Genomic DNA, 144,179 nt, shown 5'->3' on the forward strand with positions numbered 1-144,179 from the left:
CGTCGAAGCTATCCTCGCATGGTGGATGTTGGTTTTGGTCGAGTTTTCTCCCATTGATAATGAAAAGCCTCAGTGCTATTGTTTAAAATTGAATCCATCAACCTTTTTGAAATCTTTTAGCCGAACTACGGCGTTTTGATCCTTACCTTTGATGGAAGGTACGTAGGCAGCGGGTTCATCCGTTCAAACCCAATAATAAAATTGTATATTCTTTTCTCACCATCCCAATCATGTTTGCACAATGCTTATGTCATAACAAATAACAATTTAGTACAACAAGTGTGAAAAGGGCTCCCTAGGAGTACCTAGGACGTAGTGGGTGCCTAACACCTTCCCATTGCGTAATTTACCCCTTACCCAGACTCTCTGATCTTTTTATTAGTTTTCTACGTGTAAAACTTCTTAGGCTTTTGTTCGCTTTTTAGCCAGTCCTTTGGATAAATAAAAGTGCGGTGGCGACTCGAAAATCATTGTATGCTTTGCTTATGGTTTAATCGATAAATCATATAGCGACGAATACACCGCTACAGAAAAGTGGCGACTCTGCTAGGGATACTGCTCACCAGAATCCTTGGTGGTATTGCCTACTTTTCACCCTTGTTGTGCTATATTATTATCTGTTATTTGACATATTTTTGTACAATTTGGGATAACTGTATTGATTGTAATGTTTGAATTGCTTGATATACAATTGCTGTTTGCTTTGGTGATCTGTGAGATGAGTTCTATACCCGAACTCGAGTGCACTCTAGGATAGGAGAATGGCATAGTCTTGTTGACTGGTGTGGAGTATTCCTTAGCCAGTTGACTTGCGAGTCCATTCACTTGGTGGAGGTCATGTTGGATTAATAATGTCACACAAGTTATTTGTGGTTAGGCATTATTCTTTCAATCATGTGCCGCAGAAGCCAAGGACCTTAGTTTACCAAACCCATCTTGGCCCATTTTTAGGACCGTAGTGCGGAGATCGTTCAGATGTCAGTTCTGATACGATTGTTACGCGATACTACACTCATAAGAGTTTCTCTTGAGAATATTCTTGGAATACGAGTATTCGTTCCTCCGATAATATTCGAAAGATGGAACGATGATTATGGGAGCCTCTGATAGAACATGTCTGGCAGGTTTAAACCCTAGTACACTCCCTTTGGGTGGTTCTTAACCGAGACTCCATGCTCGTGACTCTCAGTAAACCCATGATTCGTGGTTGAGTCGTTCAAACATTGTTAATATCAATGGATCCCGGATCAGGTGTAAAACCTAAAATCCACCAAAGCGGCTGGTTGATATTAAGAATGTCTGAACCGGTTCATGTACCGTTAATATCAATGGAACTTGGGTGTCGATAAGGTGAAAACCTAAATCCACCAAAATGGATGATTGAAATTAGGGATACATAGAGCTTTCCCACGACCTTTGCTTGGTGTGCTTTGCTTGATCCTTGAGTGTGTTTGTTGCATTCATGCATTCACGCATTCATCCGCATTCATGTCATCACAAAAAGAAGATTTTCAAGGAACTTAAAAAAGGGTTTATTTGCAAAATTTTCAGACATGGAAAGACCAAAGAGGCATACAAAGAAGTACAGCTTTAGACAGCCCGATGTAAAAGAGTTAAGGAATCTGACATCGTATGTACTAGATCCCTTGGGTTTCAAAGCTCGCTATGGGAAGCTTCTACCACTGCTCACCACTCAGGTTGACGAAGGGTTGATGAGTACTCTGGCTCAGTTCTACGATCCGTTGCATCACTGCTTCTTATTTCCGGACTTCCAGCTATTGCCAACCTTGGAGGAGTATTCTCGTCTCATTGGGATTCCAATTCTGGATCAAGTGCCGTTCAGTGGCTTAGAGGATATTCCATCTGCTCGAGAGATTGCTAGCTTGTTGCATATAGATGAAGATCTGATTAGAGCTAACCTGACTACCAAAGGCGGAATTCAGGGTTTTCCTTCCGAGTTCCTCATTGCCCAAGCTACCTTTTATGGGAAGGCCATGAGTGAGGATGCCTTTGAGGCTCTATTCGCGTTACTCATCTATGGATTGGTGCTATTTCCCAATTTCGACAAGTTCGTGGACATGAACGCCATTAGGATCTTCTCGGTTCTTAATCCAGTTCCGACTTTGTTGGGTGATACATATGTCTCCTTGCACCTGAGGAATATGAAGAATGGGGGAGTCATTGTCTGCTGTTTACCCCTGCTGTACAAGTGGTTTATTTCGCACTTGCCGCAGACAGTTGCTTTCAAGGAGAACAAGGGATGTCTACGGTGGTCTCAGAGACTCATGTCTCTCACCAATGATGATATCACTTGGTATGATCGCGTGTACGATACCGTCCAGATCATCGACTATTGTGGTGAATTCCCTAATGTGCCCCTTCTTGGTACATGTGGTGGGATCAGCTACAATCCTATACTTGCACGTCGCCAGCTTGGGTTCCCCCTAAAGGATAAACCTAATAGCATTCTGTTAGAAGGAGTGTTCTTTCAGGAGGGTAAAGATCCCCAAGGCCTGAAAGCCAGATTTGTCCGTGCATGGCGCAGTGTTCACAAGAAGAGTAGGAATGAGTTGGGCCCAAAGAACTGCATTGCTTTGGAGCCATACACCTCTTGGGTCAGACACAGGGCTGCTACCTACTTGATGCCGTATGATTATCCAAGACCTACACCGTTGGATGTGGCTGGGCCTTCAACCCTCCCTACCCAACGTGTAGAGGAGTTGAGAGAAGAAGACCTTTCGCGTGCTTGGATCCGTGAGAGGGAGGAATTGCTGCAGCAGCTCAAGGAGAAGGACGCTATGATTGAATTCCTCGAGCACCGAGTGATCGATGATCCGAACGACGCTTGGACTTCTCTGCTTCCTCAGTCTTCCAAATTCTGGAAGAGGAGGTATGATCGACTTGCAAAGGAGAAAGCTGACATGGAAGCGGCCTATGAGAGAGAGATCAAGAAGTTGTGCACTTCTCGTCTTCCAGCATCCCGAGCTTTTAGGGATCCATAGGATGTCATTTACCTTTTCTCTTTGTAATTTAAAATGCTGTACTTTTTGTCTTGATGTATTGAATGAAATATTTTCCATGAGGAATCAAAAATGCTTAAATTAATCAAAATATTGCAAATAATACCCTAAGGGTTCCTTGAAAACAAAGCATTTGCACAAGCATTTCATGCATCATTCTTGCATAAACAGGTACCCTTTGTTTCTGGTCTTCTTGTCCTAACCTCTGTTCTTCATTTATTTTGAAGACAAGCTGATTCACCGGTATTATACACGAGTCAACTCTGCAAGAATCATGGAGCAGTTGGAACAAGAGAACAGAGAATTGAAGGAAGAGGTCGCCAGACTTGGCGCTTTGATGGAGCAACTCCTTGCCGCTCAGAATCAACCTGCTCCGACGCCTGCAACTCCTGCTCAGAGGACAGTCATTTCAGAGGTAGCTACTTCTACAGTGCCAGTCAGCACCCACGCGCCCAATGCCATGCCGCCCGGGTTTCCTTGGGGCATGCCCCCAGGTTTTATGCCAGATATTCCTGCGCCAACCTTCGCTCAAATGCCGGCGTCTAGCTCGGTCCCTATCGCCGCTCCTCCTGTCGTGCATACCATGCCAAGGGTAGACGACATCATCTATCACTCCGAGCCATCTGAGGGCGCAGACGTTCATGAAAAGATGGATGCCATGAACGATCAATTCCTTGAGCTGAGAAAGGAATTGAGGACTCTTCGAGGCAAAGACCTATTCGGCAAGTCTGCAGCCGAACTCTGCCTAGTTCCCGGTGTCAAGATACCGATCAAATTCAAGGTCCCGGACTTTGAAAAATACAAAGGGAACACCTGTCCGCTTGCTCACCTGGTCATGTACGCCAGGAAGATGTCAACACAGACTGATAATGATCAACTCCTGATTCATTATTTCCAAGACAGTCTATCTGGTGCCGCGCTCAGATGGTACATGAGCTTGGACAGCGCCAACATCAGATCTTTCAATGACCTTGGCGAAGCTTTCGTCAAGCAATATAAGTACAACGTCGATATGGCGCCTGACCGAGATCAACTCAGGTCCATGTCCCAGAAGGACAAGGAATCGTTCAAGGAGTACGCCCAGAGATGGCGAGAGCTGGCAGCTCAAATCACTCCACCGCTGGAAGAGAAGGAAATGACCAAGATCTTTCTGAAGACTCTTGGCTCATTTTATTATGAGCGGATGGTAGCAAGCGCTCCCTCTGATTTCACCGAGATGGTGAACATGGGGATGCGTCTCGAAGAAGGTGTCCGTGAAGGACGGTTGGCTAAGGATGATAGCTCTTCCTCTAAACGATATGGGGCATTTAAGAGGAAAGAAGGTGAAGCACATGCCGTTCAATCTCAGCCCAAACACAGAAGACCCTCTGCTCAGAGGAATCCTGCACGACATGTCAGTCATCAGCACCAGGTGGCTCACGTAGCACCTGTTTTCAAGGACAATACTCCTCAACATCAGCAATATCAACATCAACAGTATCAGCATCAGCAACAATACCAACAACCGCAGTACCAACAACAACAATCTCGTCCACAGCAACAGGCTTATCAGCCTCGTGGGAGTACGAGTAATCAGGCAAACATGGGTTACGAAAGGAAGAAGATCAGTTTTGATCCGATTCCTATGTCGTATGCGGAGTTATATCCCTCTCTAATAGAGCGGAAGTTGGTTTCTCCGAGAGATCCTCCGGCTATACCGGTCAACCCTCAGTGGTGGTATAAGCCTGACCTACACTGTGTCTATCATTCTGGTGCTCCGGGCCATGATATTGAGAATTGCTTCCAGCTGAAGACTAAGGTGCAAGACCTTATGAGAAGTGGAATCCTGAGTTTTGAGGACTCAAGCCCGAACGTCACCAAGAACCCATTGCCTGCGCATGGGAAATCTGTCAACATGATTCAAGAATGCCTTGGGAGGTACAAGGTCAAGTATGTCAGCCACATCAGGCAGTCGTTGGTTGATTTACATAAGATGCTGTGTCAGTACAGTTATTTGGAGCATAACCACGACAAGTGCCGCGTTTGTTCGGTTAATCGTCTGGGTTGCGACCAGGTCCGCGAAGAACTTCAGAAGTTGTTGAATGAAGGTACCATTGAGATTCTCCAGAATCGCAATGTTGATGAAGTTGAGCCTGAAGTGAATGTCATATCACCAGTGTTCAAGCTGCCCGAGCCAGTTGTTATCCGCTATAATAGCAACAAGCCGAAGGCTTCCCCTTCCTTGGTCATTAAACCAGCTGGCCCTGTGCCCTATTCATCTGACAAAGCTGTACCCTTCAGATACAATCCTGTTGCTGTCCAGGATGGGGTCGAAATGCCTTTACCTTCCACTTCCGTCACCAACATTGCTGACGTCAGTAGGTTGACCCGAAGTGGTCGTGTATTTTCTGCGCCTCCAAAGGCTACTGCTTCCGATACTGTTGAGCGTCCGGTTGGGACCGCTGTGAGCATTCAGAATCCGGCACCTGATGTTGCCAAACCCTCCTCATCCGTACGAAAGACTCCTGTTTCTTCAGTTGGCCCAAGTGGCATTGTTGATGAAGAATCTGATGAGATGCTGAGGCTCATCAGAAAAAGCGAGTACAACATTGTAGACCAGCTTCTACACACGCCCTCCAAGATTTCTATTCTTTCTCTACTGCTGAATTCAGAACCCCATAGGGAATCTCTGCAGAAGGTCTTGGACCTGGCATATGTTGATCACGACGTCACCCTGGAACAATTTGATAGCATTGTTGCAAACATTACCGCTTGCAACACTTTGAGCTTTTGTGACGCTGATCTCCCCGAGGAGGGAAGAGACCACAACATGGCTTTACACATATCCATGAATTGCAAATCTGATGCAATGTCCAATGTGTTGGTGGACACTGGATCTTCTCTTAATGTATTGCCAAAATCCACACTCTCTCGACTATCATATCAAGGTCCTCCTATGAGGCAGAGTGGGATTGTTGTGAAGGCGTTTGATGGGTCGCGCAAGACCGTGATTGGGGAAGTTGATCTCCCTATCAAGATAGGACCAAGTGATTTCCAAGTCACTTTCCAAGTAATGGATATCCACCCATCTTACAGCTGTCTCTTAGGCAGACCATGGATTCACGAGGCTGGCGCCGTGACATCCACCCTACACCAGAAGCTGAAATTTGTGAAGAACAAGAAATTGGTTGTAGTAGGGGGAGAAAAGGCTCTCCTGGTTAGCCATCTGTCTTCTTTCTCGTACATTGACGCAGAGGATGAAGTTGGAACTCAGTTCCAAGCTTTATCTATTGATGAACCAATCGAGAAGAAGTCTCCTTCATTCACTTCCTACCGTGATGCTAAGCTGGCCATTGAATGTGGTGCAGTTGCTGGTTTGGGGAAGGTGATTGAACTTGAAGACAACAAATCCCGGGCTGGCATTGGCTATGGTTCTGGGGCATGCAATGAGCAAGGTCTGTTCAAGAGTGGAGGGTTCATTCACGCCAATCAACATGAAGAAGAGGAAGCTGCTGCCATCATTGAAGAGGAAGCAGAGGACATGAACAATTTTGTTATTCCTGGTGGTGTCTGCCACAATTGGGTCGCTGTAGATGTTCCTACAGTCATCCATAGATCAGAGTAAATTGTTCATTTTGTTTAAAACCTTCTCCCATGCCAAAAGGAGAAGTGATGACATTGTTGGCGGCATTTAATACAATGATGTTTTCATTCAATTAATGCATTGTTTAACATTTGTTTTTCCTTTGTTTTTACTTTTTGCTTTTCTGCATGAAATCAGTGATCACAAAAAACCCTGAAAAACAAAAACAACATTTTTCATCTGCATAATGGTTTGCTTGTTTAAATGCTGAAGTTTTTTTCCTTAACCAAATCATTATGCAGGTTGATCCTAAAACCCATTGAACATAATGATCCAACGCCATCTCCCAATTTTGAATTCCCTGTATTTGAGGCAGAAGAAGATGACGTTGAGGGGGTTCCTGATGAGATTACCCGTCTCCTTGAGCACGAAGAGAAGATCATTCAGCCGCATCTCGAAGACTTGGAAACAGTCAACTTGGGGTCTGAGGATTGTGTTCGTCTGGTGAAGATCGGGGCACTTCTTGAAGAGTCTGTCAAGGAAGATTTGATCAGTTTGCTACGAGAATATTCAGATATCTTTGCTTGGTCCTATGAAGACATGCCGGGTTTAGATACAGATATTGTGCAACATTTCCTGCCTTTGAAGCCTGAGTGCGTGCCTGTGAAGCAGAAGCTCAGAAGAACTCATCCAGATATGGCAGTGAAGATCAAAGAGGAAGTTCAGAAGCAAATTGATGCGGGGTTTCTGGTGACTTCGACATATCCTCAATGGGTGGCCAATATTGTGCCTGTTCCTAAGAAGGATGGAAAAGTCCGTATGTGCGTTGATTACAGAGATTTGAATAAAGCTAGCCCAAAGGATGATTTTCCTCTACCACACATCGACATGTTGGTAGACAACACAGCCAAATTCAAAGTCTTTTCCTTTATGGACGGATTTTCCGGTTATAATCAAATTAAGATGGCACCAGAGGATATGGAGAAGACAACATTCATCACACCTTGGGGAACATTCTGTTATCGAGTGATGCCCTTCGGTTTGAAGAACGCCGGAGCCACGTATCAACGAGCTATGACTACCTTGTTTCATGACATGATGCACAAGGAGATCGAAGTCTATGTTGATGATATGATCGCTAAGTCCCGAACGGAAGTTGAGCATGTTGAGCATTTGTTGAAGCTTTTTCAGCGTTTGAGAAAGTTCAAACTTCGCCTGAATCCGAACAAATGTACATTTGGAGTCCGTTCCGGCAAATTGTTGGGTTTTATGGTAAGCGAAAGAGGTATTGAGGTTGATCCTGCAAAGGTCAAAGCAATACAAGAGATGCCTGCACCCAAAACTGAGAAGCAAGTCCGAGGTTTTCTTGGCCGCTTGAACTACATTTCCAGATTTATATCCCACATGACTGCCACATGTGCGCCGATATTCAAGCTCCTCCGGAAAGATCAGTCTCATGATTGGACCGAGGATTGCCAGAAAGCTTTCGACAGTATCAAAGATTATCTGTCCGAACCTCCGATTTTGTCTCCGCCTGTGGAAGGAAGACCTCTGATCATGTACTTAACAGTTCTTGAAGACTCGATGGGTTGTGTACTCGGTCAACAAGACGAATCAGGGAAGAAGGAGTTTGCTATATACTACCTCAGTAAGAAGTTTACTGATTGTGAGTCTCGATACTCTACACTTGAGAAGACGTGCTGTGCTTTAGCTTGGGCTGCTAAGCGTTTGCGCCAGTACATGATAAATCATACAACTTGGTTGATATCCAGAATGGATCCAATTAAGTATATCTTCGAGAAGCCTGCTTTAACTGGGAGGATTGCCCGTTGGCAGATGTTGTTGTCTGAGTATGATATTGAGTATCGAGCTCAGAAAGCTATCAAAGGTAGTATCTTGGCTGACCATCTAGCGCACCAGCCGATTGAAGATCATCAGTCTGTTCAGTATGACTTCCCTGACGAGGAAATTCTGTATTTGAAGATGAAAGATTGCGATGAGCCTACACTTGATGAAGGTCCAGAACCTGGTTCCAGATGGACGATGGTGTTTGATGGCGCTGTTAATCAATATGGAAATGGAATTGGGGCAGTGATTATCACTCCTCAAGGTTCACACATTCCGTTTACAGCAAGGCTAACTTTCAAATGCACGAACAACATGGCGGAGTATGAAGCCTGTATAATGGGACTTGAAGAATGCATTGATTTGAGAATCAAGTATCTTGATGTCTATGGTGATTCGGCCCTAGTTATCAATCAGATCAAGGGTGAATGGGAGACGAACCAGCCAAGTCTCATTCCGTACAGAGATTACGCAAGGAGAATTTCAACATTCTTTACAGAAGTTGAATTTTATCACATTCCTCGAGAGGATAATCGGATGGCGGATGCTCTTGCAACGCTTGCTTCCATGATAGTGGTCAGACGGTGGAATGATGTCCCCAATATTACTGTGATGCGCTTGGACAGACCAGCTCACATATTTGCAATCGAAGAAGTGAAAGATGACAAGCCTTGGTATTTTGATATCAAAAATTTCCTCCAGAACCAGGTCTACCCGCCTGGGGCATCTGTGAAAGATAGGAAAACTTTGAGAAGGTTGTCAGGCAGTTTCTACCTCAGTGGTGAAGTGCTGTATAAGAGGAATTTCGATATGGTTTTGCTCAGATGCGTGGATAGACACGAAGCAAACCTATTGATGACTGAGGTCCATGAGGGTTCATTTGGTACTCATTCCAATGGACATGCCATGGCTAAGAAAATGTTGAGAGCGGGCTATTATTGGCTGACAATGGAGTCTGACTGTTGCAAGTATGTGAAGAAATGTCACAAGTGTCAAATTTATGCGGATAAGATTCATATTCCTCCGACACTCCTGAATGTGATTTCATCACCATGGCCTTTCTCTATGTGGGGAATCGACATGATCGGCATGATTGAGCCGAAAGCATCCAACGGGCATCGGTTTATTCTCGTAGCGATTGATTACTTCACCAAATGGGTTGAAGCCGCTTCATACGCGAATGTAACCAGACAGGTGGTTGTGAAGTTTATCAAGAACCAGCTGATTTGCCGTTATGGTGTGCCAGAGAGGATCATTACTGATAATGGATCCAATCTGAACAATAAGATGATGGATGAGTTGTGCGCTGAATTCAAGATTGCACACCATAACTCCTCTCCTTACAGACCTAAGATGAATGGGGCTGTTGAAGCTGCTAACAAGAATATCAAGAGGATCATCCAGAAGATGACTGTCACGTACAAAGATTGGCATGAGATGCTGCCATTTGCTTTGCATGGATACCGTACGTCTGTACGCACTTCAACAGGGGCAACCCCTTTTTCTCTTGTTTATGGCATGGAAGCCGTTCTCCCAGTAGAGGTGGAGATCCCATCAATGCGAGTCTTGATGGAAGCCAAGTTGACTGATGCTGAATGGATTCAGAGTCGTTATGACCAGTTGAATTTGATCGAAGAGAAGCGATTAACTGCCATGTGTCATGGTCAGTTATATCAGCAGAGAATGAAGAAAGCATTCGATAAGAAGGTCAAGCCTCGTGTGTTCCGAGAAGGTGACCTCGTGCTCAAGAAAGTTTTGTCTTTCGCGCCCGATTCCAGGGGCAAGTGGACTCCAAACTACGAGGGTCCATATGTTGTTAAGAGAGCCTTTTCAGGCGGTGCTTTAATGCTTACAACAATGGATGGGGAGGATTTCACTCGTCCTGTGAATTCAGATGCAGTCAAGAGATACTTTGCCTAAAAAAAAAAAAGTATATGCAAATGAAAAAAAAACAGAATAGCTCGCTAAGTTGAAAACCCGAAAGGGCGGCTTAGGCAAAAATGAGCGTCTCGGTGGAGAACCCGCAAGGGTAATCCAGGCAAAAATTAGAGACTTGAAAAAAGAGAATATTTGCATCCCGCTAGATTGAGTACCTCACCCTGGGGCAATCTAGGCAAAAATTAGGGATTTGGCAAATAACTGCATCCTGACAAGACTTTCTGGTTTATCGGTCGTCATTTCGTCAGAAGATTCTCGATTCGTCGTCAACCGAAGCTTCGGATACATCGAGATTCAAATTGGTAGAGAAAGGATCATTATGTTCAATGTAGCCCTCTTCCAATATATATCACTGATTTCAAATTTGTACAGATCTATGGAGTCTTGCCATTTGCAGGCTACCATTCCATCAAATCAATTTGAGCTTTTATCCAATTATTTGCACTCTTATTTGTTTCAATTCAACAAATGTTTTGCATGTTTTAAATTGATAAAATATCATTGTTTTAAACAAATCAAAATTTTTCAAAAAAAATTGTTTTAAACAAAGTGAACATTCACAAGATTGAAAGGATACTCAAGAATATCTCAGTGCTCTCCCGAGGGTGGCATGATTTCCAACAGGTAGGACATTGGTTCATATTCCTGGTTTGGTGGTATCTTCTTTCTTCAGATCTTTGTTGGGGTTGTTCCTCAAACAGAGTTGTTGTTGGGGTTGTTCCCCCAGTATAGTCGCAAGCAGAGTGTTGTTGAAGACTTCGTTTTCTCCAGCAGCAGTTTTCCCAGCATGGGTGTTTCCTTGTGAGTTTCGGCGGTTGATGGTTTGTCATCTTGGTGCCCCGTCACTTTCACCAGTGGGTCGTATGCCCCAGACTTTATTTGTCTCCTCGGCAGTCATGAGTAGAGCTGTTATTGATATCCCCATCGGATTCGCGAGCAGAGTTGTTATCACTCTTCCCAGTGCAGTTGCCAGCGGAGTTGTCTGTTTCCTCAGCACGATCGTTTTCTTTTGAAGACTCGGTAAGTCAGCGGTTTGATACCCGGTACTTTACCTTTTCCCCGGCGAAGTCGTCTGCGGAATTGTTGCTATCTCTCCATCAGAGTTTGTTCTCTTCAGCAGAGCAGGATTTATTTTCCTATTCAGCGGTTGATTGGGTCGACATCCCAGTGTTTTCAACCATCTTTTTTCTCAGCATAGTCTGCAGAGTATTTGTTATGGCAATTTCGCCTGTTGAGTACTCCTTCAATCCCCGGTATGGTCGGATGATGGCCCTACCATCCAGAGAACGGATTGATTTCCTGACTGTTTGTGATCCCCAGTAGAGTGGCTTATATTGCAGAATCTACTTGTTGTGATCAGTTTGCTATGCATATTCTTTCCCAAGTAGAGTGGTTCGTTGCAGAATCTACTTGTTTGATCTGTCCTCCCTCAGTGGGTTGTTCCCCAAGAGAGTAGCCGACAGTTTTCCCCAGTAGAGTTGCTTATGCAGTTAGATTCTATTTGGATGATATCACTCTCCCTCAGTGGGTTGTTCCCCAGCGGAGTTATGTGGAGTTGCTTCTACAACAGTTCGTGCTTGTGCAATGCATCCTTTTGTTTCTCAGTTGACACTGAGATCCCCTGCAGATACTTTGGGACTTCTCTTGTTCCCCTACAGATTCGTCTTGGTGACAGCTTTGCCCATTGTGACTTTCTGTACCCTGATTGGGTTGTTTCCTGATATCTCTGATCCTCTGCTTCTTCAGCAGTACCCGCAGATCTTTGCTTTACAGCATGAAGATCTCCGCAGATTGGCTCTCCAGCTGGTTGTTCCCCTGGAAGTATAATACCGGACGTTTTGATTCCTGAACCTGTTTGTGTTGGAATTGTCTGTTTTGTCAGCATTCATCAAACATAAATCACGCATATTCATGCATATTCATAAACATTCAGATATTCATGTTGCATTTCTTGCCATGTATCTTTTGCTTGTCGTGTTCTCCTGCACGGGTGATATAGATCTCTTTATAGATCTCCCCAAGCAGATGTCGGGTGTTTAAAATCTCTCCATATAGAGTCAGCCCCATAAGCAGAAAATGTTGCCTTTCCTTCTGCAGTTCCCCACTGAGATATATCCTCGTGGATGACGGTTTCTTCTGTTTCCTCCCAACACATATATTGGGATGGATGTTCCTATTTGAGTTACATCCTCATTAGGACGTGTCTTGATTCAGTCTGTCTTTTCGGATTATTCCCGAATTGGCTATTTGTCAAATGTCTTGTGCTTCCCAGTGGGTTGTTCCCCAGCGGAGTAATTTTGGGCCGCTACCCTCATACCTGTGGTTATAAGTCCTACTTTTCCTGGCTTTCTTGACAGAATTTGTGGTTATACACCTTTTATTCTCCAGCCAGAGTTTTGGTTTTCTACCTAACAGTCGGTAGTTGTAAATCCTATTTTCCTGCTCTCCAGCAGTTTGTGGTTTGTTATAAACCCTATTTTGGTTTCCCGTGCGGATTTGTGATTCGTTCTATCCCCACGTGGAGTTGTTGGTCTTCTATCCCGTATTCGGTAGATGTAAACCCTAATTTTGTGGTCATCTCCACCCTTTTTGGCCCTCTGCCTACGAACCAGCAGTCGTAAGTCCTATCTTTGCGGTTTTTCTACTTACAAACCGGTAGTCATAAACCCTGTTTTCTCCACTTGCAGAGTTAACTTTGTTGTTCATCTCAACCGATGACAATTTCCCTTGTGGTTATCTTCATCTAGTTCTTGATGTTGATTTTCCTTTGCTTGGATAAGTCGCTCAGATCAGTACTTATATCCCTCGCAAGTCTTTTGTGGACAATTGCCGTATGCTAGCAATTTTATCCCCAGTGGGTCCTTTCACCTTGTGTCAGTGATTGTGTTCCCTGGATCATTGGTTTTCACCAGTGAATCCTCAGCAGATCGCCTTTCATTTACCCTTTTGTCGGTAATGTCTGTTGCTCCTTTTGATTGGTCATCATTATATACCTATTCTGGTATCCTGATGCCTTTCTTTTCGGATTTTTATCCTATAAACAACCTACAACCCGGTTAAGGATAATCTTCCATGCGAGGTTATTATTCACGTTTTGACGGCTATGAATAATATGTCTCATGCGCTCTTTGGTCGGAATCCTTTGTTGATCTTCCCCAGTCGAGTAAGATTCGTTTTCCCGTTGTGGATTCGAATGTCCATCCTATAAACAAGTCTGCTGTTCTAGCTTTCTTCAGGGTGATGAGTGTTTTGGAACACAAACCAATTCACGTCTTCGGATTTTATCCTACAAACAACCTACAACCCGGTTCAGGATAATCTTCCTTTGTGAGTATATTATCCACGTTCTGACGGTAATGGATATTATATCTCGTTCACTCTCGAGTCAATCCTTTGATTGTTTTCTCCACAGAGTCAGATTCGTATTCCTTGTGGAATCGAATGTCCATCCTATAAACAAGTCTGCTGTTCTAGCTTTCTTCAGGGTGATGAGTGTCTTGGAACACAAACCAATTCACGTCTTCGGATTTTATCCTACAAACAACCTACAACCCGGTTCAGGATAATCTTCCTTTAGTCAGATTCGTATTCCTTGTGGAATCGAATGTCCATCCTATAAACAAGTCTGCTGTTCTAGCTCTCTTCAGGATGATGAGTGTTTTGGAACACACACCAATTCACGTCTTTGGTCGGTCACCTGTTACATACCTACAACCCGGTATCCTTGGTGTTCCTTCCTGATTTTTGTTACCCTCATACCGGTAACACCTCATTGTTCTTGTGCTTCCCTAGTGGAACTTCTTTTTGATTCTCCCCAAGAGTCAGCTTGTGTCTCTCCAATGGATTTATTTTCCTTTGGAATTCTTTTCCCAGTGTGAGTCCTTCACTCCCCAGTGAGGCCTCCAGTCCGTTTTCTGTTATCCTCTAATCAGAGTTATGTCTTGTACACGCTGTGTCAGTTTTGTTTATCCCCAACCAGAGTCTTGTTAGAGTCTCTGTTCCTGGTGAGTATATTACTCCGATGGATCGTCTTTTCCTCTGTGTGAATCATATTCCCCACAGAATTTGTGTCTTCTGCATGCATACATTTGCATCATGAGGTCTTTTAGGGACCAAAATTTGTCTCATTACTGTTATTTAAGCCCATTCTACCGCGTCGAGATGAAGATTTCTAAACTTCACTTCTCCGGCTAGCATGACCTTAAATAGGGGCATCTGTAAGACCCCATATTTGGCCCTAAGATCCCTCATGGCCCATATCATCTCATATCATAGCCTCAAGGATCATTGCATGCCTTTGCTTCCCTCCTAGTGGGTAGGTTGCCTTGTGTGTGTGGTTCTTGATCACCAAGCATGTTTTGCATTTGTATATTATTGCTTTTCATATGTTTATCATCCAAAAAGTACAAAAATATTGTCAGTCTAACCTTGTTGCTTGCAGTTGAAGCAATTATCAGCAATTAGGTCAAAGACAGTCAACAGTCAGTCAAAGCAATGGATGATGGCCATTCTTGCAGAATTTGGGCACCATGACCAATAATCAAGAGTTCACACAACTTGGGACATCATTGGAAATCAAGGTCTCAAGGAATTAAGGTTTGGAATTCATCAGAAGTGGTTCAATCATGCAAAACCCTAGAAAAGTCAACAGAAAGTCAAACTTGGTCAACTGGCCATTTAATCAGTGATTTGATGGATGGAATTGATTTGAAGGAGTTCATTCATGTCTATACAAGCCTCATATGTCATGTCCAACCTCATCATGGAAGAATTTGAAGTCAAACAGAAAATTTCCAGAAATGGAAACTGGACCTGTAACTGAAACTTACCAAAAATGGAAAGTCTTGATCCTCAAACTTACATCATGATACAAGCTTCAAATGAATTTTTGCCCAACATGAAAGTTGAAGATCTTGTTCTCCCATTTCCAAAAAGTCCTAGAACTCTCAATTCCCATGTGTGGTTGGCAAGTTATGATCGAATCGATTTCAGAAAATCTTGAACTTCAAAGGGCCATATCTCCCAAACCGTTTGGCCAATTTTGGTGGGGTTTTTTCCTACAAGTCACATTTGATCCCCTCTTTCCAAAAATATAAATTTCATGAGCCAAAACTTCACCAATCAAAATGGCATTTTTTGACCTATTTCATTTAAATGCAAGTTTGACCAAGAGTTGACTTTTTGATATAGACATTTTTTCAACATTTGGCCAATTGGAACAGCTCAGAAATGTCATTTAGAATGTGTTTGCAAAGTCAAAATATGCAGTACATGAGGCCATTGCTTGGTTGCTTGAATTGTAAGAAAAGTACAATCTCACCATACTTGTCCATACCATCCCACAACCATGCCTTGTACCTCAAAAGAGCAGCAGCATTATGCAGCATTTTTTCTGTCATTGTGCACACATTTTGCAGCCAAATAACCAACAGTACATATGGCCATACTAGCTTACTTGAACATTGGCAAAAGGACATTATTTCAACAACCAAATCCATGAACCATACTTGTACCATATGACATAGCAGATTTCATGGAAAATTTTCTGTCATTTTGAGGATTTGGCTGCATAACACAAGAGAAAACTTCATTCTGTGGAGCATGATCCTTGGCCATTTTGAAAAGAGCTGTCAAAAACACCCAACAGCATAAGCCTTGCCCTGCTTGGTACTGCTCATAGCAGACCCAAGCCATAATTGTCTGTCACATTGCAAACACCAATTGCAGCCACAATAAAAGATTGCAACACAAGAAAACAACAAGGCCTTGTACTGTCACATGAAACTAGCAGCAGCCACAATCCAACACATGGCAGAAAAAGGGATCACTCATCAAAAAAACCTGCATTGACCTTACTTGCATTTTTACAAGAGCTATCCAAACACTCAATGAACTAGCTAGCTTGACCATACCCTCCATCATTTTTTTTCTGTCATGAAACCAACTGCATACACTCTCTAAAACTGGACCTGGCCATTTTGCCTGGCCTTATCAAAAAAAATCCTGTCACAACATTGCAACACAGAGAGAAAATCAGGAACTTCACTCATCAAAAATTCATTCACCTTGCTCTTGCATTTACAAAGTCTGTCCTTGCCTTGCTTGGTAACAGGACTGCTTCACTATTTTCTGTCAAGAAGAGCTTCTAACCACATTCCACAACCACATAACAGAACTCATTGAGAGGGACTGATTTTGGCATGTTGCAATTTCTGTCAAAAAAAGAATACCAAATAACCTAACCTGCTTTGCCTTGCACATGGTTCCTCACTATTTTTCTGCTATGAAAAACAGCTAGCCACCAACACACAACAGAAAAACCTTTTGGCTCTTGGATGCTAAAAAGGATCACATCTTGCATTTATCAAAATCATTCCAAAACTCACAAAATGAACTAAACCTAGCAGCAGGCAAAAGACCTCATTTTCCTGTCATCAAAACCAATAGAACAAGCATCCATCCTGCCTGGCCAACCATATCAGTTTTGTTCATTTCAATTTCTCACCATGGCAACATAACCAACTGCAGATAGACTTCACTCATGCACCTTGCTGTTGCCTTCTAGAGCCATCCAAAAACACAATGGCATCAAACAACACATGACAAACCTCATTCAACCAAAATCCCTATCACTTGCACTTTGTTCAAAACAGGTCCAAAACACACAAGAAACAACCAACTTCATTCATCTCCATTCTCAATCTTGGCATTTTGCAAATTCTGTCAAAAGAACACACAAGACCAAACTTTGACCTGCAGCAACAACTTCTAACAGCAGAGGTTCATCATGACCAAACCCTCATAGCAAACCATTCATCACTCATCCTAACTCCAACTCACCTTGCCTTGCATTTACTAAACCTGTCAACAAACTCCCATTGAACAAAACCAAGCCTTGCATTTGGACCATCTATTCATCATCACAAACCCTGCCATGCCAAGAGAAATATCCAACAGCAAACCAAACTTCAATCTTTGTCACTAACCAGCTCTGCAGCCAACCTAACCAGCCAACTTCTCATTTTCTCTAAAACTCCATCTTGCATTTTTCAACTTCATGTCCAAAAAACATCAAAGAAGTTGAACATTGAATTCCATTCCAAGCCTCCACAAGTCAAAGGATTTTTCACCATTCATCATCAGGAGGGCTCTAGGGCAACTGTTCCACTTCCAAACAAGCCAAATACCAACTGAATCACCACTGTTCCTCCAAATTGGTAAGTTTTCGAGCTCCATGATTTCTCAAATTGATACATGTTTTCAAAAGATCTTTCAATGCTGAGTTTAGTGATGCTTTCACTTTTTGGAATGGCTGCTTATTCATGAAGATATGATGAGATAAAGTTTGATGCTTGAAAATGTTTCCATTGATTTCTTGTTGTGTAGCTTGAATTAATGAAAATCAATTTTAGGATGTTGTTGTGTGATGTTTGATGAATACAATGGTATGGCCAATTTTAATTTCTGGAGAAAAATTGTGAAACTCAAATTTGGGGATGGTGATGAACATAAACCCTAATCCCAATTTGCCCAGATTTTCCCCATTTTCGTGTGCATGGCCTTTTCACTCACCAACCAATGAAATTATTTCATTTTTAAGGCCAAAACGACCGTGTTTAGTTAAGTGGAGTCAAATATTACAATTATGCCATTTTTGTTTTATCATTTCATTTTATTTTCTTCAATTATTTCATCCATCTTCCAAAAATCATAATTTGCTCATTTTTGGTCCAATTTGAATGGGATTTTTTGTGTTATGTTCATCATGATCTCTACTTTTTTATCATTATTTTTCCAGAATTTTTGGATGAGTGGTTTTTAAATGGCCTTAGGGTTTGTGACATGTGACCAAATTTTGTGCACCTTGCCAAATCAATTGTGAAATGATGAGAATGTATCCAATGGCCCCCAAATTTTTTGTGCTTAAACTAGACACATTCATGGTGATTTTGGTGTAGAGTTTGTGAATTTATCATTTGTGGTTTGTGAGTTATGATTTTTTGAATTAGGGTGTGACAATTTGTGTCACACCATTGATGTCCAACTTCATGATTTTCATTACCATGCTTCCTTACATCCAAATGACCCCAAATTTAGCATGAGCCTACTCTTGTATGTCTAGTTGACTTGTGAATTTTCTTGGATTTAATTGAACTATTTTCCATTTGTTTGAGATTTTTCTTCCCTGCCTAGTCAAATGTTGACCTTGTGTGGCACTTGTTCCCATTTCATTTATGAAATTCTCACATCATATTGTATGACCATGAAATTTCATATGTGATAACTAGACATCTCAAGCTTTGCATTGGTGTTAATCTCATTCATTTCTCTTCTGTTTTCAATTTGATATGATTTTTGAAGTTGACCCATGCTTGTTGACTTTCATTATGCTTATTTGAATTTGGTTTGACTTCATGATTTTAATTGACTGCCTTCCTCTCATCCAAATGCAATGAAATTTGACATGCTTGCCATGCTAGGTGTTAGGATTGAACGTGATTTATTTGATAATTTTTGAGATTGTTTGGGTTGACTTTTGATGCAAGTCATTCTGTTGACTTTTGTGTGCTTCTCTTGCCATGCTTTGCATTCTTTTGTGTATGAAATGACAATGATGCATGATTTGATTATGAATCCAATTGAGATTGCTTCTTAAATGTTTGAACACGAATTGGGTTGACTTTTCTTTGCTGTTTGACTTTTTTCTTTCATCTTTGACCCTAGGCTAGCCCTAGTGGTCTTTTGAGCTTACATTTGAGCTGTTGTTTCAGGTTAAACACCAATGCCTCAAAGACCATTCATATTTGATTGAGTTGGATCATATATCACGTGCTAACCCTTGTTTTGTAGGTTGACTCATGTAACTTGAGTCTTTGTGCCTTGCACAATTGGTCCCTCTGTGGTTGACTGTTGTTTCATTTTCCTTTGATTTGAACTGTTAACTTGTCTACTAATAAGTTTGACTTTTTCAGGTACTTTAGTTGCTTAAGTTCCTTGAACTTGCTTTGCTTTGCTATTTAGCAATTGCTTTTGGGGTATAAACCTTTCTTCTTCATGTAGTCTGGAGACCCGGTCTGTTATTTGACCGGGCAAACTGTCTGAAGTCCTCCTTAAGAGGCAATGCCTGTGTGTGTTTAAAATTGTCCCAAGCAGGAAAAGTCCTCATTTGAGGCAATTGGTGGAAGGTAGGGATAAGCAATCTATCCCCCACTATTCAGTGTGTCCTCTCTTTGCTCCCATTATATGGTTGAAGCATTGAGATAAAAACCCAAGATCTAATCGAGTCAATAAAGGGGAAAGAGTTCCATCTTTCTGAACTCCCCCACTTTCTATTATTTGATGCTCTCTCTGATCTGAGATAGAAGCAATGAGGCACACCCCTCATCTCCTATTCATCTGCTTCACCTTAGCCTCTCAATGGCAAGGTTAAGAGCGACCTTCACCTATTACAGTGGACTTTCAAAGTCAAACCCTCTTGTGTGAGCCCCCCATTGTTTGGCTATAGAGTGTGCTGTTTGCTATTCATCGATTGATTGATTGCTTCATATGCACTTGTTTGCCTGTATGCTATGCATTTATCATCATCAATTGCCATTAATGCATGATCATCTCATTTGCTTTTGTGATGCTATCATTGTTGTTTGCCCATTGAGGACAATTGTAAGTCCATCTCTTTTGGCCATTTGCTCCTATGATATGGAAGGATAGAGTGTAAGACCTCATTGGTCACTCATAGCTTTTGTTTTGTTTGTTTGATTGTGAGGAAGCAATTGTAAGTCCCTGCAAGTTGGCATTTGCTCTCCTGTGATCATGTTGCATTGTTTGATTGTATGTGAGGATACAACTGTAAGTCCCTGCAAGTTGGCATTTGTTTCCTAGGATCATACTGTGTATGTGAGAGTAAGCCCAGACAGATTGGCATCTAACATCCATGTTTTGCTTTCGTTTGTTTATGTGAGGATGCAATTGTAAGTCCCTGCAAGTTGGCATTTGCTTTCCTATGATCATATGTTGGATATTGGTATAAGTCCAGACAGATTGGCATCCGGTATCCAAGTTTCATTTTGTTTTAGGAGATTAGTATAAGTCCATTGAGTGGCCTCTGATATCCAGTTTTGTTTTAGGAGATTGGTGTAAATCCATCTAGTGGTATCCGGTGTCCGCTTTTTGCTTTTTGTTTGTGAGATTGGAGTAAGACCATTGAGTGGCATCCGGTATCACCTGTTTGTTTACATTATTATTACCTATTGCTTATTCCAAAGGACACACTTGAATCATCTCCCATATGATTTCAAGAAGTGAACCTTCTAAGAAGTTTTACAATCCATATCCATCCATTCATCCTCATTATGTCCTAAACCTTTTCACACTTCAATTTTCAAACTTGACATAGATATTGTGCAAACTTCTTCATGTTTTCCAAACTAAAAACCTGGACCCAAGTCCTTGACTTTTTCAAACTCCATTTTCATAATACTTCTTTCAAATCAATCTTAATCATACTTTGACTTCACTTTCATAATCACAATCAATTAACTTCACTCATTCACTTGTTTTGGCTTTGTCCATTGTTAATCTTTTCATGCATTAGCCATAGGTTTCAATTATCATTGCGGTTGATGTAAATCTTGCCTATCCTTAGTGAGTCGACAGTAAGACTTCCGTACTAAAAACAGGGTTAACCCCTCCAGTACGTCGAAGCTATCCTCGCATGGTGGATGTTGGTTTTGGTCGAGTTTTCTCCCATTGATAATGAAAAGCCTCAGTGCTATTGTTTAAAATTGAATCCATCAACCTTTTTGAAATCTTTTAGCCGAACTACGGCGTTTTGATCCTTACCTTTGATGGAAGGTACGTAGGCAGCGGGTTCATCCGTTCAAACCCAATAATAAAATTGTATATTCTTTTCTCACCATCCCAATCATGTTTGCACAATGCTTATGTCATAACAAATAACAATTTAGTACAACAAGTGTGAAAAGGGCTCCCTAGGAGTACCTAGGACGTAGTGGGTGCCTAACACCTTCCCATTGCGTAATTTACCCCTTACCCAGACTCTCTGATCTTTTTATTAGTTTTCTACGTGTAAAACTTCTTAGGCTTTTGTTCGCTTTTTAGCCAGTCCTTTGGATAAATAAAAGTGCGGTGGCGACTCGAAAATCATTGTATGCTTTGCTTATGGTTTAATCGATAAATCATATAGCGACGAATACACCGCTACACCCGCCAGAGTTGGTTTTCTCAACAGATTTGTGGCAGTTTCTGCCTGTTGAAATCTTTGTTTCCCCAGTGGGATCGGTTGGTGATCTATCATCCTCGGATGTGGTTGATTTCCTGATGCTTTTGATCCCTAGTAGAGTGGCTTGTTGCAGAAACTACTTGTGTGATCTTTTTTTTTTCCTCAGTGGGTGTATCCCCGATGGAATGGCTGACATTGTTCCCAGTAGAGTTGTTCTTGCAGTTAGATTCTACATGGATGATCTGTTCTCCCTTTGTGGGTTGTTCCCCAGCGGAGTTATTTGGAGTTGCTTTCATGGTAGTTTTTACCTGAGCAGTGAATTTCTGTTTCCCAGTTAATACTGAGGATCCCCCTGCAGATATCTTGGGATTCCTCCCTTTCCCCAACAGATTTGTCTTTGTGGCTGTTTATGCCTATTGTGACTTTCTGTACCCCAGTTGGGTTGATTGTTGATCCATCACTCAGAGATTTTGTGATTTCTTTGATATCTCTGATCTTTTGCCTACCCGCAGATCTTTGCTTTTCAGCATGTGAATCTTCAGCAGATTGGCTTTCCAGTTGGTTTTTCCTCTGGAAGTGTAGTACCGGGCGTTTGATTCCTGGGCCTGTTTGTGTTAGATATGTCTGTTTTGTCAGCATTCATCAAACATAAATCACGCATATTCATGCATACTCATCAACATTCAGATATTCATGTTGCATTTTTTGCCATATACCTCTTGTTTGTTGTCTCCTGCTATGGGGGATATAGATCTCTTCAATAGATCTTCCCAAGCAGATGTCAGGTGTTTAAATCTCTCCATATAGAGTCAGCCCCATAAGCAGAAAGTGTCTGTCTTTCCTTCTGCAGTTCCCCACTGAGATATATCCTCGTGGATGACGGTTTCTTCCGTTTCCTCCCAACACATATATTGGGATGGAGCTTCCTATTGAGTTATATCCTCATTAGGACGAGTCTTGATTCAGTCTGTCTTTTCAGATCAATCCCGAATTGGCTATTTATCAACTGTTTCTCGTGCTTCCCTGTGGAATAAATGAATGAATTGCCCGATAGCCGGCAATAATTCTTTTTATCCCCAGCGGAGTTTGGGCCTCTACCCTCATACCGGTAGTTGTAAGTCCTATGTTCCCTCTTCTTGGCGGAATTTGTGGTTATATACCTTTTATTCCTAAGCAAGAGTCGATGGTTTTCTACCCAGTATTCGGTAGTCGTAAATCCTAGTTGTTCTGCTCCTCAGCAGTTTGTGGTTTGTTATAAACCCTATTTTTTGATGCCCGTGCGGAATTGTGATTCTTTCATTCCCACGCGGACGTTTTGGTTTTCTACCCCGTATTCGGTAGATGTAAACCCTATCTTTTATCCTCATCAGAGTTGTTGGCTACTACCCAGTATTCGGTAGTTGTAAGTCCCATCTCTTTTCCCCTAGCAGAGGTAACCTTTGTGGTTCGTTCTGGTTGATGGTGGATTTTGTGGTCTTCTACCCAGTATTCGGTAGTTGTAAATCCTATGTTGTTGCGGTTTTATTCCCAACGAAGTCTGTGCTTTTTTGTGGATAGTTGCCGGTTGCTAGCAATTTTATCCCCAGCCAGAGTTTTGGTATTCTACCCCGTATTCGGTAGATGTAAACCCTAATTTCTCCCCTTTGCAGAGTTAACCTTGTTGTTCATCCTAACCGATAATTGTTACTCCTTGTGGTTATCTTCATTCAATATTCGATGTTGATACTCCCTCCTTGCTTCTGGGTAATTACCGTTTGCTAGCAGTTGTATCCCCAGCAAGTCCTTGTGGATAATTGCTGTTTATGCAATTCATCCCCAGCGGGTCGTCTTTCATTTACCCTTTTGCTTGGTAATGATTGTTGCTCCCTTTGATTGGTCATCTTTATATACCTGGTTTGGTATCCCGATGCCTTTCTTTTCGGTTGATTTATCCTTTATTAACCCGGTAACCGGTTGTGGATAATCTTCCATGCGAGTATGTTATCCACGTTCTGACGGTAATGGATAATATATCTCATGCACTCTTCAGTCGAAGCCTGTTGTGTTTCCCCGGTCGAGTAAGATTCGTTATTCCTTTGTGGAATCGAATATTCTTTGTTTCTTGGATAATTGCCGGATGCTTGCAATTTATCCCCTGTGAGTTATCTTTCGTTTACCCTGTTGTTGTTGGTAACGATTGTCTCTCTTTTTGGTTGGCCACCTATTATATACCCAGTAACCGGTATCTCTGGTGTCTCTTCCTTTTCGAGTATATTATTCACGTTCTGACGGTAATGAATGATATATCTCTTTCGCTCTTTGGTTGAAATCCTTTGTTGATCTTCCCCAGCGGAGTAAGATTCGTATTCTTTGTAGAATCGAATATCCATCCTTTAACAAGTTTGTGTTTTGGATGATGAGTGTCTCGGCATATATACCAATTCACGTTTTTGGTAGGTCACCTATTATATACCCAGTAACCGGTATCCCTGGTGTTTCCTTCCATGCGAGTATATTGTCTACGTTCTGACGGTAATAGATAATATATCTCATGCGAGTATACTATCCACGTTCTGACGGTAATGGATATTATATCTCATGCGCTCTTTGGGTTTGTTTTCCCAGCTGAGTAAGATTCGTTTTCCTGTTGTGGATTCGAATGTCCATCCTGTAAGTCGATTTGATTTTTCAAGCCCTCCTTTCGGATGATGAGTGTTTTGGCATATATACCAATTCACGCCTTGGTCGGTCACCTATTATATACCCAGTAACCGGTATCCCTGGTGTTCCTTCCTTTCTGCTCCCTATTATGACCTTGGTCCCCTGTGGAGTCAGATTTTCCTGAGTTGATGTACCTTTTTTTCAGGTCCTTCTCAGATGTTTGGTTGATTGATATCTCTCACCCTTATACCGGTCTTAGATATTCATTCTTCCTGAGTTTGTTACCCTTATACCAGTAACACCTCATTCTTTGCTTCTCCAGGAGAGTCTTTTTGTTAGACCTTCTCCAGTGGAGTTTCCTGTGGTGATCTTTACCCTGGTGCTGTATTGGCGTTTTCCCCAATATATGCAATTTTCCCCGGCAGGGAGGTTCTTTGTGAATCTTTCCCCAGTCTGAGTCCGGATTTTCATCCGAAGTATCCTTCGTGGATAATTTGAGTCAGCTTGAGTCTTTCCAATGGATGTGTCTTCCTTTGGAATTCTTCTTTTCCCTGTTTGAGTCCTTCACTCCCCAGTGAGGTCTCTAATCCAGAGTCGTGTCTTGTTCACGCAGTGTCTAGTTGTTGTTTTCCCTAATTCAGAGTCGTGTCCTGCTCACGCATTCTTCGTCCTTTTATTCTTATCCCCATGAGAGTCTTGTTAGAGTCTCTGTTCCTGGTGAGTGTATTACTCTGATGGATCGTCTTTTCTTTGTGGATCATTATTCCCCACAGAGTTTTGTTTTGTTTCTTTTACATGCATACATCTGCATCATGAGGTCTCTTAGGGACCAAAATTTGTCTCATTACTGTTATTTAAGCCCATTCTACCGCGTCGAGATGAAGATTTCTAAACTTCACTTCTCCGGATAGAATGACCTTAAATAGGGGCATCTGTAAGACCCCAATTTTGTCCCTAAGATCCCTCATGGCATCATATCACATCATTCATTGCCTCAAGGATCATTGTGCACCTTGCCTCCTTCCTTGTGGGTTGGTTATCCTTTTGAGAGTGGTTCTTGATCACCAAGCATGTTTTGCATTGGTATATCATTGCTTTTCTTGTTACTACTAACCAAAAGTACAAAAATATGTCATCTAACCTTTGTCTTGCAGATGAAGCAATCAACAGTCAAAGCAGTCAAAAGGCATTCATTGAGCCATAAATGGTGGCCATTCCTGAGAATTTTGACACCACAAGCATTATCAAGAGTTCATATGAGATATGACATCATTTTGAATCAAAATCTCAAGTGATAGAGGCTTGAATTCCATCAGAACATTTTCAGGTCAACTGGAAGCCTAGAAAGTCAACTGTTCAGTCAACTGTTGGATTTGGAGGTGGGAAGTGATTAGAAATACTTCATTCATGTTCAAACAAGTCTTATTTGACATTTCAAACATCAACATTGGAGAAAATAAAGTCAGGTCAAACCTTTCCAAAAACAGAAAGTGACCTATAATTCAAATTTGCCAAAAATGGAAAGGTTTTAACCTAACTTCAACTTCAAATTACATCACCAAAAAAGCTTCAAATAAAATTTTGTTGAACATGAAAGTTGTAGATCTCTCTCTCCCATTTCGAAAAAGTCCAAGATCATCAATTTCTCATGTGTGGTTAAGGAGATATGATCAAAACATGGCAAAGTGTACATTGAACTTCAAATGTGCATAACTTCTCAACCATAGCTCCAATTCAAATGGTTCTTTTTGCTAATTTCTCATTTTGACCTCTAGTTTCCAAAACATACATTGCATTGCATAATTGGTCATCACATAATCATTTGCCTTTCACTTGATTTTTGGAGGGAAAAATTGAAATTTAAAATTGGTGAATTATTTGAACATTTGGCAATTACCATTGATTTTAAAATGTGGTTTTAAGTGAAATTCAATCCAATTCGTGTACTGTTCACATGCAATTTCCATGCATAAGGGTGAAAGATCAATTTTGCCAAAACACCTTGAAACTTCACTAATCCATTTGTATTTTGATTAAGGCCTAATTAAACATGATTAGGAGGGGGTATATAACCTAAACCCTAACTGTTTTCAGCGAAGAACAATTCATTTTCAGATCTAGATCCAAATTCTTGAAAATTTTCTCTCACTTTTTTCTTGCAAATTCTTCAAACACAAGCCACTTTTCTTGATCCATTCATCATCTGGTAGCATTTGTGAGCGAGTTTGAAGGAAGATCCAAAGGAAATCGTGCAACATTGAAGCACATGAAGCTTGAACTCAATAATGGCAAATCCAAATTCTGTCGGAATCAAGCACAATTAAGCTTCAATCCTCTTCCCAAACACTTGTACAAGCATCATAGAAGGACTGTTTGAGCATTGCAAGGCCTGAATTCGTCCAATTCCAATTCTGCACTTCAAGAGGTCACAAAATTGATTCTCTCTTTTCTCAAATTTCTTATGCTAATGTTGTAGATCTCGTTGTTGTGGTTGTTCTGAGCTTTGAATCATTAAAATCCATGCATTATTGGCTGAGATATGATTGTTTGAAGTTGCATGAATGAAACTTGATTTGCTCGATCCACTTGATGTATGATGTTATATGCTTAGCCAATGCTTGATTCGTGATCTAGGATGCTTAGGCTACATGTTGATATGATTGATTTTAAAAACTGGAGAAAATGTTATTGATGTTCATGTTGATTCCACTGTTCATGCGCGTTTTGAAGAAGATGAAGTTCAGAAGCTTTGGCCACGCTTTGATCCATTTCCTGCCATGATAATCCGTTCTCTATTGTTCATGTTAGGGTTAGCGCGCTATTGGCTGCATGAGGCGCTCATGCGCGTTTCTGATTGGCCAGCGCTGGTGTTTAATGAAACGCCGCGTTTTGGTCCTGGCGCCAATCACAATTCAAATTCGTTCCGCCTTCGATTCCCAGCGGAGACATATCCAAATGCCATGCTGATTTTCTCCTTTCCTTCCATGTGTTCATGTATATGCTTCACATATCATTTTTTATTTTTTTTCTTCACCTTCCAAAATTCATATCAAATTAAAAAATGCTCCAAAAAATATGAGGATTTTTGCATTGCATTCCTTATCTTGTCTATTATTTTTTGATGATTAATTTCAAAATTGTGCATGGCTGGAATTGTTTTTGTGCTAGGGAAGGTGAACATGTATGCATTTTGTACCTTGCCTTGCCATATCATTTGTGAAATGCTGAGCTTTTATCCAATGAATCTGAAAATTTACATGTTGAAACTAGACACTTTGCTTGAAGTTATGGTGTTGATTTGGTATTTTTATCATGTGTCATTGCTGTTTTATGATCATGTGAATGTAGGTGTGACAATTTGTGTCACACCTTTGCTTGTTCATCTTATGTGATGTGTTTACCATGTCAAATGAATTCCAATTGCTCTGATTTTTTGCATGATACTTGATATGAATGTTGTGAATGAGCATGAGTTTTCTTGGAATTATTTAATTGATTTCTGATTTGATTGAGATTTTTCATTCTGGTTGGTCACATTTGAGCTTTAAAATAGTCTTGAACTTCAATTGATCATGAAATGGATTTGATAATTGATATTGATGTGAGACTTTTTGGATTGTTTCAAGATGTGCTTGAAGTTGATTCATGTTAATTTTCAGCTTCTGTTTTGAATTTTTTCTCCATCTTTGACCCTAGGCTTTGACCTAGTGGTTTGCCTCTCATGTTTAAGCTTTGATTTCAGGTTGAACATCCAAGTTATATGGTTCATGATGCTCCATCATTTGAGCATTTGATGTTTGCCTTTGACTACTAACATTGTGTGTGTTGTAGGGTTGTTAATTCATTTGAGCTTGACTTGTGGCTTATGCCCTATGCTTATTGGGTTTGACTGTTGATATTAACTGTTGGTTGTTTGTCTGTATAGTTGTACTGATTTGTTTGATGTTTCTACAGGTACATTACTTGCTTAAGTTCATTTTGAACTTGTTTTTGCTTGGTTGCTTAACCACTTAGGTATAACCTCTCTTCTTCATGTAGTCTGGAAGACCTGTCCTGTTATGGGGGCAGGCACATGTCTGAAGTCCTCCTTAAGAGGCAATGCTTGTGATTATTTACTCTTTGTGCCAAGCAGGAAAAGTCCTCTTATGAGGAAATTGGTAGATAAAAGAGATGTGTAGTCCATCTCCTACTATTCAGTGTGTCATCCTTTTGCTCACATAACATGTTGATGCATTGTGGATATTAACCCAAGATAATATAAAGTCATTCATTTGTGGAGAAGAGTTCCAACTTTCTGAACTCCCACACATTCCATTATTCAAAGCTCTCCCAGGCCAGGGATAAGAGCTATGAGGCACACCCCTCATCTCCATTTCATCTGCTTCACCCTAACTCTCAATGTTAGGGTTAAGAGCACAACATACCCCATTCCAGTTGACTTTAAAGTCTAACCTTGCTTGAGCCTAATTGATTGTATATAGTGTGTGCTAATTGACTTGTTTGTCTGCTTACTTGATTCATCTGTGCATATATGCTTGAGTGTGCCTTAGTGCATTTATCATCATCATTTGTATATCATTTCATAAACTTTGCTTTATAGCATTTTTGCTTTGTCCATGGAGGAGACAAGCATAAGTCCATTACTTGGCAGTTGTTCCTATGATGTGGTGGGAGACTAGTATAAGTCCATTGATTGGCATCTGGTATCCTTGTTATTTTGTTGTGTGAGACTAGTGTAAGTCCATTGATTGGCATATGGTATCATTGTTTGTTTGTTTTAGGAGATTGGTGTAAATCCATTGATTGGTATCCGGTATCCATCTTTGTTTGTGAGATTGGTATAAGTCCATTGATTGGCAACCGGTATCCATTTTTCATTTACTTATTTGCTCATTGCCTATTCCAAAGGAATCACTTGAATCATCTACATATGATTTCAAGAGGTGAACATCTAAGAAGTTTTACTTCCTTCACCCACCCACCTTTTGTTTCTTTAAACCTCCATGTGCATGTTAATCTCAACCTGAAAAATATTGTGCAAACATTTTCATTTCTTTTCAAATTAGAAACCTAGGCTTTAGGCCTTTGATTTTTCAAACTCCATTTCATAATACTTCTTTGAATTGAATTCTAATCATACTTTGACTGTCTTTTGTGAATAAATCCTAATTGGTTAATCCAACTCATTCAATTGTTTTGTGGCTTTGTCCATTCTTGATAAGTTTTCATACATTAGCCATAGGTTTGATTTATCCTAGTTGGTTGATGTTAATCTCACCTTTTGTCCTTAGTGATTGAATTGTAAGACTTCCTTGCTTATTATAGGGTTAACCCCTCACTAGCAAGTTGAAGCTTTTCTCACATGGTGGACTTGTTGTTTGTATAAGGTTGAGTTTTCTCCCGTGGATAACGAAAGACCTTAGGGCTTTTGTTTTAAAATGAACCCACTCATATTTTGGAAATCTTTTAGCCGAACTACGGTGTTTTGATCCTTACCTTCCATGGAAAGGTACGTAGGCAACAGGTTCATCCCTTCAAACACAAAAATAATAAATTGTATATTCTTTTCTCATCTCTTCTATCCATGTTTGCACAATAAATATTTCATGAACAAATAACATTTCGTACAACAAGTGTGAAAAGGGCTCCCTAGGAGTACCTAGGACGTTTTGGGTGCCTAACACCTTCCCATTGTGTAATTTACCCCTTACCCCGATCTCTGATCTTTTCATTAGTTTTCTATGTGTAAAACTTCTTAGGCTTTTGTTCGCTTTTTAGCCATTCCTTTGGATAAATAAAAGTGCGGTGGCGACTCGATTCTTTGTATGCTTTGCTTTTGATTTAGTCAATAAATCATAAAGTGATGAATACACCGCTACAGATCTAAGTAATTGCTTTGATTTGTTTTTAAAAATCCTTCTCCTATGCCTAAGGGAGAAATGAACATTGTTTTGGCATTTTCAATATTTGATCATCAATAAGATACAATTATATTCATCCACATCTATGATGTTTTATTTTTGCTTTTTTGCTTTATTTTGAAAATGGTAATCACAAAAAAACATAAATAAATAAATAATAATTTGCCCATCTGCATAATATTTGGTCACAAATCACTTCTCTAAAATCAAAATATCAAATCATTATGCAGGTTGGTTTCAAAACCCATTGAATACAATCATCCTTCTCCTTCTCCGAATTTTGAATTCCCTGAGTTTGAGGCCGAGGAGGAAAGTGATGAAGAAGTATCTGATGAATTATCTCGTCTACTTGAGCATGAAGGAAAAGCCATTCAGCCATTTAAAGAGCAGATTGAGCTAGTCAACTTGGGTTCCGAGGATGATGTGAAGGAAGTCAAGGTTGGGTCTCGACTGTGTCCAGAAGTGAAGAAGTGGTTGATTGATCTTCTCCAAGAGTATTCAGATATGTTTGCTTGGTCCTACCAAGACATGCCTGGGTTGGATTATGAGATTGTGGAACATAGATTACCGTTGAAGCCAGAATGCCCGCCAGTCAAGCAGAAGTTGAGGAGGACTCATCCTGATATGGCAGTGAAGATCAAAGAAGAAGTGCAAAAGCAGATTGATGTTGGTTTCCTTGTTACTGCTGAGTATCCGCAGTGGGTGGCCAATATTGTGCCTGTTTTGAAGAAGGACGGGAAAGTCCGTATGTGCGTTGATTATAGAGATTTGAATAAAGCCAGTCCGAAAGATGATTTCCCTCTGCCACACATTGATATGTTGGTAGACAATACAGCTAAATTCAAAGTCTTTTCATTTATGGACGTATTTTCCGGATATAATTAGATCAAGATGGCACCCGAGGATATGGAGAAGACCATATTCATTACACCCTTGGGAACATTCTGTTATAGAGTGATGCCTTTCGGTCTAAAGATCGCTGGTGCAACTTACCAGAGAGAAATGACTACTCTTTTTCATGATATGATGCATAAAGAGATTGAAGTCTATGTTGATGATATGATTTCCAAATCCATTGATGAAGAGGAACATGTGGAACATTTGTTGAAGCTTTTCCAGCGTTTGAGGAAGTATAAACTCCGCTTGAATCCCAATAAGTGTACATTTGGTATCCGTTCTGGTAAGTTGTTGGGCTTTATTGTCAGTGAGAAGGGTATCGAAGTTGATCCCACCAAGGTCAAAACAATACAAGAAATGCCTGCGCCCAAAATTGAGAAGCAAGTCAGAGGTTTTCTCGCCCGCTTGAATTATATCTCAAGATTCATTTCACACATGACTGCCACATGTGCGCCTATATTCAAGCTTCTTAGGAAAGATCAGTCTTGTGATTGGACCGAAGACTTCCAGAAAGCTTTTGACAGTATCAAAGAATATCTGCTTGAGCCTCTAATTCTGTCTCCGCCTATTGAACGAAGACCGTTGATTATGTATTTGGCTGTGCTTGAGGAGAGTATGGGTTGTGTTCTAGGTCAGCAAGATGAGACTGGAAAGAAAGAGTATGTTATTTACTACCTCAGTAAGAAATTCACCGATTGTGAGACTCGGTATTCTATGTTGGAAAAGACTTGTTGCGCATTGGCTTGGGCTGCTAAGCGCCTGTGCCAGTATATGTTGAATCATACCACTTGATTGATATCCAAAATGGATCCAATCAAATATATTTTTGAGAAGCCTGCTTTAACTGGGAGTATTTCTCATTGGCAGATGTTGTTATCAGAGTATGATATTGAATACCAATCTCAAAAAGAGATCAAAGGTAGTGTCTTGGCTGACCATTTGGCTCACCAACCCATTGAAGATTATCAGTCAGTGCAATATGATTTTCCTGATGAAGAGATCTTGTACTTGAAAATGAAAGATTGTGATGAACCATTGCTTGAAGAAGGGCCAGAACCTGGTTCCTGTTGGGGCATGGTATTTGATGGAGTTGTTAATCAATATGGTAATGGCATTGGGGTAGTGATTATTACTCTTCAAGGCACGCATTTTCCGTTTACAGCTAGATTGACTTTCAAATGTACAAATAATATGGTTGAGTATGAAGCTTGCATTATGGTGCTTGAAGAGGCCATTGATCTCAGAATCAAGTACTTAAACGTCTATGGAGATTCAGCTTTGGTTATGAATCAGATCAAAGGTGAATGGGAGACGAATCAACCCGGTTTGATACCATATAGAGGTTATGCGAGGAGGATTTCAACTTTCTTTACAAAGGTTGAGTTTCATCATATCCCTCGAGATGAAAACCGGATGGCTGATGCTCTTGCAACGTTGGCTTCAATGATCATAGTGAAATATTGGAATGAGGTTCCCAATTTGACTGTGATGCGCCTTGATAGGCTAGCTCATGTGTTTGTTGTTGAAGAGATTAAAGACGAAAGGCCTTGGTATTACGATATCAAGTGTTTCCTCCAAAGTCATATTTACCCGTCTGGGGAATCTTTGAAAGATAAGAAGACTTTAAGAAGATTAGCCGGCAACTTATACCTGAATGGTGATGTGTTGTACAAGAGAAACTTCGATATGGTTTTGCTCAGAAGCGTGGATAGACACGAAGCGGACCTATTGATGACTGAAGTCCATGAAGGTTCCTTTGGTACTCATTCCAATGGACATGCAATGGCAAAGAAGATGTTGTGAGCAGGTTGTCGCAACCTGAAAAATACAGTGCGCAAAAAAACAACCGGCGAAAGAAAAAGACAGAAGAGTCGCCACCGTGCGTTATTCATCCCAAAGGAGGGAAAGGAAACGCTCGAAGTAAACCTGAAAAAGGAAAGGACAAGACGGGGTCTCGCAACCAAATCTTGGGTTCGGGAGTCGGTTATGCGAAGGGAAGGTATTAGCACCCCTACGCATCCGTAGTACTCTACGGGATCCACTTTTGTAGTTTTTGTCTAAAGGGTGTGAGTTTATCTTGTGCTGTTTACCAAAAAAAAATGGTTAAATAAAAATGACTCGCGCGGATGTCGCATCCACTGCATACGTATCTCATCTGAATATGAGAATCAGAGTCTTCGTAGCTCGGCTGACCTATGGGTTGGGGGGATGTGTGCTCGCTAAGACATCGCGTCTTATGCCTACGTATCTCATCTGGAATGAGAATCAGAGCAAGCCGTAGTTCGGCTAACTACGGGGTTATGGATTGGGTTTTGGACGAACGACGTCACTATGCAATCTACCGGATGCTCGACCTTTGGAGACTTACTCGCCTGTAGTAGAAGGAGTAAACGTGTTGCTTTGGGTTTTAGGGTTTGAGGGTTACTCATGCAAAAGGGGCAAAAAGGCAGTCCTCGACGAAGGAACCGCGCTACCTGCAGGGATACGAACACATACAAAACAAACATGTATAAAGTAAATGTGCCAACAAGGGGCTCATAAGTAAATAAACAAAAGAAAACAAATGCCTCCTATCGAGGTCTTCCAGCTAGGAAAGCAGTAAAATGCGGGAAAAATGTAAAAGTACCACGCGGATAAAGATCCGAAGTAACAGCAATTAGAGGAATGGGAAACCCTGAGATCCTTCCAAGCTAACATCATCAAAGAAAGTGGGTCAGTATAGGTAATCGTAATGAACCTCCAGGGGTTATCCCACAAATAAAGTGGGAAACCACGCAAGTTATCCCTGCAAAAGTAAGGTGAGCCCTCACAAAAACTCAACAAAAGGGTTAGTGAAACACCATAAGCATTTTTTTCATGGATAATAGTATGGTTTCAAAAACCTCAAACCCTGTGGCATACATTCAGAAATCATGTGATTAAACATTCAAGGCATAGGTTTCACCCATTCATAATACATCACACATTTAGAACATTCAAATTGAAGGCGTAAAATAATGGGAATATGGCAAACCTGATTAGAGAGCTTGATTGAAATTGAGTTGCACCCGTGAGGCCCTTCAGGGTTTGGAGGCTGCTCTGAGTTCTCTGTCAGGTTTCTCTTCAGGTTTTGTCCAGGGTTTTGTTCCAAGGAAACCTCAAAGTATTTTGCTTCTCTTCCTTTTTCTCAAGTGAAGCCTTGGTATTTATAGACTGAATTTCATGGTTTTGTGGGCTCAAATGAGAGAGACCCAAGTCCAAAATTTTTTAATATATTTTATTTATTTTTTATTATTATTTTTATTTATTTATTTATTTTTGTAAAAAATTATTATTATTATTATTTTTTCGTTTTTTTTTTCGGATCTAATTCTGATTGACATGATGAAATGCAATATGAAATGAATGCATGAATGAGGAGGACAAATTTTGGGGTGTTACAGCTGCCCCTATTCAATCATCAGCTAAACCGAGTAGGATGAAAGCGAACAGCTTATCAGACAAACGGGGTGAGCTGTGATTGAATACCAAAGGCAGACCGAAAATTTACGCTCCGAGAACACCACAAAAACACGGAAATACACCGTGCTGTTTATTTTTCTTCCGATCCTCTGGCTTAATTTGGAGTTTCGATCCTCTGGCTGAACCTATACTCAATTTAGTCCTCTGGTTGGATATTAATTTTGATCCTCGGGCTGGATACGATTTTGATCTTCTGGCTAGATCTTCTTCGATCTTCTGGCTAGATCTCCTCCGTTTCGATTCTCTGGCTGAATCTATTTCCTTTGATTCTCTGGCTGAATCTACTTCGATCTTCTGGCTAGATCTGAATTGTTGCGATTTTCGATCTTCTGGCTAGATCTTCTTTGTTTCGATTCTCTGGCTGAATCTACTTCGATCTTCTGGCTAGATCTGGATTGTTTTGATGATAAATTCCCGTCATTAGGATCCCGCATCTGAGGCATGCGCTGGTTGACCCTCTTTTGAAATCTACACCCAACCTTCATATTAGATATGCAGCTTCGAGAATATTCCACTTTTGGGCTTCGTACATATTCTTCGGGCTAGAACATGTTGTAACGACTCCTCAATTAGAGTTGGGCTTGCTGGGGAAATAAAGCTTGTAGGCGACTTCATTGGGGAATCTTCAAATTGAGCCTTAGGCTGGCTTACTGGAACACGATTCTCAGGCTGAATCTTCGAAATGACCCTCAGGCTGGATCACTGGAACACGATTCTCAGGCTGAATCTTTGAAATGACCCTCAGGCTGGATCACTGGAATACGATTCTCAGGCTGAATCTTTGAAATGACCCTCAGGCTGGATCACTGGAACACGATTCTCAGGCTGAATCTTCGAAATGGACCCTCAGGCTGGATCACTGGAACACGATTCTCAGGCTGAATCTTCAAAATGACCCTCAGGCTGGATCACTGGAACACGATTCTCAGGCTGAATCTTCAAAATGACCCTCAGGCTGGATCACTGGAAAACGATTCTCAGGTTGAATCTTCGAAATGGACCCTCAGGCTGGATCACTGGAACACGATTCTCAGGCTGAATCTTCAAAATGACCCTCAGGCTGGATCACTGGAAAACGATTCTCAGGCTGAATCTTCAAAATGACCCTCAGGCTGGATCACTCACGCTTGATCCTCTGGCTGGATCTCATGACCTTGGTTGTGAAGTAATTCTTCAGTCTGCTTGGAAGAACCTGTTTATCAGCTTATGTGTATGCTTGATATGATATGCATGCAAATGCAAATGTTATGCATGGTGTAAAAAGAAATATGCTTGGGGAAGCAAACTCCGGTAGGGAACAAATCGCTGTATCAATCCTTGAATGCTCTGTGGGGAATGATCCGTCTGCCGGGACCAATGAGCCACCAAAAATAAATTGGCTGCTTGAAAAGTTGACCTTGCGGGGGGAGTATCAACTATGGAAACTTTGTTCGGCGAGGCTCTGTGAGGAGAGTCTGTGGGGAAAACACTTCTTGGGGAAATGTCGTAGGAAACGGCCTTTGCTGGGGATATGAACTTGCTAATCGCCCTCAAGCTGGGGATTAACAAATCTGTTAAAAATAATCTGCTGGGGAATGAGATGAACACTGGGAACGCCACCCTCTCATCTGTTGGTTATGCAACCACTCCGCTGTTGCTAGGAAGGTACAGTCTGACACTGTCAACTTCAATGGGGATATATAGTCTGGATACTGTCAACTCTACTGGGGCTAGACAGTCTGGATACTGTCAACTCTGTTGGGGAACATGCTCTGCTGAGGAGAGACTTTGTCAACCGCTTGGGGATGAGGATTCATGACTTGGCATCCGGTTCCTGTGACCTGCAACCAAAAATACACGTATGCCTCGGGGGAATTACTCGGTTTGAATTCACCGTTTGGGATTAAGCACATTCAAAGCAATTTTAAATGTTTTCCTGTGCAAATCATCTGCAAAAGCCACCATTACATTCATATGCAATATGTTTTATCAAAAATTCGGACATTTTTGCAAACAAACTGATAAATGAAAAATAAAGAGGCTCTTTAACTGAATTATTCGACTCTTAATGGGGAGAAAATTTGTGCCAGGAATAGGCGAGGGTATCAGGAAGCTGATCCCTGAAAAGAGGCGATCGCTATAAAAAGAGAACTATCCTAATGGCAATGGGGATACGGGGTCCCACCGAGTTTCGACTCTGCTATGACTCGTATGTCCTCAAGACGCTCTGCTCATCTTGCTTTCTGATGTGGATGATTAGTCGATCTTTAACCTTCGAAGATTGCCGGATTGAATGAAACGGTGATATAACACTGATGAACTCAGATCACAGTCATTCGCTTATTCCCTAACTTTTGCCTGGATCGCCCTCTTTTTGGGTTTTCAATCCACCGGGATACCCATTTTTGCCTGAGCCGCCCTTTTGGGTTTTCGACTCACCGGGTGTACTCTTTTTTTATATCCCTAATTTTTGCCCGAACCTCTTTATTATTTATTTTTTGGTTCGTCGGGATGCCCTTTTTTTTGCCTGGACTATTCTTTTTATCGTCCAGCGGGTCTATTTTATGCGAAGTATTTTTTTTAACCGCGTCTGAGTTAATAGGGGACGGGAATCCTTCGCCATCCATGGTTGTTAGCATCAAAACTCCGCCTTAGAAAATCCTTTTAACCACGTACGAACCCTCATAGTTCGGTGTCCATTTGCCTCTGTGATCTGTGTTGGGAGGAAGAAATCTTTTGAGTACCAATTCACCGACTTGATACCCCCGAGGGCGCACTTTCTGACCAAATGCTTTCTTCATTCGTCTCTGACTGAGATACGTCAATTCTGGGTACGTAGTTCCAGCATAGCACCATTTCCCGTTGGTTTGATTGATGACCAAAGCTGAATCCCCGTATACATCCAGGGTTTTAATCTGTATATTGACGGCTTCCTCAAGTCTTAGGATACAAGCTTCGTATTCGGCTTCATTGTTGGTGCAGGGAAAAGTTATTCTGGCACCAAATGGCATATGAACCCCCTTCCGGTGTGATCAACTCTATACCAACTCCGCGACCATTGACGTGGACCGCCCCATCAAACATCATAACCCATTTGGATTCAGGGTCAGGCCCCTCCTCCGGGAGTGGTTCCTCTCAATCTTTCGATTTGAGAAACATGATGTCCTCATCAGGAAAGTCAAACCTCATAGGTTGGTAATCATCAATCGGTTGCTCTGCAAGATAGTCTGACAAGACACTTCCCTTGATGGCTTTTTGTGAAGTGTATTGGATGTCATACTCTGTCAGTATCATTTGTCACCTAGTAACCTTTCCGGTAAGTGATGGCTTTTCAAAAATATACTTGACTGGATCCATTTTTGATATCAATAGAGTCGTGTGAGTCAACATATACTGTCTTAGTCGGCGAGCAGCCCATGCCAAAGCGCGGCAAGTTTTCTCGAGCAATGAGTATCTTTGTTCACAGTCGGTAAACTTTTGCTAAGGTAGTATATTACATGCTCTTTTAGACATGACTCGTCATGCTGACCGAGCACACAACCCATTGACCTTTCTAACACAGTCAAGTACATGATCAACGGTCTTTCCTCTCGGCCTGTAGACTGGCCCCGATCTTGATCTCTTTCTTGTCGTCTTCGGTACCAATGTTGATGGTCTCAACCACCTCCTGATAAGGTGTAATAGCTCGGTCCTCCTGTTTCAACAATCTGGCTAACCCTTCAGGCAATTCACAATCTTCCTCAGCCCCTTCTTCGGCTTGATAGATAGGATTGTCGAAGTCATACTTGGCCATAGCAGTGTCGTTAGCAGTGAGATCCGAGTGGTCGGCTCTGCATGATGGAGGATCATGCTTTACCTTAGAATGAGAGATTTTTTTTTGAAAGAAAGGAAAAACGAAAAAAGAAACATTGCCATTTTTTTTGTAAAAAGTAAAAAAACTGAAAGAAAGAGAACACAAAATTGTTTGCAAAAGCTGTCCTTTATTGATGATAAAAATAATTGCGAAATGTAACTAAATGGATGGCCCTACAAATGAGCCGTTACACCTTAGGCAAAGTGTAAGACTTTATTATGCATGTAATAAAGGAAAACAATAAAAATCACTCTTTCAGCAGAGTAACCCGGACGGTTTTTTCAGACGACCAATTGTCGAGCTTTTCTCCCGGGACACACGGGAGAATCCAGCTATCTAAGTCACAGTCGCTGTCAGCCTTGTCTTCATCTGCAGAATTGACGATGTGGGGGGAAACCAAACCCCCGCTGGAGACAGTACCGGTTTCATTCTTCTGAGATCCCGGAGCATACCCCAATCCAAACTTGTCTTCTTTGATGACTGGCTCCACAAATTTGCCCCAGCCTTGGGCATTACCAACTTTAACCACTTCGACAGCTTGCTTGTATGAAGAGATAGAAGTCCCGACCTTCTCAAACTCAGGTGAAAAGACAGCTTCGGGCGCGACCTGATTGATGTTTGTAGTTTCGAAGCCCTGACACAGCATTTCATGCATCTCGCCATCCATCTCTACATACTTAAATGTAGACAGGTGGCTAACAAAAATATCCTCTTCACCACAGACAGTGACGACCTGACCTTCTAGTTCATATTTGAGCTTCTGGTGGAGGGTAGAAGTAACAACACCGGCAGCATGAATCCAAGGCCGACCTAGCACACAGCTGTAGGCAGGCTGGATATCCATCACATAAAAGGTGCTCTTGAACACCTGCGGTCCAATCTTAACTGGCAACTCAACTTCGCCAAAGACAGCTCTCTTAGAGCCATCAAAAGCCCTCACAACTAAGTTACTTGGCCTCAGGATGGTGTCATCACAATCCAACTTCATTAAGGCTTTCTTTGGAAGAACATTCAGAGAAGAGCCTGTATCAACCAAAACATGGGAAAGCATCACCCCTTTGCACTCCATTCTGATATGCAAGGCTTTGTTGTGATTCCTGCCCTCAAATGTCAGGTCATTATCGGTGAAACCTAGCCCCCGACTAGCGTTTACATTGGAAACTACCGACTCCAGCTGGTTAACAGTTATCTCCGGTGGAACATAGGCCATATTCAGTACTTTTAACAAGGCTGCTATGTGCGCCTCAGAGCACAGCAATAGTGAGAAAATGGAGATCTTTGAGGGTGTCTGATTTAGCTGGTCGACTACCTTGTAGTCACTTTTCTTGATAATCCTCATAAACTCATCCACTTCCTTCTTGAATGCGGTCTTAGGAGGATCTTCCTCAGTAGTAACCTCTTCAGTGGATACCTGTTTCCCTTTAGCCTTGGCAGCTGCCTCGGCTTCAGTATTCGCGCGTAATGTTGATGGTGCAAATAGGCGTCCACTGCGAGTGAAGCCACCAACCCCTCCAACATTGTCTACAGCGGAGCTACCAATGTCAATGTCTTCTTCGTTAACTTTCTGCCCCTGGCAGTAGATATCAGCCCCATAGTGCCACGGGATAGCACTGTCTTTCTCATACGGAACGGGTCCTGGTATTATGATGGTGATCGGACCAACCAAAGTCGGTTGAGGGCTGTCAGAGTAAATTGCAACTGGTGCTGAACTTTCGATGTTCACCGCTGCTGGTTCTGTACTTTCTGGGAAGTATATTATTATCGGAGCGAGTCTCTCGGGAACATATATTTCTTCAGGAGTGAAATAAAACGTCATCGTCGATACATCATTCTTCACTGGACGGGCCTGATCGAACTGAAGACAACCTTCATCTATCAATTGCTGAATACCCCTTCTCAAACTGTCACATCCGTTTTCGGCAGCTTGACAATTTCTGCATTCTTCCCCACAGCTCGGGAAAATCCGTCCTTTCAGAAGTCGGTCTTTAACCACTGATAGCGAAGTCTTCACCTTAGTCACATCAGAAACCAAATTCAAAGTTTCCCCACTATCAACAGCATTAATCCTCTGCCCGCCGTGAGCCGGCATCGGGTTCTGGATAACATTAGGCACCAGAGCAAAATTGATAGCCTGGGCATCTCTCAAATCTTGTACCTTTAACTGGAGAGCCTTGCAATTATCTGTAGTATGGCCAGGTGCGTTGGAGTGAAAAGCACATTTGGCGTTGACATCATAACCTCTAGGCAAATTATTTGGATCGATTGGTGGGGCCAGAGTTCTCAACGTAACTAGATTCATGTCAATCAGCTTGGGAAGTAATACTGAATAAGGCATTGGGATTGGCTCGATGACCCGGTCCGTCTGTCTTGGACGTTGTTGATAGTGTTTCTGCTGACCTGGATTACCTCCTTGTTGTTGATTGTTGTACCTGGGTTGTTGTTGCGAATGATATTGCGGTTGAGGAACAGGTGTTGGAATAGTTACTGCGGCCACTTGATCTTGATAATAATTAGGGCGTCCTCTACCCCTGCTTCTGCCGACATACACAACGCTTGCCTCACCTTCTTTTCTTCGCTGACCGTTACCAGCAAACGGTCTCTTGGGACCTGATGAGTTGGAAGCACTATTGTCTTGAATTCGGCCCATCTTCAACAGACTCTCGATTCTTTCTCCAGCAATTACCATCTCTGCAAAGCTGATTGACGGACAAGCAGCCAATCTCTCAATATAATTGCCTTGAAGAGTGTTCATGAACATGTCCGCCATCTCCCTTTCAGACATAGGGGGTTGGACGGACGCAGCAATCTGTCTCTAACGCTGAGCATATTCTCTAAAGGTCTCCTTGGCAGTCTGGGACATACCTTGCAACAAGGTCCGATTTGGAGCCATGTCCAAGTTGTATTGATATTGCTTGATAAAAGCCTCTACCAAGTCTTTCCAGCTCTTGATGGTAGTACGAGACAAATGAGAATACCATTCACGAGAAGCTCCAGTTAGACTGTCTTCAAAATAGTACATCCACAGCTTTTCATCTTCCGTGTGAGCTCCCAACCTTCCCAAATAAGATTGGAGATGAGTGCGTGGGCAAGAAGCCCCGTTTTATTTCTCAAAAGTAGGGGGTTTGAACTTGTGAGGAATCCTTACTCCCTGAACCAGACCAAGATTTGTGAGATCAAAGCCTAAGGAATTTTGAGACTCCAAAGATTTGAGCTTCTCAGCAAGCTCATCCATACGGCGAGTGGTCTCGAGGGCCTCGTCGTGCAAAGAAAATTGATCACACTGATAATCTTCAGTAACGGGGCGCCCGTTAATCCGAATTCCTTGATTCACATCGTACCTTCCGCCAATACCATTCCCAACATTCCCTGTGTTGCCAACATTACCCGGGTTTCCATCAGCATTTGCGTTACCCGCGTTACCAGTGTTCACAGGGTTATCAGCGTTCCCAGGGTTACCAGGGTTTCCCTCAGCATTTGGTATCTCCACCTCCGGATCGGGTCTCGGTTGCTCAACCAATTCCCTCAGCTTCGCTTGGCCTTCTGCCATACCAGTCATCAATGTCATGAACTGATCCATCCTTTCACGCATATCAGCCAGCTCTTTCTGTACTTGGTCCATCGCTAGTCGTGGACGGTTTTCCTTTGTCGGGTATCTATGAACTCGCTTGGGACCAATAACTGCCTGATACAGGGAACAAACATTAGACACTGCGGTGACACCTGCAAAACAGACAAGGGTTAATATGCATGGTATGCGATGCACTGCTTGTTCAGTTTTAAGGCACCACCGTTTTGAAAGGGAATACCCTGGAAATGAATAAGCATGAGATGTTGGATGCAAATATGCAGATGATGTTATGCAATGCAAAGGCATGTCAATCAGAATTGATGGATCCGCTTGAACATCTGTCAGGTTGCACTTCCTGGAGAGAAATTCACTGAGGAATATAATACAAGACCAAAACTCTGCTCCAGAAAACCGGGTTGGTTGGAGGTTAAGGTTTCCTGAATTTAGCCCGCCCCTCACTGGTAGGTTCTAAGAACAGAAGTTCGTCAGCTTCAGCCCTTCAGTCGCGAATAATACGTTTACCACTGAAGGTTTGGCATTATTACGGGATAAAAGACCTCCACTGACTCCCCTCAACAGGACATCCTAAAGCAAGTTCCCAGTCTCGGGGTCCTCGGATTGATCAGCGAGAATGCGCCCACCAGAGCTAACATAATCACGTCTCGGAGGAGAGGCCTCGACTGAGTTCTCGGGAAATGGTCACCAGAGTCGACGATTTCTAAAGGAACACCATGTCGTTACGGAACATCCGTAGGACATAATATATCCAAAAGAGACCTCGTCTAGGTGTGGTTCTTCACGAACGACTTAACGTAGCAACATGCCACGCAAGCCTCATGATCATCCACTCTAAAACCTGTGTGTACACTCAAGCCTAGGTAATGGGCTTATCTCTCATAGAACATCCCATCCCAACAAACAAACAAACAAACAGATCCAATAGATACAACAGATGCATGCAAGCAGGTAAGAAAATAAATGTACAAAAGCATGAACACCCAATAAACAAGAAATCACACAAGCTAGGAGGGACTCGCTTAGGGAAGATGGACCAGCAAGAGGTCAACTTCTTAGTCCCCAGCAGAGTCGCCAGCTGTCGCAACCTGAAAAATACAGTGCGCAAAAAAACAACCGGCGAAAGAAAAAGACAGAAGAGTCGCCACCGTGCGTTATTCATCCCAAAGGAGGGAAAGGAAACGCTCGAAGTAAACCTGAAAAAGGAAAGGACAAGACGGGGTCTCGCAACCAAATCTTGGGTTCGGGAGTCGGTTATGCGAAGGGAAGGTATTAGCACCCCTACGCATCCGTAGTACTCTACGGGATCCACTTTTGTAGTTTTCGTCTAAAGGGTGTGAGTTTATCTTGTGCTGTTTACCAAAAAAAAAGGGTTAAATGAAAATGACTCGCGCGGATGTCGCATCCACTGCATACGTATCTCATCTGAATATGAGAATCAGAGTCTTCGTAGCTCGGCTGACCTATGGGTTGGGGGGATGTGTGCTCGCTAAGACATCGCATCTTATGCCTACGTATCTCATCTGGAATGAGAATCAGAGCAAGCCTTAGTTCGGCTAACTACGGGGTTGTGGATTGGGTTTTGGACGAACGACGTCACTACGCAATCTACCAGATGCTCGACCTTTGGAGACTTACTCGCATGTAGTAGAAGAAGTGAACGTGTTGCTTTGGGTTTTAGGGTTTGAGGGTTACTCATGCAAAAGGGGCAAAAAGGCAGTCCTCGACGAAGGAACCGCGCTACCTGCAGGGATACGAACACATACAAAACAAACATGTATAAAGTAAATGTGCCAACAAGGGGCTCAGAAGTAAATAAACAAAAGAAAACAAATGCCTCCTATCGAGGTCTTCCAGCTAGGAAAGCAGTAAAATGCGGGAAAAATGTAAAAGTACCACGCGGATAAAGATCCGAAGTAACAGCAATTAGAGGAATGGGAAACCCTGAGATCCTTCCAAGCTAACATCATCAAAGAAAGTGGGTCAGTATAGGTAATCGTAATGAACCTCCAGGGGTTATCCTACAAATAAAGTGGGAAACCACGCAAGTTATCCCTGCAAAAGTCAGGTGAGCCCTCACAAAAACTCAAAAAAGGGTTAGTGAAACACCATAAGCATTTTTTTCATGGATAACAGTATGGTTTCAGAAACCTCAAACCCTGTGGCATACATTCAGAAATCATGTGATTAAACATTCAAGGCATAGGTTTCACCCATTCATAATACATCACACATTTAGAACATTCAAATTGAAGGCGTAAAATAATGGGAATAGGGCAAACCTGATTGGAGAGCTTGATTGAAATTGAGTTGCACCCGTGAGGCCCTTTAGGGTTTGGAGGCTGCTCTGAGTTCTCTGTCAGGTTTCTCTTCAGGTTTTGTCCAGGGTTTTGTTCCAAGGAAACCTCAGAGTATTTTGCTTCTCTTCCTTTTTCTCAAGTGAAGCCTTGGTATTTATAGACTGAATTTCATGGTTTTGTGGGCTCAAATGAGAGAGACCCAAGTCCAAAATTTTTTATTATATTTTATTTATTTTTTATTATTATTTTTATTTATTTATCTTTTTTGTAATTTTTTTTTTTCGTTTTTTTTTCTTCGTTTTTTTCTTTTTCGGATCTAGTTCTGATTGACATGATGAAATGCAATATGAAATGAATGCATGAATGAGGAGGGCAAATTTTGGGGTGTTACACAGGTTACTATTGGCTGACAATGGAATCTGACTATTGCAAGTTTGTGAAGAAATGCCACAAGTGTCAAATTTATGCAGATAAGATTCATGTTCCTCCGACACTGTTGAACGTATTTTCCTCCCCATGGACCTTCTCCATGTGGGGAATTAACATGATTGGCATGATTGAGCCCAATGCTTCGAACGAACATCGTTTCATTCTAGTGGCTATCGACTACTTCACAAAGTGGGTTGAAGCGGCATCGTACGCAAATGTAACCAAACAAGTTATTGTTAGGTTTATCAAGAATCGGATCATATGCCGTTATGGTGTGCCAAGTAAGATCATTACTAATAATGGTTCAAACTTGAATAATAATATGGTGGAAGCTCTTTGCAAAGACTTCAAGATTGCACATCATAGTTCTTCTCCCTAAAGACCTAAGATGAATGGGTCTGTTAAAGCTGCAAATAAGAACATTAAGAAGATCATCCAGAAGATGGTTGTGACGTACAAGGATTGACATGAGATGCTCCCATTTGCTTTGCACGGGTACCGTACATCCATCCGCACTTCAACAGGGGCAACCCCTTTCTCACTTGTTTATGGCATGGAAGTTGTGCTCCCTGTAGAGGTTGAGATCCCATCATTGCGTGTTTTGATGAAAGCCAAGTAGATTGAGGCTGAATGGTGTCAGATCAGGTATGATCAGCTAAATTTGATTGAAGATAAGAGGTTAACGGCCATGTGTCATGGTCAATTATATCAGCAAAGGATGAAGAAAGATTTTGATAAGAAGGTCATACCTCGTGTGTTAAGAGAAGGTGACCTTGTACTCAAGAAGATTCTATCTTTCAAACCGGATTCTAGGGGCAAATGGACTCCTAATTATGAAGGCACATATGTTGTTAAGAGAGCCTTTTCAGGCGGCGCTTTGATTCTTACAACTATGGATGGTGAAGAGTTCAATCGTCCCATTAATGTCGATGCAGTCAAGAAATACTTTGCCTAAAAAGAAACAGCTCGCTAAGTTGAAAACCCGAAAGGGAGGATTAGGCAAAAATGAGCGTCTCGGTGGATTGAAAATCCGAAAGAGCGATCCAGGCAAAAGTTAGAGACATAAATCAGAAAGAATTATCCCGATAAATTGAGTACCCCACCTTGGGGCAATTTATGCAAAAATTAGGGATTATGGCAAGTAACTGCAGCCTGATGATCTTCAGTCTTGAAGGCTTTCTTAAGCACATTGTCGGATTCTGACCCCCAGTAGCGGCCAAGAGCACAATGGATATCAAGAGTTGGTAGAAGGATTAGTGATCATTGTATTCAATGTAGCCCTTTTCCATGTAAATTACCATTTTCAACCTTTTGTAAAGATCTATGGAGTCTTGTCATTTACAGACTACCATTCTATTAAATAAAGTTGGGCTTTTATCCAATTGTTTCTACTCTTGTTTAATTCACCCAAATAGATTTAAATTTTATTATGATCATTTTTTGAAATTAATTTTTTTAATCAAAATTGTATTTTTCTTAAACATATAAAAACATTAATTTTAAGCAATCGATTTCATTTAAAAGGAATATCAACAGTGGTTTGAAAGTGGTAAACCCTAAATGTGGAACACTATTGGTTGTCCCCAAGCAGTTGATGTAACTCCTGTCTTTCATCCCCGACAGTGTTAACACCCGATGTTTGTTGATTTCCCCAACCGAGTTGTTCATTTTCTCCAGCTGAGTTTGTGATTGTCCTTCCTCGGGTTATAGGCATTTCATTACAATAGTTTGTTTGGTTTCGACAGAGCTTGGTTTCCCCACAAGTCGCCGTCAGATTTGTCCCCAGTCGGAATTTCTCCCTGGTTCTGAGCAGCTATTTGTGTTTATCCCCTACAGGGTTGTCTCCCCATTTAATATGGTGTTGACCTAAAATTCCCCGCGGAGTTGATAACGACTTCCTCTGCAGATCTTATCATTTCTTCCCCAGCTAGGGTTGAGCCTTCGAGATGTTTGATCCATTCTCCAGTAGTTGATGCCTCCATCCTTTTGTGGGTTGGCCGAGAATTGTATCGATGATTCAAATTAGCGACAATTGTATCCTTTGTGATTGTTTTGTCAGCATAATCATCATATATACATATACATATACATATACATGTACATATACATTCAAGAACTTCATAGTTGCATCATTATGCCTCATGATTCATTGATGTTTTGACTCTCTGCTATGGTGGTACTTTATCCCCATGCAGATGTGGTGTGTTTGTCCTCCTTCAATTGTAGAATGTCAACCTGTAACACCTCAAAATTTGCCCTCCTCTTCTTGGGACTAGTTTAGCATATTGCATTTCATATTTTAGGGCATTAGGCATGGCATAGTGCATATCATGTGAAAATAAGGAAGTCATCCTCCAAAGTCTTTTCAGAAGATTGGAAGTTACATGATTCAAGCCTGAGGGTTTCTTTAAATTGATCATCAACCATCTGAGGGTTTGTGTCTCAATTAAGGTTTTCTTGGTTCTTCAAGGAGGTTGAGTATTATCTTGTTTGCAAGGGTATATCACCATCATCATGGTTATGTCATCACCAGGGGTTTCATGATTCATCCTCTAGTTCCTTGGGATTAGGGTTTTGACCTCTGGTCAACCCTAATCAATGCTTTCTTTCAACCAAGGTTTATCCAGGAGATGAGGCATTCTATTGAGATGAAGATCACATGAGTATGATATTGAGCTTACATGGCCTAGGGTTTCATTTCTGAGCCATTTCCTCAAGTGGTAGAGGCTCAAGCTGATCAGGGCATGTCAAGGTCATCTGAAGACCAAGAAAGTCAACTGTGCAGTCAACTGAGGGCTATGAGGTGGAGAAATGAGTTTCAACATCTCCTTCATGTTTAAAAGAGGTTCATTTGTCATTTCAAACATCTACCTTGAAGATTTTGAAGTCAGGGCAAAAGTTTCCCAAAATGGAAAGTGACCTGTAATTTCAAGTTTCCAAAAATGGCAAGTTTTTGGTTCACATTCAACTTAACTTTCCAACATCAAAGAGGCTTCAAATGAATTTTTGGTCAACATGAAAGTTGAAGATCTTTCTCTCCCATTTCCAAAAAGTCAAAGATCATGATCATCTGATGAATGGTTGAGAAATTATGGTCAAATGATTGCCAAGTGTACATGGAAGTTCAACATGCCATAACTTTTGATCCAAAACTCCAAATTGAACCACTCTTTTTGCAAAATGATTCTTGTGACCAAGAGATTCCAAAGCCATCATTGCATTGCATGAAAATAGTTCACATGACCACTTGCTCATTCAAGTACATTTTGGAGGGAAAATGCATAATTCAAATTTGGTTGATCACATGAGCCAAATACCAATCCAATCATGTTCGTGAGCTGATTTTAAGTGAAAATGGACCTTGCATGGCACTGTTCACGTGCACTTTTGCCATGCATAGGTGTATTTACCAATTTTGTCATGCACCTCATTTCTCATTAATCTTAATTAACCAGGCTTAAGTGGGATTAGCAAAGTGATTAGTACATGATATAAAAGCTAAATCCTAGCAGAATTTGCTCATAATCACAATTCTAGATCTAGAAATTTTCTTTCCCTCCATTTTTTCTCTCACTTGGATTTCAAAATTCTTCACATAACACATCAATTTTCTTGCATAATCGTGTTCATTGAGCATCATTGAGTACAAATCAAGGCTTGGTTTGAAGAAATTGGTGCAAAAACGTGCATACACAAAGCTTGAAGATGAAGATGGTGTTCTGAAATTTAGCAAGATCCAACCATTTCAGCTGATATTTCGTGCATAAAGCTTCACCACGAGGTTGATAGAGGAGATCTGGAGCATTTGAGGCCTTGAACACACTGTTTCATCACACTGCATAACAGGTTGGTGAAAATTTGAATCTCATTATTTGCCAATTCATTGCCATGATCTTGTAGTGCATGCTCCACTGATGATTCTGATATAAATATTGTTGAATTTGGATGAGAATTGAATGAGTTATGTCAATTTAAAGTTTGGATGTGAGAAATGTTTTCAATCGATCCGCTTGATTTATGGACTTTTAGGCTTAGTAATTATGATATTCATGATCCTCGTGACGAGAGCTTTCCAACGATATAAAATTTGATGGATTCTGGAAAATTTGCTGGTGGCTCCGCCGTGTACACGGCCGGAGAAGACGGTGGAAACCACCGTCCGCCACCGTCTGGTGTTGAAGCTAGGGCTTGGCTTAAACACGGAGTTTTGGCAAGTATTTGGACCCATCCAGACGCGAGTTCGATACTGCGCGCATGTTATTTTCCTGAATTTCCATTGAGCGCATTTTTGACCATAGGCGTTTGGGTTCGAATCTTGCCTAGCGCATGTTTAGTTGGTTTATTATTTTTTTGAGCTCTTTTGTGACCTAGCGCACCTGAGCTCGATTCCTGGCAATGTGATTTTTGTGAATTTCATTTTTGAGCGATTTTGTCTACCTGCATGGCATGGATTCAAGTCCTGGTGATTGCATTTTGCTGATTTTAATTCAAACTTTCATTTCTACATGATTCACATTATTTCCATTTATTTTCATCAAATTCTAAAAATCATAAAAAATAGCATACTAATCCAAATTAATTCAAACTTTTTTTCACTTTCTTGTTTAAATGTCTATTATTATGTGATGTTAATTTCTTGATTTTTTCCTTGCTGGAATTTTAAATGTGCTCAATTGTTTGAACATGATGCCATAATGATATGTTGCATTCATTTGATTGTAAAATGTTCATGGTTTATCCAATTGCCTTGAAATTTGACATGCCTGATCATAACATATGACATGATTTGTTGGCTTTTGTTTGGCATTTTTACCATTTAATACCACTGTTTTGGACACATGGACATATGTTGTGACATTTGGTGTAACATTTTGTGCATTGTACTTGTGCATTTTCATTCATATACCTTTTGTTTGCTTCTGGACCTAATTTTTGGTATGATGCTTGTCCATAGCATGTTGTATTCACATAAAAATTTTCATGATCATTAGATGTGTTTCTGTTTTAATGTGGATTTTATATTCTTGATGTCCAATTTTGATCACATTGCTGCCTTTGCCTTATCTTGTTCATGTGATGGCTTTGCCTTATGATTTGGCTTTGGTCCTTTTGAGGCCTTCTTCTTGTTTGATTAAATTTGCTTCATGTGGAATATTGACTTCTGTTTTGGTCTTTTGATTTGCCTTTGACCCTAGTCTTTGTACTAGTGGTTTGTACTCACCGATTGTGTTTTATATTTCAGGTATTGAGCACTTAACACTAATGGTTGATGTGATCTCATTACATGAGATGCCATTTGATTTGATCACTAACTCTTTTTGTGTTGTAGGTCAATGGATGTGATGAACTCACTTGAGTGCTTGCATTTGTAACTTGAATTGTGAACTGTTGCATTGGTTCCACTGTGTGTTGTCTGTTGGTTTTTTCTGTCAGGGATATTGACTGTTTGGCTTTTGTACAGGTACATTAGCCGCTTGCTAGCTAGCTTTTGCTTTGCTTTGGAGTGTGGTTGGTACACCACTGAGGTAGTTTAGCCTTCTAACTCCATGTAGTCTAGAAGCCCTGTCGCTTTTTTGGCAGGCGTTTGGCTGAAGTCCTCCTTAAGAGGCAATGTCTGTGTTTGTTTACATTTGTGATGTTACTTGTTAAGTCCTCCTAAGTGAAGAGGCAATTGATAGATAGAAGGGACTAGTAGCCAGTCCCCTGTTAGTCGTTGAGTCGTTCATTATGCTCGCACTACGTGCTGATGCTCTTGAACCTAACCCAAGATCTTGTATATAGTTAGTCAAGTGGAATAGGGTCCCTCTTTCTGGACCCCCACGTCTTCTTTCATTTGAGCTCACCCAAGCCAGGGTTAAGAGCTTGAGGTCTAATCCTCATTAACTTTCATCAGCTTCACCCTAACTCTCAATGTTAGTGGTTAAGAGCTTCGGCACACCCCTACAGTTTTGGCTTGTTTGTCGAGGTTGATATGACCCCTTGACTAAAGCCCAACCATTTTGTCTGAGCCTCTTGTTTGTATATAGAGTGTGATGATTGCTTTTGATGTTTATCTGCTTTCCACTTCTCATCTCCTTTTCTGTAGGAGTCGTACGTTTAACTTTCGAGGAAGTCGAACGTATGTAGAGTTAGGACTTGAGTTGACTCGCTTCCTGTGTGAGTCAAACTCTTGATTAGATACCTCAACCTAGGGTTATAATTTTCATGACGACTATTAGGATCGAGTCAGTCTCCCTTTTAGTTCGTTATTCCCTTGGTCTCTGGTTAGGAGAGTTTCTCCCCTGTTAAGGGGAACTACGTCGCCCTGATCGTCATACCAGATGAGGTACGTAGGCAGGAGATCGTGCGAGATCTCTCCGGGCAACCTTTTTCTTTTTTTGGTGTGTGTTTGCTTGACAACTATTAGGCTCGAGTTCCAGACTCCCTATTAGCTTGTTGATCTGATAACCTTTTGCTTTGGCGTTCGCTGGTTAGTGTGTGCTTATTTGGAGTCGGATGTAAGGCCATGTTTGGCATTCTATTTCCTTGTTTGTGTTGTGTGTTTGGAGTTAGATGTAAGTCCAGGTTTGGCATTCTATTTCCTTGTTTTTGTTGTTTGGCGTCGGATGTAAGTCCATCTATTGGCATTCCGTTTCCTTGTGGGTGTTTCTTTTTTGACGTCTCAGCGTCTCTGTTTTGTGTTTTGTTTCGGCGTGCGTTAGCCAAACTACGAGTGTTCTGATTCTTCTCTGGATAGAGAAGATACGTAGGCATAGGATGCGATATCCTAGCGAGCATGCCTCCCATTTCCCCGAACTACGTTGACTCTGATGTTTGTTTCTGACAAACTACGTAGGCCCAGGATGCGACATCCTGCCGAGTCCCCTTCCTCCGTCTTCCTTCACCTATTTTTATTCCAGTGTGTGTATTCTTTTCGAGCAGTTTATTAGCAACCTTATTCTATTCTTTTGAGCGTGGATCCCGTCGAGTACGGCGGACGTGAGGGGTGCTAATACCTTCCCCTTGTGTAACCGACTCCCGTGCCTTGCAGTCTCTGGTCGTAAGACCATTCCTTTCCCTTTTTCAGGTTTACTTCGAGCGTTTCCTTTCCCTCCTTTGGGATAAATAACGCACGGTGGCGGCTCTGTGTTTTTTTTTCCGCCCGTTGTTTTTTGCGTTGCGACAGCTGGCGACTCTGCTGGAGATATGAAGTTGACCTCTTGCTGGTCCATCTTCCCTAAGCGAGTCAATCCTAGCGCTTTTTAGGGTAGTTTTGGTTGCTTGTATTGCTTTATTTATTGCATTTGTGATTATTATACTGTGTATATATTTGCGTATATGTTTGCATGCATCATATTATTACTGTGCTGGATTCTGGACAGGTGTGGTTCCTTTGATTTGGGGTGGGTGTTATGAGTGGGGCTAAAACCCAGGCCCGAGTATACACCTAGGATTAGCGTGGTCTCACGTATCCTCACATGTTGGATCAGCATGTTGTTGCGACGTGACATACCACAGCCGGACGAGGTTCATCTAAGAGAGCTCTTCCGGGTGGAGTAGTCCACTTTGGTTGGGTTACCTCTTTTGAGCTGTTGACTTCGGTGACCATTCTTTCCCGGATCTTTGGTTTAGATGATCTTATGAGAGCTACAACGGTACACCCGAAAGGGCAAACCCGTTGAGTATCTTGCCCGATTGTCGAGACCATTATCCGCCTTAGGATGACCTTGGTTAGAGTTCACCTGTGAGGGGAGGGTTGATTCCTACAGATGCATGTTCTGATGGTGACTTTCGGATGGTGACTTTGGTCCAGTCGGATTTATGGATATTTATTTCTGATACGCCAGAGTTCTGTCCATGGTATTTATCAGCGGGTTCCGTTTATTTCAGGATCCTCGGGTTGAATTTATGGGTACTTGTTCAGAGGATTTTATGGTTATCTGTTCAGAGGATTTTCTGTGATGATGGTGATGTATCCTCGGTTCCGTTTATTTCGGAACCCCGAGTTGGATTTATGGTTACCTAGTCCCTCAAATGGTTGTGATCCGTTCAGAGACCGAGGCTTCAATACAGTTGGTGTTCAGATGACTTGGAGGATGGCACAGTGACTTGCATTCATGCATCTGCATCATTCCCATTTTGCATTCATCTGCATCTAACTCATGTCTATCCATACTCAGGGTACATTCTCGATTGAGATTCTGGTTGAGAGACATCCTGATGTCAGAATGTTATTGTCAAATTATTATCCGTTTCGATGAAGCCAGAATCGAAGGACAGCATGTTCCTCATATGGATAGACATTGCATTCATGCGTGAGTCATAATAACCTGTCTTCTGTTTTGCAGGTGTCAGTATCTAACGTGTTTGGTTTACTCAGGAATCATTGCTCGCGCACGTAGAATCATCGCTTTGCACGTAGCTCGTCCGCACAGATACCCTACCAGACGCAACAAATCCAAACTGATGGATCTACCCAACGCAGATATTCTCGAGCTGAAAGAGAAAATGGGAGAGCTGAGCAACGTCATGCAAGGGTTCGCCTTGGGGCAGAAGGCACTTGTTGAGAAGGTGGAAAAGCTTGAGCGGGATTCGGCTGCCAATAATGGCAATAATCTAGAGGGTGTTTCCAACAACGGTCTTGGTGGCTCTAGGGATGGTGGTGATCCCAGAAGGAAGGAAACTACTGCTGGTGTAGTGATCAATAACGGTGGAGGTTTTGGTTTTGCTACAGGCGGTGGGCCAGGTCCTGTGAAGGATAATCAGCTTCCTCCTTTCTTTGGGGCTTTGGAGGATAAGGAAGAAGATCAGTTCTCTGTGCTAAATGAGCAATTTGGTCAGTACGGTGTTCCGCCGCCAAACAAGGAAATTCAGGTACTAGCAGAGAAGATCAGGGCTCTGGAAAGCCATGCTACTCCTGGGGCTATCAACATGACAAACATGGGGCTAGTTGAGGGGATTGTGATCCCGCAAAAGTTTAAAGTGCCCACGTTTGATAAGTATAATGAGAGTTCTTGCCCGGAAACTCATCTCCAGGCCTTTGTCCGGAAAATTTCTGCCTATAATATGGATCAGAAGCTCTGGATGTACTTCTTCCAGGACAGCCTGTCTAGTGGGTCGCTGGAGTGGTATACCAAGTTGAGATCATCGGATATCAAGAGCTGGCAGGATTTGGGGGATGCTTTCTTTAAACAGTATCAGTTCAATGCTGACATGGCACCTAGCCGTACCCAGTTGCAGGGTATGTCTCAGAAGCCGAATGAAGGGTTTAAAGAATATGCACAAAGGTGGAGGGAGTTGGCTGCCAGAGTTCAACCACCGTTAGTGGATCGGGAGATGTCTGATCTGTTCATGGGTACCCTGCAGGGTATTTTTGCTGAAAGGATGGTGGGTTGTCCCGTCACTGGCTTTGCAGACATAGTAGTGGCTGGTTAGAGAATTGAAAGCTGGCTGAGAATGGGGAAAATACAGGGAAATGCTCTGTTATCTGGAGTAAAGAAGCTATTTGGGAATTGTCAGCGCAAGAATGAGGGTGAATCGAGTGTTGTGTATGCCCAAAGAGGACATGGTAGGAATCATTACTACCAGCATACTGCTACAGTAACGATTCCTGCTGGTATACATTACGCTCAGGAATACATTACGCTCAAGAATGAGGGTGAATCGAGTGCTCTGTTTCTCTAGTGAGGTTTTTCCTTATGGAATACATTATGCTCCTGAGGAATTTCGGTCTCTCCGGATTCTTTTCCTTTGTGGCAACATTTCCCCACAGAGGATTATTTTTAACATTCATATCATATGCATCATGAGGTCTCTTAGGGACCAAAATTTGTTTCTATATTTTTATTTAAGCCCATTCTACTGAGTCGATATGAAGATTTTAACCTTTATCTCCTCAGTTAGAACGTCTTTAAATAGGGGCAACTGTAAGACCCCAATTTTGACCCTAAGATCCCTCATTCTATCTCATCATATGCATTAGCATTGGGATCACACATTGGCATCCTCCTCCCCCTCATTCATTGGATTTGATGGGGAGAGATCACCAAGCACCATTTGATTGTATCATACTTTGTATTTTATCATCTTTACTAACCAAAATACCAAAAATATGTCTTTGCATTTGTCTAACTCTTTTGTAGGTAGGGCGCATGATTACCTGTGATCTATCAAGTTCATATATAGGGTTTAAGACCCTATTGCTAAGAGCTCAATCAATAAATGATCCACAATTGCTATAGGCATCATGTATGGATCCCCATGAGCATCACATGTTATTTTGGTCAAGAATTCATCAAACGTTTGGAATTGGTTTGCCTTGGAAACCCTAGTTCATCTGGGTATCTTGTGTAAATTCTTCATCAAGATTCTTCAAAAATTGATCAAATATTTCAAGGGATACTTCAAATTTCATCATCTTATGCATATATGATCTTCCATGAGTCCCAAAAGTCAATAGATTTGCAAGCTAGCAAGTTGGTTGATGTGGTTGACCAGAGGAATTCATCTGATCAATACTGGGGTCCCCTAGACCCTATCTCCTACCGATTTTGTTATATGAAAATTATTCCAAGATAAACATTACTCTAAATGACATTCCAAACAACGTTCATGTTGAGGTCTAGAGCTAGTTTTGCTTGGAAATTCATTTTTTATGGTGAAAGATTATAGGTCATTTTGTCTGAACCCTAATTTGGAGGTTAACTTCCTAAGACCATAACTTTCTCAATTGTTATGAGATGAAATATTTCCAAGTTGCACAATCCATTTAACAATGTCTACTTCAACTTTTATGTTTTGAGGAAGAGGTAATTCAACTTTTATGAGCATGTGATATGAGGATACATTATAGGTCATTTTGGACCAATACCATCGAACAAGTGATTTTCGTCAACTTCAAAAATGCATAACTCCTTCATATAAAATCTAAATGAGGTCATATTTATGACTATTGTGAAGTACTTTGAAATATCTACAACTTTGATGAAGGAACGTTTCTCATTTGAGGCTTACATAAAAAGTTAGGCAGGGTGGAATAAGTGAACATATGGCTTGACACTTAAATTTTTTTTTGATATGTTAAAATTTTCAAACTTCCACCTCGAAATTCACCATGATACAAGCTTCAAATGAAAATGTTTTCAACATGAAAGTTGTTCCTCTTGATCTAACCTTTCCAAAAGGTCTAATTTCATCCATTTTGGACAAGATTTGAATGGTCTGCGCATGGCTTGAACATTGTATCATCATTTAGCAAAAATCAAACTTCAAGCTTCCATGTACAATTGCCTAGCACTCCAATTTGATTTCAGACTTGTTCACACTCAATTATGGATCAAATGGAATGATCTCATGGGCCTGTACACACCCATGCACACATGCATCACTCATTGCCAATTTTGGAATCTCAGTTGTAAGGTGCAAATAACACTTGATTAAGCTATAAATAGAGACCCCTATGCTTAGAATTAAAGACTCCTTTGCATCAGCTTTGGTCCCAAACACCAAACCCTTCCATTTGAGAGGATAATCCTGAGAATTTCCTTTCGAAATTGAGTTTGAATCTCACTGTTTTGAGATTCAAAACTCCAGGGATCCAAGACCTTTTTTGCATTCTAATCTACTTCTGCAAGCATCTTGAGCTAGATCAAACACGAGCGAAAGCAAGAACACTTGAATCTAGACCTGCATTAAAGGTATTTTCCAGAAAATTTCATCTCTTCGATTCTCACTTAATTCTCCATAATTCTCTTGGATCCTTAGTTGTCTGAAGTCCTACCAATGTAGGCAACAAGATTGAGTTGCTTTGAGGTCAAATCGAAGCAACTCAGATCATGCAACTCAAATTTCAACTCCTTGTATCTCTCAATATACTTGGAGTTAGGATGAATTGAGGCCATATTCGTGCTCGGTGCCATTTTTACTTTAAAATCACGTCCTTCTTTTTAATTTTAGTGATGCTTATGATTGGACCAGTCCGACGAGGCTCGCCTGAGACGGAGACCGGAGATTTGCTCCAGTGGTGAGTTGGCAAGGTCTAGAGCCACATGGTCTGTTTGAATTAATCTAATCACGAGTGTTGGTTTGTTTGACCTTGTTTGTGGCGCGTTGACTAGAGTCCATCATGGATTGCACGTTTTTGGCCACTTGATCTGCCACCTTATTAATGAGGGAGATCAAGTGGTCCACGTTTTTCTGATTATTTGATTTTTATTTTATTTGTGTTATTTTCATTAATTCATATTAATTTTAATATTGATCCAAAAAATATGAGAGTTTCACCAAAAAAATTTAAATAAATTCCTCTTTCATTTTCTGAATTAAAATTATTTTTTGGATCATTATTAATATATTTCATGATTTAATTGATTTTGTGATTATTTTTAATTGTTAACAAATAGTTTTAAGTTTCCAAAAATGATGAAATTTTTTCTCCAAGGTCCTTTGACCTTGTTTGACCTATGATAAATCTCATGGCCATTTCTTTGGTGTTTTGATGAGGTTTTAGGAAATTGACCAACCATAATTTAATTTAATACATATTTTAGTTGATTGTAATTATTTAAATGCCAAATAAATTGTGTTGAGCTTCTAATTTTGACTTGTTGAGTTTGACTTGTGTTATTGGGCCTTGGTCAAGGTTGATTTGACTTTGTAGAGTTAAAATCATTGGATTTAGGGGATAATGAAATGTACATTTTATCTCTCAAAATGAATGAATGATCTTAATTTGGTAAAAGTCCTCCTTTGATGTGTTGATTTCATTCCCCATCTCTCTTCATCTCATTCCCCTTCTTTATTCATTCATGTCATGGACTTATGACATCTCTATATCCTAAGGCTAGTTGATTGCAAAATCAACATGAGTGTGGATGAGATTAGGTCTATCATGTTGCATATTCTTTTTGCGTGTGGTATGTTTTATGAGCATAGTCCATTATACTATGTCTCTAACATGCATTAACACCAAAATTCTATTGCCCAACCTCAAGTAGTTATGACTTCTACATAAGTCCAATTACGATTGCTTAACATAACACTAAATTTGTGACACAAAAGGCATAGCATTCTAGTAAGTGAGATTGTAAGTCTCTCCTCTTTCATGGTAATGTGTGGAAACTTGGCCTTTTTTCTTCCTTTAGAAGATGTCTTGGTTCGAGGATCCATGCTTGTGACAAGTGGGTTGAGTATTCTCCAAAGAATAACTTCAACAATACAAAAGCAAAAGCAATACTAACTTCTAATCAACTAACCATTAACATTTAATTTCAAGTCATTTACTTTTATGCACTTTAATTTCAAGCTTTATTCATTTGTCATTATTCATACCATTCAAGTTGTTTACCTTAATGCCATTTTCACTTTGCTCACTTGAGCCATATGTTGTGATATATTGTGCTTGTATATACTTGTTTGTTTTTATGGTCTTTTGACCTTAATGTACATAATAAGAACAAAAACCCTAAAAAACATTTTGTGTGGACTGTTGGATTTGATCCAAGACATTGGACTTAGAATTAGGCAACACTTCCTATGCAAAGGACTTGGCCAATGCCAACTTTCATGAAACCAAGTGCTTGTGAAGTGAACATTCATATGATACAATATTGAAGATCCATTTGAGTTCATCTGCAACATGATCATATTGTAGCTGTTATTTTGAATCTATGTTTAATGCCTACTTTTGAAGTCATCTAATGCATGAGAAATTTTGAAGAAGATCGTGGAGTTCCTAAGCTTGGATGTGGCTATCTTTATTTGATGCCTTGCTCTTCATCTTGCTGTTTGTGTATTGATATTGCTTGATTCTAAAGTCCAGGGGGAACTTGGGTTTCTATATGACATTCTTGTCTATTGGATTGCAACCCATTGGTCTGATATTTTCAACTCTTTAATTTCAAAATCTCTCCCTCCTTTTAAAAATCTTCTTTGCCTGGGTTTTTCTAAATTTAGACCATATTGCAAATTAGAAACTTTGGCCTTATGCCATTGCATTTTCAAACTTATATTCCTAAATCAAACTTATAAATAAACTTAACTATACGTGACTTAAAATTTTTAAAATCCAAAAAGAACTAACACTCATCCAAACTTTTCTTGGCCTCTTGTGCCTTTTTTAAACTTAAAATTTTGTTAAAAGCAATCCACTCACTTTGAAATTGATACCACGAACTACGAGGTTTTGACCCCTCATTCTTATGTTGGTACGTAGGCACAAGTCCGATGGTCTTGTCAAACACAAAAATATAATTAATGAATCTTTTCTCATCCCTCCACTCTATTTATTGCAAACATCATTTTATACAAAAACACATATGCACACAAAAAGGGCTCCCAAGGAGTACCTATGACACTTTGGGTGCTAACACCTTCCCTCTGTGTAACCAACCCCCTTACCTGTAATCTCTGACATTTTATTAGTTTTGATTTGAAAACTTCTTATTTTTGGGTTTTGTTCGTACTTTTCCCTTTTCCCTTGGAAACAATAAAAGCGCGGTGGCGACTCTGGTTTAATTGACGTCTAGCTTATCCATAGCTTGATGGTCATGAATTTACCGCTACAACACCCCTTTGTTTATATGACAAGAAAAATCATATTCTCTTAGTTCAAATTTATGTAGATGATATCATTTTCGGGTCTACTAATGAATCTCTTTGTCGAGAATTTGCAAGTTTGATGCAAGAAGAATTTGAGATGTCACTTATGGGAGAGCTGGCATACTTCTTAGGATTGAAAATTAATTAAGCCGAAGAAGGCATTTTTATAATTCAAATGAAATATTACTTAAAGCTGCTCAAGAAGTTCGATATGAAAGATATGAAGAGTATCTCAACACCCATGGGCTCAATTGTGCTTATTGACAAAGATGAAAGAGGGGTGAATTTTGACATAACCAGGTATAGAGGTATAATATGATACTTACTCTATTTAATCCCCATTAGGACATATATCATGTTTAGTGTGTGCATGTTTGCTTGATATCAAGCATCACCTAAGGATTCCCACTTTAAGACCGTAAAGCATATTTTAAGGTATCTTAATGGAACATCCATTCACGGTCTTTAGTAACTTAAAGGTAGTAGGTTTTTCTAAATCTGATTTCGCAGGGTAAATGTCAGATAGGAAAAGCATTAGTGGTATCTGCCACTTATTTGGAAGTCGTTTAGTTTCTTGGCATAGTTAGAAGAAGCATATCGTTTCTCTTTCTACCGTCGAGGCTAAGTATGTAGTTACTAGTAGTTATTGTGGGCAAGTATTATGTATAAAGCAATAATTACTAAACTATGATATAAAACTTGGGTGTGTTATGATTAAGTGCGATAGTACTAGTGCAATAATCCTTACTAAGAATCCAGTACTTCATTCACGGACCAAATAAATTGAGATCTGACACCATTTTTTTAGAGATCATGTGGAAAAAGGGGATGTCGTGTTTGAATACGTTGACACTAAAAGTCAGATTGCTGACTTTTTTACAAAACCATTATCATCGGATCCCTTTCACAAGATTTATAGGGATTTGGGAGTTTTAGACTCTTCATGTCTTAAATAGAATGAATATTTTGTTTAGTTTACTTTTCTATATATTTTTCACATTAACACTATTTTGTATTAAATCATAGCTCTTACCGAACTACATTGGTATGTCTCTATAACTCTTGTATCCGATTTATATCATTCTATGTGTTTGTTCTAGAGTTGTGTGTTGGTTTACTTGTTTCCTCCTTACCTTACTCATTCATCTATAGCATTTGTTTGTGGTTGTTCTTATATGCATTTAAGTATTTTAAATGTGTATTTCTAATTATATGAATTTGAGCATTTGTATACCTCTTCATGCATTATTTATGATTGTTAATGGATTCCTTGACATACAAGTTTTGATAACTTCATAGTTTGCTGTTGAACGTTGGTGTTGCATGTCTATTTGCATTTTGTTGCTTATGACATGTCAATCTTCGTGTTCTGTATCTGACCTTTGTTGTTGTATATTCTTCTTAGCTGTTTAGCTCATTCGTTCATTTGGAATTATTTGTTTGTGGTTGCTTATTTGGTTTTTAGACACATTTCAACCTATCTCTTTTTGATGTTGTCAAAGGGGAAGAAATTGTAATGAGTCTATAATTGTTTTGTACGTTTTATGACGTGATTTTGGTGCAATGTTTCATGGGGAACATAAGCAATTTTCATGTTTTACTCAAAGTCGACTCAATTACAAGAGAAAGGCTGACAAGAATCAAAAGGGGGAGAATGTAGTTGCATGCCCCTAATACATTCAGGGGGAGCACCCCAATACGATTGTTTTGTTGCTTGTCTTATTGCTTTCATTTTGATTAACTTTCGATTATTGAGTGTCCTTCATGATTTCACCTCTCTGGATCAAGTTTTGAAATGATTCATTTTTTTAGCATGCATAAACCATTGGTTAGGTTTGAACTTAATCATGCTAGTTTTAATCAATTGCATGAGTCAGTGCAATAAGAGACATATATGTTATTGATTCAAGTAAGGTGGAAAGAAAAATCTCAAAGTTATTTGAAAATTTTGAAAAATTGGGATTTTGGGTGTTTGATTTGAATCAAGCACAAATCTCGATTCAAATCATATTGGACAAAGGAAAACCAAAAAGGTTTCAAACAATTTGATTCAAATCAAAATTTACACATGATTCGAATCATCAAACTCTGGGTATCCTTTGCATAATTGATTCAAATCAAACTTTAGACCTGATTCGAATCATATAATTTTTCCACACTTTTCAGTTAGCTCAGCCTGTTTGATTCGAATCAGATTTAATACATGATTTGAATCACACGGCCTTTGATTTGAATCATACTTTCTTTCTGATTCGAATCAACTGAAAAATGGGTAAAAGCTCTATTTTTATTTTATTCCACTTCACCTATTCAATTGATTCAAATCATGAAATGCTCTTGATTCGAATCTAACTAGCCTTTTCAACCATTTTTAGTGCTTAATCTCAAGCACATACAAAAATTTTTTGTCATTATTTTTCAAGTAACGAATCAACAATTTTATATTAGTTTTTTGTGTAATTCTATGAGAAAATCAGTACCATATGTTTTTGAAAGTTCAAAATTCTTGCAACAAAATTGTTACGCCTTGAACTTTAATTTGATTTAGATCTTGATAACGAGAGATTTGTAATTGATTGAAGGAGGCGCGCTCTTGAAACTAATCATTCTTGAATATTTGGTTGAAATTTTCAGGTAGTTTTGATTATGTCTAATCGACATCCAAAAGTTGAGGGACACTTTGAATTTGGGAAGCGATTTGAAGTTTGAGGCACTACCAACTACTGTGTTAAGTATCTACTTTGTTTTCAGGCTTAGTCTATTACAAAACATTTGCATATGCTATGTGAGATCTAAGTTATGTGTTGGGAACCAAGTTAAGATACTCCTGTATCTCTTGTAGGCTTCACCAAGTAGTTCCCCTTTCCATTTGTCTAAAAGTGGTTATTTCATACCGCTTATATGGGGGAATATTCTTCAATGAATGCATTATCCATTTGAGCCTAAGTGGTGATGTTGTATGGCTTCAGTTTCTCATACCATTCTTCTGCATAATCAATTAGGGTGAAATGAAACACTATTAATCACTTACGTACTTGAGTATGACATCCCACCTTGTTAGCATCTTCATTTTACCTTCCTACAAATTGATTTTGTTATAACTGAAGAAGTAATACTTGATTGAACTTTGAATTTTTTATTGTTACATGTTGATTCACAATGGTTAACCAATTACCTCTTATCATATGTCCACCATAATCTCTAAGTAGTCTTACAGGTGATGAAATTGGTGGATCAACAAGTGGATCCAATGGGCCTTCGTTCACACGATCATCCATCTTGTTTCGATTCAATTATTTTTATATATCTAACTATTTTATTATTTTCCATCTATTTATTTCCTAAATTGAAATTCCTTTTGATTTTCATGAGTGTTTTTTTTTGCGTGTGCATAAAAACAAGTTCACTTGAGGGATGACCTCAAATATGACGTTAGAGAATATTTTTGAATAAAATTAACTAAATAATAAAATATAAAGCAAGAAATTTTTGTTGTTGAGAAAAACAATTTCAACTAGTAAGAATTAAAAAAATATACATATTTTTTGCATTCCTCGACATCTGCATCAAAAGCTGGATGTCGTTCTGACAAGTGTACTAGATCGTTACAAATAATATTGTGTTGACTATCACTAAGTATCAAACACAAAGACTGAAATTAGAATCGAATTTAACATTATATAGATTAACAAAAAGGTTACTTAGATTTATTTTGGAGAATTAGTGATAGAAGATAAAGTTTGAAAAATTAATACTTAAAAGATTGTTAGGAATGAGTCCGACTTTAATTTCCCCTTGCACATCTTGTTTGATCTAGATAATCAAAGTTACCATCCCTTAAAATTACTAATTTTAAGATTATTTAATCCTAATTCCTAATTACTTAAATCTCTAACAATTTTAAAATTAACTCCTCAATCCCCATGTAAGCTACAATATAAGGTTAACACATATAGTAAATGAGAATACCTAATTCAAAATGTTTACTAATTCCACTCCTGTCTCACAAAGTAAATTGTAAATAAATTTATTGGTGATCAATCAATAAAAATCACTAAGCATAAATATTACATAATTAATATACAATAATAGATTAAACTGACAATTGCATCAAAGAATACAAATTATTCTTAAGATAAAATACTCATCCCTCTGAAAAGAGAAGTTTAGATACTCATAATGAAATAAGGCATAATTAAAAGATTTAGAGAAATAATACATAAATCATACAAAAAGGTAGATGAGCTTCAATGGTTAAAAGACTCAATCTTGACTTCAAAAAGAGTATGCAAATATTGATCCTCAATAAAAGTTAAGAATCCATTTCCCATCAATTTAGCATTTATATTAGGGTTGTTTATTGTGTAATCATGCCACAATAATACATAATCACATTGAAACCCATCATTAATCCTACAAAGCATGATTGGGTAATTCACAAATTGCATAGTCATCCAATATAATTGCGATCCAATATTTTCAAGGAGTTCTGCCTTCACTTGAATCTTTGATTGTGACACAATCCATTTAAGATGAATTATAATATGATGATATTTTCATATTTCTTTTTTTTTTCCTTTAAGTTATTGTTTTCTATTCTCGCTCAACTTCTTGTTAGTGTAACTTTCATCTATAAAACATTGTAAAATTGTATGATTATAGTGATTTTTAGAAGAAGTGAGATTTTCCACAATATTCTAAATTCAGTTATAACCTTCTTTGATTCATGCAATGTTAGTCACAAATATATGTAAAATACAAAAATAAAATACTAGAAAATAGTAGTATGATAACGTGTCATTAATGATCTAGTTCTATCGACGCATATCTTATGCACATGTTCCCGCCTAGGCGATACAATATCAAAGTATTTGTTTCTCCTAGTGTGGGTCATCCACATATTGTTCTTTTTCGATTAATAACAAAAGAAAGAGTAATAAATAATAAACCAAATTGACAATGAAATAAGATAAACTTAAAATAAACATTATGAATTGTCATGGTTTAGAATATAGAACCGAAAGGCATGCTTGAGGTCATGTTCAGTTTGTTGGAAATAAAGTCTTTTTGTGTTTAGGGAAAGTGTGTGGGAATATTAGAGGCTTAAATAGAAATTTGATAGGTAGGAGAATTATTTATGGAAGAGAGAACTTTATATTTTTGCTTGATACAAAAGTGTAGGATTACATCTCTATTTATAGTACTCTAAGGAGAACTCTAGACACACTAATTCTAGAGAGTTCTCAATTCTAGACATTCAAAGAGTATTCTAGAAAATATCATAACCCTAAGAAATATCTAGAAACTCCAAATACTACAAGAGTTTTCTAAAAATATTACCCAAAATTAACTAAGCCCAAAAATGAAATAATAAGGTTACGCCCAAATCAAGTTTAATATTTCAACATCCCTCTTAAACTTGATTTGTGATTCCAAGCATATTCCTTATTTCCACGAAGGTTTCGAACTTGAGTGGCTTGGTGAAAATGTCGGCAGCTTGATCTCTAGACATCACATACTTCAACTTGACCTCCTTCTTCTCGATGCATTCTCTTATGAAGTGGTAACGGGTGTCGATGTGCTTACTTATTTCATGAAATACAGGATTCATTGTCAAAGCAAGTGCTGATTTATTATCAACACATATTTCCACATGATCTTCTTGTGTAATTTTTAACTCTTTCAACAAATTCCTTAGCCAAATTGCATGACAAACACATGATGTGGTGGTGACATACTCAGCTTCACAAATTGACAGTGTGACGATAAGTTGCTTCTTTGACATCTAAGTGAAAGTAGTATCTCCCATAAAGAACACAAAACAAATAATGCATTTTCTATCATCCAAGTCTCCACTCCAATTGCTATCACTATAGCCAATAATCTCACAATTGTTAGAAGAGTAATAGTGAAAGCCAAAGTTTGTTATAACTTTGATGTATCGAATGATTCTTTTTTCCGCCTTGAAGTGAGTTGTTGTTAGATCTTCCATGTAACGACTTACGACTCCTACAACATAGAGAACATACGACCTTGTACTTATCAAGTAACGTAGACTTCCAAGCAAACTTTTGTAAAGAGTTGGATCCACAATCTCTCCATTTTCATGCTTACTCAACTTGCTGCCACATTCCATCGGGGTGCCAATTGGATTAATATCATCCATCTTGAACTTCTTAAGGGCTTCTTTGGCATAACCTTCTTGGGTGATAAAAATTCCTTTGTCTTCTTGCTTTACTTCGATGCCGAGATAATATATCATGAGCCCTATATTTGTCATCTCAAATTCATTTGACACGTCTTTCTTGAACTATTCGAACATGCTTAAATTATTCCCTGTGAAGATCAAGTCATCAACATATAAGCACACAATCAAAATATCTCCATTTTGCGCTTTAATATATAGTGCATGCTCATATGGACACTTGATGAAGTTCTTGTCTTGAAATTACTTCTCGATTCGAACATTCCAAGCTCTTGGTGCTTTCTTGAGCCCGTACAACGCCTTCTTCAACTTCAAGACTTTTTCTTCTTGCCCTTTTACTTCATAGTCCTATGGTTGCTCGACATAAACTTCTTCTTTGATAAACCATTCAAGAAGGCCGACTTCACATCCATTTGATAAATCTTCCATTCATTTTGGACTGCCAAAGAAATGATTAGTCTACTAGTTTCAAGACGAGCAACGGGGGCAAAGATCTCATCATAGTCAATTCCTTGTCTTTGACTATAGTCTTTCTCCACCAATATTGCTTTGTATCTCTCTAGGCCTCCTTTTGCATTCTTCTTCACTTTGTACACCCATCTTACTCTAATTTCTTTGTGTCTTCGTGGAAGTGTAGTAAATTCCCATGTATCATTCTTCGTGATTGACTTGATTTCTTCTTACATGGAGTCTCTCCACTCATAACGCTCTTCAATGCTCCTTAGTCGTGGTGTCTTCTCACTTGATCTTGTTTCATCCAACCTTGGTGTCCTCTCACTTGATCTTGTTTCATCCAATGTTGGTATCGCTGAGGCCGGTGGTGTAATATGTTCTTCTATCATTGGTTGTTCCATTTTGTCTTCTTCTTTAAAGTAAGGAAGAAAATAGTACCCGTCTTCTTGAACACTTTAATCCCAACAATATTCTTCTTCGAACTCCACGTCACAGCTTATGACGATCTTTCCACTATTTGGATTATAGAGCTTGTACCCTTTGGAGCTTGAGTCGTAACCCACGAGTACATACTTCTCACTTTTATCATCGAGATTTGTTCTCCTTTCGTCTGGAACGTGGGTATAGGCAATGCTTCCAAACACTTTGAGGTGAGAGATCCCAGGCTTCCTTCCACTCCATGCTTCTTATGGTTTCTTCTCATGCACGCTTCTTATTGGGGAATGATTTGTCAGGTAAACCGCACATGCCACTACTTCAGCCCAAAACTCTTTCGACATCTTCTTGCTCTTAAGCATGCTTCACACCATGTTAAGTATGGTCCAATTCTTTCTCTCTGCTACTCCATTTTGTTGTGGTGATCTTGGCACTGTTAGTGGGCGGCGGATTTCATGGTCTTCACAATATTTTTGAAACTCATTTGAAATGAACTCTCCTTCTCGATCATATCTCATGGCCTTAATGGAAAGACAATTTTCTTTCTCCATAAGGGCTTTGAACTTCTTAAAGTTTTCAAACACTTTTGACTTCTCCTTCAATAAATAAACTCACGTTTTTCTAGAATAATCATCAATAAAAAAGAGAAAATATTTACTCTTACCAAAAGAGTTTGGATTGATTGGTCCACATACATCGGTGTGTATGAGCTCTAGCGATTTTGTTGCTCTTGACATTGATTCCTTTCGAAAGCTCTTCCGGGATTTCTTACCAACTAGACATCCTTCACATAGTTGGTATGGGTGGTTTATACTAGGCAAGCCTCTCACCATCTCCTTTTTTGACAAACATTTTAGACTATCAAAGTTGAGATGTCTGAATCGTAAATGCCATAGCCACGAAGATTTAGTAAAACAAGTCTTGAGATACTTTGCAACATCATTTTGAATTTTCAAAAGGAACATTCTATTCTTTGTCATATGCACCTTAGAAATCAAGTTATTTCTACAATCTCTTAATAAAATACTATGTTCTTTCAAGTGGATATCATAACCTTTCTCTAATAATTGTCCCAAGCTCAAAATATTATTCTTCATGTTAGGAACATAATAGACATTGGATATGAATCGATGATTCCCATTCTTCAAGCGTATAAGAATTTTACCTTTGCCTTTGACCGATATCTTTGAGTCATCTCCAAATGAGACATTGCCAGTTGCCGCTTCATTGATCTCTGCGAACATGTTTTGATCGCCGCACATGTGGTTGCTTGCGCTAGTGTCGAGATACCACTTGTTTCTTTTCTCTTCAACTTGGTTTTGGCACACGAGCAACAAAGTTTCTTCTTTTCCGCCTTTTTCTTCTACAAAGTTAGTTTTCTCCACAACCTTTTTCGAGAATCTACACTCAGATGCATAGTGACCGGTCTTATTGCAGTTGAAGCACTTGATTTATGATTTGTCACACCTCTACCATGAATTTCCTCTTCCACGACCTCTTGTTGCTTATGGATTTCAACTTCTTTCTCCATTGTGAGATTAGTTGTTGTAACCTCCCCTTCCTTCTCCTTCATGTCCTCGTCCACGCCCATGATCTTGGCCACGACCTCGTCCTCTTTGACTCTTGTAATTCACATAGTTTGCTTCCTTTACGTTGAGTTGTAGTAGTTGCTCCATAGCCTCCTTTTGTTTAATTTTTCTCTATTGTTTTTCTTCGTATGCTTGTAAGGAACCCATGAGTTGCTCAATAGTCATGGTCTTTAAATCCTTGTTTTCTTCAATGTTGGTAACAATGAAGTCAAAACTTGGATTTAAAGTGCGAAGTATTTTCTCCATGACTTTCACCTCATCAACATCTTCACCATTTCTTTTAAGTTGATTGACTACGACCAATACTCGAGAAAAATAATCAGAAATTGACTCAGACTCTTCCATAAATAAACATTCAAAGTCACCTCTAAGAGGTTGAAGACGAATTTTTTCATATGTTCCACTCCTTTGTTGCAAGTTTGAAGGTTATCCCATGCTTCTTTAGTCGTTGTTGCGTTGGAGATCTTCTCAAATGTATCTTCATCCACCAATTGATAAATGAGAAAACAACTTTCTTGTCTCTCTTTCTTGACTCCTTCAATGTCTCCTTTACACCTTGCCTTAGCGAGACTTCATCTTGCTCCTTGAAGCATTTCTCAACGATATCCCACACATCTTGAGCTCCTAGTAGCGTCTTCATCTTGATACTCTAATTGTCATAGTTGTTCTTTGTGAGCATCGATATTTGGAAAGGGGAACCTCCATTCGCCATTTTTTGAGGACGTTAAAGCTCTTATGCCACTTTGTTGGAAATAAAGCATTTTTGTGTTTAGGAAAGGTGTGTGGAAATATTAGAGGCTTGAATAGAAACTTGATAGGTAGGATCATTATTTATGGAAGAGATAACTTTGTATTTTTGTTTGATACAAAAGTGTAGAATTACATCTCTATGTATAGTATTCTAACGAGAACTCTAGATCCATTAATTCTAGACAGTTCTCAACTCTAACATTCAAAAAGTATTCTAGAAAATATTAAAATTCTAAAAAATATCTAAATACTTCAAATATTATAAAAAAATTCTAAAAACATTACTCAAAATTAACTAACCCAAAATAACTAAGTTCCAAAAATCAAATAATAAAATTATCCCGAATCAAATTTATTTCAACACACTTTCTATTTTTTAAAAACAAGTATTGTGTGTGTCGGGATTATTTAAATATAGGCTAAATAAATTGATAGCTAAGAAGGGTGATTTGTCATTTGTCACAGGGGGATTCCTTAGAGTTAGATGCTTTTTAAGTCCTTAAGTTAATCTGATTCTTCTGGATGACTTTCACCACCTCCTTTAATTAATAATAAACTTAAACTCAGCATGTGTGCATGCTGAAACTTTTCTACATTCAATGAAACACATAAAATATTACAACTTTTGCTGTCATCCAAGGCAAAACAACTCAACTACTCTTTGCTTTATTCGTCCCATCTTACACCTACCTCAAACTTTTCCATTTTCTTGATTATTCAGCTCAGACTGATCACTGATATTGCCTTATAATGACCATTTGATTTGGTTGAGTCACTCTCAATTACTTTAACAAATCAAAACAAAATTGTTCAGTCTCTGTCTTCCAATGTCGGTATCTTCTATATATGATACCTAGATACAGCCAACCCAACCACCCTTTACTAACTAATATTTTATTTTATTTTAATAATGATAACAATAATTTTTTACTATAGAATGTTTACAATTTTGTTTGTTTGTTTTCAACATAAATATTCGATCTACTAAATCGACTAATCCGATTCCGAGGTCATTTCTAACAACAAGTGGTTTCAACCTCCTTCTAATTACAGTCGTAAGAAATCAAAGTGTGATTCTCCCTAATAAATTCAACTTTAATCATCTATTGAATCAGTTTTAGTGATGTATTTTCCATCTATAACTACCTACTTGATGTGGTCCAATTTCCATTATAGGTCAAATAATGATGTGATGGACAACCTTCCAAATTTTCTTCTCATGGGCTCCCCATCAAGGCCCACTTGTTTTTTTGTTGCCTTGATGTAAAGAGTTGACCTAAATGCTACAAAACATAGAATGTGCTTTTGTCTAAAAGCACCATGCTACTTCTGTTTAGGAGTTCTTATAAATTTTAAACAAAAAATATGGTGTGATAGCATACGACCCTACCTTTTAAACCAAGGTGACTAATTTCGCATCAACACCCTATCTTTAGAACAATGCTTTAAAAATCGAATTACACATTGAACGGACAAAATCGATAAATAAAGTTTGTCACATTTGTCGCTAGACGTATTTTAATATATCTGAGAAACACATTTCTATAGAAACTTTCATGATTCAAATACCATTTTATTTTAACTTGGAAAAATCTCCATCTCATTTTTAACCTATCTTATCATCTTGCTAAGCAAATGCTAAACCAACACCAAAAGGGAAATTTTGAATAAAAAGAAATAGAAAGAGTAGAATCCTTTTGTTTTTCTTTAATTTCTTTTGAACTCATGGGTTTAATTAAAGCAAACCTCTAGAGAAAGCCAAAGCATCCAAAAATGAAACTCCTAGTTTGACTTCACTTTAATCTCTTACTCAATGTAAGCAATTGCTAAAAAAAAATGTCACTTGTCACACAAATAAGACATTACATCATTGTGGCATCAAGGGCCCACCTTTTGTTTTTTCTTTAAGTTTCTTTTGAACTCATGGGTTTATTAAAGCAAGCAAGCCTCTAAAGAAAACCAAAGCATCCAAAAAGCAACTCCCAATTTTGACCTTACTTTAATCTCCCTACTCATTGCAAGTAATTGCTTAAAAAATATCACTTTTGTAACACAAATAAAACATTACATCATAGTGGCATCAAGGGTCCACCTTCTCACTCTTGTTTTCATTTACCTCATAACCTCCTCCAACTAGAATTTCCAAAAACATCATAAGAGCAAAACATATGCTTGGTTTTGACAATCTTTGTAGGAATGGAGGGTTGGATAACTCAACTTGTTTAAGGTATACAACATTCACACACTCAAGAACAATTCTCACTCAAAGGATATAACTTAATTAGATGTATATGACATAATTTACAAGTATATATAACCAATAATACTAGTATGAAGGGGGAAAAAAGGAGTTCAAAGAATGAACTCATAGAAAATTTGAAAGTTGTCTAAAACACAAACACTAAGTTGCTTCCTTGAGTTCTCTATTCATCCATGGCAAAGTTGAAGTGACATTAGAATTAACCAAATGGGATTGTGATGAACTTGATACCTTATCCTTCCTAGACCACAACCAAATCTTTGAAATAGAAAAGCTTTCACCTTTCCTAGCAACATTTATCTTTTTCCCTTCAACAACATCCACATCAATGGAACAATTCCCATTTTGAGCAAGCCCTCCTTTCAATTGTCTCATACTAGCACTTTTTCCTCTCCCTTCACCTCTATTAGGACACAAAGCCACTACCAAATCTGAATCAGCAACTACATATTGGTAAGAACCCATTGAAAAGCATCTCCTAACATCACCAACAACACTTTTACCACTACACTCTCCTTCACTTCTTTCCACACCCCCTTCTCCATTATTTGAGCTTCTAAATTTTCCAAGCCTAACCGAAAAAACTCTTTTCCCACTCATTATATGATTTTCCGCATGCCTGTTAACAGAGTTGCCCTCACCAACAACATTGCCAGAAACCATATTCTCTTCACTTAGATTCTCAAACTCATCATAAACCGGATTTTCAAAAGCAAATCCATGTTCATAAAGACTTCCTCTACAAAGAGGACAAGTTGAATTAGAAAGAAGCCATGTATCTATGCAATCAATATGAAAAGCATGATTACAAAGAGGCAACAATCTCAACATGTCCTGTTCTGTGAATTGACAAAGACAAACAGCACAATCAAAAACCTCTTTCAAACCTATTATCTCTTTGTAAAGGAAAACCGGTAGAGCATCAATGAAAGCTTGATCTAAGCCAGAATCATGAAGATTGAAGAGTTGCTGCAACTGTCTCTGATAAGGATCAGGTTCAGACATTTGAGGGTAGTTATTATTATTGGATTGTGAAGCTCTTGAAGAAGATCTTTTTCGTATGAGAAATCTAACAAACAGTTGGAGGACACCAGAGATGAAAAACACAATAGCTAAAATTACTATGATGAAGATAATTAAAGGGGTCATTCTAATGGTTTCTTGTATTCAGAAGAACAACAAGAAGAAAAAGCAGAAGATTCAGAAGAACCCAATACATTTGTTCAAAGTGATGGTGTTTGGTTTGAAGAAAGATGCAATCTTTGGTTGTTTTGAGATTCAACCCAAATCATACATTGTAAAAACAATTAATATTTGAATTGTTGCAATCCTAAAATAAAATTTTGCAGCTTATTGAAGAGTAGTAGTATAGGGTGGTGGTTAAAACTTACATGGTTGAGTTGAAGTTGATTAACGTTAAATGTTGGAAATGATGATTCAGACAGAGGTGTACCTGGTTTGGTTAGTTGTTTGTGTGTTACAGGTAAAAGAGGAACGGAAAACGGAGTGACTTCCAAAATCCAAGGGTCTTTTGGGGATACTATTTTATCTCATAGATATAGTATTTTGTTTTGTTTGGAACAATGGGCTGTGGGCTTTTTCTGATGTTTATCAAAGCCCAATTTAAGGGTCATGTACATGGTCTATATTGTATAAGGGGAATACTCTTTCCACCCTTACATGTGCACACCTAACATTTGAAAATTCGAAACTACCTTTAAGACGTCCGGAGATGCATATTCAAACGCATTCAAATCACAACCAAAATGCGGTATGCTGAGATCCACCATATTTTTGACTAAATTGTGATCCGAAGATGCATTCATGTATTGATATTTGTTAGACTATGGCACGGATCTAGAGGGGGGGGTTGAATAGATCCCAATTAAAATTTGAGTCGGCGCTACCAATTAAAATTGGTTTTGAAAATTTGTTTTAAGTGCGGAAGCGGCCGAGGAAAAATATAGTCTAAGACGAACTGTTATTGGAAAATCGGATATGCGTCAAGCCAATGGATTAGAGATAAAGTGAAATACGATTCACTACACTATTTGCACAATCAATGATTTGTTTCACTTACTAGGATTCCTAGTTCCAATGATTCAAATACCAAATTAAACTAGATACACACTTAAGATAATTTTGGTTTAGACAAATTATCAAACACTTGGTGTGCGAAAACACTCCAAGTGATATTTGTGTTGAGTAAGTGATTCCAATTAATCTAGTACAATATTCTACTGTACTTAGGATTCAAAAACAGAGTTTTAACCTCTTACTCAATTAATATCAGTTTGATAAAAATGCTTATACTAAAATCACTTAATTTTTAAGCTGAAAATCAATTATGCAGAAAATTAAAGAAGACAAGGATTTGATGAGGCAGTTCCCCTGCCGTCCTCACTTCGGGGTACGTCTGCCCTCAATTCTAAAACTAGAATTGAGATGATTTAATAGATATCACCTGTTGAATTTAACCGTTTATACAAGGATTGCAAAGCACATATACAACAGAACCCTCAAGATGTTGAATGTAGCTTCCACTCCTTGTTCCTCGATTCAAGATGAATCAAGCCCTTCGATTGTTGTTGCTAGACCTCCGATTCCAGCCCCTTTGTTGAATAACCTTCCGTTCTTCAAACCCTCGACCCGACTGATCTCAACTACAACGAATCGAACCCGAATTCTTCCCTTCAATATCACCGAATCCGCTACTAGACTGATGAAGACTTCCTCTTCTCAATCACCTTCGCTCAGCTGAATATTGATGAAGCAATTCGTCCAAAAACCCCCAAACACAAACCAGTCTTGGAGGAAAAAACCTCAACGGTTTTATGCAAGAAAAAACTTGTCACAAGCTTCAACCCGAACCGGATTCCCCAGTCACGGCTTCGAACCTTATCGCCTTTAACCAATCACAAAGCACACCAAAAATGGTTGTATGTAGTTGATGTGTTATGAGATGTTGAAGATGAAGATGATGAATCTTGGACACCTATTTCACTTTTTCTTGTTTCTTTTGAACACTTGAAATCAATTTTACAAATGTTGGTTGATAAAAGTAATTTGACTTCTATTTATAGTAACCAACTTACCAACCAGAAATAACAGCTTTTCAAACAGTGGAAAATACTTAGAAAACTGAGTTTACGCACGAGCGGTCGACCATAGGTCGGCGTGCGCTGACCCGTGAGAAATGCGCCGACCCCTATGGTTGACTCAAGTATTCCATGAGCTGACCCGTGCCCAACTGCACTATGCCATACGCCGACCTGTGGTCGACTCAAGCAACCATGCGCTGACCAGTCATCAACTGGTCTGTGTTATGCGCTGACCCGTGGGGAAAGCGCCGACCCCTATGGTCGACTCAAGGCCTGCCAATCTGCAAAAACTTGTATTTTTGTGGTTTTTCATGCATTTCGTCATGATCACATTTTATCCACATATGTTTTATGAAATATAGCTGTTTTAGATAAGCATAGAGAAGGATATGATAGGTGATATGTTGCATTTGTTTGTAGCCGTGGAATCAACAATGCCGATTCATCCATGATGGTCATTTGTCATCATCGAAACTTGTGATTGTATGTTGTCTGACAATTTGCCCTTACATACTTCCCCTTTTTGATGATGACAACCTGTGCAAAGCCAAAGAGACAAACACCATGCAGTATTTACACACATTATGCACACTCCCCCTTTCCTTTGTAATCTAACGCTATCTGCAAAACCGATTGTTAATTGTGGTGAACATTTTGGTTGCTTGTACTCTTCTCCCCCTTTGACAACATCAAAAAGAGACAAGGAACGATTATTCAACATTACATAGAATTCTACATGAAATAACACTAGCAAATATCATTACTAAACGATAATCATTAATTAAAAGAGGATAAACATTAAAATTAATGTTGCACAAACAAGCATTACAGAGAATTTAATACATTCAAACACCAAACAAATTCAGATGCATATGCAGTCCTATGTCCTAATGGTTTCGTCCTTGATGGTAACAGATATTAGGGTTTCTGTAGGGGTCAGCCAGAGATGATATTTGTTCAGCAATACCGCCTAGATACTTGAGACTCTCGTCGACCGATCGTTCCTGGCGTTCAAACGTTTCGGTAAATGCAGCATACCGTTCATTCATGCTTGTAGAGAGGTTATCAAGCCTCTCATTTTGCGCTTGAATTTGGCTGCTAATATGAGCATAGCGCTCATCTTGAGTTTGCATGAAGGATTCTTGTGCCAGCTGCATATTTCGCATCATATCCAACAATTCTGAAGAGTTTGCGTGTTGTGGAGGAGACGGAGGAGATTCTTCATCATCCTGGTGATACGGCTGGTAGAATTGACGTTGAGTTGACCAGCCCGTATGTTGCCATTCACTCCAGCCACCCTGGTTGGAGGCATCTTCTTCTGTTGAATGTGAACGCTGAACCCAAGCGGAGTCGGAGTAGTCGTGAGTGTCAACTTGTGGAGGACTATTATCTCCACCGTTGTGATCAAAGGCTTGTCCTGCTTCCTCTTCTTCATTTTCCTCTTCATCTTCTTCTTCGTCACTTTCATCACTGTCATCATCTGCTGCAACAGGCGCAGGAACATTCCCTCTTCGAACAAACTTGTACATTCTCCGCTCATCACACCAAAAATATCCCATCATAGACAGAGTTTTTGGGCTGAACTCTTTGTCTGATGAGATGGAAGTATGCGGGAAGGACGGATGATTGACGTCGGCTGCAGTAAGGACCTCTTGAATGAAAGATCCGTAGGCAAGAGCCGTTCCTCGTCCGGAATTACGTAGACTGAACATCCTACTGGCAATGTAGTAGGGCCAGTTGATTTTCTGCTTATTCTTCAGAATGTACATGAGATGAACCTCAGCCTGTTCAACTCTGGAGAGACCACCCTTCTTTGGTCGCAGGATGCGTGAGACAATCCACTGAAGAATCCGTTCTCCTGTTTTAAGCTTACCGGCAGTGACAGTTCGTGGGAACGCGTCACTGTTCACAATATGATCAGGGTATGGTCGTTTCAGCATATCGTTCAACGCACTCCTAAACTCGTAACCTTCTATTTGGTGAGAGTTGGTTACCTCAGCTAGAGGATTTTCAGCATCATCCAGTGACATATCAAAATATTTGTTCCAAACGTTTGGCTTAAACGATACCTTTTTCGTGCCGATCCTGGAGTGAAACTTGTGCCCGCGAAATTTATCATGAAGGCCGGCGTAGAACACTCGGACTAAGTCCTCGCTGTATTTAGCATTGCATTCCAGGAATTTGACAATGCCTTGATGCTGTAGCAGAGACATGATTTCTGTGAGGTGCATGCGTTCTGCGGTGAGGTTGTAAAAAGCATGTTATGGCACAACTCCTCGTTTGCCAATATCTCTATTGAAGGATTTGACGCGAGCCTGTGGTACAAGCGATACAGCGGAGATGGGTAGAGATGCGGCAGATGATTCCCGGGATCTCTTGCCGGTAGGTGCGAGATGTGGAAGCCATTTGAACAGATTTGAAGCTTAGTGTGTGTGGGTAGAGAGTGAAGGTTGGTGAGGGTTTTTGAGAATGATTTTGCAAGAGAGAGGGTTTCCCTTTTTGTAGATGAGAAGTTAGGGTTTTGGGAAGAGGAAAGATCAAGGGACAAAAGACACTAGGTAGATGCAAGTTACAAGGTAGTGGGAAGTTTGAAATGTAATGGAAAGTAAATGCACACTTAATGATGATTTTTGAATGTAGATGCATGAGAAGGTTGAAGGTTTTCTGCAGAAAAACAGAATTTTTGAGAGATGCGTCGACCATACCTCTGCATGAGTCGACGCATACTGTTTGATTTTTGAAAAATCACAAAAAATGTTGAGTGTGCGTCGACCATAGCCCTGTTACGGTCGACTCATACAGACAAAAATTTCAGTTTTTCACTATTCTGCACATACGTTGACAAGTTTGATGCATAATTAGAATGCCATACAACAATAAACATCCAAAGAGATACATCATGCATATATATACAATATTATTATGAAGTATAGCTATTTAACCATGAAACTTTGCAGAGAGAGAGAGAGAAGGGAACAATATCACCTCGATGCCGGAGTAGCTCGGTGAACAATAAACTTGTGCTTGCAACAACATCAACTTGTTAGAAGTACAAGATTATAGTCTTAAATGGAATAAGGTAAAACCAGCATATTATAATGCCCGTTCCGAAATATCGAGAATACCAAGTTCTCGGCGGATATGAAAGAAAGGTTCAGTGGCTAGCGGCTTTGTGAAGATGTCCGCTAGTTGATTTTCAGTATTAACATGTTCAAATACAATATCACCTTTCTCTACATGATCCCGAAGAAAGTGGTGTCGAATTTCGATATGTTTGGTGCGAGAATGCAACACAGGATTCTTGGTAAGATTAATGGCACTTGTATTGTCACAAAAAATGGGAATACGTTCAAGTTTGAGGTTAAAATCCAATAGTTGTTGCTTAATCTATAGGATTTGAGCACAACAACTACCGGCGGCAACGTATTCCGCTTCGGCGGTTGACAAAGCAACAGAAACCTATTTCTTGCTATGCCAACTGACCAAAGAATTTGAAAATAAATGACAAGTGCCACTAGTGCTTTTCCTATCCGATTTGCACCCGGCAAAATCGGAATCGGAGAAACCTACCAATGAACAATCATTACCTTTGGAATACCATAGTCCATACTTCGGAGTACCGGATAGGTATCGAAGTATTCGTTTAACAACTTTTAGATGGGATTCCTTGGGACATGATTGATATCTTGCGCACATGCATACGCTAAACATAATATCGGGACGAGAAGCAGTAAGATAGAGAAGTGATCCAATCATAACTCTATACCGTTTTACATCTACTTCCTTACCGTTTTCATCTTTGTTCAAGTTTGTACAAGTTGGCATGGGGGTGTCTATGGCCTTAGCTTTTGCCATGTCAAATCTCTTGATAAGGTCCAAACAATACTTTGTCTGGCTCACGAAAGTTCCTTCTTTGAGCTGTTTAATTTGCAAACCGAGAAAGTATGTGAGCTCCCCCATCATACTCATCTCGAATTCGCCCTGCATAAGGTCTGAAAACTCTCTCACAAGATTCATGTTAGTAGACCCAAATATAATATCATCTACATAAATTTGCACTAATATCAAGTGCTTTTCTTGACGTTTAATGAAGAGGGTTGTGTCAACCTTTCCTCTTGAGTAACCTTGATCGAGTAAAAATTTGCTTAGTCGCTCATACCAAGCTCTAGGAGCTTGTTTGAGGCCATACAAAGCCCTTTTTAGTTTATAAACATGATCAGGATACTCATGAGATTCGAAACCCGGAGGTTGTGCGACGTAAACCTCTTCATTTATGTGACCGTTAAGGAACGCACTCTTAACATCCATTTGGAATAGTTTAAAGTCTTTCGCACAAGCGAAGGCAAGGAGAAGGCGTATTGCCTCGAGTCGGGCAACCGGCGCATAAGTTTCCTCATAGTCGATGCCTTCCTCTTGGTTATACCCTTGCGCGACTAAACGCGCCTTATTATGGGTTATTACCCCATTTTCGTCCAGCTTATTCCTAAACACCCATCGGGTGCCGATTACTCGATGATCTCGCGGAGGAGGGACAAGGTCCCAAACCTCATTTCTAGTGAACTGATTAAGTTCCTCCTGCATTGACAAAAACCAGTGTTCATCGAGTAGGGCTTCTTTAGGGTTTTTAGGTTCCATTTGCGAAATGAAAGCGAAGTGATAACAGAAATTACTTAGCTTAGATCGAGTTGTAACACCCTTTGAGATATCTCCGAGAATGTTGTCAATTAGATGGTCTTTGGAAGATTTCCAAGCTTGAGGGAGATCATCGTTTGAAGGCGGATGAGCTACCTCGGTTTCATCGTGGTGTACATCTTTATCCTCCTCAATTTTGACTTTGTCGGGTTGATCAATTCCCGGCTCGCCACCTTTGAGTATGTCTTCGGTAGATGTACCTGCACCATGAAAAACACTACCCTTTCCGACGTTTCTCGATTTGGATTCATCAAAAGTAACATGTACAGACTCTTCTACAGCAAGTAATTGTTTGTTGTATATTCTATATGCTTTGCTCGATTGAGAGTATCCGAGGAAGATACCTTCGTCGGCCTTGGAATCGAATTTGCCCAAGTTTTCCTTTCCATTATTCAATACAAAACATTTGCAACCAAAAACATGTAGGTGAGAAACATTTGGCTTTCGCCCTTTTAAAAGCTCATACGGTGTTTTATTTAGAATGGGGCGAATGAGCACCCTATTCAGAACATAACAAGCCGTACTAATGGCGTCGGCCAAAAAATATTTCGGTAAGCCACTTTCGTTGATCATTGTTCTTCCCAATTCTTCCAAAATTCGATTTTTACGCTCCACAACCCCATTTTGTTGAGGAGTCCGTGGAGCGGAGAAGTTATGATCAATACCATGGTTACCGCAATATTCTTCAAATAGATGGTTTTCGAACTCACCCCCATGGTCACTTCTAATTGCAACAATGTTTGTATTTAATTTATTTTGGGAAAGCTTAGCAAATCTTTCAAAGGCGGCGAATGTATCGCTCTTGCTTACTAAAAAGATAGTCCAACAAAATCTAGAAAAGTCGTCCACTATTACGAAACCGTAATAATTTCCTCCTAGACTTTTAATCCTAGATGGCCCAAATAAATCCATATGAAGAAGCTCGAGAGGTCTCGTTGTTGAAACGATATTTTTGGATTTAAATGAGATCCTCGTTTGCTTTCCTTTTTGACAAGCATCACAAAGGTGATCCTTGGTGAATTTTATTTTGGGGAGACCTAAGACTAGATCTTTTGAGACTATTTTGTTTAGTAAGTCAAAGTTAACATGTGCTAAACGCCTATGCCATAACCATGAATCTTCATTCATTGTTACAAGGCATTTGTCACTTGTTAACGATACTTCGTTTAAGTCAAGCATATAGACATTATTCACACGCAGGCCATTAAACATACTCTTCTTATCATCATTATGTACAATTTTGCAACAATCTTTTGAAAACGATACATTGTATCCTTTGTCACATAATTGATTGATGCTAAGTAGATTGTGTTTAAGACCTTCGACAAGCAATACATCAGAAATAGTAGTGGAAGAAGGATTACCTACACTACCTTTACCAAGTATTGCTCCACGGTTGTTGTCCCCATAGGTTACATATCCCTTCTTCTTAGCCACGAAGTCAATGAAGAGTGATATGTCTCCTGACATGTGCCTTGAGCATCCACTGTCGAGAACCCATCTTCTCTCGGTAGTCTCGAGGCATTGTACCTATGGAAATGTAATTAACAAGAGAAGGTACCCAATGGCTTATTGGGTCCTGAATGGTGAGGAACGAAATGGTTGCATTTGGGCAACCATTGATAAATGCCTTTAGGAACTAAAAATCTCCTAAACCTACATTTAGCAATGGAGTGGCCTTTCTTGCAACAATAAAGACAAGAGAAATTTACATTTTGATTGCTTTTGCTATCTTCATCCTTTATAACATATTTATATTTTTGATATGGATTAACCATACTTTTTCGAAAGTTTGATTTGTCGATAGCAAAGGTAATCTTGGGCTCAAGAGCCTTGTCAAGTTTGGCCTTTAGGTTTCTTACCTCACCTTGCCAAATATAACAAGTATCACACCCAAAGTTGATCATCCTACTTCTAAGGTCCTCACAACTTGTTTTTGTGCTTTCCACTATAGAAGCTTTAAGTGCCTCAAGTTTCCTTTCGGATTCTTGAATTTTATGTTCCAAATGAGAAAAAAAATTCTTATTTGAGGCAAGCCTTTTAAAGGCTTCTTTTGCTTCACACTGTAAAGTGTCAAAAGCAGTTTGCAATTCATGATGAGACATACTAGAGGATTTTTCATATTTAGCATGTCGTACCTGTTTCTTTTTGTTCTTTTGATGAGCAGAGAGACATAGATTTGCATTTTCATCTTCATCACTAGAACTTTCATCATCGGAGGAGTTGTTATCGCTTTCCCAAGCTATGTATGCTCTCCTTGGCTTTGATGATTTCTTGTGTGATTTGTATGATTCCTTTTCCTTTGTCTTCTTGTTCATCGGACAGTCCGGTTTGTAATGACCTGACTTTCCACACGTATAACACGACCCTCTAGTCATTTTACCTTTTGAGTCATCATTTTTAGAGTACCTAGATTGTTTCCGGAAGCTTACCAAGTTCTTCTCGGAATGTTGGATGCCGTTCTTTCTCACGTAACGATTGTAGCATTTAACGAACAACCCCATATCTTCACTCTTGTCCTCTTCTTCTTCGTCGCTCGATGAATAATCATTTTGCTCTTTTGCTTGAGACTTCGAGGAGGAAGTCTTTAGAGCTATAGATTTCTTTTCACTCACCTTTGCTTTGTCCTTCTTATCTTTCTTTTCGTGTTGTTCTAGGCTCAAGAGAACTTGTTCGTGCTCTTGTAGTTTGCCAAATAATGTTGTCAAGTCTAATGTGGTAAGATCATTTGCTTCTTTGATGGCGGTCACTTTCGGTTGCCATTCCCTGTTAAGACATCTCAAGATCTTATTAGTAGCAACATCATTGGAAACTGGCCTACCGAGTGAATGTAATCGATTGATAAGATGAGTAAATCTCTTTTGCATGTCAGCAATGGTTTCCCCTTGCTCCATGAAAAAGAGATCAAACTCTTGTGTTAGTGTGTTGATTCTTGCCAACTTAACATCGTTCGTCCCCTCATGGGCAACTTGTAGTGAATCCCACATGGCCTTAGCAGTAGGGCAATGGGATACACGATAGTATTCATCTACACCTAATGAGGAGATTAGGATATTTTTGGCTTTCCAATCATAATTGTATTTCTTTTCATCATCATCGGTCCATTGTGCTTCGGGCTTAGGCACCAATTCATTGTTCTCATTAATATTTGAATTGTTGTAATCCTAAAATAAAATTTTGCAGCTTATTGAAGAGTAGTAGTATAGGGTGGTGGTTAAAACTTACATGGTTGAGTTGAAGTTGATTAACGTTAAATGTTGGAAATGATGATTCAGACAGAGGTGTACCTGGTTTGGTTAGTTGTTTGTGTGTTACAGGTAAAAGAGGAACGGAAAACGGAGTGACTTCCAAAATCCAAGGGTCTTTTGGGGATACTATTTTATCTCATAGATATAGTATTTTGTTTTGTTTGGAACAATGGGCTGTGGGCTTTTTCTGATGTTTATCAAAGCCCAATTTAAGGGTCATGTACATAGTCTATATTGTATAAGGGGAATACTCTTTCCACCCTTACATGTGCACACCTAACATTTGAAAATTCGAAACTACCTTTAAGACGTCCGGAGATGCATATTCAAACGCATTCAAATCACAACCAAAATGCGGTATGCTGAGATCCACCATATTTTTGACTAAATTGTGGTCCGAAGATGCATTCATGTATTGATATTTGTTAGACTATGGCACGGATCTAGAAGGGGGGGGGGGGGGGGGGGGGTTGAATAGATCCCAATTAAAATTTGAGTCGGCGCTACCAATTAAAATTGGTTTTGAAAATTTGTTTTAAGTGCGGAAGCGGCCGAGGAAAAATATAGTCTAAAACGAACTGTTATTGGAAAACCGGATATGCGTCAAGCCAATGGATTAGAGATAAAGTGAAATACGAATCACTACACTATTTGAACAATCAATGATTTGTTTCACTTACTAGGATTCCTAGTTCCAATGATTCAAATACCAAATTAAACTAGATACACACTTAAGATAATTTTGGTTTAGGCAAATTATCAAACACTTGGTGTGCGAAAACACTCCAAGTGATATTTGTGTTGAGTAAGTGATTCCAATTAATCTAGTACAATATTCTACTGTACTTAGGATTCAAAAACAGAGTTTTAACCTCTTACTCAATTAATATCAGTTTGATAAAAGTGCTTATACTAAAATCACTTAATTTTTAAGCTGAAAATCAATTATGCAGAAAATTAAAGAAGACAAGGATTTGATGAGGCAGTTCCCCTGTCGTCCTCGCTTCGGGGTACGTCTGCCCTCAATTCTAAAACTAGAATTGAGATGATTTAATAGATATCACCTGTTGAATTTAATCGTTTATACAAGGATTGCAAAGCAGATATACAACAGAACCCTCAAGATGTTGAATGTAGCTTCCACTCCTTGTTCCTCGATTCAAGATGAATCAAGCCCTTCGATTGTTGTTGCTAGACCTCCGATTCCAGCCCCTTTGTTGAATAACCTTCCGTTCTTCAAACCCTCGACCCGACTGATCTCAACTACAACGAATCGAACCCGAATTCTTCCCTTCAATATCACCGAATCCGCTACTAGACTGATGAAGACTTCCTCTTCTCAATCACCTTCGCTCAGCTGAATATTGATGAAGCAATTAGTCCAAAAACCCCCAAACACAAAGCAATCTTGGAGGACAAAACCTCAACAGTTTTATTCAAGAAAAAACCTGTCACAAGCTTCAACCCGAACCGGATTCCCCAATCACGGCTTCGAACCTTATCGCCTTTAACCAATCACAAAGCACACCAAAAATGGTTATGTGTAGTTGATGTGTTGTGAGATGTTGAAGATGAAGATGATGAATCTTGGACACCTATTTCACTTTTTCTTGTTTCTTTTGAACACTTGAAATCAATTTTACAAATGTTGGTTGATAAAAGTAATTTGACTTCTATTTATAGTAACCAACTTACCAACCAGAAATAACAGCTTTTCAAACAGTGGAAAATACTTAGAAAACTGAGTTTACGCACGAGCGGTCGACCATAGGTCGGCGTGCGCTGACCCGTGAGAAATGCGCCGACCCCTATGGTCGACTCAAGTATTCCATGAGCTGACCCGTGCCCAACTGCACTATGCCATGCGCCGACCTGTGGTCGACTCAAGCAACCATGGGCTGACCAGTCATCAACTGGTCTGTGTTATGCGCTGACCCGTGGGGAAAGTGCCGACCCCTATGGTCGACTCAAGGCCTGCCAATCTGCAAAAACTTGTATTTTTGTGGTTTTTCATGCATTTCGTCATGATCACATTTTATCCACATATGTTTTATGAAATATAGCTGTTTTATATAAGCATAGAGAAGGATATGATAGGTGATATGTTGCATTTGTTTGTAGCCGTGGAATCGACAATGCCGATTCATCCATGATGGTCATTTGTCATCATCGAAACTTGTGATTGTATGTTGTCTGACAATTTGCCCTTACAATATTTGGTGTATTCGGAGACGCATATCTGAAATGTCTCTTGAAAGTTTTTAAAAATGTGGTAAATACAAAGGGAGATTTATTTCCAAGATGAATCTCCGGAATCCTCCTTGAATCATATTAGAACAACACCATTATCCAAAAATTCAATTTTTCTGAGGCTAACTTATATTAACTTATATTAACGGAAAGTCAAAGTAAAATTCAGTTATATTAAAGTTAAAGGAGGGTGAACATTTTCATACATAAATAAAAAAGTCAAGATAATTCATACATTACATTTGTCCAAAAATATATCAAAAATACAAAAAAATAGTACATCCCAATATAAACTACTGGGTATGTTTAATTGTCTGTCTCCTCCGCCGCATGTACTGCATGATATTCCCTAACTTGGAAACCATGTGTTTAACTAGGAACAATTGGGGATTGTCATCCACAAAGAGTCCTGACTCTATGGATGCTCTATATATCTCTGCAACACGTCGACATATTGTTGTCACACTTTTTGCCTGCTCATCCCGAACCTTAGATACCTCATAGTTAGCTGGCCTAGGCCGTTCTCCAATAGCGTTTGATGTCATGATAGGGTATAAAACCATGTCATATAGCATTTAACATAATCCTATTGTGCAGGAGCTGACTCCCGACGATACCCATATGGTACCAGGTGACTCTCAAAATAATCCATTATCACCTATATGTCTCTGCGGGGGGACGGAGGGAGGAGCAAACTCATGGGGAGGTCTCAGAATAATTTTCGAGTAGCTAAACGGATGCATCATTCGCTTAGTCAGATAGGGATACATAAGAGATGATCCACATCCCATCCAACCAGATTATAAGGAAATAACATCATATTGACGTGTCTAGCGGTGACCCTCGTATAGGAAGAATCAAACATCATCTGTTACCATACGATCAAGAGAGACTCTGAATGGCTTGACCACACCATTCCCCCTGTATGGAACAAAAGCGGTTGGACGAGGTCAATCCTCTGTGTAGTTAGGCACAACTTCCCACCTAGTGATGCGAGGGAAGTAGAAGATGATCCATCCCCGAAAACGTTGCGAATAAAATATTAATAACAAGTGTAACAAATAAATTATGAAAATATTAGTAATAATAAATTACCGTAAGTAGTGTGCAACACCCCGTCAACTGCTTTGTCTTCCAAAGACAACTCTCGCCCAACCTCGAGTAGAGGTAGACAAAATATAAGGGGCCCCAGTTGTACTCATAATTCGCAGACAGGTCTGTGAAGTACTTGAGGTATACCACATCGACATATCTTTCACTTTTGTCCACAAACATGGACGTGCCAACCAAGAACAAGAGGCAACACCTCAATGCGCAATGTCAGTGGTACTCAACTTGCACATCATCGCCTACGACATTCGTAACCCCTTTCACGTGAGCATTATAAAGTTTTCCAAAAAGTTAAACTGTGCATGAGCACCTCTAGTGCTATCTGCCTCGTTTGATGCTCTACCAGGTCAGCCCCTAACAGGGTGACCATCAGATCGAGCCCTTCCTCTCGCTAATTCTCTTGTGGTCTAGTAATTTCCCCTTGATGGGAAGATGCATGAGGCATGAGACGTCATTAAAAGTGGTGGTTATCTCGCCTATATGTAGTGGAAAGATGACGTCTTTGAGTGTCACTTCTCTATAAAAACCGTCTGCATGCCGTGGTTTATGGTCACTTATGTATATGGATATAAACTTACAATACTAGGATAAATAATTTATCCTTAAAAACTAACTACAAATCAAAACACAAAACAAAAATAAAATTTGGAAAACTTACCAAAATGGAATTGATTGATGAGAAGGAGATGTTTCGATGTTATGAGATTATGGAAATGAGGAGAAAAAGCTCAACTGGTGCTTCAATGCAATGAAGAAATACTTTAATGGTTGGGAGAGGGAGAGGTGAAATGTTCCTTTTTGGAGAGATTTTTAGAAAATGAAGGAGGAAGAGGGAATGGTTCTGATGGGTTATGAAAGAAAAACGTCTATAGATGCATCTCCAGACTACCAACACGTTTTTGAATAAATGGTGTTTACAAAGATGCATCTTCAGACACATGCTTTTCACATATGAAGATACATCTCCGAATTAATTTTTTACGTAAAAGGGTGGCTCTTCAATTCGGTATGAGAAATGGCTAATGGCGTTAGGGACATTAAGGACTTTTCATGGTGGTGTGGGAGCATCCATAAGGATGGAAAGAGCATTTCCCTTGTATAATTAGTGGGGGATGCTCTTTCCACCCGTATATGTGCATCCCGCACTCTTGGAAATCCTAAAATGCCTTTCATAAATTTGGAGATACATCTCCGGACGCACCCAAAATCATACTAAACTTTGTTTTTCTAAGATCCACACCATTTTTTAAAAAAATATAATCTAGAATGCATCTCCATATACTATTTGGATGTATCCGAAAATGCATCTCCGAAATACCCACAATATACTCATTTATGGTGTTTTATTTCAGTGAGCTGATTTAATAAACAACTCAGTGATGATCCAGAGATGCATCTCCAAAAATATCAAGAGGGAAGTTGGATAAAACAAGATCTTGCATGATCTTATTCTTCATGCTTGATATTATACTTCATTCTAAAAACCCTTAAAAAGTTTCCTACATTCTCAATCAACTTTTAAATACCAAAACACCATTCTTGTATTTCATCACTTTAAAGGAAGCAAAATAAGCTGGAATTACAGGTAAAGTTCATTCGTTCCATCCCTCATTCGTTGCATTAATATGGTTTTTGAGTTGAAAAACGATCGTTGAATCCGGATATGCATCTCCGGACGAAGTTTGGTGTGGTCCGGATATGCATATCCTGATTTTCCTGATAATTTAAGTTTTCACACTGTTTTTTTGTTATTGGTGGTATTAGATATGATGCACCCGAATATGTTTCCCAAAGATATTGTGAGTGTGGATATTAAATCGGTCAAAGTGAAGCATGATATTAAACCGACTGAAGTGAATGATGATGTCAAATTGGCTGAAGTGAATGATGTTGTTAATCCGGGTGCTCGATTGATTGTTGTCGAGGTAGATGTTCATTCACAATTTACAAATAAAGAAGATTTTATTGTTTGTGAACATATGCTACAATGGGTCTATAGGGAGGTCAGTAAATTTGGGTTTGACATTGTAATCGGAAGGTACGATAATGGTTCAGATAGAAGACAAGCATTTGTAACAATGAGATACGAAACAAGAGGCACATACCAACTATAGATAAGAAGTTGAAACAAGATGACATTAGATCGAGGAAATGTGAGTGTCAGTTTAAATTGCGTGAATACCGTATGATGGATGAGACATGGAAATTTGATGCGATTTCTGGTATACATAATCATGCCTTGACTGACAAGCTAGCCGATCGTCCCATTGTATGTCTCCTTGTGTCGGAGGAGAGAAAACTTGTTTCAGATATGAAATTAAACATGGTTGTCAAGCTCGAGTTCCGTTCACCCTCGATTGACAATGAAGGGAAGATATAGTTCACCATGCTTAAACTGAAGACAAATGGTGATTTAAAGGTTATGTGGAGTACCTTTTACCGTTACTCAATAAAGGGTTCGATTGAAATGGATGCGACGATTCAAAGATCAGACAAAGATATTATAAAGATGTTGCAACGTCCTGAACCACCAGTTTGTAATGACATGTAATGTTAAATTTTTGTTAACGTTAAAATTATGTATGTAATGTTTATTTCGATGTTAATGTATGATGTTTTTTGTAACACCCTTCTAAAATACCCCAATAATTTAAATTAAATATCAAAATACAACATCAGAGTAATTATGCCATTTAAGGGTGTCACACAATATTCCACACCATTCTACAATATAATGGTCATGCTCTTTTATTAATTCAAAACATAGACATTTGCATAAAACACAGTGGATATAAATTTCATCAATCATGTAAAACATTACATGTAAAATGGTTCTCAACCAACAATAAAACATTTAAAACAAGTTAAGATAACCCATCCCGATGTTACATCTATCAGAGCACGACCCACTAAGGAGACTACACTAGACTCCAAGCATTCGCTTCTACTCAACTCATTTCTCGTTACCTGTAAAATAGTTGTAAGGGTGAGTTCCTCAATCAATATAATAAGCATTATAGAATATAATGTCATGTTAAGCAATTTAACACATTAATCACCCTAATCGCAACATACAATCAGTAACAGCACATCAGCTCAATCTCATGCTCAACACCAACATAAAACACAAGTATAATCTCAAATCATACTCCATAACAACACAAACACACGTATAATATTGGAATACATCCATTCATATTATACGCCATACATATATTATGCAATGAGACTCCATGCATGCGGTACCGACTATTTGTGAACATATAGTTCAACCTCACCGTCCAAATCCAGGCACGGCTACCAAGCTCACTAGTCCCACTCATTTGAGACATAGTGACTCACTCACTAATTCCTCACCATGGGAATTAGCTACCACCCCAAATGGGCCATGCTATGCACGCTAAATCACCTAGCATGCAAACATCAACAACAGTCCAAAATGACTAACATCACTAATTCCTCACCATGGGAATTAGCTACCACCATAAAGGCCACATATGCATGCTAATCACCTAGCAATGCAACATCAACAACAATTCAAGAATAGACATATGCTCACACTCTAAGCCATAAAACAGTCTATTCACAATGCATACATTCACAACATCATGTATACCATCACATATCATCAACACATTCATTACACATGCATATCATATCATGCCACATAATCAATCATAGTATCAGCACACTCTACTAATACCTATACTACTTAAAACCACGGGAAATGATCCCTACAACATCATACCTCAGCTAAGTACATCACTCAGCCTAAACAACCAAAAACTGCACAACAACAGTTCAGGAAAATCACAAATCTGCCCATACGCGTATTGCCTATGCCCATACGCGTATTGCCCACGTCTGACCAAGTCCATACGCGTATTGCCCATGCCCATACGCGTATGCTACGCGTACCACATTCTCATACGCGTACCAACAGAGACAATTTCACGTTCAAAACCTCATCTCTTTCACTCATACGCGTAAGGCCTCATCCATACGCGTACCAGCCATATCATACGCGTATTGCCTAGTGCCATACGCGTATGACCAGAAACCAGAATTTCCAGATCTGCAATGGCTTCTCCTGCTACGAGATCTATCCAATTCAACCTTCCACAGTCCAAATTTTACACACAATTCATTCATCTCGTCTAACACGAATCATACACTTTCGATTTCACAATTTCTAACCTTTCTACCTCTAATTCCTACGAATTTCTTCAATTTTAATCCCAATTTCGTTCATCCCAAAAGTTCACAAATTCATCATACATCATTCAATCAGAGGCAAATCAATGGTTTCTCACTACCCATCACATATTATCCCATAATACCCATTAATCGATGATAAACCCCCCTTACCTGAGTAAATCCGGCAATCTCTGAGCTCCAAGCTTTTCCTTCCTTCAACCTTCGTCCTCTGGCTCTTTGCCCTTTTTCCCTTTTCTGCCTCTTTTCCCTTTTCACGTGAAAATAACTCTTTTTACCAAATGGAACCTTTTTACTGATTTCTACTTTTATTCCCATAATAACAATAAAATAATCCAATAATAATAATCCCAATAATATTCCAATAATTATTATTCCAATAATAATAATAATTCCAATTATTTAATTAAATTAATAAATATATTATTAACTCAATTTAAATAATTATCTTATTTTATCGGGGTGTTACAACTCTCCCCCACTAAAAGAGTTTTCGTCCTCGAAAACATACCTCAAGTGAATAACTCAGGATAAGACTCCTTCATCTGGCTCTCAAGTTCCCAAGTCGCATTGCCACCTGCTGGTCCCCCCCAAGCTACCTTCACCAAGGCAATCTCTTTACCCCGCAACTGCTTCAACTCTCGATCCTCGATCCTCATAGGTGATGTTTCAACAGTCAGGTTATCTCTCACCTGGACATCATCTACTTGGACTACATGCGACGGATCATGAATGTACCTCCTCAACTGAGATACATGAAAAACCTCATGCAAATTCGCAAGTGACGGCGGTAAAGCGATACGATAGGCTACCTCCCCTATCCTCTCCAAAATCTGATAAGGACCAATAAATCGAGGTGTCAACTTCTTCGACTTCAAGGCTCGACCAACTCCAGTTATCGGAGTAACACGAAGAAACACATGATCTCCCTCTTGGAACTCAAGTGACTTCCTCCTCTTGTCATGATAACTCTTCTGACGACTCTGAGCAATTCTCATCTTCTCCTGAATCATCTTAATCTTTTCCGTAGTTTGTTGAACAATTTCAGGTCCAACCACAACACTCTCACCGGACTCATACCAACATAAAGGTGTCCGACATCTCCTACCATACAAAGCTTCAAACGGTGCCATACCAATGCTCGAATGAAAACTATTGTTGTAGGTAAACTCAATCAAAGGCAAATAACAATCCCAAGCACCTCCCTTTTCCAAAACACAAGCCCTCAAAAGATCCTCTAGCGACTGAATCGTCCTCTCAGTCTGACCATCAGTCTGCGGATGATATGCAGAACTCAATCTCAGCTTAGTTCCCAAAGCCCTCTGCAAACCTTCCCAGAACTTCGATGTAAATCTAGGATCTCTGTCCGAAACAATACTAGACGGAATACCATGCAAACTTACAATCTTCTCAATATACAACTCGGCCAATCTCTCTAACGGATAATCCATTCTGATCGGAATGAAATGAGCCGATTTCGTCAATCTGTCAACAATCACCCAAATAGCTTCAAAATTCTTATTTGTCCTCGGCAAACCAGACACAAAATCCATACTGATACTATCCCACTTCCACTCTGGAATAGCCAACGGTTGCATTAGCCCAGACGGCTTCTGATGCTCAATCTTTGACTTCTGACAAGTCAAACAAGAATAAACAAAACTCGCAATTTCTCTTTTCATTCCCGGCCACCAAAATAACTTTTTCAAATCATGATACATCTTCGTAGCTCCAGGATGAATACTCAGGCCACTACGATGTCCTTCCTCCAGGATACTCTTCTTAAGTTCGGTAACATCCGGAATACATACCCGATTGCCAAATTTCAAAACACCACTCTCATCAATTCTGAATTCACCACCTTGACCTTGATTCACTAAAGTCAACTTATCAACCAAAAGCATATCGGATTTCTGACCCTCTCTAATCTCATCCAAAATATTACTCGTTAACTTCAACATTCCCAATTTAACACTATTGTGAGTACTCTCACACACCAAACTCAAGTCTCTAAACTGCTCAATCAAATCTAATTCCTTAACCATTAACATAGACATATGCAATGATTTCCGACTCAACGCATCCGCCACTACGTTTGCTTTACCCGGATGGTAATTCAAACCAAAATCATAATCCTTCAGAAACTCTAACCATCTCCTCTGTCTCATATTCAGCTCTTTCTGATCAAACAAATACTTTAAACTTTTATGGTCACTGAAAACCTCAAATCTTGACCCGTACAAGTAATGCCTCCACAACTTCAGAACAAAAACCACAGCTGCCAACTCTAAATCGTGTGTCGGATAGTTCCTCTCATGAACCCTCAGTTGTCTCGAAGCATAGGCTATAACCTGCTTATTCTGCATCAACACACCACCCAAACCCAACAATGAAGCATCACAGTAAACCTCAAATGATTCCGACGAACTCGGTAATATCAGAATAGGAGCAGTAGTCAACCTTCTCTTTAACTCTTGGAAACCCTCTTCACATTTTAAATCCCAAACAAACGCTTGCCCCTTTCTAGTCAACATCGTCAACGGTAACGCCAACTTAGAAAATCCCTCAATGAACTTCCTATAATAACCAGCCAAGCCAAGAAAACTTCGAATCTCAGCAACAGACTTCGGAGCTTCCCACTTAGACACCGCTTCTATCTTAGAAGGATCAACAGCAACACCACCTCTTGAAATCACATGACCAAGAAAACTAACCTCTTCTAACCAAAATTCACATTTGGACAATTTAGCAAATAACTTCTTTTCTCGTAGAACTTCTAAAACCACTCTCAAATGCTCAGCATGCTCTTCTTCAGATTTCGAATACACCAAAATGTCATCAATAAACACCACAACAAACTTATCTAGGTACGGATGGAAAATCCTATTCATATACTCCATAAATACTCCAGGCGCATTAGTCACACCAAAAGGCATTACAGAATACTCATAATGTCCATACCTTGTTCTGAAAGCAGTCTTCTGAATATCCTCAGTTTTCACACGTATCTGATGATACCCAGATCTCAAATCTATCTTGCTGAACACCCTCGCACCAACCAATTGGTCCATCAAATCATCAATCCTCGGCAAAGGATACCGATTCTTGATCGTCACTTTATTCAGTTGCCTGTAGTCCACACACAACCTCATAGTACCTTCTTTCTTCTTAACCAATAACACTGGTGCACCCCACGGTGACACGCTCGGACGAATAAATTTCTTATCCAACAGATCTTCCAACTGACTCTTCAATTCAGTTAACTCAACAGCAGACATACGGTACGGAGCCATCGATATCGGTCTAGTACCAGGTACCAAATCAATCGAGAACTCAACTTCACGCTCTGGCGGTAATTCATTCACTTCTTCCGGAAATACATCAGGAAAATCACACACCACAGCCAGATCACAAATCACCAGTTTATCTTTAGCTTCCAAAGTCGCTAACAACATAAACAACTCTGCCCCATCTGCTACTTCCTCATTCACCTGCCTTGCAGATAGAAACAAACACTACGCCAAAAATGACTTTTAACAGCGCATCTTAGACAGCACTTTTAAAAGAAAGCGCTGTCTAAGGTTAAAATAAAAATAAAACACGGAAAATGTTCTAAAAAAATAATGAAAGCGCTGTCTAAGGGGGGGTCTTAGACAGCGCTTTTAGAAAGCGCTGTCTAAGACCCCCCCTTAGACAGCGCTTTTAGAAAGCGCTTTTAAATATAGACCTTAGTCAGCGCTTTTGATAAAGCGCTGTCTAAAGTCTTTAAATTAAAAAAAAAAATTAAAACCAAAAGTGCTGTCTAAGGGGGTTTAGAAAGTGCTTTTGGACTCGTCCTCAATCGGTCCACTACGCTTCTGGGAAATTTCTTTCCATCTTTGTACCTTTCAACACGTCATGCTTCCTTCAACTACCGGTAAAAACCATTCTCTTCTCTTTAAACTAACTCTTCCTCATTTTCGTTTTCTAGTTCCGTATCGTAATCTCAACTTTTTCTTCCACTAATCTTTTTAACTCATTCAATTCGAATAAACTGATTCTATTTCATTTCTTTCTTTTCTGTTCAAAGCTTGAATTAGGTTTCCGATCGTCCCCGATTTGGTTCTGCTTCTCGTTTCGTGATCCATCGACGACTGTGGTTTAGGTTTAGGGTATAGATTTCACCATGTCAGATTCCGATTCTTCCTCTTATGGCGGCGAATACAAAAACCTAAAACAAATTAGTCGCGAGAGTAAGTTCCTTTTCCTTTTGTTGGTATGATTGTTGAACTTGTTCCGTTTATTTCTTCTCTTAATTTTTTTGTTGCTTCCGGTTGTAAGCGAATGCTATTCAGTGTATGCTCATGGTTTGATTTTGAGGTCGGCATTATTAACTTCACTTTGCTCTTCACACATTGGTTCTGATTTTAGTGAACACTAGTATAATTTGTGTTTTGGCGCTTGTAATTTTGTTTGGTTTCTGAGTTTTATTAGTTAAACTAGAAGATATGTGAAAATTCAGTCATGCTAGTGTCTCAAAATGCGAGCTGTGCCGACAGCAGTTTGCAAGATTTTAAGTTATGCCGATTAGAATCTTCTAACATAGTCCAGGATCCAAGATTTAGTGTCTTCCCTTTTCTAGTTCAGGATAATTTCTTCTTCTTCTCTGTTTCACTAATGAATATTCTCTTCACCAATTCTGCAAGTAATATTTGGTTCATCTCTTTTATTCTTTGACAATTTGTACATTTGTCTCCCACAAAAAAAGAAGGAAAATTACAATATTAATGAAATGACTGCACCTAATCTAATACAGCACTGTTTGCTCTTTTCAATAGCAGATAAACTAGATCAAACATGTTTTGAATAGGTGTAGTGGATACTTCCCTCACAAATCACAAGGATTGATTCTTTATGCATTTTGTTTTTCTTACTTTTGAAATTTTAACACTAAATTGCTTAAATTATGACCAATTGCATTCTGCTCTTATAATCTCATATAACTTTATGTTCTGAAATCTTCTCCAGGATTATTACATGAAATGCTCAGGTCAGCGAAAACAGGGGATTCAAAATCTACATGGAAGGTATAGGATGTAAATTGCTTAAGGCAAAATATGTTTTTGGTTCTGAACAGGTAGTTATCATATAAATCATTAGGCATTGTTCTTATGATGCTTTTATTGTTGTTTATTCATCATACTAGATGCAAATTTCTTAGGGCAAAATATGTTTTTGGTTCTGATGGTGAAGATGGCAGAACTCAACGGTCACACCTCGAGAGTGCTGTACATGACACAGAGCCCGGATGGGTGTACTGTGGCATCTGCAGCCGCAGATGAGACTCTCAGGTTTTGGAATGTCTTTGGAAACCCAGCAACAGTAGGAAAAGCTGCGCCAAAGGCATATAGTGAACCGTTTGCAAGTTCTTAAAAAGCTGCGACCAATAATTGGCGGATCTGTTACTTACAATGATCAACCATATTCCAAGTTCTTAAAAAGCAGGTAGGTTTCTTTTGACGATTTTCTATGCAACACTGCTTCTGAATGTTAATATACTGACAAGTGAAGAATGATGTTATGTTTCCTCACCTAACTGTAAAAGAAACATTGACATATGCAGCTTGTTCACATATGGTATCTATGAGCTAGGCTTGGAGAGGTACATTCATGCTTCCACTAGAGTCTCAATTAGTCATAATCAATGTCATGCTCGAAAACAACATAATAGAGTTTAATATACTGACAAATATGTTTGTATTCTTAATTGTATGAGAACATGTGTCAAGGAGTGTCTGGTGGAGAGAGGAAAGAGTTTGTATTGGCAATGAGATCATAATCAATCCTTCTCTTCTATTAGTTTGGATTCTACATCAGCCTTGGGGATTGTTCAAATGCTACATGACATAGCTGTGGTTTGCATCTATCAGTTTAAGGGCAGAGTTGTTAATGTTGGTTTCAAGCGCCTGGAGAAGAGTCTAAGGTATATTATCATGTTTTTTTATTGAACTGCACAATATTTACCATTTTTTTTATTAAAACTATATACAACTAACTAACTAGGACTAGGGGGACCAAGCCAGAGTAGTTGTAGATACTATGAGCAGATTGAGTAGGGCTTCAATGTTACTCACCTAATTTTTTCATGTGATAGTGAATCATTAATGTGTAAGGATGCAGAATATTCACTTGATAAGTCGCACTCATTTGGATATTCTCTTTTGTTGCTTCCATTTGGTTGAGTTACATTAGATGATTATGGTATATAACAAGTTTAAATAATTATGATATTTTCTTAAAAGAGATATAATTCATTGTTAAAGAAAGAAATCTCCATTGTTATGAAGTATTGTTGGCTTTGAGTTTTTTTTATGAACTTCCAAACTTTTAGAGTATAGGAACTATACTCTTCAATTGAGTAGAAAGAGTTTGTCCCCCTAGTATTTCTCAAGGAATCATTAAAGTATTGTCTTGTCTTTAATGATTGCTCCTTTCTTTTGGTTTCTAACTGGAGAGAATTTTGAGGTTTCGAATGCGATTAATTCGAGTACCGGGAGTTTGTTTGAGATGAATGCGTCTCTTGCGGTTTCTTTGTCTTGTGTGTTTGGTTTGCTTATCAGTTTATTTGGATTTGCTGCGAGAAAAGAGTTTTGGCCCAAATAGTTTATGTAATTTATAGTGTTTATTGATTAAAATAGTTTATAAATAATATTTATTTAACAATTATAACAAAAGTTACCTTTATGTAATAAAAGTTGTATTTTATTATTAAATTAAATTAATTAAAAAAGTTAAGTATATTGTCTTAAAAGTCCTAAAATGCTTTAACGTTACAATACTTCAGATGCACACTTAAAGGATATTAGTGTACATTTTACTATATTAGATATTACATGGTTATGAATTTACTAATTACTATTATTCTTAAAGGATATTAGAGTACCGGGAGTTTGTTTGAGATGAATGTGTTTCTTGCGGTTTCTTTGTCTTGTGTGTTTGGTTTGCTTATCCGTTTCTTTGGATTTGCTGCGAGAAAAGCGGTTTCGGCTACTGCTTTTACGGTTACTGGGGTTGTGAATAAGTTTCTCACGGTGGCTATTAATGTGACGATTTGGGATAAGCATGCTAGTCCTGCTGGTCTGGTTTGTTTGCTTTTTACTATAATTGGGGGAGTTCTTTATCAGCAATCGGTTACTGGGAATTGTTCAATGCTATCAGTATGAAAAAACCCTGTTATTCAAATGATGTGATTCAAACTGTTTGCTGAATTTTATGCAGGAATGTTAAATCTGATCTCTGTACTGAACATGAACATAACATGTAATGTTTTTCATTTTCATAGAAATAGTATCAAAATTCTGCATGTGCTTGATATTATGCTTATAAGTATAAGTAAATGATTACTTCAAGCATTACACACTTGGTTAATGTGATCCAGGAGGATTTTGAGGAGCATGCTGCGAAAGTCAAGACTCTAAAAGAGAGTCCATCAAATGAAAACTTGCTTATCCTTTATGGATTGTACAAGCAAGCCACTCTTGGACCTGTTACCACCGGTGAGTTTTCTTTTATTTAAGAAGTCATTTTCAAATCGATATTTCCACTTTTGAATCCTCACTGTCACCTTCCTGCAATAACGAGTGGAGGGTTAGGGCCGGCACAAGCTTAAGGCCGAACAAACCGTTATAAGTTGAAAACAACTTATGGACATGTCATAAGCTATTTCTATAAGATCTTCTAAACAGTTTCGCTAATGTTTATGTCGGTAGATAAACTCAAGTAGGCTAATACAGAAATGCCCTAGGCAATAAGGCTTATGGATTATGATTGTTCATGATTTTGTGTATGATTTACAGCTCGTCCTGGGATTTTCAGCCAGAAAGACAGAGCTAAATGGGATGCATGGAAGGCTGTTGAAGGTAGAAAAAGTTATAAGTTTCGGTTTTTAGTGTGAATATTTTGTTATGGTGCTTTTGTGCTATGAAATACCGACACAAACACGACACTAAGACATCGTCAATCTATAGTTTCAATGCAACAGTCAAAATTATATTTATTTATTTTGCAGGAAAATCCAAGGATGAAGCAATGAGTGATTACATCACTAAGGTGAAACAGCTGCTCGAAGAAGCTGGTCTTTCTGCTTAACAACATTGTCATGTCTAGCTTTCTAGTTCTATGCTAAAAGTTTCTATGTATTTTGAAAATAAAACAGTTGCAGTGTTTGATGTTTGATCTAAAACTTTTAATATATAATCTTAATTGTTCTGTATTGAATTACATGTGTTACAATGAGGTCAGGTAACTTCATCATAACTACTGAAAATGTCTGTTGACAGATGCAGTGGCTAGAAACTTGAAATGTTCTATGTGGTTTACTTAAAACTATTTCTACTTTGGATCTTAATTGCTTGATCTTGAATTTAATATAAAAAAAGTTGGTTTGAATTGGTATATATATATATTTGTTAGCCAAAAATTGGTAGAAAAAAGGCCAAAATGGCATATATACATTAGACAGCGCTTTTGTAAAAAGCGCTGTCTAAGGGGGGGATTAGACAGCGCTTTTGGCAAAAGCGCTGTCTAAGGTATACCTAAAAAAGTTAAAATAGGAGGGTCTTAGACAGCGCTTTTGGCCAAAGCGCTGTCTAAGGTGGGGGGCTTAGACAGCGCTTTTTGAAAAGCGCTGTCTAAGGTATACCTAAAAAAATTAAAATAGGAGGGTCTTAGACAGCGCTTTTGGCCAAAGCGCTGTCTAAGGGGGGGGGGGGGGCTTAGACAGCGCTTTTAAGATTCAAAAAAGCGCTGTCTAAACCTTTAGCAGCGGAGGTTTAGACAGCGCTTTAAAGCGCTGTCTAAGGCTAAAAAAAGCGCTGTCTAAGGTCTTGTTTGGCGTAGTGAAACTCTTTCCTTCCTCAATCTCAGGAAAAATCACAGTCTTATCAAAACAGTTGATATAAACTCGGTTACACACCAACCAGTTCATACCCAAGATAACATCAATCTGCACTAGTGGAAGACACACAAGGTCTATCCCAAAATCTCTACCAAAAATACTCAAGGGACAATTCAAACAAACTGAAGTAGTAGTCACTGAACCCTTCGCAGGAGTATCAATCACCATACTTCCAAGCATCTCAGATATCTCTAACTTAAGTTTCACAGCACAATCCAAAGATATAAAGGAATGAGTAGCACCGGTGTCGATAATAGCTACAAGAGGAAGGCCATTAATATAACACGTACCTCGGATCAAACGATCATCTGCAGAAGTCTCAGAACCCGATAAAGCAAAGACCTTGCCTCCTGACTGGTTCTCCTTCTTCGGCTTAGGACACTGTGGACTGATATGACCCAACTCTCCACAGTTGAAACAAGTCACAGTCTTCAACCGGCAGTCTGCAGCCAAGTGACCACCTTTTCCACACTTGAAACACTTCTTCTCATTACTGGTACACTCATGGATACGATGTCCAGCCCGACCACATCTATAACACTTAACAGGAGCACTAGAGTCTCCCCCACTAGGCCTCTTCATCCCACTCTGTCTCTGGAAACCTTTGCCAGCTGCATACGGTTTCCCACGATCATTCTGATTCTTGCCTTTCCTATCAACCCTCTGCTGATAGCTCTCTGCTCTGGCTTTGGAATCCTGTTCAAAAATCCTGCAACAGTCAACCAAGTCAGAAAACACTCTGATCCGCTGATATCCAATAGCCTGTTTGATCTCGGGACGCAACCCGTTCTCAAACTTCACACATTTCGAAAATTCTCCAGCAGCCTCATTATAGGGAGTATAATACTTTGACAGCTCTGTGAACTTAGCAGCATACTCAGTAACAGACCTGTTACCCTGTTTCAATTCCAAGAACTCTATCTCTTTCTTTCCTCTAACATCCTCTGGAAAGTACTTCCTCAGAAATCTCTCTCTGAACACAGCCCAAGTGATCTCAGCATTTCCAGCAGATTCCAACTCAGTGCGGGTAGCAACCCACCAATCATCAGCTTCCTCTGACAACATATGCGTACCGAACCTGACCTTCTGGTTGTCGGCACACTCCGTCACTCGGAAGATCCTCTCGATTTCCTTCAACCACTTCTGAGCGCCATCTGGATCGTATGCTCCCTTGAACATTGGAGGATTGTTCTTCTGGAACTCACTCAGTTGACGAGCAGTTCCCATTCCCACAACATTCGGATTTCCTCCAAGTACTCCAGCTAGCATACCCAGAGCCTCAACAATTGCAGCATCATCTCTACCTCTTCCAGCCATCTCTATTCTGAAAACCCAACAACTAAAACAATAAGTACTGATAGGGTTACACAACACCTATCCCGTACAGGGGAAACAGAATAATTACGACTCGACTCGACCGACTATGCTCTGATACCACTAATGTAACACCCTTCTAAAATACCCCAATAATTTAAATTAAATATCAAAATACAACATCAGAGTAATTATGCCATTTAAGGGTGTCACACAATATTCCACACCATTCTACAATATAATGGTCATGCTCTTTTATTAATTCAAAACATAGACATTTGCATAAAACACAGCGGATATAAATTTCATCAATCATGTAAAATATTACATGTAAAATGGTTCTCAACCAACAATAAAACATTTAAAACAAGTTAAGATAACCCATCCCGATGTTACATCTATCAGAGCACGACCCACTAAGGAGACTACACTAGACTCCAAGCATTCGCTTCTACTCAACTCATTTCTCGTTACCTGTAAAATAGTTGTAAGGGTGAGTTCCTCAATCAATATAATAAGCATTATAGAATATAATGTCATGTTAAGCAATTTAACACATTAATCACCCTAATCGCAACATACAATCAGTAACAGCACATCAGCTCAATCTCATGCTCAACACCAACATAAAACACAAGTATAATCTCAAATCATACTCCATAACAACACAAACACACGTATAATATTGGAATACATCCATTCATATTATACGCCATACATATATTATGCAATGAGACTCCATGCATGCGGTACCGACTATTTATGAACATATAGTTCAACCTCACCGTCCAAATCCAGGCACGACTACCAAGCTCACTAGTCCCACTCATTTGAGACATAGTGACTCACTCACTAATTCCTCACCATGGGAATTAGCTACCACCCCAAATGGGCCATGCTATGCACGCTAAATCACCTAGCATGCAAACATCAACAACAGTCCAAAATGACTAACATCACTAATTCCTCACCATGGGAATTAGCTACCACCATAAAGGCCACATATGCATGCTAATCACCTAGCAATGCAACATCAACAACAATTCAAGAATAGACATATGCTCACACTCTAAGCCATAAAACAGTCTATTCACAATGCATACATTCACAACATCATGTATACCATCACATATCATCAACACATTCATTACACATGCATATCATATCATGCCACATAATCAATCATAGTATCAGCACACTCTACTAATACCTATACTACTTAAAACCACGGGAAATGATCCCTACAACATCATACCTCAGCTAAGTACATCACTCAGCCTAAACAACCAAAAACTGCACAACAACAGTTCAGGAAAATCACAAATCTGCCCATACGCGTATTGCCTATGCCCATACGCGTATTGCCCACGTCTGACCAAGTCCATACGCGTATTGCCCATGCCCATACGCGTATGCTACGCGTACCACATTCTCATACGCGTACCAACAGAGACAATTTCACGTTCAAAACCTCATCTCTTTCACTCATACGCGTAAGGCCTCATCCATACGCGTACCAGCCATATCATACGCGTATTGCCTAGTGCCATACGCGTATGACCAGAAACCAGAATTTCCAGATCTGCAATGGCTTCTCCTGCTACGAGATCTATCCAATTCAACCTTCCACAGTCCAAATTTTACACACAATTCATTCATCTCGTCTAACACGAATCATACACTTTCGATTTCACAAATTTCTAACCTTTCTACCTCTAATTCCTACGAATTTCTTCAATTTTAATCCCAATTTCGTTCATCCCAAAAGTTCACAAATTCATCATACATCATTCAATCAGAGGCAAATCAATGGTTTCTCACTACCCATCACATATTATCCCATAATACCCATTAATCGATGATAAACCCCCCTTACCTGAGTAAATCCGGCAATCTCTGAGCTCCAAGCTTTTCCTTCCTTCAACCTTCGTCCTCTGGCTCTTTGCCCTTTTTCCCTTTTCTGCCTCTTTTCCATTTTCACGTGAAAATAACTCTTTTTACCAAATGGAACCTTTTTACTGATTTCTACTTTTATTCCCATAATAACAATAAAAATAATCCAATAATAATAATCCCAATAATATTCCAATAATTATTATTCCAATAATAATAATAATTCCAATTATTTAATTAAATTAATAAATATATTATTAACTCAATTTAAATAATTATCTTATTTTATCGGGGTGTTACATTTTTCCATCTGCCAATGTTTTATGTTGTTTTTGGTTTGAATTAATAGAGCATATTCCGGAGTTACATCTTTGAAAAACTCACTGAATATTGAACTAAGAGTTTTGACATAGACGCATCTCCAAATTAACCTTTAACGCATACATAGATGCATCTTCGGACTAAATTCTAACATAATAAGAATTTATCAACAATTTTATCTAAGGTGTGTTTGAAAAGATGCGTCCGGAGATGCATATAGACACTAGGGACATTTGAATTTTGTCACAGTGGTGGAGAAGAACCACATAAAGATGAAAAGAGCTACCATAGAGCTTAAATATAAAAAAGTTTTAGGATTTTTGTTTTTGCTACGCCTACACCTATGCTTTATTTTGTAAAAGATATCTATAATTTTTGACGGACGAACGAATTTACATGTTGATAATTGAAAATTAATTTATTAAATTTATAATATTTTAATAAAATTATTGATTGAATTAGCTGATAAATATGTTTAATTGATATATTTTTAAGGAAATGAAAAATTCTGTAAACGTTTATAAATCAATCTTATTAGTACAAGAAATTAAATGAATTAGAAAAAAAAGAGAGTGATAAATAGTGGAGAGAGAATCTCTTCATTTTTTAAATATTAATTTAGAGAGATTGATTTTTAAAAGGATGTATATGATTTTCTTATAAAAATTGTTGTAAAAATTATTATTTGAAAGACTTAATTTTTTTTTGATTTTAAATAAGCAAAAAGTTATTTTGTTTTAATTGAGTATGAATGCCTAAAGTATAAAATTTGAATGTCCATTATACTACAATATGAATTTTATTCAAATCATATTGATAATTAATCAAATTTTAATAATCAAATATATAGATAAGAAATGGAATACTTGTATATCTACTTAATTTATAGAAGTCATAATGGCGCTTAGCACCTTGTAATTTTGTAATGTTAATATTTAAGATGATTGAAGTTGTTTGTAATTTGTGTGGAATCTCACATTACTTAACTATGTATAGCGTTGAATATATAAATATATCAGAGTAGTATCACTTTTTGACAACCAAAATATATTTAATAGGGACAATTTGACACCATACCATATTTGAAAAACTAGAATTAATAGTTTCATTTTATTTTTCTTCTATTGAAGAAACAAAATCACATACTATTCATACTATGTTCCTATACACGATGAATACATTTTCATTACATTTCAAGCGTAATGTGAGTTAGAGTGGAAAATATTGTAAGGTACAAAAAAAATGCCCGTTATTTTAAATGTGTGAGAAAATCAAAATCATATGTCTAAGTTGCAAAAATAATATGAGAGTTTCAATAGAAATTTCTTTAGGGGTTACTGTTCGATTTTAGAATTAAAATGGTTGGTGTGAACGGGTACAAATCTCCATGCACGAATGAATCTGCAAAATTTACACTTCAATGTTCAAGTCGGTCAGTGGATAAAATAAGTATAATGAATTATGCTTAAAATCGTATCTCAGGCTGCACTCGTAGTGGTTTATATACCATGCGTGACAATTGATCTTATGCACTATTAAGCATATGGTCGGCCCAAAACCATGCGTGATGTACGGGAAGCCTTCCAAAGAGTTGGGTCAGATATCCTTAGATGGAATTTTGCAATGACAAACGAAAGAGATTTTGGGACCACTGCTTAAATGTTAGTCTCATCATTGAGACGTTTCACATGTTTCCCTTACATGTGGTCTTGGGTTCGTAGGTTAGGGTGTGGTGTTTCACTCTAGGGTGATCGAGTGTACTCAAGTGCCGTTATGTTTTCGAGATGAAATCTGACCGTTGTTTTTTAATCTTCCCATTTTCTTTCATTATTTATCGTTGATTTACCCATTTTACTCCCGTATATAAATATTGTATTAACCTTTCAAATAATTTTTGTTCTCACTTACAATTGAGACTTACTTTTCTTCCCAAGCCCTTTCTTCCTTATCTAAGCTCCGATGACTTCATATTTTGCCACCTTCTTTCTATTTTGATCCATTTTTCCTGGTTCATCCTTATTTTTTAGTTTCTCTTGCTTTTAATCATTTCTCCACTTCACTTTTTTACCTCAAGTACCATTTATATTACCTTTTTCATGCTTTGTTTTTCTATATTTACTATGAACAATATATGAAATATTTTTGTGGACATGGTACACGAGCCTGATGGCCAGGATTCTTCGTCCTCTACAATATTTGAAATTCCAAACAATCCAAATGTCGAGCCTTTAGTGGTTAACCAACCCAACCCCAATCTAGTCGTACTTACCGAAAGCTTTGGGTCTAGTGAGGATTTTATAGAGAGTGGCGATGGACCCATCAATACTTCTACTAATGAGAATATTGATAGATCTTCTGAAGAAGATGGATAAATGAACTCCTACAACCTTGATTTGAGGGATGCACCCATCTGTCTTTCTTCCTCTACCATGTCCCACATGAATACTGTAACACCCCGATAAAATAAGATAATTATTTAATTTAAGTTAATAATATATTTATTAATTTAATTAAATAATTTGAGTATTATTATTGGAATTATTATTATTGGAATAATAAGTTGGAATATATATAAAGAGTTCCATTTGGTAAAAAGGGTTTTCACGTGAAAATCAGAGAAGCGACAGAAAGTGAGAGAAGGGCAAAGAGGAAGAGCAGGAGAAGAAGGTTGAAGAAGGAAGAGCTTGAAGCTAAAGGATTGCCGGATTAACTCAGGTAAGGGGGGTTTATCGTCGCTTAATGGGTATTATGGGTTAACATGTAATGGGTAGTAATAAGCCGTTGAATTGACCCTAATTGGGATGATGAGTGCTGAAAAATTGTGATGAATAAGTTATATTAAAGCTGTAATTGAATCTATATTTGGGTGAGTTGTGATTTTCCGAACGTGTAGCTTTTTACGGAATTGGAATTGGAGGTCCGGAAGTCCTCAAACGGCGGAAAATGCGGAGAATTCTGCATTCTGCTTCGTGTTAGCGCAGGAACAGCTTTCTGTCTTGCGTTAACCGGTTAACCCAGGGTGTTAACCGGTTAACACTGTTATGAATTGTGAAATATTGCTGTCTATCTTGCGTTAACCGGTTAACCCAGGGTGTTAACCGGTTAACACTGTTATGATGTGCCAGGAAGCGTGTTCTGTTTGCGTTAACCGGTTAACCCAGGGCGTTAACCGGTTAACACTGTTTGAAAAGTGAAAAAATGATATTTAATTGTTGTGTACAATTGAGGATTGGCCTATATTGGTGTATGATATAGGAGGGATCATTTTCCCATTGTTTTGAGCTGTATAGGTATTAGTAGAGTGTGCTAATACTGTGATTTATGATTTGGCATGACATGATATGATTTTGTGATAAATATGCTGATGATGTATGATGGTATGCATAATGCTGTGAATGTATATGTTATGTATGCAATTGTGAATGGACTGTTTATGGCTTAGAGTGTGAGCATATGTCCATCTTGGAATGTTGTGAATGTTTGCATGCTAGGTGATGTGGCGTGCATATTGTGGCCTTTATGGTGGTAGCTAATTCCCATGGTGAGGAATTAGTGAGTGAGTATTGTGGATTGTTGTTGATGTTTGCATGCTAGGTGATTAGCGTGCATATCATAGCCCTTGGGGTGGTAGCTAATTCCCATGGTGAGGAATTAGTGAGTGAGTCACTAGGTCTCAAATGAGTGGGACTAGTGAGCTTGGTAGCCGTATCTGGATTTGATCGGTGAGGTTGAACTATATGTTCACGAATAGTCGGTACCGCATGCATGGAGTCTCATTGCATAATGTATGTATGGCGTATAATATGAATGGATGTATTCCAATATTATACGTGTGTTTTGTGGTTGTGTTGAGTATGAGTATGGGTATGAGTATGAATATGAGTTGATGTTGCCGTTGCTGAATGTGTGATCTGATTTGGGTGATGAAATGTGTTAAATTACTTAGCATTACATGATATTTTATAATGCTTATTATATCGATTGAGGAACTCACCCTTACAACTATGTTTCAGGTAACGAGCAGTGATTGAGTAGAAGCTAGTGCTTGGAGTCTAGTGTAGTTCCTTAGTGGGTCATGCTCTGGTAGATATAACATCGGAACGGGATGTTTTACCTTGTTTCATTTGTTGGTTGTTGAACAGTTTACATGTAATGTGTTACATGGTTTGTATACTGTTAGATCTTCTATCCGCTGCGAATTGTGCAATGTCTTAATTTGATTTATAAATGAGCATGACAAGCTATTTTGATGAATGGTGTGAAGTGTCAAGTGTGACACCCTTAAATTGCATATCTACTCTGATTTATATTTGTTGTTTTAATTAATTATTGGGGTATTTTAGAAGGGTGTTACATTAGTGGTATCAGAGCATAGTCGGTCGAGTCGAGTCGTAATTATTCTGTTTCCCTGTATGTGATAGGTGTTGTGTAACCCTATCAGTACTTATTGTTTTAGCTTGTTGGGTTCTCAGAATAGAGATGGCTGGAAGAGGTAGAGACGATGCTGCGATTGCTAAGGCTCTGGGTATGCTAGCTGGAGTACTTGGAGGGAATCCGAATGTTGTGGGATTGGGAGCTGCTCGTCAACTGAGTGAGTTCCAGAAGAACAATCCTCCAATGTTCAAGGGAGCATACGATCCAGATGGTGCTCAGAAGTGGTTGAAGGAGATCGAGAGGATCTTTCGAGTGACTGAGTGTGCCGATAACCAGAAGGTCAGGTTCGGTACGCATATGCTGTCAGAGGAAGCAGATGATTGGTGGGTTGCTACCCGCACTGAGTTGGAAGCTGCTGGGAGTGCTGAGATCACTTGGGCGGTGTTCAGAGAGAGATTCCTGAGGAAGTACTTTCCAGAGGATGTCAGAGGAAAGAAAGAGATAAAGTTCTTAGAATTGAAGCAGGGCAACCGGTCTGTTACTGAGTATGCTGCTAAGTTCACAGAGCTGTCGAAGTATTACACTCCCTATAATGAGGCTACTGGGGAATTTTCAAAATGTGTGAAGTTTGAGAACGGGTTACGCCCCGAGATCAAGCAGGCTATTGGGTATCAGCGGATTAGAGTGTTTTCTGACTTGGTTGACTGTTGCAGGATTTTTGAACAAGATACCAAGGCCAGAGCGGAGAGCTATCAGCAGAGGGTTGATAGGAAAGGCAAGAGTCAGAATGATCGTGGGAAACCGTATGCAGCTGGCAAAGGTTTCCAGAGACAGAGTGGGATGAAGAGACCTAGTGGGGGAGACTCCAGTGCCCCTGCTAAGTGTTTCAGATGTGGTCAGGCTGGACATCGTATCCATGAGTGTACCAGTAATGAGAAGAAGTGTTTCAAGTGTGGAAAAGGTGGTCACTTGGCTGCAGAGTGCCGGTTGAAGACTGTGACTTGTTTCAACTGTGGAGAGGTGGGTCATATTAGCCCACAGTGTCCTAAGCCGAAGAAGGAGAACCAGTCGGGAGGCAAGGTCTTTGCTTTATCGGGTTCTGAGACTTCTGCAGATGATCGTTTGATCCGAGGTACGTGTTATATTAATGGCTTTCCTCTTGTAGCTATTATTGACACAGGTGCGACTCATTCCTTTATATCTTTGGATTGTGCTGTGAAACTTAAATTAGAGATATCTGAGATGCATGGAAGTATGGTGATTGATACTCCTGCGAAGGGTTCAGTGACTACTACTTCAGTTTGTTTAAATTGTCCTTTGCGTATTTTTGGTAGAGACTTTGGGATGGACCTCGTGTGTCTTCCACTAGTACAGATTGATGTTATCCTGGGTATGAACTGGTTGGTGTTTAACCGAGTTTATATCAACTGTTTTGATAAGACTGTGATCTTTCCTGAGATTGAGGAAGGAAAGAGTTTGTTTCTATCAGCAAGGCAGGTGAATGAGGCAGTAGCAGATGGGGCAGAGTTGTTTATGCTGTTAGCGACTTTGGAGGCTAAAGATAAACTGGTGATTTGCGATCTAGCCGTGGTGTGTGATTTTCCTGATGTGTTTCCTGAAGAAGTGAATGAATTACCGCCAGAGCGTGAAGTTGAGTTCTCGATTGATTTGGTACCTGGTACTAGGCCGATATCGATGGCTCCGTACCGTATGTCTGCTGTTGAGTTAACTGAATTGAAGAGTCAGCTGGAAGATCTGTTGGATAAGAAATTTATTCGTCCGAGTGTGTCACCGTGGGGCGCACCAGTGTTATTGGTTAAGAAGAAAGAAGGTACTATGAGGTTGTGTGTGGACTACAGGCAACTGAATAAAGTGACGATCAAGAATCGGTATCCTTTGCTGAGGATTGATGATTTGATGGATCAGTTGGTTGGTGCGAGTGTGTTCAGCAAAATAGATTTGAGATCGGGGTATCATCAGATACGTGTGAAAACTGAGGATATTCAGAAGACTGCTTTCAGAACAAGGTATGGACATTATGAGTATTCTGTAATGCCTTTTGGTGTGACTAATGCGCCTGGAGTATTTATGGAGTATATGAATAGGATTTTCCATCCTTACCTAGACAAGTTTGTTGTGGTGTTTATTGACGATAGTTTGGTGTATTCGAAATCGGAAGAAGAGCATGCTGAGCATTTGAGAATGGTTTTAGGAGTTCTACGAGAAAAGAAGTTATTTGCTAAGCTGTCTAAGTGTGAATTTTGGTTAGAAGAGGTTAGTTTTCTTGGTCATGTGATTTCAAGAGGTGGTGTTGCTGTTGATCCTTCTAAGATAGAAGCGGTATCTAAGTGGGAAGATCCGAAGTCAGTTTCTGAGATAAGGAGTTTTCTTGGACTTGCAGGTTATTATCGGAAATTCATTGAGGGATTTTCTAAGTTGGCGTTACCGTTGACGATGTTGACTAGAAAGGGGCAAGCGTTTGTTTGGGACTTAAAATGTGAAGAAGGTTTCCAAGAGTTAAAGAGAAGGTTAACTACTGCTCCTATTCTGATATTACCAAGTCCATCGGAACCATTTGAGGTTTACTGTGATGCTTCATTGTTGGGTTTGGGTGGTGTTTTGATGCAGAATAAGCAGGTTGTAGCTTATGCTTCGAGACAACTGAAGGTTGATGAGAGGAACTATCCGACACACGATTTAGAGTTGGCAGCTGTGGTATTTGTTCTGAAGTTATGGAGGCATTACTTGTACGGGTCAAGATTTGAGGTTTTCAGTGACCATAAAAGTTTAAAGTATTTGTTTGACCAGAAAGAGCTGAATATGAGACAGAGGAGATGGTTAGAGTTTCTGAAGGATTATGACTTTGGTTTGAATTACCATCCGGGTAAAGCAAACGTAGTGGCTGATGCATTGAGTCGGAAATCATTGCATATGTCTATGTTAATGGTTAAGGAATTGGATTTAATTGAGCAGTTTAGAGACTTGAGTTTGGTGTGTGAGAGTACTCACAATGGTGTTAAATTGGGAATGTTGAAATTAACGAGTGGTATTCTGGATGAGATTAGAGAAGGTGAGAAATCCGATGTGCTTTTGGTTGATAAGTTGACTCTAGTGAATCAAGGTCAAGGTGGTGAATTCAGAATTGATGAGAATGGTGTTTTGAAATTTGGTAATTGGGTGTGTATTCCGGATGTTACCGAACTTAAGAAGAGTATTCTTGAGGAAGGACATCGTAGTGGCCTGAGTATTCATCCTGGGGCTACGAAGATGTATCATGATTTGAAAAAGTTATTTTGGTGGCCGGGAATGAAAAGAGAAATTGCGAGTTTTGTTTATTCTTGTTTGACTTGTCAGAAGTCAAAGATTGAGCATCAGAAGCCGTCTGGGCTAATGCAACCGTTGGCTATTCTAGAGTGGAAGTGGGATAGTATCAGTATGGATTTTGTTTCTGGTTTACCGAGGACAATTAAGAATTTTGAAGCTATTTGGGTGATTGTTGACAGATTGACAAAATCGGCTCATTTCATTTCGATCAGAATGGATTATCCGTTAGAGAGATTAGCTGAATTGTATATTGAGAAAATTGTAAGTTTGCATGGTATTCCGTCGAGTATTGTTTCGGAAAGAGATCCTAGATTCACATCGAAGTTCTGGGAAGGTTTGCAGAGGGCTTTGGGAACTAAGCTGAGATTGAGTTCTGCATATCATCCGCAGACTGATGGTCAGACTGAGAGGACGATTCAGTCACTGGAGGATCTTTTGAGGGCTTGTGTTTTGGAAAAGGGAGGTGCTTGGGATAGTTATTTACCTTTGATTGAGTTTACCTACAACAATAGTTTTCATTCGAGCATTGGTATGGCACCGTTTGAAGCTTTGTATGGTAGGAGATGTCGGACACCTTTATGTTGGTATGAGTCCGGTGAGAGTGCTGTGGTTGGACCGGAGATTGTTCAACAAACTACGGAAAAGATTAAGATGATTCAGGAGAAGATGAGGATTGCTCAGAGTCGTCAGAAGAGTTATCACGACAAGAGGAGGAAGTCACTTGAGTTTCAAGAGGGAGATCATGTGTTTCTTCGTGTTACTCCGATAACTGGGGTTGGTCGAGCTTTGAAGTCGAAGAAGTTGACACCTCGATTTATTGGTCCTTATCAGATTTTGGAGAGGATAGGGGAGGTAGCCTATCGTGTCGCTTTACCGCCGTCACTTGCGAATTTGCATGAGGTTTTTCATGTGTCTCAGTTGAGGAGGTACATTCCTGATCCGTCGCATGTGGTCCAAGTAGATGATGTACAGGTGAGAGATAACCTGACTGTTGAAACATCACCTATGAGGATCGAGGATCGAGAGTTGAAGCAGTTGTGGGGTAAAGAGATTGCTTTGGTAAAGGTAGCTTGGGGAGGACCAGCAGGTGGCAATGTGACTTGGGAACTTGAGAGTCAGATGAAGGAGTCTTATCCGGAGTTATTCACTTGAGGTATGTTTTCGAGGACGAAAACTCTTTTAGTGGGGGAGAGTTGTAACACCCCGATAAAATAAGATAATTATTTAATTTAAGTTAATAATATATTTATTAATTTAATTAAATAATTTGAATATTATTATTGGAATTATTATTATTGGAATAATAAGTTGGAATATATATAAAGAGTTCCATTTGGTAAAAAGGGTTTTCACGTGAAAATCAGAGAAGCGACAGAAAGTGAGAGAAGGGCAAAGAGGAAGAGCAGGAGAAGAAGGTTGAAGAAGGAAGAGCTTGAAGCTAAAGGATTGCCGGATTAACTCAGGTAAGGGGGGTTTATCGTCGCTTAATGGGTATTATGGGTTAACATGTAATGGGTAGTAATAAGCCGTTGAATTGACGCTAATTGGGATGATGAGTGCTGAAAAATTGTGATGAATAAGTTATGTTAAAGCTGTAATTGAATCTATATTTGGGTGAGTTGTGATTTTCCGAACGTGTAGCTTTTTACGGAATTGGAATCGGAGGTCCGGAAGTCCTCCAACGGCGGAAAATGCGGAGAATTCTGCATTCTGCTTCGTGTTAGCGCAGGAACAACTTTCTGTCTTGCGTTAACCGGTTAACCCAGGGTGTTAACCGGTTAACACTGTTATGAATTGTGAAATATTGCTGTCTATCTTACGTTAACCGGTTAACCCAGGGTGTTAACCGGTTAACACTGTTATGATGTGCCAGGAAGCGTGTTCTGTTTGCGTTAACCGGTTAACCCAGGGCGTTAACCGGTTAACACTGTTTGAAAAGTGAAAAAATGATATTTAATTATTGTGTGCAATTGAGGATTGGCATATATTGGTGTATGATATATGAGGGATCATTTTCCCATTGTTTTGAGCTGTATAGGTATTAGTAGAGTGTGCTAATACTGTGATTTATGATTTGGCATGACATGATATGATTTTGTGATAAATATGCTGATGATGTATGATGGTATGCATAATGCTGTGAATGTATATGTTATGTATGCAATTGTGAATGGATTGTTTATGGCTTAGAGTGTGAGCATATGTCCATCTTGGAATGTTGTGAATGTTTGCATGCTAGGTGATGTGGCGTGCATATTGTGGCCTTTATGGTGGTAGCTAATTCCCATGGTGAGGAATTAGTGAGTGAGTATTGTGGATTGTTGTTGATGTTTGCATGCTAGGTGATTAGCGTGCATATCATAACCCTTGGGGTGGTAGCTAATTCCCATGGTGAGGAATTAGTGAGTGAGTCACTAGGTCTCAAATGAGTGGGACTAGTGAGCTTGGTAGCCGTATCTGGATTTGATCGGTGAGGTTGAACTATATGTTCACGAATAGTCGGTACCGCATGCATGGAGTCTCATTGCATAATGTATGTATGGCGTATAATATGAATGGATGTATTCCAATATTATACGTGTGTTTTGTGGTTGTGTTGAGTATGAGTATGGGTATGAGTATGAATATGAGTTGATGTTGCCGTTGCTGAATGTGTGATCTGATTTGGGTGATGAAATGTGTTAAATTACTTAGCATTACATGATATTTTATAATGCTTATTATATCGATTGAGGAACTCACCCTTACAACTATGTTTCAGGTAACGAGCAGTGATTGAGTAGAAGCTAGTGCTTGGAGTCTAGTGTAGTTCCTTAGTGGGTCATGCTCTGGTAGATGTAACATCGGAACGGGATGTTTTACCTTGTTTCATTTGTTGGTTGTTGAACAGTTTACATGTAATGTGTTACATGGTTTGTATACTGTTAGATCTTCTATCCGCTGCGAATTGTGCAATGTCTTAATTTGATTTATAAATGAGCATGACAAGCTATTTTGATGAATGGTGTGAAGTGTCAAGTGTGACACCCTTAAATTGCATATCTACTCTGATTTATATTTGTTGTTTTAATTAATTATTGGGGTATTTTAGAAGGGTGTTACAGATACAAATGTTACTATAGTGGCTCGAAATGAGTGACACCATCGCTATTTCACTAACACCTTTATGGCCGCCCACGATCGAGATCCTTATGACATATAAATTAGGGATCACCTTAATTTTTGGAGCCATTATGCAGTTTCTAATCGACATTATCTTTTTCATGACAGCTGAGAAGACATGGTTTGTCGGGGCACACATTTTTGGTAGATCATGCAGATGCTAGTTTGTACCGCCTTGTTGGACCCCAAACTAGTAGGGATGCTTTTCTATTTTGATAGCATGGATAACGTGGAGGAAGGTCACATAGGAGTGGGTTCATCCTATAATTGGTTGGTTTCACATGTTGACACTAGGAACATGATCTGTAGTTATTTTGATGGGTTATCCATCCCCCTAAATGAATTTATCTTTTCTCGGTTGAAGCTCCAATTGCCCTTCAATGGTTTTGATGAGGTGGTGTTTATGCACTTAAAGATTTCCTTTTCCAAGCTACGCTTGATAACTTGTTCATTTGTTAAAGTTTATTATTACTGGTGAATACCAGGACAAAGAACCCTATTTAGATATTGTTTTTAATCTTTTTCATAATGTCATATACCTTGAAGGATCCCCTTTGTGGACATCTTACTTTTTCAGGTATCCAAGATGTTTGGCGTTTACATAGATAATTGGAAGAATTTTAAGGATTGATTCCTTCTGGTAACTCCTTAGACTACAGAGGTCCATTTAGTATTCTAAAGGGTCATTGAGAGAGAATATATCCAAACTAGATCTTCTATCTAAAGCCGGAAAATGTAAAGAAATGATCCAGAAATACTAGGTATAGATCCATCTCAAGCATTAATCGCATGACTACGCCATCCCTTATGAATCTTTGACCCAAAAGAAATGTCAATGAAAGTGGATCGAGTAAACTTGGAACACTTGGGTTTTGAAGAAGATAAAGATCCTTTGGATATATAGCCCTATAAGTAGGAGAGGCAACTCATTAACACCCAGACGATAGTGGACACATCTGATGCCCTAGAAAGAAAAAAGCTCTATGGGTAGGGGAGGGATTTTTTTTTAATATTTGCTTTTGATATTACTTTGACGCTAGCTAGTTGCCTTTTTTTTGCAGATACCATGCCATCCCTTAGGATTTTTTTTCTAGAGGAAGAAACCCGGGGCGATGGCTGTTGCGCTCCAGGATCCTCTCCTCACCCCATTTTCTACTCAAGCGAAGGTGACCACGAAGCAGCCCTCTAAACATTGAGGTCTTGCCCACTACTTAGAACTAGTCGGGTTCCTTTGAGCAGGACGAAAGATGGAGTAAGAGATCAAATGATCGGTCTTCTTCAACGACCAAATCTAATAATAAGTAGGATTGGGATAAAAATCTTGCAAAAGAAGAAGGTCTAGACAAGATATCTAAATCATTTAGTTTTAGCGCTACAGGAATCTCCCTTACCGGCTATAAAATCACACCCTAAGTTTTCAATCATTTTACCTTCTCAGGTGCCTCAATCTACTCAGGAAGCACAAACTTGTGTCTTCGAGTAAGACATTGCTTACATTCAAATTCTCTCACAAACCAGTAAGTTGGAGCTAATAGCAGATACATCCTTCCACATATTTTGAGGTGTTTCCTTGATGACTCTAGAAGCTGCTAGTTCTAGGGAAATACTTTCTCCATGTAACCCTTTTATTACAGCGTAAAAAATATTCGAGAAATGCTAAAAAATAATGAAGTCTCTATCAAAGTTTATTTAAATAGGGGAAACATTGATAAAACCCTTTTGAAACAAAAAGAATGGTCTTTGAAACCAAATTTAGGATTGAGAGTCGATTATGCGTCGGGAATGTATTAACACTCTATGACACCCGCTCAAGAAACTGCTAGCTCTAATTAATTATGCAAAATATATTATTAACCTTATTATATTTACTTTTTCCTAATCCTCAAACAAGAAATATAATATATAAACAAAGGAAAAAAAGGTTTTTTTTATTATTGTACTTGACAAGATTTGATTCTTGCTCTTACGTATCTTTTGATGTGATGGAAATTTCAAAGCTACGTACTTCTTGATACGATGGAAAATTCAAAGCTACGTATTTCTTGGTTAGAAAAATCTTATGTGTTGGTTGATTTTAAAGAAAAAGGGTTTGATCGTGTAAAATCGGAAAAATGTTGTTCGTTGCCTTGTTATGATTGTGTTTAGGAGGAAAACAAGTGTTAGAACAAACAAGCAGTATAACCTGTGTCTGAACACTCGAGGATAAAAATGATGTACATACAATTAACCCATTTTTAATTGTTGCTTGAAAACATGTGATATCACATGCAAGTATACATGTATGTTTTAAGTAGCAAGTGATAAAGTATTAGGGATGTCGAACCCACAGGGAGTGAAAGGTAACTTAGAATGATTTTGTAAAAATCTATCTTTTGTTAATAAGCATAGGCAAAATAAAAACAATTATGATAGTCACAAGTTTAGTTTAGTAGCTAACAAGGTGAAATAGTATGGATACAGTAAATGAGTTCAATAATATAGAACATGTTGGGAAATGATTCATTAATATAACATTGTTAGTATTGTGTGCATGATGTGTTGTGTCGTGCCAGGAAAGGCCAAAAATTGATCTAAAAGTGTATCTCTACATCATGAAAACTTATACTTTAGGGCATGGGGACAAATCTATAAGCCTCACTTGTAACCCTAAAGCATGTCTGGTTTTATTTTGAAAGTCCTTTATGATTATAACCACTTATCTATAAGAAGCTAATCTAGTGAATATCTCTATCCTACTATTTTCAACCATTTTTATTATGATATTCACTTTTTTTTGGATCTTTCACAATAACAATCTTGTATCTTTTTGCAAGTTGATCAATCAAAGAAACAAATTTATAACAAGCTACCATATGATAAAAGAAATCATTAACAACATATCACTTGACACAAAAAACTACATTATATTAACTTCTCATTATCCACACCTTCTATGGTGGTCTCTCCTTTAACACCAAATTAAACCTAGACACTGCAGCTGGAGGCGCTATAATGGACAAACCATGTGAAGAGGCTTATCAACTTATTAAAAATATGGCACAAAACTACTACCAATGGGGAGGAGAGCGCACTTCTATAGAGAAACCTCAACCAAAAGGAGGTATGTACGAAGTCAGTGGCATAGATCACGTCAATGCTAAGGTAGACGCCCTGACACAAAAGATTGAAAGTTTGACCATAAATTCCGTGGCCACCGTGGTTGCCGTAACCCAAAGTTGTGACTTATATGGAGTACCTGGACACAATGTTTTCGAATGCCAATTACTAGCAGGCATCACACCTGACCAGTTAAACTATGCTCAAGGAAACCCGTACTCCAATACTTACAATCCAGGTTGGAAAAACCATCCTAACTTCTCCTATAAGAATAACAGCGCCTTGTATACTCCAAATCAACCACCTCCTAGTTACCAGAAGCCAACTCAGAGCGCACCTCAAGCCGTTCCTCAAACGCCTAAAAAATATAATCTTGAGTTAATGATGGAAAACTTTGTTGCTTCTCAAACACGACAAAATAAGGAGTTTATGAACCAAAACGTCCATACCTCAGAATTAGTGAAACAATTAGAAACTAAAGTAGATGCTTGGGCTACTCATAACAAAATGTTGGAAACTAAAATATCTCAAGTAGCCCAGCAACAAGCAACTACCGCAACTCCAGCTGGAACTTTCGCTGGTCAACCTCAACCTAACCCGAAAGGTCAAGCTAATGCTATCACATTGCGGAGTGGGACAGAGTTAGACGGACTAGTTGATCCCAGAACACAAATTTCGCCGATGGCTTAGAAAAATGGCCAACCTGATAAACCAGAGGCAAAATATGAAACCAAAGAGGTAGTTGAGAAGGCAAAACCATACATGCCTCCACCACCATATAAACTACCAATCCCTTACCCTTAAAGACTAGATAAGTCCAAAACCGAAGGACAATTCAGAAAGTTCGTTGAACTCTTGAAACAACTTAATATTACCATCCTTTCACCGATGCTATTACACAGATGCCCTCATATGCCAAGTTCCTAAAAGAAATATTATCTAACAAGAAGAAACTTGAGAATGATGAGACAATGACACTTAATGCAGAGTGTAGTGGTATCATTCAAAATAACATGCCACCTTAACTAAAAGATCCTGGTAGTCTTTCCATATCCTGTGTGATAGGGAAGTTTGTAATAGATAGAGCCCTCTATGACTTAGGAGCTAGTGTGAGTTTGATGCCCCTTTCCATCTGCGAAAGACTCAAATTGGGAGAGTTAAGACCAACGAGAACGTCTCTCCAACTAGCAGATCATTCTGTTAAGTATCCCATAGGAATGCTAGAGAACATTCCCGTTCAAGTCGGTCAATTCTTTATCCCTACTGATTTCATAATAATGGACATCAAAGAAGATTCTAACATCCCAATTATCTTAGGAAGACCCTTCCTAGCAACTGCCGATGCCATTATAGATGTGAAACGAGGAAAAATGACCTACGAAGTGGGAGAGGAGAATATTGAATTCATTTTATCGCAATTTCTAAAAGCACCTTCCATAGACGACACATGTTGTTTTATGGACATCATTGATGAGTGTATAAAAGAAATAAAAATGGAACCATTAGAGGATACTGAAATCCTAAAAATCCCAGCACCACTCATTCTTGAAGATGACCAATGGAAAGAACCATCCGTAGATGACAGCCTACGGGAATGTCTAGCATTAACTCTAAATTCTATTCCATTCCCAAAGAAACCAATAGACCTTAAAACACTACCGAAAAATCTGAGATATGAATTCCTGGACACAGAGCTTGAACAACCAGTAATAGTCAACGCCGATTTAGGATAGATAGTAACTGAAAAACTATTACATGTCTTAAGGAAATACCCTAATTCCTTAGGCTACAACATCTCCGACTTAAAAGGAATTAGTCCCTCTCTGTGCATGCATCACATTATGCTGGAAGAAGACTCGAAAACCTCTAGAGAACACTAGAGGCGGCTAAACCTGATTATGAGCGACGTTGTAAGAAAAGAAGTGTTGAAGTTATTAGAGGAAGGTATTATATATCCCATATATGACAGTAAATGGGCCAACCTAGTACATGGAGTACCCAAGAAATGTGGTGTTATGATTGTCGATAATGAAAAGGGCGAGACTGTAGCTAAACATGTAGTAACTGGATGAAGGATGTGCATTGATTACAAAAAATAAAATAAAGCCACTCGCAAGGACCACTTTTCCTTACCTTTTATCGATCAAATGCTGGAACGATCAGCTAAGCATTCTCATTTTTGCTATTTGGGCGGTTACTCGGGATTCTTTCAAATTCCCATCCATCCTGATGACCAAGAAAAGACAACAACTTTCACATGTCCTTATGGTACATTTGCCTACAGACGAATGTCGTTTGGACTTTGTAATGCTCCCGCAACATTTCAAATGTGCATGATGTCATATTTCACAGACTATATAGATGATATCATGAAGGTATTTATGGATGATTTTTTATGTTTGTGGGCAGTTTCGAAGGGTTTCTAAAAAACCTAGAAATGTACTTGATAGATGCGTGTAGGTTAACCTCATGCTAAATTGGGAGAAATGCATTTCATGGTTAGGCAAGGGATAATACTTGGACACATAGTGTCCGATAAGGGGATTAAAGTCGAAAAAGCAAAAATAGAGGTTATAGAAAACCTTCAACCCCCGAAAACTATTAGAGAAATATGAAGCTTTTTAGGACACGTTGGTTTTTACTGCCGGTTTATTAAAGATTTCTCTAAAATAACAAAACCATTAGCCAACTTATTAATTAAAGACGTAGAATTCATCTTTGACGAAAAATGTCTGGAGGCGTTCGAATTATTGAAAACCGGCATAATAACTGCGCCCATCATGCAACCACCTGATTGGAGCAAACCTTTTGAGATAATGTGTGACACGGGTGATTACGCTGTAGGCACGGTCTTGGGATAGAGCACTGATAAAAAGCTTCATTCGATCTATTACGCAAGTAGAACCTTGGACCAAGCACAAATGAACTATGCCACGACTGAAAAGGAGCTCCTAGCCGTCGTTTTCGCGTTAGATAAATTTTGTTCCTACTTGGTAGGAGCTAAAATAATTATCTACACTGATCACACCGCAATCAGGTATTTATTGAATAAAAAAGACGCCAAACCAAGTCTCTTAAGATGGATTCTTCTCTTGAAAGAGTTCAACTTGGAGATTAAAGACAAGAAGGGAACTGAGAACATTGTTGCCAACCACCTATCTAGACTTGAGAATATGAAAATCGAGCAACAACCAATCAACAATTATTTCCCATATGATCGACTTATAGCTCAAATCGAAAGTAACATAATTGAATACCCTTTAACCTATAATGACGCAAAAATCGATGAGGTTGTGGAGGCCATGATTACTAAAACTACCGTGCCGTGGTACGCTGACTTTGTCAACTACCTAGCAGCCGGAATACTTCCTCTAGAGTTAACTTACCAATAGAAGAAGAAATTCTTCCACGACTTGAAACACTACTACTGGGATGAGCCCTTTCTCTTCAAAAGAGGCGCATATGGTATCTTCCGTCGCTGCGTCCCAGAAGAGGAAGTCGACAACATCATACATCATTGCCATGCTGCACCCTATGGAGGGCATGCTAGCACCACGAAAACTTGCACAAAGTTTTTACAATTCGTCTTTTTCTGGCCTAATATGTGGAAAGATGTTCAATCCATGGTTATACACTACGATCGGTGCCAACGCACTGGGAATATCTCTAGACGCGATGAGATGCCTCTAAATGGTATCTTGGTAGTATAAGTTTTTGATGTGTGGGTCATTGACTTCATGGGACCATTCCCATTCTCTTTCGGTAACAAATACGTCGTCGTAGACTATGTGTCAAAATGGATCGAAGCAATAGCTTCACCTACAAATGATGCGCGAGTTGTGATAAAGCTCTTTAAGAATCAAATTTTTCCTAGATTTGGTATACCGAGACTCATCATTAGCGACAGAGGCTCCCACTTCATTTCCAAAATCTTTGGGAAATTATTACTCAAATATGGAGTTAGACATCGAATAGCAACGCTCTACCACACACAAACAAGTGGCCAGGTTGAAATTTCCAATAGGGAAATTAAACAAATTTTAGAAAAAACAGTTGCGACCTCTAGGAAAGATTGGTCCTCCAAGCTTCACGAAGCTCTATGGGCATATCGTACAACCTATAAGACCCCTATAGGAACCACATCGTTTAAACTAATCTATGGTAAGTCTTGCCACCTCCTAGTTGAATTAGAGCATAAAGCTTATTGGGCCATTAAGGCCCTAAACATGGATTATGCAACTGCAGGTGAAAAACGAGTCTTAGAGATACATAAACTCGAGGAATTGAGATTGGACGCCTACGAGAATGCCAAAATCTATAAGGAACAAACGAAAAAATGGCACGATAAACGTATCTCAAGGAGAAAGTTTAACGAGGGGGATTTAGTCGTACTATTTAACTCTCGACTATGACTTTTCCAGGAAAATTATGTTCTAGGTGGTCTGGCCCTTTTGAAATTACTAAAGTGTTTCAAAATGGAGCTATAGAAATAAAAGGTAAATTTAATGAAGCCTTTGTCGTGAACGGACAGCGTCTGAAACACTATCATTATGTTGACAATAAATATTTTTATACTAGTCTACAGCTAGGCGAGCCTCCAGCTCTTTCAACAAGTTAATGATTTGTTAATCTGTGTCGAGCTTTTGACATTAAACGAAGCGCTGCATGGGAGGAAATCCACAGTTACTAATTACTAATTTCCCAATAAGCGGTTTACTTATTTTGATCAGTACTAACTATTTTCATGTCTCCTTTCAGGCTACTAACTTCATACTAACTTTAGGAATGGAGAATGTAGATAATATGGTTGTTACTTTTAGAAACGTGGCACAAAGGCAACGTTATGCAACTCTTTTTTAGAGAGAGGTGGCACTGGCCAAATATCCTGATGGACATACCATGGCTACCTTAGGTATAGGATAAAGCATCACTTTTATGTTCAACCAACTTGGGTGGGAAAGCTTTACTAGGAAGAAATTCTCAACATACCATAAGCTAACACTAGAATTCCTAAGTTCCTTTCTCTATGACCCTAACCAAGGGAGGGGATTCAATAGAGGACGAGTATCATTTAGAATTTTTGGGTACACCTATAATTTTAACCATCGTAAGATGGAAGATTAGTTAGGATTTCCTAATGGACCCGACATTTTCACAATAGCACAATAGGATGCATCTATGACCCATGAACTTGACTATTTCTGGACTAAGATTTATGGAGAGACACGAACTGAACCCGATTCCAGGCACTCCGCCCAAATCCATAACCATGCTATTCGTTATTTCCACATGATCTTAGCTTACACCCTTTTTGGAAAACCGGAAAGCAGTACCAGTGTGTCTAGAGATGAATTATTCATCTTGTTTTGTGTTTTTCAGTCCAGACCAATTAATGTTGCGACCTTCATGCTTGCAAACCTATATAAGATTGCCCATACTACTCATGGTCCCATCCTGATTGGTCGACAGGCCACCACGATTGCTGCATCCTTAGCCCTAAGAACCACACTCTCCCGATTAACCCCTATAGGAGGCATCCAACTAATGGACATTACCTTTTTTTTAAATAGAAGATTAATAAGAATCCTTGGACCTAGGGAGTTCCAGCTGTTAACCAGCCATGAGGTAGTTCACCAATTCACCCTGCCCAACATTGAGCGAACTAGTGTACACGACCGTAACAATTGAATTTATGATTTAGAAGGCCAGGGTGAGTCACCTTCACATCCTAGAACACATTCTTTTTATGAGTTCCATAGTCTTCCCCCTCTTTCTGATACACCTACACTTATCTCCATTGCTCGTGCCACCTCTCGTAACAACCATAATCTGGCACTTGATACCCTTCGGACTGAAGTCGCTACTATAAGAGCTGATGTTACTACCATTCACCAAGACTTATACGACTTTATGGACATAGCTAATGAACAATTTGATCACCTTCCCTAAGTGGTGTATTCCAGGATACCTACCACCGATCCTACCGATCATCGTAGTGGCTGATCTACAAGATTTTTCCATATTCTTGCCTAACACTGAAGCATTATGGACACAACTTTATTTAAGTGTGGGGGAGGATTTCCTGTTTCATGCTTTCTATTTAGTATTTCCTTTCAAGACTTTTATCTTATGCTTCTTCGTTAATTTTTTTATTGTGTCGTGCTACTGACGTAAAACATAGCTAATATTTCCTATTTTATTAATGTCGTCTTATTTTTTATGCATGTATTATTTTTGGTTCGTCACATTTTATTGATTGATTAATTTTTTTAGGCTATGTGTTCCATTAAGCAGAAAATTTATCACTGAGAAGCTGTTAAAAATAATTAACCACCCAATTTTTTTTCCTGAGCCACAAAAACATAAAAATAACGTTTCTAAAGCCTATGGCATTCGCCACAACCCTCATGGCGTTCGCCACACAGGTAAAAATAAATTTCCACATTTAAGGTTCGTGGCGTTTGCCACAACCCTATGGCGTTCGCCACAAACCTCAGAAGCATAAAGACGCAATTTTTAACGCACAACCCCACGTTTTCCCACTCTTTCAACTTCCAAAACCTATTAACTACTCCACTAACACCCTTCATCTCCAACCTTTCAAACTCCCTCTCTAATTCACTTATTTAAACTCCCATCATCCAATCCAACCACATTGCCAAACCTAAATTGAACCCCATTCTAAAATTATTCTTCACACACACGTCATGCCTCCAAGAGTTCAAGCTAGAGTAAGAAGGCCAACGACATACTTGTCAAACCTCGTCTTCAATGAAGGTGAAGTTGGAAAATTACAAAAGGAGAGGTAATTAAAGTTCTACGAACGCCCAGTCACTCCAACAAGGTATACCGAGGAACCTTGTCTACGTAGGTTAGGATTACTCGGTAGTATGCAATGGATACTAGATAGACTAGATTTAACACACTTCTGTTCTTTGAATGACGCTACCTATGAGAAGCTGACTTTGGAGTATTTAAATTCTTTCACTTACTATACACCTATGGTAGACCAATACTCTTCTGGCATGGTGAGGTTTAAAATGTTTAATAGGGATTACGAATTGAGCCAAGATACTCTTGGGGACATGGTGAATTTTCCCCATGGGAATGGTATAGCTTATGCCTGTCCCTTGGAAGAAGAATGGAAGTATGAAGCATTCCGTTTTTGGGAACAATTGACAGGTGAGAGAACTTCTGATTGGGAAAGGCTAAAAGCTTCACTTATCCTTAATTTGTCCATATGCTATGTGCATCGCGTATTAGCTAACACAATTTTTGGCCGAATAAACAACAGTATGGTGAATTCTAAAGAGCTTTTCTTTTTACAGCCTGCATTCACACCGACACGAGTCAATGTGACTCCTTTCAGGCTGGCATACTTGTAGTTGCTTTGCACAAGAGGGGTCACCCATTTCTATATAGGAGGTCTAGTTACCTCCATAGCCCGCGCACTAGGCTTAGATAGTGAGCTTGAAACTCTACCAACGCCCTCCCTGGATATCGATTCCTATCGAGCCCAACGTTTAATTAAGGCCAGGCGGGATGGTATATACTCTCTCATGGTTAGTAACTGCGATCAGATGTATCATTTTACCCTGCCACAGATGCACAAATGTGCGTAACAGGAATAATTTTCTTTATGATCTGATCGCTTCTGAACCCGGTCATCCTTCCCCTAGTGACATACCTGTGCAGGATAACCAAGGTGGTCAGACGGATGATGAATATGATGAGATGGAGCAAGATGATACCGCTTTCCCTGATCCTACTACACGTGCACATACCGCACCTAACCCTTCTAACACTTTTGTAGGTACCTCTCCCCTACATCAGTCCAGAGAGGAATATGGTTATGTCGACATCAGGACCGCACTTGACGATGTCCTCTGTGAGCTGTGACACTGTAACAATGTAGACTTCGAATGTGACCAGCTGTTGCGAGATATACAGAGACAACAAGTCGATATGATGACGCAAATCCAACTGATACAGGATCAGCAACACGAATACGTAGAAAGGACCGAGCATAACTTATTGGTCCTGATTGAATAAATGCATGGCATGTGTGTAAGGACTGAGGACCTACTTGAGTACATGCACCACATAGGTATACCACCTCCCCAACATGGTAGGTATAGACAAGCACGAGTCTGAGGCCGTCATTGAGTACTCCATCTAGGCTCTATATTCTTTTTCTACCTTTCATCGAAACATTGGGGACAATGTTCAGTTTAAGTGTGGGGGAGGAACTTTATCAGTTTTATTTACAACTTAGGTAGATTTATTGTTTTATCCATTTCCGTTTTTATTTAATTGTTTAGTGTTAATTGAGTCAATACATGTGTTGTCGAGTCTTTATGCATGGTTTTCACTATTTATTGATCTTCCCATTTCTTGAGCCATAACAATTTTTTTCTTCATGAAAATCATTTCACAATTAGAAAGTTCTAAGTTACAAATGACATTGAGGTTTAATTGTAAAATCTTGGGAAATTTGTGTGAAAGATCAGTATCGTTTTAACGCCTTAAGTCTCCTAAACATGCGAATTAATTTGAATATTCATTATGTAAAAAACCTTGTATCCTTACCTAATATAATAGTTCAGGCGGTCAACACCATCTTGGTCATGCTTTACGTAGGAGATTGATGCAAATAAGTGTTTGGTCCAAAAAAATAAAAATGATATTGAATGAAATATGTTAAGAGTTGAATTACAAATACCATGACCAAGATGGTATTTGGTGCTAAACTTGGTAGGGAGGACTATGGTCCGATCCCCCGCGATTACGATTTGGGAGGGGGCTTAAACCACTTAGATGCCATAATCAACCCCCGAACCGGGAAACCGAAGGTAAAAGAAAGACCAAAGTCACTAACAGATCTTCCTACTATAAGCGTGAAAGATAATGAGCTTAATGTGATCACACTTGAACGGAAAAATAAAAGGTGAGTTGACAAGTTTGAGATATAATGACATCATTTAGATTTGTTCGCATCTAGTGAGACTCATGACCGCAATTGCGGAATATCGTTATTACGATATCCTTAGTGTACCGATTAGTACCTATTTAAGCAACTATAACCAAAGTGAAGTTTGTAGATTTAGAATGATTAATTGATTGTTTATGTGCTTTTCATGGATCTACATGCTACGAGTCTCCGAATTTTCATATCACGAGTGTAGCATTTGCTTGAGGACAAACAAAGGTTCAAGTATGAGGTAGTTTGATAACGTGAAACTATACCGTTTATTTGACTCGATTCACATGTATTTTAGTATAATTTTATGTATGTTTTATTGTATTATGCCGGTGTTGGTGCCCTGTGTAAGACCCCAATTTTGACCCTAAGATCCCTCATGTTATCTCATCATATGAATTGGCATTGGGATCACACCTTGGCATCCTCCTTACCCCTTATTCATTGGGTTTTCATTGGGAGAGATCACCAAGCACATTTGATTGTATCATACTTCATTTTTTTGTTTACTAACCAAAATACCAAAAATATGCCATTGTATAGTTTAACTCTTTTGTAGGTAGTGGGTAAGCTCACCTATGCTTTATCAGGCTCATATATAGGGTTTGAGACCCTCTATTCAAGGAGCTCAATCAAGATTTGGTTTACTTTGGCTCTAAGTGTCATATATGAATCCCCATGATCTTCACATGTTATTTTGATCAAGAAATCATCAAGAATTTGGAGTTTGTTTACCTTGGAAACCCTAATTCATCCGCGTATCTTGTGTGACTTCTTCAACAAGTTTCTTCACCAATTGATCAAATATTCCAAGGGATACTTCACATTACATCATCTTATGCATATATGATCTACAATGAGTCCCAAAATTCAAGAGAATATCAAGCTAGTAAGTTGGTTCATGGTGGTTGACCAGAGGAATTCAACTGGTCAAAGCTAGGGTTCCCTAGACCCTATCTCCTACAATATTTATCATATGAAAATCATTCCAATAGAAAAGTTACTCTAAAGGACATTCCAAACAACTTTCATGTTGAGGTCAAGAGCTAGGTTTGCTTGGAAAGTCATTTTTTATGGTGAGAGATTACAAGTCATTTTGTCTAAACCCTAATTTGGAGGTCAAATTCCCAAGACCATAACTTTCTCATTTTTTATGAGATAAAAGCCATTCAAATTGAATGATAAATTTCAAGATGTCTACTTCAACCTTTATGTTTGGAGGAAGTGCAAATTCAACTTTCAAATGCATGTGCCAAGAGGAATCATTATAGGTCATTTTGGGCCAATACCATTGAACAAGTGATTTTCCTCAACTTATGAAATGCATAACTCCTTCATGTTAAATCCAAATAAGGTCAAATTTGTGACCAAATTGAAGTTATTTGAAAGAGATACAACTTTTATGAAGGAACGTTTCTCATTTGAAACCCATAGGAAAAGTTACTCGAGGTGGAAGAAGTGAACATATGGCTTTTGATAAGAAGGTCAGGCCACGTGTATGCAGAGAAGGTGACCTTGTGCTCAAGAAGATTCTATATTTCAAACCAGATTCTAGGGGCAAATGGACTCTTAATTATGAAGGCCCATATGTTATTAAGAGAGCCTTTTCAGGTGGTGCTTTGATTCTCACAACTATGGACGGTGAAAAGTTCACTCGTCTTGTGAATGCCGATGCAATCAAGAAATACTTCGCCTAAAAAGAAAAGAACATCTCGCTAAGTTGAAAACTCGTAAGGGCGACTTAGGCAAAAATGAGCGTCTCGGTGGATTGAAAACTCGAAAGGGCGATCTAGGCAAAAGTTAGAGACATAAAACAGAAAAATCTATCCCGATAAATTGAGTACCCCACCTTGGAGAAATTTATGCAAAAATTAGGGATTATGGCAAGTAACTACAAGCTGCTGATCTCCAGTCTTGAAGACTTTCTTGAGCACAATGTACTGATCCGATTCATCTTCAGCCAAAGCCAAAAGCACAATGAATATTGAAGGCGGTAAAAGGATTAGTGATCATTGTATTCAATGTATCCTTTTTCAATGTAAATTACCATTTTTCAACTTTTGAAAAGATCTATGGAGTCTTGTCATTTACAGACTATCATCCTATTAAATAAAGTTATGCTTTTTATCCAATTGTTTCTACTCTTATTTATTCAGCTAAATGGAATTAAATTTTATTATGATCATTTTGAAATTAAAAATCATGTTTTCTTAAATGATAAAAGCAATTACTTTTTAAAGAGCAATCAATTTCATTTAAGGAATATCCACAACGGTCCGAGAACAGGTAAGCCCTAGAAATGCGAAACATTGTTGGTTTACCCCAAGCAGTTGGTGTGATCTGTGTTTCTTCCCCAGCATCTTTGCAATCTCTAACTGAGTTTTGTTGGTTTCCTCAATTGAGTTCATAATTGCCTCCCTCATGTTGTAGGCGCATTATCGCAGCAGGTTGCATAGATTCAACAAATTTTGTTTCCCTTCAAGTCGCCACCGGAGTTATCCCTGACCCCTGTTAGCCCTGATTCTTGAGAAGTATTTTCAGTCCTCTGCAAGGTTGTCTCCCATTTAATGTGGTATTGACCTAAAATTCCCCGCAGAGTTGATAGTGCAGATTTTCGGTAAACCTTTTCCTTTTCCCCAACCAGGGTTGAGGCTTCGAGATAGATGACTCATGTTCTTTCCTTTGCAACTCTTTCTCTCCAGAAGATGCTTCCCTCCTATGAGGATTGGATGAGTATTGTATTGGTAATGCAGACTAGTGACATTTGTATCCTTTGTGATCATTTTATCAGCATAATCATCATATATACATATACATATACACATACATTCATAGATTTCATCATTGCCTTGATAATGCACTTTGTGATTCACTATTTCTTTGATCCTCTGCTACGGTGGTATCCTTTCCCCCACGCAGAAGTAGGTCAACTCCTTTTGCCAAATCTCTACTCCTTTTTAGCCCCTGCACATTGGTACAAATGTGAACCGCATCCAGTATCTAATACCCATGATGCAGAAGTAGATAAATTAATATCAATAACAAAAATAACTGAAGTTGAAGTCTCTACTCCATTCTTCTTATCTTCCAGGTACTTTGGGCAGTTTCTCTTCCAATATATGGTCTTACCACAATGGAAGCAGGTGCCTTCCTTTGCTATGCCTCCACTAGGCTTCAAAGCAGGAACAATGGGTTTGGGTCTGGCAACTTCCTTGCCTTTCCCTTTATCACCCTGCTTGGTGGGTCTTTTGTTCTATCTCTTTCCATTTTCGATCATCAGAATGGACTTCCCTTTTGACTTCAGATTCTGCTCAGCAGTTCTTAACATGGCTAGCAGTTCAGGTAGATATTTGTCCATATCATGCATATTGAAATTATGGACAAATTGACTGAATCTATCTGGCAACGATTGTAAGATCTAATCAGTCGCATGTTTCTTTCTGAGGGGAAAACCCAACCTCTCAAGGTTCTCCACATACCCAATTATCTTTAGCACATGGGGACCTACAGGGGCTCCCTCAGCTAACTTGGCTTGAAAAAGGGATTTTGAAACTTCAAACCTTTCATGCCTTGCTTTCTCTTGATAGAGCATCTTCAGGTGTTCGATCATATCGAACGCTGCCATGTTCTCATGTTGCTTTTGCAACTCTGAGTTCATGGTAGCTAGCATGAGGCAAGCAGTTTCATTGGTATCATCGACATGCTTCTTATAACCATCTCTTTCTGCCTTAGGTGCAGAACTACGAGGTTCCTCTTCAGGAACAAGTTTCTCCAAGACATACAGCTTTCTATCATGTTTAAAGATAATACTCAGATTTCGGTGCCAATCCAGAAAATTTGTCCTAAATAATTTTTCCTTGTCAAGGATTGATCGCAAAATGTTGTTAGAGGTGTTTGTTGTCATGGCAATCTACATGAAAATAATGAAAATATAAGTATCAATAACATATTTAATTAGGCTCTGATACCACTGAAGGAGAAGAGCGATCCAAAACACAGCGGAATTTAAAAATTTCTCCTTTAGTGATCCTTACGAATGGGCATGATCAGTGATAGAATCGTTACCTCTTGTGGCGATTGAAACCGTTGATGCAGATCTTTGGAGAGATCACGAACGTTTAATGGTCACAACACCTCTACTCAGTCCACATGAACAGATTTCTTCAATCTCAGTGCTAGTTGCTATGAATGAAGGCTTTGAGTGAGAGAGAGAGAGAAACTAAATTGCAACTGCACCATTGCTTATGCACAAGGGTTCTATTTATATAACCACTTGTGTGGGCTTCAAGCTAAAAAGCCCACTTAAGTGTATGTGGCCCATATTTTATGATATGCCAAAATCACTTAAGCGTGTGGTACCTTACCATATTTCGTATTCTACTTAAGTACACCGTGCCTTACGACGTTCTACAATTCACTTAAGTGCACCGTACCTTACGGTGTTCCTTAGTTACTCTATCTCTCATCAATCTGTCCTTTTGTGTGTGACCCTGTAGGTTTTTGCGACATTAACAATTATATTAAATCGCGTATTTAACATAATAAATAGTGAGCGGTATCTAACAACACATCACTGCTACCCAAGACACGAAAATGTCATGTGATATGACAAATCCTTTTGTGATAATACATATGTGTATAATTACCCTTTTGCCCTTATATCTATATTTAACACAAGGCATAGACCGTGTCATCCTTGTCCAGTTCAATATTGGACCCATAGACATTTATCCTGTTACGCAGGATGGGTAAATTCCATCTAGGTCACTCATGTCCCTCAGCATGCTTCGTGGAGTACCCATCAATTGTCTTTATGGTCATCCAGTTACGGACAATATTTGATCAACAATAAGGCACTCGACTCTACATCTAGGGTACATAGTGGTTTCAGGTCAAAGGGTGGTATACACCATTATCACCATGAGAATAACTTATGAGACTTAACATAACATTCTATATAGTATTCTCATAGCGGGTCAATCCAGTATAAATATTACTCTCAATATTCATACTTATGTTTAAGACTTGATAACTCCTTATCCATGATCCATGAGATGTGATCATCAGTCTATATACATAATAGTCTTAATGCTTTAATGTTATCCCACTTCACAACAAAGCTCGACTACGGATACTTTAAGAATAGTGTCCTTATATTTAATGAGATCTCATGATTAAGTCACACTTGATACATTAAACGGACTAGCTATTCTAGGGACTTTATTAAACAAATATAATAAATAAAAAGCCTTTTATTATTAATAAATAATTCGATACATGTACCAAAAGTATTGGCCTATAGGGCTTAAACCAAAAATCTCCCACTAGCACTAGAGCCAATCAGGCATACCCCTAATGCCCATAAATCTAGTATGGCCATCATGCTTCTGCTGCGCAAGAGGCTTTGTCAGTGGGTCAGCAATATTGTCAAGTGTAGGTACTCTGCATATTTTCACATCTCCTCTATCTATTATCTCTCGAATAAGGTGATAACGCCTAAGTATATGTTTGGATCGTTGGTGAGATCTAGGCTCCTTAGCTTGTGCGATAGCACAATTGCTATGACAATAGAGACCAATGGGATCCACAACGCTAGGAACTATGGCAAGTTCACTAATGAACTTTTTGATCCAAACAACTTCCTTTGCTGCACTTGAGGAAACAATATACTCGGCCTTAGTTGTAGAATCAACAACTCTATCTTGCTTTGAACTTTTCCAGCTCACATCGCTACTATTTAAGCAAAACACATAACCAGATTGCGATCTAAAGTCATCCTTATCTGTCTGGAAGCTAGCATCAATGTATCCAATTATAGAAAGCTCTTCCTGGCCTCCATATATCAAGAATGAGTCCTTAGTCCTTCTCAAATACTTAAGGATATTCTTGATAGCTACCCAATGAGCATCACCGGGATCAGATTGGTACCTACTCGTTACACTTAAAGCATACGAGACATCTGGTTGAGTACATAACATGGCATACATGATAGATCCTATTGCATATGCATATGGAATCTTATTCATGTGATCGCTTTCTTCCTTAGTTGAAGGGGATTGTGTTTTTGATAGACACAAGCCATGTTGCATAGGTATGAATCCTTTCTTGGAATCATGCATATTAAAGCATCTCAGCACTTTGTCTATGTATGTACTCTGACATAGGCCAAGCAGTTTTTGTGATATATCTTTATAGATCCTGATTCCGAATATATAGGTTGCTTCACCTAGGTCCTTCATAGAAAAGCATTTCCCCAACCAAGACTTTACTTGTTGCAGGGTAGGGACATCGTTTCCAATGAGTAATATGTCATCTACATATAATACTAGGAAAACAATCATGCTCCCACTAACCTTCTTGTAGACACAAGGCTCATCTTTGTTCTTGATGAATCCATATTATTTTACTGTTTCATCAAAACGAAGATTCCAGCTTCTGGAAGCTTGCTTCAATCCATAGATTGATCTTTGTAACTTACATATCTTTTGGGCTTCTTATGGTATGTCAAATCCTTCAGGTTGTGTCATGTACACATCCTCAAGAAGACTCCCATTAAGGAAAGCAGTTTTGACATCCATCTACCATATTTCATAATCATGATATGCAGCGATAACAAGTAAAATCCGAACAGATTTAAGCATTGCAACTGGTGAAAAGGTTTCATCATAGTCAACCCCATGAATTTGTTTATATCCTTTTGCAAACAGTCTTGTCTTATAGGTATGTACCTTACCATCCATGTCACTCTTCTTGTTGAAGACCCACTTGCATCCTATAGGGTTAACTCCTACAAGAAGCTCTACCAAGGTCCAAACTTGGTTTGTGTACTTGGAATCCATTTCAGATTTCATGGCTTCTAGACACTTCTCAGACTCGGGACCAGTTATGGCCTCTTGGTAGATCACAGGCTCATCTTGATCCATGAGTAATACATCACCCTGATCAGTTATGAGATATCCATATCTCTCAGGTATGTGACGTATCCTGCTTGACCTACACTGGTCTTGTTCTACTTGAGCAGGTTGCTCTTCCACAACTACTTGTGTTTCCTGCTCTAATTCCTCCATAGGTGTATCAATGCTTTATGATTCTTGAATTTCTTCAAGCTCTACTTTCCTCCCACCGATTCGTTTGGAAATAAAATCCTTTTCTATGAAAACTCTAGTTCGAGCGACAAACACTTTGCCCTCAGAAGGATTGTAGAAGTAATACCCTCTTGTTTCTTTAGGATACCCCACAAATAAGCATTTGTCAGATTTGGGCTTAAGCTTAGTTGAAATTTGTCGTTTCACATAAACTTCGCAACCCCAAATATTCATGTAAGACATATGTGGTTTCTTACCACTCCATATCTCATATGGTGTCTTGTCAACCTTTTTGGATGGAACACGGTTAAGTGTGTAAGCTGCTGTCAATAGTGCATGTCCCGAAAAGGAGTTTGGAAGATCGGCGTGACTCATCATGGATCAGGCCATGTCTAACAAGGTTCAATTTCTTCTCTCAGATACACCGTTCCATTGGGGTGTTCCAGGAGGAGTAAGTTGGGATAGGATCCCACACTCTTTCAGATGGTCATCAAACTCTAGGCTTAAATACTCACCACCTCGATCTGATCGAAGAGTTTTAATATTCTTACCTAGTTGGTTTTGTACTTCATTCTTGAATTCCTTAAACTTTTCAAAGGACTCTGATTTGTGTTTCATTAAATACGCATAACTGTATCTACTGAAATCATCAGTAAATTTGATGAAGTACTAAAAACCTTCTCTGGCTGGTATGTTCAGTGGTCCACATACATCAGTATGTATGAGGGCCAAAAGATCATTATCTCTTTTACCTTTTCCTGTGAATGGAGACTTTGTCATCTTTCCAATTAAACAAGACCTGCATGTCTCATATGATTCATAATCAAAAGAGTCCAAGAGTCCATCTTTATGGAGTTTGGAAATGCGTTTCTCATTTATGTGGCCTAATCGACAATGCCAAAGGTAAGTTGGATTTAACTCATTAGGTTTCATCCTTTTGGTATTAATGTTATAAATAGGCATTTCAAGATCAAGGACATATAGTCCATTGTTCATTTGTGCAGTAGCATAGAATATATCATTCAAATAAATGGAGCAACAATTGTTCTTTATTATAAATGAAAAATCAAACTTGTCTAAACAAGAAATAGAAATAATATTCCTGCTAATTGCAGATACATAATAACAGTTCTCTAACGGAATTATTAAACCACTAGGTAAAGTTAATACATAAGTTCCTACGGCTAAAGCAGCAACCTTTACTCCATTGCCAACTCGTAGGTCAACTTCACCTTTTGCCAAATCTCTACTCCTTTTTAGCCGCTGCACATTGGTACAAATGTGAACCGCATCCAGTATCTAATACCCATGATGCAGAAGTAGATAAATTAATATCAATAACAAAAATATCTGAAGTTGAAGTCTCTACTCCATTCTTCTTATCTTCTAGGTACTTTGGGCAGTTTCTCTTCCAGTGTACGTTTTTACCGCAATGGAAGCAGGTGCCTTCCTTTGCTATGCCTCCACTAGGCTTCAAAGCAGGAACAGTGGGTTTGGGTTTGACAACTTCCTTGCCTTTCCCTTTATCACCTTGCTTGGTGGGTCTTTTGTTCTGTCTCTTTCCATTTCCGATCATCAGAATAGACTTCCCTTTTGACTTCAGATTCTACTCAGCAGTTCTTAACATGGCTAGCAGTTCAGGAAGATATTTGTCCATATCATTCATATTGAAATTAAGGACAAGTTGACTGAATCTATCTGACAACGATTGTAAGATCAAATCAGTCGCATATTCCTTTCCGAGGGGAAAACCCAACCTCTCAAGGTTCTCCACATACCCAATCATCTTTAGCTAACTTGCCTTGAAAAAGGGATTTTGAAACTTCAAACCTTTCATGCCTTGCTTTCTCTTGATAGAGCATCTTCAGGTGTTCGATCATATTGAACGCTGCCATGTTCTCATGTTGCTTTTGCAACTCTGAGTTCATGGTAGCTAGCATGAGGCAAGCAGTTTCATTGGCATCATCGACATGCTTCTTATAACCATATCTTTCTGCCTTAGGTGCAGAACTATGAGGTTCCTCTTCAGGAACAGGTTTCTCCAAGACATACAACTTTCTATCATGTTTAAGGATAATACTCATATTTCGGTGCCAATCCAGAAAATTTGTCCTAAACAATTTTTCCTTGTCAAGGATTGATCGCAAAATGTTGTTAGAGGTGTTTGCTCTCATGGTAATCTACATGAAAATAATGAAAATATAAGTATCAATAACATATTTAATTAGGCTCTGATACCACTGAAGGAGAAGAGCGATCCAAAACACAGCAAAATTTAAAAATTTCTCCTTTAGTGATCCTTACGAATGGGCATGATCAGTGATAGAATCGTTACCTCTTGTGGCAATTGAAACCGTTGATGCAGATCTTTGGAGAGATCACGAACGTTAAATGGTCATAACACCTCTACTCAGTCCACATGAACAGATTCCTTCAATCTCAATGCTAGTTGCTATGAATGAAGGCTTTGAGTGAGAGAGAGAGAGAGAAACGAAATTACAACTGCACCATTGCTTATGCACAAAGGTTTTATTTATATAACCACTTGTGTGGGCTGCAAGCTAAAAAGCCCACTTAAGTGTATGTGGCCCATATCTTATGATATGTCAAAATCACTTAAGCGTGCGGTACCTTACCATATTTCATATTCTGCTTAAGTACACCGTACCTTACGACGTTCTACAATTCACTTAAGTGCACCGTACCTTGCGGTGTTCTTTAGTTACCCTATCTCTCATCAATCTATCCTTTTGTGTGTGACCCTGTAGGTTTTTGCGACATTAACAATTATATTAAATCGCGTATTTAACATAATAAATAGTGAGCGGTATCTAACAACACATCACTGCTACCCAAGACACGAAAATGTCATGTGATCTGACAAATCCTTTTGTGATAATACATATGTGTATAATTACCCTTTTGCCCTTATATCTATATTGAACACAAGGCATAGACCGTGTCATCCTTGTCTAGTTCAATATTGGATCCATAGACATTTATCCTGTTACGCAGGATGGGCAAATTCCATCTAGGTCACTCATGTCCCTCAACATGCTTTGTGGAGTACCCATCAATTGTCTTTATGGTCATCCAGTTACGGACAATATTTGATCAACAATAAGGCACTCGACTCTACATCTAGGGTACATAGTGGTTTCAGGTCAAAGGGTGGTATACACCATTATCACCATGAGAATAACTTATGACACTTAGCATAACATTATATGTAGTATTCTCATAGCGGGTCAATCCAGTATAAATATTACTCTCAACATTTATACTTATGTTTAAGACTTGATAACTCCTTATCCATGATCCATGAGATGTGATTATCAGTCTATATACATAATAGTCTTAATGCTTTAATGTTATCCCACTTCACAACAAAGCTTGACTACGGATACTTTAAGAATAATGTCCTTATGTTTAATGAGATCTCATGATTAAGTCACACTTGATACATTAAATGGACTAGCTATTCTAGGGACTTTAGTAAACAAACATAATAAAGAAAAAGCCTTTTATTATTAATAAATAATTCGATACAAGTACCAAAAGTATTGGCCTCTAGGGCTTACACCAACATGTGGAGCGTAGATTGCCGTTGAAGCCAGAATGCCCGCCAGTCAACCAGAAATTGAGGAGGACTCACCCTGACATGGCAGTGAAGAACAAAGAAGAAGTGCAAAAGCAGATTGATGCTGGTTTCCTTGTTACTGCTGAGTATCCGCAATGGGTGGCCAACATTTTGCCTATTCCGAAGAAGGATGGAAAAGTTCGTATGTGCGTCGATTATAGAGATTTGAACAAAGCTAGTCCGAAAGATGATTTCCCTCTACCACACATTGATATGTTAGTAGACAACATACCTAAATTCAAAGTCTTTTCGTTTATGGATGGATTTTACAGAAATAATCAGATCAAGATGGCACCCGAGGATATGGAGAAGACCATATTCATTACACCCTGGGGAACATTTTGTTATAGAGTGATGCCTTTGGGTTTAAAGAATGCTGGTGCGACGTACCAAATAGCTATGATCACTCTTTTTCATGATATGATACATAAGGAGATCGAAGTCTATGTTGATGACATAATTGCTAAATCCAGTGATGAAGAAGAACATGTTGACCATTTTGAAGTTATTCCAGCGTTTGAGGAAGTATACACTCCACTTGAATCCTAATAAATATACTTTTGGTGTTCGTTCTGGTAAGTTGTTGGGCTTTATTGTCAACGAGAAGGGTATTAAAGTTGATCCTGCTAAGGTCAAAGCAATACAAGAGATACCCGCGCCCAAAACTGAGAAGCAAGTCAGAGGTTTTCTCGGCCACTTGAATTATATCTCCAGATTCATTTCACACATGACTGCCACATGTGCGCCTATATTCAAGCTTCTTCCGAAATATCAGTCTTGTGATTGGATCGATGATTTCCAGAAAGCTTTTGATAGTATTAAAGAGTATATGCTCGAACCTCCGATTCTGTCTCCGCCTGTTGAAGGAAGACCATTGATCATGTATTTGACTGTGCTTGATGAGATTATGGGTTGTGTTCTTGGTCAGCAAGACAAAACTGGAAACAAAAAATATGCTATTTACTACCTGAGTAAGAAATTCACCGACTGTGAGACTCGGTATTCTATGCTAGAAAAGACTTGTTGCGCATTGGCTTGGGCTGCTAAGCGTCTGCGTCAATATATGTTGAATCATACTACCTGGTTGATATCCAAAATGGATCCAATCAAGTATATTTTTGATAAGCCTGCTTTAACTGTGAGGATTGCCCGTTGGCAGATGTTGTTATCAGAGTCTGATATTGAATACCGATCTCAAAAAGCTATCAAAGGTAGTGTCTTGGCTGACCATTTGGCTCACCAACCTATTGAAGATTATCAGTCAGTGTAATACGATTTCCCTGATGAAGAGATCTTGTACTTGAAAATAAAGGATTGTGATGAACCATTGCTTGAAGAGGGGAAAAAGCCTGGTTCCAGTTGGGGCATGGTATTTGATGGAGTTGTTAATCAGTATGGTAATGGCATTAGGGCAATGATTATTACTCCTCAAGGCACACATTTTCCGTTTACAGCTAGATTGACTTTCAAGTGTACAAACAATATGGCTGAGTATGAAGCTTGCATTATGGGGCTTGAAGAGGCCATTGATCTCTGAATCAAATATCTGGACGTCTATGGAGATTCAGCTTTGGTTTTAAACCAGATCAAAGGTGAATGGGAGACAAATCAACCCGGTTTGATACCATATAGAGATTATGCGAGGATGATTTCAACTTTCTTTACAAAGGTTGAGTTTCATCATATCCCTCGAGACGAAAACCGGATGGCAGATGCTCTTGCAATGTTGGCCTCAATGATTATGGTGAAATTCTAGAATGAAGTTCCCAATTCGACCGTGATGTGTCTTGATAGGCCGACTCATGTGTTTTCTATTGAAGAGATCAAAGATGAGAAACCATGGTATTTTGATATCAAGTGTTTTCTCCAAAGTCGTATTTACCCACCCGGGGCATCTCTTAAAGATAAGAAGACTTTGAGAAGAATAGCCGATAACTTCTACCTGAATGGTGATGTGCTGTACAAAAGAAACTTCGATATGGTTCTGCTCAGATGCATGGATAGACACGAAACAGACATGTTGATGACTGAAGTCCATGAAGGTTCCTTTGGTACTCATTCCAATGGACATGCTATGGCAAAGAAGATGTTGAGAGCAGGTTACTATTGGTTGCAATGGAATCTGACTGTTGAAAGTTTGTGAATAAATACCATAAATGTCAAATTTATGAAGATAAAATTCATGTTCCTCCGACACTGTTGAACGTCATTTCCTCCCCATGGCCCTTCTCCATGTGGGGAATTGATGTGATTGGCATGATTGAGCCCAAAGCATCGAATGGACATCGTTTCATTCTGGTGGCTATTGATTACTTCAAAAAGTGGGTTGAAGCAGCATCGTATGCGGACGTAACCAAGCAAGTTGTTGTGAGGTTTATCAAAAATCAAATTATATGTCGGTATGGTGTGCCAAGTAAGATCATTACTGATAATGGATCTAACTTGAACAATAATATGGTGGAAGCTCTTTGCAAAGACTTTAAGATTTCACACCATAATTCTTCTCCCTACAGACCTAAGATGAATGGGGCTGTTGAAGCTGCAAACAAGAACATTAAGAAGATCATTCAAAAGATGGTTGTGACGTACAATGATTGGCATGAGATGCTCCCGTTTGCTTTTCATGGGTATCGTACATCCGTCTGCACTTCAACAGGGGCAACCCCTTTCTCACTTGTTTATGGCATGGAAGCTGCGCTCCTGGTAGAGGTCGAGATCCCATCGTTGCATGTGCTGATAGAAGCCAAGTTGGCCGAGGCTGAATGGTGTCAGACCAGGTATGACCAGCTGAATTTGATTAAAGAGAAGAGGCTAACTGCCATCTATCATGGTCAGTTATATCAACAGAGGATGAAGAAAGCTTTTGATAAGAAGGTCAGACCTCGTGTGTTCAGAGAAGGTGATCTTATGCTCAAGAATATTCTATCTTTCAAACCAGATTCTAGGGGAAAATGGACTCCTAATTATGAAGGTCCATATGTTGTTAAGAGAGCCTTTTCAGGCGGTGCTTTGATTCTTATAACTATGGATGTTGAGGAGTTCACACGTCCTGTGAATGCCGATGCATTCAAGAAATACTTCGCATAAAAAGAAAAGAAAAACTCGCTAAGTTGAAAACTCGAAAGGGCGGCTTAGGAAGAAATGAGCGTCTAGATGGATTGAAAACCCGAAAGGGCAATCCAGGAAAAAGTTAGAGACATAAAATAGAAAGAATTATCCCGATAAATTGAGTACCCCATCTTGGGGAAATTTATGCAAAAATTAGGGATTATGGCAAGAAACTGCAAGTTGTTAATCTCCAGTCTTGAAGACTTTCTTGAGCACGATGTTCGGTTCTAATTCATCTTCAACCAAATCCAAGAGCACGGTGGATATTGAAGGCGGTAGAAGGATTAGTGATCATTGTATTCAATGTAGCCCTTTTCCATGTAAATTACCATTTTTCAACTTTTGTAAAGATCTATAGAGTCTTGTCATTTAGAGACTATCATCCTATTAAATAAAGTTGAGCTTTTTATCCAATTGTTACTACTCTTATTTATTCAGCTAAATAGAATTAAATTTTGTTGTGATCATTTTGAAATTAAAGTTGTAAAACAAAAATCATGTTTTCTTAAATAATAAAAGCAATTACTTTTTAAAGAGCAATCGATTTCATTTAAGGATGTCCACAACGGTCCGAGGACAGGTAAGCCCTAAAATGCGAAGCATTGTTGGTTTTCCCTAAGCAGTTGGTGTGATCTTTGTTTCTTCCCCAACAACTTTTCAGCTTCCAACCGAGTTTTGATGGTTCCCTCAGCTGAGTTCGTAATTGCCTCCCTTGAGTTGTAGGCGCATTATCGCAACAGGTTGCATAAATTCAACAAACTTTGTTTCCCCTCAAGTTGCCAGCAGAGTTGTCCATGACCCCTGTTAGCCTTGATTCTTGAGCAGTATTTTCAGTCCTCTGTAAGGTTGTCGCCCATTTGATATGATGTTGACCTAAAATTTCCCGCAGAGTTGATAATGTAGGTTTTTGGCAAACCTTTTCCTTCTCCCCAGCCAGGGTTGAGCCTTTGAGATAGATGATTCCTGTTCGTCCTTCGCTACCCTTTCTCTCCAGCAGATGCTTCCCTCCTATGAGGATTGGATGATTATCGTATTGGTGATGCAGACCAGTGACACTTGTATCCTTTGTGATCGTTTTATCAGCGTAATCATCACATATACATATACATATACAGTCAAAGATTTCATCATTACATTAATAATGCACTTTGTGTTTCATTGTTTCTCTGATCCTCTACTACGGTGGTGTCCTTTCCCCCACGCAGATTTGGTATGTCTGTTCTCTTTCAATTGTAGAGTGTCAGCCCCTTAAGCAGGAAGAGTTTAACCTTTCTCATTCCCCACTGAGTTATTTCCTCGTGGATGATCATTATTTTAGCTTCCTCCCTAGTTGATTGTCTGGATAGAATCACTCCCCCTGAGTTATATCCTCATTGGGTTGAGTCTTTGATTGAGCGTTTCTTTATAGATCTTACCTAGATAGATGCTTTTGGTCCCATGGGAGTCTATTACCCATTAACTGGTAATATTCTTCTCAATTTGCAAGTATTTCACTTCTTGCCTAATATCCGGAAAAAGTAACCTTTTTCTCCCCAGCGGATTCATTTTCACGTCTCCCAGGAAGTTTAGCCTTGATATGTTCATGTTAACCGGTGACAGATATTTTCTTCCCCTGCTTTGAGTTTATCCTTGATATGTTCACTTTAATCAGTGACGGATATTCTCGTTTTGGTATTCTACCCAGTAAAAAGGTAGTTGTAATCCCTATTTTGTTTCTCAGAAGGGTAATCCTTGATATGTTCATCCTAACTGATGGGGGATTTCCTCTTCTTCGCGGTCTTCTGCCCAGTAACCAGTAGTTGTAAATCCTGCTTTCCCTTTTGCGGAGTCTATCCTTGATATGTTTATCCTAACCGATGACGGATATTCTCTTTTCGATATTCTATCCAGTAACTGGTAGATGTAATTCCTATTTCTCCCCTCGGAGTCTATCCTTGATATGTTCATCTTAACCGATGATAGATGTTCTCTCTCTGGTATTCTATCCAGTAGCCGATATATATAATTCCTACCCTTCTTTTTCAGGCAGTTTATCCTTGATATGTTTACCCTAACCGGTAACGGATATTCTTTCTAATGTCCCTAGGTGAGTCTATCCTTGATATGTATATCTTAATTGATGACATATATTCTTCCCTTTGAGTCTATCCTTGATATCTTCACCTTAGCCGGTGACAGATATTCTCTTTCTTTGTGGTCTTCTTCTTAGTAACCGGTAGTTATAAATCCTATTTGATTTGGTTCTTTCCTCAGCGAGTCGTCCTTGATATGTTTACCCTAACCGGTAACGGATGTCCTCTCTGACATATTTTGTTATCTCCTTACGGGTGGTGGTTAATATACTTCTGTCACTCCTGTGTTGAAAATTATTTCTTCCCCAGTTGAGTCTGAGTGCATGTTTCCTCAGTAAGATCGCCATTCCCTGTTTGGTTTGACTATTTCAGCTTTGATCTGATCTACCCGTTTCCCCTGCAGATGTTCCTTTTATTCCTCGGTTGAGTCTTTCCGTTGATTTATTTTCGTGGAATCCCTCGAGTCCCCCAGCAGTTTTAAAGTCGTAGCTTGGCCTATGCACAACCTTTTATCCTCTAGAGTCTATGTCTCTGCAGTTAGCTTTCCTCACGGAATGCATTATCCTCCTGCGGACTTTCGGTCTCTCCGGATTCTTTTCCTCTAGGACAACATTTTCCCCACAGAGATTATTTTAACATTCATATCATATGCATCATGAGGCCTCTTATGGGCCAAAATTTGTTTATATATGTTGTTATTTAAGTCCATTCTACTGAGTCGATACGAAGATTTAAACCTTCATCTCCTCAGCTAGAACGTCCTTATATAGGGGCAGATGTAAGACCCCAATTTTGACCCTAAGATCCCTCATATTATCTCATCATATGCATTGGCATTGGGATCACACCTTGGCATTCTCCTTACCCCTCATTCATTGGGTTTGTATTGGGAGAGATCACCAAGCACTCTTGATTGTATCATACTTTTTTTTTCATTATTTACTAACCAAAATACCAAAAATATGTCAATGCATTGTTTATTGTTTTTATAGGTAGTGTACATGCTCACCTATGCTCTATCTGGCTCATATCTAGAGTTTGAGACCCTTATTGCAAGGAGCTCAATCAAGAATTAGTTTACTTTGGATCTAAGTGTCATATATTAATCCCCATGATCTTCACATGTTATTTTGATCAAGAAATCATCAAGAGTTTGGAGTTGGTTTGCCTTGGAAACCCTAATTCATCTTGGTATCTTATGTGACTTCTTCAACAATTAATCATAAATTTCAAGGGAGACTTCACATTACATCATCTTATGCATATATGATCCTCCATGAGTCCCAAAAGTCAAGAGAATATCAAGATAGCAAGTTGGTTCATGGTGGTTGACCAGAGGAATTCAACTAGTCAAAACTGGGGTTCCCTAGACCCTATCTCCTACAATTTTTATCATATGAAAATTATTCCAAGATAAAGGTTACTCCAAATTACATTCTAAACAACTTTTATGTTAAGGTAAAGATCTAGATTTGCTTGGAAAGTCATTTTTTATGGTGAAAGATTATAGGACATTTTGTCTAAACCCTAATTTGGAGGTCAACTTCCCAAGATCATAACTTGCTCATTTTGTATGAGATGAAAGCTATTCAAATTCCATGATGAAACTCAAGATGTCTACTTCAACTTTTATGTTTGTAGTAAGTTCAAATTCAACTTGCAAATGCATGTTTCAAGAGGAAACATTATAGGTCATTTTGGGCCAATACCATTGAACAAATGATTTTCGTCAACTTCTAAAATGCATAACTCCTTCATGCCAAATCCAAATGAGGTCAATTTGTGACCAAATTGAAGGGATTTTAAAGATGTACAACTTTGATGAAGGAAAGTTTCTCATTTGAAACCCATAGAAAACGTTATTCAAGGTGGAAGAAGTGAACATATGGCTTGGTATTTAGAATTTTTTTTGATATGTTTGATTTTCCAAACTTCCACCTCAAAATGCTTCATGACCCAAGCTTCAAATTAAAAAGTGTTCAACAAGAAAGTTGTTTCTCTTGATCTAAACTTTCCAAAAAGTCCAAAATCATCTCATTTAGACAAAGTATAAATGACTTGTGCATGGCTTAAAGTTGAAGGACCATTTGGATAATTTGAAGTTCCACTTTTCATACACGAGTGCATGGCTTGCCAACATGATTTCAGCATTGCTTACACACAATATTGGACCTAAATGCATCATTTGATGGGTCTATCACACGCCCACGCAAGCATGCAAGTGAGATTTTCAAGTTTGGCCAAAAATGGAAGTGTGCAATTATCAATCCCCTTGGCTATAAATAGAAGCTCTCTTGCTCAGAATTGAGACCCTGGCGCGCAAGCTTTGAATCAACAACCCTAAACCCTCACCATCAAAGGATAAGCTTGAAGATTTTCTTTGAAAATCGAGTTTGAATCTCCTACTATTTTTGAGATTGAAACTCCAAGAGTCCGTCCCTTTCATTGATCCATTACCATTCGATCAAACATCTTAAGCAAGGTCAAGCATAATTGAGAGCACGATCGTGCCAATCTAAAGTTGTAGTGAAGGTGATTTTTAGAATTTTTCATCTCTTCGATTCTCACTCAATTATCCATTATTCTTGTTGATTTTTGGTTGTCTGAAGTCCTACCAATGTAGGCAACAAGACTGAGTTGCTTTGAAGTCAAATTGATTCAACTCCCTGTATCTTTCTATATACTTGGAGTTAGAAAAAATTGAGGCCAGATTCGAGCTCTTGAGCATATTTTCTATAAATTCATGTCCTCCGTTTTCATTTTGGTGATGGTTGAAGGTGGACCAGTCCGGTGAGGTCCACCGGAGAAGAAGACCGAAGCTCTGGCTCCGGCAATGTGTTGGCGTGTCTGTGAGCGACATGATCCATTCATTTTGTTTTAATCTTAGGCTTGGTTTTGATTATCACATGTGCAGCGCTGTTGACTCAAGACCACATGGAACGCGCGCTAGAGACCATCTAGTCTGCCACCTCAATTAATGAGGGAGATCAGATGGTCCACGTGTTTTTTGTAATTTCTGATTTTCATTTTAATTGCTTTATTTTTATTGATTCATATTAATTTTAATATTGATCCAAAAAATATGGGACTTTCACAAAAAAATTTCAAATATTTTTCTCTTTCATTTTCTGAATTAAAATTATTTTTTGGATCAATATTAATATTTTTCATGATTTAATTGTGTGTGCATATTTTTAGTTGTTTAAAAATACTTTTGCATTTCCAAAAATAATGAATTTTTTTCTCCAAGGTCCTTTGACCTTGTTTGACATATGATAAATCT

At 39.1% G+C, this 144,179-nt stretch overlaps 2 protein-coding genes and 1 long non-coding RNA gene across 5 annotated transcripts; 2 read left to right on the forward strand and 1 right to left on the reverse strand.

The window, feature by feature from the left end:
• Nucleotides 1–70,738: 70,738 nt before the first annotated feature.
• LOC127075117 (RING-H2 finger protein ATL47) lies at nucleotides 70,739–82,134 on the reverse strand. Of its 3 annotated transcripts, none has more exons than XM_051016565.1 (2): nucleotides 81,995–82,134; nucleotides 70,739–72,045 (listed from the first exon to the last, which is right to left on the reverse strand). In XM_051016565.1, the coding sequence occupies exon 2, from the start codon at nucleotides 71,979–71,981 to the stop codon at nucleotides 71,118–71,120; it is 864 nt and encodes a 287-aa protein (XP_050872522.1). In that variant the 5' UTR covers nucleotides 71,982–72,045; nucleotides 81,995–82,134; the 3' UTR covers nucleotides 70,739–71,117. The 3 variants fall into 3 exon arrangements, with proteins under 3 accessions (XP_050872522.1, XP_050872521.1, XP_050872520.1); XM_051016564.1 differs by lacking the exon at nucleotides 81,995–82,134 and adding an exon at nucleotides 72,368–72,510; XM_051016563.1 differs by lacking the exon at nucleotides 81,995–82,134 and having other exon boundaries at nucleotides 70,739–72,515.
• Nucleotides 82,135–93,422: 11,288 nt separating this feature from the next.
• Nucleotides 93,423–94,661, forward strand: LOC127135446 (uncharacterized). Its single transcript, XR_007808557.1, has 3 exons — nucleotides 93,423–93,508; nucleotides 93,662–93,824; nucleotides 94,600–94,661. It is a non-coding gene; the product is annotated as an uncharacterized LOC127135446 (long non-coding RNA).
• Nucleotides 94,662–94,824: 163 nt separating this feature from the next.
• LOC127137120 (acyl-CoA-binding protein) lies at nucleotides 94,825–97,848 on the forward strand. The gene is made up of 5 exons (XM_051063605.1): nucleotides 94,825–94,996; nucleotides 95,526–95,554; nucleotides 97,010–97,127; nucleotides 97,428–97,490; nucleotides 97,640–97,848. Exons 1-5 carry the CDS (start codon nucleotides 94,825–94,827, stop codon nucleotides 97,717–97,719), a joined length of 462 nt encoding a protein of 153 aa, XP_050919562.1. The 3' UTR covers nucleotides 97,720–97,848.
• The last annotated feature ends 46,331 nt before the right edge of the window (nucleotides 97,849–144,179 follow it).

Source organism: Lathyrus oleraceus, chromosome 4 (assembly GCF_024323335.1).
Source record: "Lathyrus oleraceus cultivar Zhongwan6 chromosome 4, CAAS_Psat_ZW6_1.0, whole genome shotgun sequence".
In the NCBI taxonomy this organism is placed as follows: domain Eukaryota; kingdom Viridiplantae; phylum Streptophyta; class Magnoliopsida; order Fabales; family Fabaceae; genus Lathyrus; species Lathyrus oleraceus.

Excerpts from the sequence above, each read along its gene's own strand:
- LOC127075117 (XM_051016563.1), bottom strand. The coding sequence starts at position 72,125 with ATGACCCCTTTAATTATCTTCATCATAGTAATTTTAGCTATTGTGTTT.
- LOC127137120 (XM_051063605.1), top strand. The coding sequence starts at position 94,825 with ATGGCAGAACTCAACGGTCACACCTCGAGAGTGCTGTACATGACACAG. Across the intron at positions 94,997-95,525 it reads ATATAGTGAACCGTTTGCAA|GGTTTCAAGCGCCTGGAGAA; the intron begins GTTCTTAAAAAG and ends GTTGTTAATGTT. Across the intron at positions 95,555-97,009 it reads CGCCTGGAGAAGAGTCTAAG|GAGGATTTTGAGGAGCATGC; the intron begins GTATATTATCAT and ends AATGTGATCCAG.